The following is a 141609-nucleotide window of genomic DNA, read 5'->3' as shown; positions in this document are numbered from 1 at the left end:
TAATTGTGCATTTATGCTTCCATATTTAGGCCCTCCTAAAATTGCATTACAATGGCTGTATTTGTTTGTTAAAGTAGGCTGGCTATGTGATGGAAAATGACAGAAAATGACAAATAACATGCAGAATATGGACAAGCATGGCTTTCTCGAATAATCTTCAGGCCAAGTATTTTCAGGAAGGATTTTTGAGGGTCAAAACATCATTAGGGGCCCCTTATGACTGGGGGCACTTCTTTAGAGCAGTGTTTCTCAAACTGGGATCCGGGGACCCCCAGGGGTCCTGGAGGGGTGGGTCACTTTAACCTTATAACACATTATAATAGCCGATCCACAAGTTCACAACGTGTCACGATGCACTGTGAGCTTGTAGATCTGCTATTTTCAAAGATATGTGAAGAAAGAGAGGTTCGGGGCGATATAAATTAATTTGGAGGTTCTTGACATGAAAAGGTTTTAGAATGACTCTTTTAGAGAGCCCTCGTTTAATGGCTGATCAATATAATCGGGGTTCAGAATCAATTAATTATTTGTGTCTGTGTGTCACTTTTCAGACACTCATAAACGCAGGCGTCGGCAGAGAGAGAATGGGGTGATAGATGAGGAGTGAGGGAAAGGGTAATAAAGGGAGAGATTTACGGATGTGAAGGTTATAAAACTGATTGGCTGTGACATTGTGAGTGATGGCGTTTAGCATCTCCAACCTGTAACATCCAGAGGTGCATGAACACTGAACAGTGAGCACTTTGCACATGCATGTTTTAATAATGCATTTGATTTCCTATCTTCATACATTTCCCTAAAGACCAGAGAGACTCCTATCTCAAAAGGTAACATGGACAACACACACACACACACACACACACACACACACACACACACACACACACACACACACACACACACACACACACACACACACACACACACACACACACACACACACACACACACACACACACACACACACACACACGCACACACACACACACACACACACCAATGAGACATCAAGGTGAGGTAATGAGTACAGTGCGTACTTTGTCTGTCTGGCTGCTATAGGACAGACATATCCTTTCCCACTGAGGGTTATTCAATGTCGGTGCTACCATAGTAAGTGGAATGTTTTGAGGGTGATGGATTTTAGCTACTATTCTTTACCCGTTCTGATGTATTTCAACTTGTATAATACATTTGTGGGTTTTTGTATGACTAAAAACAGCAGTATAACATGAAAGTATATCTTACAAATGCACAGTTGATCGATGCTGATGAAGTATATAATATAATTCTTCTGATTAGTAATTGGGGAGTGAGGGTGATTAATGGTTACAGGTTTTCTTTCTTGTTTAAAGATACAATTTCCACTATCAAAAAAAGAGTGACTTCTAAACAAATAACAGCATTTTGTTTGATAACGTTGTTCTAAATAGTAGTGCTGCTACAACTTCAGGCTATAATGTGCCTGGCTATTCCCTTTATCTGTGCATATTGAAGCTCAAGTTTCATTTCCTCTGAATGTGTGTGTGTATGTGTGCGGGCGTGCGTGCGTGCATGCACGTGTGCATGTGTGTGCACGTGTGTGTGTGTGTGTGTGTGTTTATATACCACTGAACAAAAGGGGGCCCTGGTAGTGGGTATACTTTTTGAACCGCCTCTGTGATGAACACACACACACACACACACACACACACACACACACACACACACACACACACACACACACACACACACACACACACACACACACACACACACACACACACACACACACACACACACTAATACAGTACCTCCAGGGGAACAGGCTGAACTTCACAATACCATACCCCAGAGAGGCCTCACCCTGCTGGGCTGCTGATGGCTGCACCTGGACCCCTCAGCCTGCATGGAATACAACCACATCACAGGTCCCAGCTGTCTGCACATCTCTACCTCAATCCTTCACACCAGTGTCTTTGGGGACTAAAAAACAACAGAGATGCCTTTATTTTGGATGTATTTTTACTGCCTGCTGTTTTAGAGAAAGAGAGAGAGAGAGAGAGAGAGAGAGAGAGAGAGAGAGAGAGAGAGAGAGAGAGAGAGAGAGAGATAGAGACTGGGGGGGGGGGCGGTTATCCTCCTATCATCTTTCAACCCAAGCCCACAACTTTGACTCCACCAGTACGACAAGAACAGGGTATTTTGAGAAGGATCATAGATAAATATGAACTCCCTAATCCTCCAGTTCCTCCACTCCAAGTGTGAAGGAAGTGTGTGTGTGTGTGTGTGTGTGTGTGTGTGTGTGTGTGTGTGTGTGTGTGTGCACGTGTGTGTGTGTGTGTGCACGTGTGTGTGTGTGTGTGTGTGTGTGTGTGTGTGTGTGTGTGTGTGTGTGTGTGCACGTGTGTGTGCGTGCGTGCGTGCGTGCACACTGCACACACACGTGCATGCATGCAAGTATGCAGGGGCATGCACAGATAGACACTATAGCCAGAGCACCTGTCCTTTTGCCCTTTGGACAGCAATGTGCCATTTTGACAGGTTCTTTTGTACAGTTTATTCGTTTTATTAGGTACAGTGTATGTGGCCCATGGTGACATCGACCAATTCTAGATTAAAAGCTGTTAATATATTTTTTTATGCCCCCCAAATCTATAAATCTCACACTATGAATGGCAGCCAGCAGTTCCAGTTCCTTTTTTTACTTGAGCACCTGCCCCTCAAAATGTCTGTGCAGTGTGCACACCACTGCAAGCATGTGTGTGTGTGTGTGTGTGTGTGTGTGTGTGTGTGTGTGTGTGTGTGTGTGTGTGTGTGTGTGTGTGTGTGTGTGTGTGTGTGTGTGTGTGTGTCTCTTTATGGTGTATTGTCTGGCATGGAGAGAAAGAAGTGTAGGTAATACAATTAAGAATTAAGTGATGGATGCGCTGACTGCTCATAATCTGTTCTGATGTCAGATCGTTTTAACAGGTTTTGTGTTTATGCTGATGTGTCAGTGTCCACTTACAGACTAAGTCCATCTTTTACATTTTAGCAATGGGATTTTGTAATTTTCTATTTCTATTTTTATTCTATTTTTTTGCTTACCTTTCGGAAAATGTATATGTGAACATTATGTAGGTTTATTTGGTTACGGTAAATGCATGGTGATATAGTGCCATCTACTGTGCTCTGTTTTTGTGGTCTGTCTGGTTCATGGGCAGGTTGAATTAGGCTCACCTGCTCTAATCACCTCATTCTAATCACCTCATTTAAATCACCTGTTGGGTCTTGGGCGTGTCAGAGCAGAACAAACAGATCAGAGCTGCAGAGAGGAGCTCTCTCATGTCAGAGAGTCTGACATGACAAAGACAAGAAAGAAAATAATATGAAAGAACAAGAACTTAACTGAACTCCTAATAATCTGTGCAGAAGGCGCATACGGTATGTTCCCAGTGTTTTGTTTGTTTCTGTAAAAGCTTAATTGCTTTGTATCGTTTATTGTTTGTGTACATTTCATTGTGTTTATATAATACAGACATCAGACATACAGGATTGACAAAGACATTCATATTGCATTGTTTCATCGTATTTAAAAAGTATATTGTTATGTGATTTCTTTACAGTTTTTCACGGTTGTCACTTGGGAGAAATAAAAACCCCTATCGATATCAGTTGGAACGGTGTCTTATTTCTGCCACGGATGAAGAGGGTTTAGGAGCAGTTACAGATAGCCTGGTATAATCATAGCCCCAGTAAAATCCTCACTATTAATGTATCGGGTTAATAATACTGGAGTCTGGAGACCTACCAGTATGTAACTGGACCTCACCATAGACTGTTGGACCAATAATTGGGTAATTGGGCCAAACGAGACATTCATCTCTTTCAGGTGTGTTCTGCTAGACAACAACGTCCAACCCACGCAATTTCTTTTTCTTTCTTGGGTTGGCTGCCTGAGACCAGATAGCCTAGTCTGTGTAATTTGGAAAATATATAGGCTAACATAGGCGTGCGAGAGAGAGCCTGTGCCTGTGTCTACTCGGCGTGTTGAGAACCTTTTTACGTCTGGGTGATAAGCAGCAGGATCATTTTTTTGCGCGCGCACACACACACACACACACACACACACACACACACACACACACACACACACACACACACAGAGAGTCTGAGAGAGAACAGAGCACTCACCGGGGATGGGAGAGCTGCCTCTCTCTCTCCGGATAGATTTGTCTGCATACGGATTTAATTTTGAATTTTTTCCCCATATCTTGTTTTACATCGGTAAAGAAGTGTAGGTACGTCGCTAGTGGGTGGCATAGCTTTCCTATCGAGGGGTAGTTGTTGAGCAAATCGGGGGACAGACCGACCGGGCCAGAATACAGGATACACGCCGGTGAATGGAAAACGTCAGCCCAGGAGCAGCGCTACCGTTCTGCCACCCAGACGAACCAGCTCGCTGCTTGAATTCATTCACGTGACGTGATCATCATTTAGCCGTCCGAGACCGGGACCAGAGCGGCGGTCTGGTCTGGAGGGAGGAGTAGGAGGATGGAGGGCTTTTTTACGGAGGTAAGAAATTGTGTCACCGTTCACCGGTATACATGAATGTATACATACGGTAATTATATCAATTAAACGGTCTAGCCTATATTTATACGACAAATCTTTCTAACATGCAGGCATGAGAATTAACGATTTCCACTTTGGTTGCGAATCACGGGTTTTGATATAGGCTATGGCAGGTTCTATATGCTATGCATACCTGAAATGGGGATGATGGCTACCCAGACTAGCCTATTTGTATATCTCATTCTCATGCCACCAGAATTGACAGTGACACCCGTCCGGCTATAAAAACAGAAAGCCTCCTTTTTTACGACACCGCAGTGTCCCGCTCCTCTGACAGACCCTGGGCAAAAAAAAATCTAATTCAGAGGACAGGCCGGGTCAGCCTAATTGGTTGAATAAGAGCTAAAGAGTCAGTAAATGCATGGGCTTTGTATCCATATGACAGCCCCTTGGATTAAAAGCCAATCTGTTGAGGGTGGTGGGCTTTAACAGCAGCCCCTGCCTCAGCATGCATGTTGTTGAGGGACGCTCAGTGCGCCATGGCGAGCTGGAAGGATGTACAGAGGATGTATCGGGTGGCTACAGGGACCGGCTGCTCCATATCCATCCATCCATCCATACATGTTGCGGGATGGGGATTTGGAGATGGACACACATCTGAGGCTATCTGCTGGCAATGTCTCAAACAGACATAAAGGTTATTTTGTCTCAGTAATAATGTGACATGTCTTTATTATTATAATGTATGTGTAACAATAGTATAGGGCAGGCTACCCCTGATGCCATAGAGCCCTCTCCAGCGTCGCTGTTTCACCACAAATGTTTAGACAGCGATAAGACACCTTTTCAGTGCTCTTCAGTGCCCACTGCCCATAGCCTACATTTAGAGAGTCAGTCACATAAACACCCAGAGAAAGGGTGAGGAAGAGAGGTGTTTATAATGTGATAATACATTCTCTTTAAAGATCAATCAATAGGTTAATTTATATCTATTGCTCGTTCTTAAACTGCTTGCGGTCATAGTAGGCCGATCATGTCTCCCATTCAGCCAGATCTATAAAGATTTCCGTCTTATAAATATGCTTTGATGTCTCACTTTGACAAAACGTGTTAGTGAACATTTTTACTATAGGGATATGGAGATTTTATATTTAATGAACAGCTCAGCTTATTTCTTCACTGTAAAACCAGATGAGAGTCTTGTCTTCTCCCCTTGTATTCCCTCAGAGAGAGAGAGAGAGAGAGGGAGGGAGGGTGTCTTACCTGTTCATGTTCATGTCAATATTCTTCCTCTCCAAGATAGACTTCTTCTCTGCAGCTAATCTGATTCGTATGCTTATAAATGCCTCTCACACTGGCAGTGAGGTTATTGTGTAATCTTTGTGTGGGTATTGCTGTGTGCATGTTTGTAGCCTATGGGCCTGATTCTTCAACGTGTTTCCGCTGATATATTGCCGTGACGCTGGCGGAAAGGCATTTACGTGGATTTCCCACATAAATTTGGAATTCATGGAAATGGCCGTGAACTAGACGCTTACTTTGGTTCGTCGGAAACTCCGCTAAATCGTCCGCCACCTCTTTAGGTGGCGGAGAAATTTGCGGAAGCATACACTTGCATATAGATTTATTCAGAAGGCTTTAGTCTTCATGCTGAATCAATAAATATTCCCCAAATCTCAGATAAAATATGTAGGCATGTGCCCCCAACATATTGGTCGATCAGCACATAAAAAAACGATATATATATATATATATATATATATAAAAGCCGAGTGCACTTGTATGCCTAATGCATGCATTCTAGAGGCAAGTTAGCCTATAGAGTCCCATAAGGAAACTGCCCCTGCAAGCCCCGACACCTTTTTTATTTATTTATTAGGATATTTCTATAGCATGCCATGCGCGATTGCGCTGCTCACTGGACAGCCTTCTCTAGGCTACTCGCAGTGCAACGCGTTGTGAGCTTGTAGATCGGCTCTCGCGGACTGCATGTTAAAAAACAAACTCACAATTATAATAAGAACATAGGCCTACACTTATCTGCATTTTGCACTGTACGAATCTAACGTTGTTTCGGTGTGTGTGTGTGTGTGTGTGTGTGTGGGGGGGGGGGGGGGGGGGGGGCAGACAGCAGCGTGCTGCCGATCCGATTCACATTGGAAAATGAATAGGGCTAATTAGCCCTATATAAAAAATAGAAGACCACATTTATAGCCTAATGAATGCAGCGTGTTTGAAAGTCGGCCAGTCATATCAGTTTTAAACCAGCTCACCTCCACTCGTGAACATGACGGACAGACAGACAGAATTTATAATAATGTATATTGATATTGATCACATGGATGCCACACACAGAATAGTTTAACTCACTGGATAAACTCACTGGATTATAATTTCTTCAGACAAGAGGATCCCAGGCCTACGAGGTAGGCCTATAATATATTTACTTATGAATGTATGGGGCTATGGGCTACTGTTCTTTATCGCGCAACAGTGTCGAGGGCCCATGCAGCCCCCCTCCCTCTCTCGTCTCTCTCTCTCTCGCTCTCTCTGAAAAGACGACTTTTGCATTGACATATCAGATATTTTAAATATCGGATATGTTTTACCTCTGCATAGAGAGCACCCGCCTTGGTCCCGAACTTAATTAAATAAATTATAATTATATTGCTTCAGCGGAGCACGCACCGTTGCAAGCTTCGATAGCAGTGACCGCGGCTGTGATCTCAGACAAACTGCTGTCTGCTGAGTCATGCTTGAAGCCTTTTATGGTATGAAATTGGGCGTGGATCAATGCAGATGAGGTTGTCGGGTGCTTTTCCGATCACTTTGCACCCGCTGCATTCAGTATGACATACACCTGCGATACACCTGCGCACCTGTGGTACACACCACTCTCTGAATAACACGTCATCTCAACGTAGCTTGATCGGACGGATAAATACGATATCTGTTTCCGCCACCGTTACACTCTGGCGCATTTCGTTTTTGAAGAATCAGGACCTATATGTGTGTGTATTGTGTGATGGAGAACACTGGTTATGGCCATGCCATAGCTTCAGTTGTCTGTTGTGTGAGGGTAGAGAGGTGTGATGTGTTGAGTCACTACTCTTGAGTGTGTGTGTGTGTGTGTGTGTGTGTGTGTGTTGACGTGCGCTGTACATGCATGCGTGTCCTTTTAACTCCTTTCAACCTGGCATTTCGGGCATGGCATTAGACAGATACAGTATACAAAATCAGCCTGTAGTAGATTGTCTATTTGCACTATTCGTTGTACAAAGAAAGGATGCCTCGTCAACCATGTCCCTGGTGTGATACGGTGATAGAATCATAGAACAGTACGTTATCCATCACTTTGTTGGTGCTTTTCCAACTCTCTCTGTGATGTATCGATCACAGCATTGATTCACAGTCCACCACAATACCCACCCTGCCTCCACAGAGCACAGCACAGCCTAGAAAACCCATATTAGAAATGAAAATGGAGTGAAATATTGAGTTATGACAGACAGACCCAGACCCATGCATGCATGTCCCGTTTGTGCAGTAGAATATCTAATATCCTGATTATGTAGAAACATAAGATGACTTCATGCGAGCTGGTTGCTGATGGGCAGCCAACCCCCCTGGGGGTGGAGGGGGTCCTCCAGTTAGCCTCATTCTCCACCCGGCCGCAACACTCCGCCAATCTGTCCATGCATTTCTGCCACTTTAACGGTTACTGTAGCAAACAGCTGATCCCACAACTTTTCCTCTCCTGCTTTGACTTTCTCTCACCCCCTCCTCCACCCTTCTTGCTGCTTTGTTTTTCTCTGTGTCCCTAAGTTTGCTATCTCCCCCTGTATTGATTGTCTCTCTCTCTCCTTCACTCTGTATGTATGCCTGACTCTGTCTTTCTGTCTGTCTCTCCCTCTTTCTCTCGCCCTCTCTCTTTCTTTCTCTCTCCCTCTCTTTCTCTCTCTCCCTCCCTCCACTAGCAGAAAACATTATGACAGGCTAGCCAACCAAGCATGAAATGTCAGGTGCCATTGCGACTCTGTACGTTTCCCAACCCCCTCACTGTCGGCTCTGAGAATTGTAGTCTACACATGAGTCCGATTAACCTGGGCTCTGTGCACTCAGGTACCTTGTGAACCTAATCGCCTTTTCAATGTGTATGGTAGAGTTTGGTCTGTGTGTGTGTGTGTGTGTGTGTGTGTGTGTGTGTGTGTGTGTGTGTGTGTGTGTGTATGTGTGTGTGTGTGTTCAGCAAGTTAGTGTCAGTCTGTGTCTATGGTGTGAAATCAGTCTAGACAGAGATCACAGGTGTACAGCAGGCATGAAATAGTACACATAAGCACTCCAATGAATGAACACAATTGGCTGTGTTTGTGGATGGGAAGCTGGCAGCAGAGGGCGTTCTCTGTCACTGCATTAGGTTGATCAGCTGCGAGCGGAAATGGGAGGGATAGCGTGTTCCCACGCATGCTGATGTGGTATACCCTCCTGGTGAAAACTCCTTGCCGTTAGCTAAATGATAATTCAAGTTTTTCTATTAGGAAAAAAGACCCCTTGAGATGTACCATCTCGTTTTCGAGGGGCTCCCAACACAGATACATGTCACAATCATTATTGTACATGTAAACATAAACAATAAAACAAAGAAATATATACAACTTACATGGACAGGACAAAACACTAAACATTGCAAACCTTGAAAAACTTACAGCCTCATTACGGCATTGAATCCAATCATATAACACATTATGAAAATACTATGTCCTATACAGTCCAAAAAATAAAGTAATGGTAATACGAAATAAAATAATGAAATAAAGGAATAAACATGGTGATATAATGGCATATTGTGTCATGTGTATCAGAGGAGTTGTGATGGTCAACAACCTCCCCAAGACCAAAAACTATAGGGGTTGGAAGTGACTATAAACATGGGGTAAATGACATTCACTAAATTGGGGAGAAAATGCAAAGAGCAAGAAAGCCTGCAGAAAACAGCATAAAAACTAGAAAAAGTGCCCTTCCGGGCACAGGTCTCCACCAGGTTATCCACAGATCCGTGCAGTTAGAGGTAAAAACACTTTTCGGCCAGTTATAGCGCCACCTTGAGGCTGAGTTGAAATTGTTCATGTGGCATTGCGTCCTCGGCCTAGTGGGAATGTGGGTGCACAATTTCACGGAAATCACGCGATGTGTTCATGATTTGCAGCATTTTGTTTGAAACTGAGCACTCCTGTGAACTTTGGAAGCCAATCTTAACCAATCAGGATGGAGTGTGATAAATCTGAAAGACCCGTTTCGTTGAATGGCTCTAGAGAGACTGTGTACCAATTTGCGTGATGTTTGGACAAAATCTGTAGGTGTACTGTGCAAAAACTTGTTTTGCACAAAGCGGCCTCTTGGTGGCGCTATAACAGGCCGTTGTGGAAAGTTTGGGGCAGAGGTTCATCGTTGGCATCCAGGGAGTGTGTGTGCAAAATTTGGCATCGACCGGGTTAACGGTGAAGTTTTTGCACAAAGCGGCCTCTTGGTGGCGCTATAACAGGCCGTTCTGGAAAGTTTGGGGCAGAGGTTCATCGTTGGCATCCAGGGAGTGTGTGTGCAAAATTTGGCATCGACCGGGTTAACGGTGTCCGAGATTAGCCTGTCACGGACACACGGACGGACGGACGGACACACAAACGGACGGACGGAGTGCAAAACATACTCTCCCCACATGCCTTCGGCCTGGTGGAGACAAAAATGCAGGTTTGATTTAACATCTTTTAGTTATTTTCCCACTTTCTTCATCAATCCTTTCCGCTCTAATTTAATGTGTGTGCTTTACTTGCATTATAAATCTTTATTTACCACTCTGCCACGCTTTGAGAGCACGTGGTTTCATCATGCAACCTACTCAATGTTGTTACTCACAGCATGCATCTTTAAAAGCCTTCTGACACCAAGGATGACATCTCTTATAAAAAATGCCATTGCCATAAATGTTAATCACCCTGCATTCTTTACGACTTTGAGTGCACAAACCGTGAACCTTTCCTGCAGTGAACTGAAAAGTAAAGTCCGGCTCCATGTTTCCAGATGTTGCAGGTCGATCCAGAATCCATATGGAAATGTCTGATGTAGTCATTCAATTCAGTAATTTATGCATATTCACATCTCACTGATTTGTTTTATGGTTAAGCGGTGCACTATTAAAATGTTCATAGTGCCAGCCAGTGTGCAATATATTATATTGTTGCTGTCGGGTGGAAACATCCTAACTCCATTTTGAGATTTCACCCTTTTACATCTGTGTGTTGTTTTACAATTACAATTACAATTTAGGCATTTAGCAGACGCTCTTAATCCAGAGCGACTTACATTAAGCAAGAACAAAAAATCAAGGGAATACATCACATAAAAAGCATTTATCATGAAACATGCGTAAGCTAAGAAAGTAACAGTGGAATATCTATATAATGAGACTATACATATAAACTATACATATATACTACTATGCTATACATATGTACTATGACGTGCTATGACTACATACAATGCAATTATAGTGCTGTCTACATAACATGCTATAAGTCTGTATCAAATGCTATCTAAGTCTACAGAAATGCTATCTAAGGGGGTAGGGTAAGTGCTATGGGCCATGATGGAGTCTGAAAAGGTGGGTTTTCAGACTACGGTGATTGTTTTGAAAATATTGAACCAATGCCATGGAACAAGACGCTTTGGACCCTTGGACTTTGGACCGGACCCTCAAACTGTCTGCTAAAGCAACTAACTCCACCCCCCGTCCCCCCCTCTCATGCAAGTAACTGACAATATATAAAGTCACAATACCAATTTTGATGAGGCAGTATTGCTTTTTCAAAATATAAAATAAAATGTATATTTTTCATTTCCTGAACATTTTGGAGTTGGTGGTTTCTTCCCGACAGCATTGCAGAGATATGAGTACGAGGCTACAGTATGTATGGCATAGTACAGAAAGCTGGTTCAGTGGGTGGAGGGAGCAGTCACTGGAGATGTGTGACCTATATTCAGCAGATCCAAACACATTTGTTCTGCTCAGAAGCTGCATCAGCTTTGCCGTTCTCTCCTCCCTCTCCATCCCTCCGCTTTTGTGCCTCTCTCTTTCCCTCGCACACCCAATTCTCCCCATCTCTCTCTCATACAGCCTTGCTATCTCCGTCCTCTGCCCGGCTCCCTGCCTCACTTGGCATTTTTCCCATCTCCGTCACTGTCTTGTCCTTCACCCCTCTCCTGTCTCGGTGACTTGTTCTTTCTGAATGTGTGCAGTGTGGGAGCAGAGCTTTGCCTCTGTGGAATTTTGATTGATTGATTGAAATATTTATTAACAGTTTGTAGAATTTACAGTACATTTTAAGCACAAACTCAATACAAAGACTGTCAACTGTGAGTGGACGACCCAATTAAGCATTACACTTGTTTACAACAGGGTCCACATTGTTCAATTCATCAAAACATTTAAAGACATACAAACATTTAGAGACATACAAATAGACATTTCTATGTAGCTAAATTCATCATATGGGAAGCAAAAAAGGGAAAAGATACAATATACAGTGAGGGAAAAAGGGGTGGGGGGGATTCAGATTTTACAGAGGCCAGTTTCGAATTGCAGCCATCCGTAGGTGCCCTTTGAGAGCGGTTTTGAAGGAGTCAAGGGATTCACATGTCTTAATGACTGTTGGTAGGGCGTTCCACATTTTGGTGGCATAGGAGCGAAAAGAATTTAGTCCCTTGTTTGTGCCGAATCTGGGTTGTACATGGTTTGTTGTACTCCCTCTGGTGTTGTGGGTGTGGACTTCGTTTATCACATTAAAGCAATTACCCATGGCAGCGGCATGGGATAAAGCAACATTTGAAGCCCTAGCTGTTTTCACCACATCCTTTCAGATCGACTTGACCATGTTGTAATGCTGTCTGTTCCTTGCCTCAGGAATAGGACTATAGAGCTTGAGTAAACAGGGTTTCCCTTGTATTTTGTCGAGAATATTAGAAAATGAAACTCCATATCCCACAATCCTTCTCTCCCGAACACCATCTCCCAGCAGCCAGCCACATGCAGATGCTGAGAACAGAGAGGCTGTTTCCATGGTGCCCTGTTTCCATGGTGTTGCTGTGGAGTCTTGTTGCCAGGCTGTTGCTGGGGGTGGGGTGTATGACTGTAGTTTAATCCAAGATGAGAGAGAATGTGATAATTAGCACATTGCTCAAAAACAGCCTCTTAAAGAGGATTTGCACTATAGAAACACACACATGCACAATGCACGGCACACACAGACACACACACACACACACACACACGTGCACTCGCACGCACTCACGTACACGCACGCGCACACACACACACACACACCTGCAGTATCTACTTCCTTCATTCCTGTGTTTGTTGTGGTCTAGCAGTATGCTGTGATCTTGTTCAGATCAAATCATTGTGTATGTTTTCTGTCTCAGACGGTCAAATATAAGTACTCATGGCAATTATCAACTATCCAAACTTGGAACAGACAGCACTTACTTATGTGTATTTACAGCTTGATACATTAATGCATCTACAATAGTGGAGTGAGTTAAGACCTTATGGTAGTAGTAACTCACACTATTGTGTGTGTGTGTGTGTGTGTGTGTGTGTGTGTGTGTGTGTGTGTGTGTGTGTGTGTGTGTGTGCGTGCGTGTACTTTGTGTGTGTGCGCGTGTGCGTGTGGGAGAGAGTCAAGGAGGGCAGCGGTGGCCTAAGGGTTAGAGGAGCACCCTTGTTGCCGAAAGGTTGCCGGTTCGATTCCCTGGACGGGCAGGAAAAATCTTGGTGGGGAAGTGATTGTCATCACTCGCTCAACACCGCTGAAGTGCCCTTGAGCAAGGCACTGAACCCCCAACTGCTCCCCCTGGAGCTGCTTAGTGGCCAACAGTATAAGACTGTGGTTGTACTGGTCAGCTCCCAGGTTTTAATGTGTGTGTGCGCGTGTGTGTGTGTGTCTGTGTGTTTCTATGTGCAGGGCGTTGTTGAAAATGAGCACCTGTGCTCAGCTACTTTCCTGGGTAAATAAAGAATAAATAAAAAAGGAAAGCATTGTGAGGGCATTGCTTATCGACTAATCCACGTATCCAAGGTGTATAGGCCAGGATTACTTCGTCGTCAGTAGATTAAGACTCAAGAGTAGTGTAACTAATGATTTTGGTTACACAAGGATAGAGTTAGGTCAGGGATGGGCAACATTGACGCACGCACGCACGCACGCACGCACGCACTGATTATACTGTAGACATGGTATAGACACACACAGTGTGCGTTACCATGTCTAAGCTCGGATGCAAACGAGATTAACGCTGCTCCGATACATGCTGTAACACCCTTTCATCACCCTCCCCCGCATACACACATACTAACATTCAACCTCAAATCACCCTGCACTATACAAAAAAAATCAATAACGATAACACCCCCCTCTACTAACCATCCCATCTTCCAGTGCCGTCTGAGAGAGTTAGTGGGCTGTTCTTCACCCCCATCACTTCCAGCCACACCCTGACACCCACGTCCACTCTCCTTGCAGAGGTACATACAGTACATGTTAGGCAGAGGGGAGACCGTGACTAGCAGACTTCAGAGGTGGAAGACTGTCCCCTGACTTACCGTATACTTGGTTGTGCGTACCGATACTTGATCCCTGGGGAAAATAAATCTGCACCTGCTTTGGTTATTTTCCACAAAGCTTCTCAAACCCTTTTTTCTGAGCCTTGGGTCAAGTTGTTGGCCTAGACTAGATTACATCACAGACGTAAGCTGAAAAATGAGTCCATTGTGAAGGCAGTCAGCCAGACTCGCTACTGATGCCCCATTACTCTTGTCAGTGTAGCCACTGGTGCTTATTTACTGTATACAATGGTGTTGTTAGTTTACAACACCATGTGCCTTATGACGTGGCAGTTTTACACACTCTAAACGCGTGAGGAATCATAGGCAAGCAAGTTCCCTTTGTTGATCTTTATTTTAACGTGCACACCAGTACACGGATGCTCCAGCTCACAGGCCGGTCTCCAAGGCAAGCATGACGATACAAGCACACAGGTACAGTTTATATACAGTTAGTCCCACCCACAAGGTGGACCCAGGGGCAGGATGCAGAAGTGAATACAAGCTCGTACTCATGAATGGTCCCAGGACAACAGAGCCAAGTGTTAGGTTCTGTTGAATTCTCACAGCATGGTTCAGAGCTTCAAAGCTCGTCTAGACTAATTCAGTGTATTCAAATTACCTTTAGGTACAATGGAAAATCCTCGTCACTTATTATACCCTTAACCCTGTACATTGTGAGGACAAGGTACAGGATACTATACTATATTATACTATACATATGTACTATAAAGTGCTATGACTACATAAAATGCAATTCAAATGCTGTCACGTAACATGCTATAAGTCTGCATAAAATGCTATCTAAGTCTACATAAAGTGCTATCTAAGGGTCTAGGGCAAGTACTACGGGCCATGATGGAGTCTGAAAAGGTGGGTTTTCAGACTACGGCGGAAGATTGGGAGTGAGGCTGCAGTTCTGATTGCAATGGGAAGTGCATTCCATAGTTTTGGAGCCAGAAGGGAGAAGAGTTTGGGACGTGTGGAGCGTTGTCCCTGCGTTTTTAGTGAAGGTAATTCCAGCTTTCCTGCGTTGGCTGATCTGAGTGCGCGAGAGGGTTTGTAGGGTTTGATCATACTTGTAAGATATGGGGGAGCCATGCCTTTGGTTCCTTTGAATGCCAGAATCTGAGTTTTGTATTCTGTGCGGGCAGCGACCGGGAGCCAATGGAGGGAGCAGAGAAGGGGGGAGGTGTGTGAGCATTTTGGCTGGTTGAAGACCAAGCGAGCTGCGGCATTTTGGATCAGTTGGACGGGCTTAAGTGCACATGCCGGTAGGCCAGTAAGGAGGGAGTTACAATAGTCAAGTTTTGACAAGACTGTTGTCAGGATTAGGAGCTGGGCTGACTCCTGGGTGAGGAACGGTCTAATTCGTCGTATGTTATAGAGTGTAAACCTACAGGATCGAGTGACAGTTGTGATGTGTGTTTTGAACGAGAGCTTACTGTCCAGGACAACACCAAGGTTCCTGGCTGTCGGGACAGACGTTACCAGGTCGTTGTCTACGGAGATACTTAGCTCCTGCATAGGGCAGGACTTAGCTGGGAAGAAGAGAAGCTCAGTCTTGTCTGGGTTCAGCTTGAGGTGGTTGGAAGACATCCACTGTGAGATGTCAGCCCGGCATGCAGTGATGCGGTCTTCCACCTAGGTGGCAGAGGGGGGGAAGGATATAAACAGTTGTGTGTCATCGGCATAGCAGTGATAGGATATATTGTGATCAGAGATGATAGTGCCAAGGGATTTAGTGTACAGTGAGAAAAGAAGGGGACCAAGTACAGATCCCTGTGGGACCCCAGTTTGGAGGGTACGGGGGGATGATAGCAAACCTTTCCAAGAAACCTGATGGGTCCGGTCAGAGAGGTAGGAGGAGAACCACTTCAGCGCTGTCCCGCCGACACACACACACACACACACACACACACACACACACACACACACACACACACACACACACACACATTGTTTCTAGCTTCTCTGATTTAACCCCTGACCTTTCTGTCTGTCTCCTTTCTCACTGTTTTCTGGGCTATCATCCATTAGCCACGTCAGGTCAGCTGTTTCTTTCATCATTTATTCATCCTAGTCTCTGGGCTCAATCTTGCGCCACCCTTATCCCTTATCCCTAAACTTATTTGCCTTATTTTTACTATTTTGAAAAACATTTTAAAATAGTTCAACTAGCCGTAGATCTAGATCAACTGAGCTTGTAGATCAGCTATTTGAACTATTTTAAAAGGTTTTTTTAAATAGTAAAAAATGGCAAATAAGTTTTGGGATAAGGGTTAAGCCCTCTGTCTCTATCCGTCTTTTATCTCCATCCAGTTTTAAAAATCAAACAAATACCTCAATGTTGACATTTAAACAGTAATATGGTATTGAACATTTGTGAATGTATAAAATGGGGCTTAAGTGATTAAAACTTGGAAAAGACAACACTTATTGCGATATTACAGTATCCCAAAATCCCAGACGATATAGTCTCATCTCATCACAATATTGCCCAGCCCTATTCTCCTTTCCACTCTCCACTCTCGACTCTCCTTGTCTCTTTCTCTGTTTCTGAGGCTCTCCATCAACCCCCCCCCCCCAATCATCCTGTCAGAAGATGACAACCGTGCTGCCAGATGGTCCACTGTTTTTTTTGATTGATTGAAATATTTATTAACAGTTTGTAGAATTGACAGTACATTTTAAGCACAAACTCAATACAAAGACTGTTAACTGTGAGTGGACGACCCAATTAAGCATTACACTTGTTTACAACAGGGTCCACATTGTTCAATTCATCAAAACATTTAGAGACATACAAATAGACACTTCTATGTAGCTAAAGAACAGAACAGGAATTCATCATATAGGAAGCAAAAAGGGAAAAGATACATATACAGTGAGGGGAAATGGGGTGGGGGGGGGGGGGGGGGGTGACTGTGCCTTTGACCTGCTCCTCTTCTCTCTTTCTCTCCATATCACTCATTTGTGTGTCCTGTTCTTATTTTAGCGACAAGCATGTGTCTCCCATGTAGGTGACTGTGAACACGACACGCAAGTAGAGTGCTTATGACCTGTCATACCTTCATAATTGCGCAATTCTCGTCTTTGCATTGACTTTGCATGTAATCACGCCGCTCTAACCATCCAAGTCTGAACGCACCTTAAGGGTTTGAGGTTTGAGGTCAGATCATGATGTAGAGTTGCTGACCAATATATATATATATTTTTTTAAGATATTTTTTTGCGGCTTACGCCTTTTATTGATTTTTGAAGGGACAGACAGTAGGCTGACAGGAAACGGGAGAGAGATGGGGGGATGACATGCAGTAAAGGCCGTGTCGGGTCCGGGAGTCGAACCCGCGGCACACTGCGACTGGATTACCAGTCCGGTGCCCAGACCGTTACGCTACGGCCTGGGCCATTGCTGACCAATATTGATGACATCAGGGATCTCTATATATGGGCTTAATATTGATGACATTAGGGATCTCCATCCCTGATGATGTCACATGATGTCATATGCTCTCTCACCCCAACCAACCAACACACACACACACACACACACTGACAGAAAATGCACGATTCCATAGTTAACTGTGACCTTCGGTCGCAAAAATAATATATAACGGTAATATGTTTTTACATTTTATATTATTTCATATTTCTTTCAGAAATATCTCCAAGCTCCCAATTCAATTCAATTCAAAGGGCTTTATTGGTATGAGAAAACATACGTTTACATTGCCAAAGCAGAAAGAACAATACAACAATACAGCAATACAATCAAAACGTTTGAAGGTCAGAATCTTCCATAGATCAAATTATATGTACCAAGGTCACTCGATGCAGGTATAGTGCAGGAATATACATAATGGTTAGTCTTTAGGGTGGTTGTGTTCCATTTGATATCCTTCTCCTATCACAGCAACTCACAAATCTTGCTGCTGTGTTTGCACATTGTTGTACTTCGCCCAGCAGATATGGGAGTTTTTTGTCATTGGTCATGTTTTCAAAATCTCTGTGTGTGGTTGTAATCTGTGGGAAGTATGTGTCTCTGATGTCTTGGTACAATGGACAGATGGTTAGGAAGTGTAGCTCGGTTTCCACTTCATTTTGTGTGCAGTGGGTGCATAGTCTGTCTTCTCTCGGGATACAGGTCTGCCTATGACGGCCTTTCTCGATCGCGAGACTGTGCTCACTGAGTCTGTACCTAGTTAAGATCTTTCTTTGTTTTGGGTCGGTCACGGTGCTCAGGTATTCTGCCACTGTGTATTCTCTGTTTAGGGCCAGATAGCATTCTAGTTTACTCTGTTTTTGTGTTGCTTCTTTCCAATGTGTCAGATAGTTTTCCTTTTGCTGTTGGTTTTATAATTTGGTTTAGTCCAATGGGTTTTCTATCTCGTGGCTCTGTTTGTGTTTGTGCCCGGAGTTCCAGGGCCAGATGGCTGAGGGGGCATCTCTCTAGAGTTTCACTTTGTGTGAGTGCCTTGTTAGGGAGTGCATCTAGGTCACTTTCTTTTAGGTGGTTGTAGAACTTAAGTGCTCTCTTTTTTATTTTGATTATGAGTGGGTATCGTCCTAATTCTGCCCTGCATGCATTATTTGGTGTTTTTCGCTGGGTACGGAGAATGGATTTGCAGAGTTCTGTGTGTAGGGTCTCGGTTTGGTGTTTATCCCATTTTTCAAGGTCATGGTTTGCTAATGGTCCCCAGATCTCGCAACCATAGAGGGAAATTGGTTCTATCGCCGAGTCCAGTATTTTAAGCCAGGTTTTTATTGGGATGTCTATTTTGATGTTTCTTTTGATGGCATAGAATGCCCTTCTTGCCTTGTCTCTCAGGTCCTTTACAGCTTGGTTGTAGTTCCCTGTACTGCTGATGTTTAGGCCAAGGTAGGTATAGTTTTTTGTTTGTTCTAGTGGGATTGTATTTAGGAAAAATTGGTGGTTTTGGCGGCTGGGCCTTTTTTGAAATATCATGATTTTAGTCTTAGTTAGGTTCACTGTCAGGGCCCATGTCTGGGAGAATTTGTGTAGGAGATCAAGTTGCTGCTGTAGTCCTTCCTTGGTTGGGGACAGCAGCAGCAGGTCATCTGCGTAAAGTAAGCATTTGATTTCTGTGTTTGCCAAGGGGATGCCTGGAGCTGTAGACTGTTCTAACGTTTTTGCTAATTCGTTGATATATATGTTGAAGAGTGTTGCATGGCAGGCTGCATCCCTGTCTAACTCCTCGATTTTGGGGGAAAAAGTCTGTGCTTTTCGCCTATTTTAACTGCGCATTTGTTGTTAGTGTACATTGATTTTATGATGTCATAGGTTTTCCCCCTAATGCCACTTTCCAACAGTTTGTACATCAGGCCCTCATGCCAAATTGAATCGAATGCTTTTTTGAAGTCGACAAAGCAGGAGAATAATTTGCTTTTATTTTTGTTCATTTGGTTGTCAATTAGGGTGTTGAGAGTGTAAATGTGGTCTGTTGTGCGATATTTTGGTAGAAAGCCAATTTGTGATTTGCTCAGGACATTGCTTTCTGTGAGGAAATTTAGAATTCTGTGGTTGAGGATCATGCAGAGGATCTTTCCGAGGTTACTGTTTACACAAATCACGCGGTAGTTATTTGGGTCATTTTTGTCTCCACTTTTGTGGAGTGGCGTTATCAGCCCTTGATTCCATGTGCTGGGGAAAATCCCAGAGCTGAGCACGATATTTAGGAGTTTTAATATGGCCAGTTGGAATTTGAGGTCGGTGAATTTGATCATTTCATTTAGAATTCCGTCTGCCCCACAGGCCTTCTTTGTTTTAAGTGTTTTTATTTTGTCTTGTAGTTCTTTTAGGTTGATTTGGGAATCTAGTGGATTCTGGTAGTCTTTTATGGCTGACTCTAGGTTTTGTAGTTTATCTTTTATTTGTTTTTGCTCTTTGTTCTTCTCGATTGGGCCAAAGAGGCTCGAAAAATGGTTCACCCATATATCTCCATTTTGGATGGGTAGTTCGTTTTAGCTTATTAAGTCTGTTCCAGTTTTCCCAGAAGCTGTTTGTCTGTATGGAATCCTCACTATCTTGCAGTTGGTTTCTAACATGTTGATCTCTTTTTTCTCATGTGTTCTTGTATTGTTTCAGTGTTTCCCCATATTGGAGACGTGTGTTGTGGTTGTCTGGGTCTCTGTGTTTTTGGTTTGATAGTTTCCTTAGTTTTTTCCTGAGATTATTGCAGTCATTATCGTACCATTTGTCATTCTCAACATTTTTTCTGGCTTTCTTGATTGATACTTTTAGGTTTGCTAGTGAGGCTGTAAGTTCGAATATATAAGTGAGGCCTTCTACTGCCCTGTTTACACTTTCACTGTTTTTCACAAGGTTTTTTCTAGGAACTGGTCCAGTTGTGATTGGACTTGTTTTTGTCTAATAGCATTTTGGAAGGCAGAAGCGCTATGTTCCTTCCATTTGTAACGTTTTCTTATGTTGTGTAGTTTGTTTGGCGTTTGTTCTTTGTGTCTGTGTGTTGATCTGTTTAGATAGGCTGTGGTTCTGTTGTGGTACGGCAGGGGTGTTTGCGTGTTTGCGGACTGTGAAAGCTCTGAGAGATGCCAGGTTCATGTCAGTGATAAAGTAATCTACCGTGCTGTTTCCCAGGGATGAGCTGCATGTATATCTACCAAAGGAGTCCCCTTGGAGTCTACCGTTAACGATGTACAGACCCAGTGAGCGACAGAGTTGTAGCAGTTGTGACCCATGTTTGTTTGTTGTTTTGTCGTGGTTGAATCTCGGGGGACATGTTGGGGAGCTGATGTTTCCCCCTCCTGGTAAGTGTTTGTTTCCCAACGCAGTGAATATTTTTGTCTATAATGGCATGCCCAAATAGGGCTGCCATGGGGTCAAAGTGATTAACCCATTTTGGGCGGGAACCCCTTTTGGTGTTTTGGATTTTATACTTTAGCTATAAAATCAGTAGACCGAAAGCTTGCTAAATAAATACATTGATTGTGCGCAGATCTGAGTGTGCGGAACATCCCTTTATTCTTCTCATGTTCCCTTTGTGGCTCCAGCACCTCACTTAAGTTTTTTCAGCGGATGAGCGGTGGTTCTTTTTACATACTTTAGTTATTGAAAAAGCTTGTAGATCTGCTATTTTTAGAAAAATCGTGAAAATGTGCTTCAAATATTTGAATATTATATTCTTTCAAAGTGTTTTTAACTCAAATCTTTGCTTCTGGGGAGTTCCTGGAACAACATATATATATATTTTTTTTTAATATGGAGATCGGTGGCCAATTACATTACAAATATTGAGCACCACTGATATAGAAGCACAGTTATTTCAGAAAACTGTCAGGATTTAGAAGATTTTTTTTTATTTCAACGTCAGCCCTAAATGGGTTAAGATAAAATACACTACAATAGAATATTTTTGATGACTCAGTAAATTAATTAATAGAACGCTGAGAGTGTACTGTAACAATGCGTGCGTGTGTGTGTGTTGTGTGTGTGTGCAAAGACATAGGCCTTTTTGAAGTTCATATTGTGTGTATATACAGCCATGTGTCCCAGGCGGTGGTCGTATGTTTTGTTAGTGTGTGGTGAAGCGTGAGCAGTGCTCACAAGGAGGAGGTTGTCTGCAGGGTAAGGCCTCAATCAAATGGCATGGGCGTCTATATGTGATCGCCTGACCAGAAACAAAGCCTTTCATATCAGTCATGCTTCACACCACTAACGCTGCCATTTAGGGGTGTGGGCCAAATGCTCAGAGGATGGTGGCATTTGTATTTAGAATAGCTAAATACAGACTATATTGGACTGGCAGGATGTCTATCTTGTTTCCATTGTGATATTTTCTGAAAGCCACATTACACCCTGTAATAATAACAGACACACCAGCATGAATCAACCAAGATTGGTAACCATTTCAATGTCTTATACTTTATTGCTGTGAATGGGTTTCACATACCAGTTGAAGGATCATTACGGATGATCACACGTGGTAGTATTTGATATTAGGTGGTATTTATTCCCAAATGGATCTGTTGCAGTATTTCAGGTGGCTGGAGGATGGGGTTAGCGCTAGGGCCTGAGGAATATAAGTTCAGGGCTGAGAATGAGGTTTAATGGGACACAAAGGGATGATGACAGACCTGGAGGAGAGAGACTGCAGTCTGGCCTGGGTGTCACAGTGCGGAAATAAAGTGGATATAGATGAGTGAAAAGTCAGAAGGAGAGAGATGATTGCTAAAGGAATGAAGCAACTCACATGAATAAATACTGTCTGCAGTCTTTGGGGCCAAGGTCAAAGTTCAGACTGTTAAGTGTAAGTGGGTTCAAGGGTCGTATTGTCAGTTAAAACAGGAAGCACTGAGATGTAGGCTAATACGTTGGCAGGCGTAAAGAGTTAGGGTTTGGAAACAGGAAAAAAACGAAACTGGAAGGTTATAAGGTCAAGTCAAGGTATTATCATTATCAGAGCTCTGTGTACTGGAACCTGCACATTGATTGACGCTGTTACATAAAGGGAGATGACACAGATGAGAAGGAGATTGCTATATTTGTGTGTGTGTGTGTGTGTGTGTGTGTGTGTGTGTGTGTGTGTGTGTGTGTGTGTGTGTGTGTGTGTGTGTGTGTGTGTGTGTGTGTGTGTGTGTGTGTGTGTGTGTGTGTGTGTGTGTGTGCGCGTGCGTGTGTGTTAATAGAGTTAAGTAGATCCTTGAGATTATATATTTGGAACAGTCCTCAGTGCAAACACTGTCCACCCACAAGCCCTGGGTAGCTACCCAGCTGGTGTGTCATGCGTGTGTACGTGCCACATGCGTGCGTGTTTGTGAAATAAATGCTTGGTTTGGGCTTTCTGCCTGGTTAATTCCATAGCCTAAGGGAAGACTGGTTTCTTTTGTCAGTAGTGTGTGTGTGTGTGTGTGTGTGTGTGTGTGTGTGTGTGTGTGTGTGTGTGTGTGTTTATGCGTGCGTGCGTGCGTGCGTGTGTGTGTGAGAGAGTGTGTGTGTGTGTGTGTGTGTAAGCGACAGAAAATGAATGATGGCATGAGACAGGTTGTAGATGGACTACTGTAGCTGTACAGCCGTGGTACTTGCTACTGTATGCTCCGGCATGCACCCTGGAGGATGATCCCTATTTTGGATGATAGTGACGCGTAGGACAACCCGTAACCTGCAGGTTGACCCATTGTCACTGTCCCCTCGCAATACAGATTGCAAGATTTATCTCTGAATTATGCCTTGTAATGTTGTAGAAACAAGCTGCAGTCCTCCTTATTATGTTGCACATAGCTACCCTAGACATGGATCATAACAGCCACAGTATTTGTCTACTATGTATCTTTTAATGTTTAGACAGTGTAAAGAGAAATTTGTATATGGTAGATGTTTCGCTGTAACCCAGCAGCACGTCTGGGTCACAGACTGTGCTGGCCTGTTGCTGTACCATTTACCAATCAATGAATGTAGCTCAACAACATGGGTGTCCAGTGCAGGCCAGGGGGGTTTACAACAGTGCAAGTGTGTATAGTTTCGGATTCTCTCACAATTACAAATGATTAGTAGGAACCAGGAGAACCTGCCGTGCAGTGGCTTCCAACATTCTGTGGATCTGCATAGCATCTTGGGGGTGATATCCGTGACAGCTCTGGGAGTGAATTCTCATGCGGCCTCCAGGCTTGGAGTGAGGCGTCGGTATTAACATCGTGGAAGACTCCAAGATGGATCCCAGGGCATAGGCGACACTTAGACTTAAGTGTACAGTTCGTCGTCCTATGATTGCGACCACATCTCTCGCACCTATTATTCTCCTTTATCCACCGTGTCCGTTCCTCTTTGGACATCTGTCTAAGGGCAGTACAATGATTCGTATAATGTGTTGTGGAGTTACAGAGGGGGCAGTATTTTCTCTGTAACTCCTTGGGAAGGCCCATGGCTTCTTTAGGCCACTCTCTCGGTTGTTCCTTCCTCTCACCTCTGAGGAATAGGTTGGTTGTACTCTGGACTTTAGGTTCAGGGCGTTGTGAGACGACTGGTTTGAGTTCTTGGCAGTCCAGAAATCATGTCTGTAAGACGGCTCACGTCTTGACGGAGTTGCGCATTATCATTTCGCAATTGTTGGATCTGATCATTAGTCTTATGTTGGCTCTCCATCATCGTCACCTTCATGCTCCAAAGGTGTCTTAGGACCTCATCTGAGACTTGCTGGCTGATCCGCTCCTGAAAGGGCGGATTGTGCCAATGGGGGTAATCAGCCAGGATGTTTTCGGGATAGCGCAGTGGATCGTGTCTAATATGCTGGGGATGTTTCTCACTGCCATAGTAATTAAGCATCTCATTCCCGTAGTAATTTGGCAGCTCATTTCCATGGTAAATTGGCATCTCGTTGCTGTTGTAATTCGGCATCGCGGAATTTGAATTTGCAAATCACGTAGGTATATGTCGCCCGTGACTGTGGCCTTACTGAGGATAGGTGTACAATCGGTGTACCTTCTTCTCCTAATCTCCTCCGTTGTTCTTTGTAGTCTTCTGAAGCTGCACCGTGTTCCAATGGGTTCTCATGACGTCACGTGACGTGATAAGTAACGTCATTGACCTTTGTCAGATTAAAATGGTTCAAATGTCAGTCAATATGCAGGTATCTCTGCTACAGTGCTGCTTTGTGCCACTTTGGGGCGGTGCAAGATAGGCTGTGTGTTGACTAAAGCATATTTATTCCCAAGTTGAAAATGGAAGGCGCTCTTCCATTTTGTTGTGCAGGGCGGAATAGAGTGCAGTCAGCCTAAGGCTGTTCATGAAATCAGCCCTAGTTTGACATGTTACATGCTACTTAAAGCAAAAGGAAAGTTCGACAGGTTTGACATTATTGCCTGCCATAGGATGTTATGGGTAGGGTCACAAGAAAACCCTATAATTTTTTTTGACCAATACTCAGTAATGCAAATAGCCTGCATCCTTAGACTCACTTAATTGAGAAAGAATGCAATCATGTCACCCTCTGGTGTCCTGGGATGAAATACTGTACTAACTACTGTACACTTATGTCGTTGAATAGGACTCATAAAATGCCACCTCTGGGTCCCGGGACCCATTACATTGACAACCTATTTACATCACTGTACACTTGACTGACACACTTCTGGCATTTCCTGCGTAATGTAAATATACGCTGCACTCAGGACAAAACACTTTGGTGGACACAGTCCTTTCAATCCAATGTTCAATTCAAATAGCTTTGCTTGATTAAAGTGATATTTCACTTTCAAAAAAACTTTTGGTCATTTCATCGTTCAGGCTTATGTGAACAACCCAGACAGTTATTAAGTTGCTTGATTCAGTATTTAGATATTTCATATTCATTTTAGCTGCCCCGCCCCCTTCCTATACAAATCCATTGTAACGTCAAACTCCATTTTAACCACTAGAGCGGTGCCCGTGGGGCCTCTACAGTGGTGCCCGTTGGGCACTGGCCTACTTGGAACGATGCAAGTTGTAAATGCATGGCTCACCCAGATATTTTGTCTGTGTCAGTTACTTTATATGCCCATATATGGAGTTCTTTGTCAGGCATGCCCAAATATGGAGTCTATGCAGACGTCAGAATGATGTCATAACAGGCCAGCTCCATATAATATATTATGGACACTGACAGGGGCCCTGTCCAGATCCGGGCAGAGGCCTTTTTGGGGCAGTTCTGGACAACCGTGGGTCTGACCGACTCGACACCCGACACTGCATCCCCTGCCGTGGTGTGGAACGCGTGTGTCGAATTTGAAGTCGGTGGGGTGAACGGTTCTCGAGTTACGTGGATTACACAACTTTTTTTTTCTTTTTTAAGTAAGTTGATCGAACTTTGTAATGTATGAGGGCTACAGTACAAATAAAGTGTTTGACTTGACTGTCCACTATACTGACTAGCAGCCCTTCTTTCCCCTGCTATCTCTGTCTTTGTGTCCTCCTCTACCCTGCCATGCTGTGGCTCCGGTTAAGGGGTTTTGGGGTGAGAGGTCAGTGAGTCAGTGTGAAAGAGGGCTTTGTCTCTGAGGATCAGACTTACATGAACATACTTCCTCTGACCCTGGGGCTGACACATACATGTGCACGCACGCACGCACGCACGCACGCATGCACGCACGCACGCACGCACGCACGCACGCACGCACACACACACACACACACACACACACACACACACACACACACACACACACACAGTACTGTTGATCTGTGTTTGTAGGAAGTCCAGATGTTACAGTCTGTGCAGCATCTGTCTGCATGCATGCACGCACATTGGAGACACTTGAAGGGCAGGCAGCATTAGCTCAGAGTTATGGGTTGGCGATATGGAAAAATATAATATCACAATATTTGTTCAACCAGTATCACGATACATGATATTATCATGATATTTCCCCATGCTGTTTTTAGGGTTATTGTACAAGTTACTTAAGAGTACAACAACCACTTGCAAGGTATACACAATCTAAAAGCAAAAGGAGTAACAGAACATTTAGATCAAAATACATATTAACTTTGTCTAACAAAACTGTCAGTCTATACAGAAGCACTCTCTTTTTTTTTTTTTTATATATTTTTTGTCCCACGATTTTGTAACCCATTTTTCACCCCTGTGTCAATCATCCTTTGATGTGATCCTGGGCTCTACACACCCTCCACCAACCTAGGGAGAGCAACGGACTTAACTCATGCTTCCTTCATGCTTGAGTGTCCAAGTTGCTCCTTTACACCTGGCAGGGGGGAGTTTCCCTGGTTGGACGTAGCACGTGGAAGGAACACGTTATTCCAACCAATTCCTTTCCCCTCCATCAGGCGTCTCGGCTGGCCAGGGGGAGGCAGTTTAGAGTCCAGGATTACTGCATGTTTTTGTGAGGGTACCTACCCTAGGGGACACGGGGAGAACATGCAAACTCCACACAGAAAGGCCCTTTCGCCAACCCCGCCTTCGGGTATGGGCACTGACGCGGAGGAGGAAACACGCCGCCAGCACCCACAGCATCCCCAGCGGGAATCGAACCCAGGGCCTTCTAGCTGTGAGGCGACAGCACTACCAACTGTGCCACCGTGCCCCCCACAGAAGCACTCTCTGCAAACTGCTGTTTTAACCATTTAACCATACATGCTTATTGTGATGTTTATAACTCTAACTCTAACCTGTGTGTGTGTGTGTGTGTGTGTGTGTGTGTGTGTGTGTGTGTGTGTGTGTGTGTGTGTGTGTGTGTGTGTGTGTGTGTGTGCGTGCGTGCGCGCGTGTGTGTGTGCGTGTGCGTGTGCGTGTGCGTGTGCGTGTGTGTGTGTGTGTTGCAGGGAGCCCGTGTGTGGGTCAGGGAGAAGGAACAACTGGTTCCTTCCACTGTAAATTCCTGTGCAGATGGAACACTGGTCGTCACCACCGACTATGGCGAGGTACTGTACACACACACACACACACACACACACACACACACATGCACACACACACACACACACACACACCGGTCATCAGTAAATGCCCTTTTCATAAACAATGGCGTGTGCCCTATATGAGTGAGTCAAAGTTAGAGCTAAATTTGTATTGTGCATTCTCATAACTGTGTGTGTGAGGGGGGGGGGGGAGGGGGGGGGGGAGGGGGGGAGGGTGCTTGTGGTGTGTGGTGTATGTGTGCACATTATCAGCATCAAAGCTTTACATACTGTACAGTACATTCTGTCATATACGTCTCTTCGATGACATGAATTGTTCTTCCATAAAAACATGATTATCAGACATCAGACATTTTCATCAACATCTTTATTATATGGATACTTTTCTGTGTCCATAGGGAGTAAGTCTCCATGGGGTGAGTACATTTAAAGGTCAAAGGTAAGACAGAGTGTAGGCACAGATTACAGAGAAGCTGTGCAGGTACATCGTCCGTCCCACAGATCGATAGAAGCTCACTGTCAAGGTTCTCTACTTTGCTGCCCCAATTCCACCCTGCCTCCTCCTCCTCCTCCTCTTCCTCTTCCTCATACACAACACATGCAAAACACATCGCACTGACGTAGTAGAGAACCAGCATTATGGGAACACAAGCAGCTCACTTTAGGACGTCAGATGTCAATACCAGTGCAAAGTCATCTGTAGTCCCATGCAGACCAGGCTGCTCAAACCCAACACTTTAATGCCACAGCCATTGCAGTATTAATGGAATTGAATGTTTCAATCTCGTTATGAGAGAGTACATGCGCATGTGTGTGTGTGTGTGTGTGTGTGTGTGTGTGTGTGTGTGTGAGAGAGAGAGAGAGAGAGAGAGAGAAAGCATGCAAGCTAGTGTACACATTTGTGTAATCTGTATTAGAATGCATGAACTACACATGCACGCACACACACACGCACGCACGCACACATGCAGATCTCAGAATTTTAGCTGATGTGGAGTGCTGGGAGCACAGATCAGCACACGCACACACGGAAACACGGAAACACATGCACACAAATTGTACTTAGAGACACGCACACACATGCGCTCCAGTTGGCAGCGTGTGGAGCTAATAATAGACCTGGTTCTCTGGCCCCGATTCAACAACCTCAATCCTCTCTTTTTTTACCCAAAGCACAAAGCACAGCCACATTCATGTTCACTTTCACCATGGATTCATGTTACCATGGCTCTTCTAGACATGAAGTGGACTTATAGAGCTATAGCCATTTACAGTATAGTTCATTCTCAAACATTTTCTGTCAAGGATGCACAAATTGATATATTTGGCCACAGACCCCTATTTGAAAAGAAGTTGTGCGAGGGAAACCCCCTGAGACAAGATTTCCCAAGATTTAAAATAAATTAATAAATAATAATAATTATAATAGATGTAAAAGCTGGGATGTCAGACGTCGATAGCAGACAACAGGTTGCTCACAATGGGTTGCGATGTTGTGAGTTTGTAGATTGGCTAAATAATATAGGCCAGGGCCCCTCAGGGCCCACTTTGAGAACCACTGCCATTTATTATGCCTTTTGATTCCCATCACTCCTGTTGTATCTATGGACAAAGCAGTGAATGTAATGTGAACTGTTAATGTTCACTTTGCTGCTGATTATGAATGCCCTCAACTACCCACCATCGAGGTCTCTACTTCTCTCTACCCTCCCTCTTTGCCTCTCTCTACCTCTCTAGCTACCTCTCTGCGTCTTTTCCCCTGCATCTCTCGTTCCATCACTCTCTCTGCCTCACCTCCCCTCTAACTCCCTCCATCTCTCTCACTATGGGCTGTTGGTGTTAAAATGTTAACTCTATAGAGCGTCGCAGTCCCGTCCCCTCGAGAGACCCGGAAAAGAAATCGCCGTTCATTTTCCTCATAGGCATTTCCTAAAGTATTTATTTAAAGACAGTTACGCCGCGGACAAAGCCAACTCGGATCGTGACAAATCATGACAATGAACACAATATTTTGGGCCGATCAAATCATTAGAAAGAAGAAAATAAAGGCAGGAGACAACACTATTTGTTTTGTTTTTCTTCTTATAAATTATTTGATCGGACCAAAACATTGTGTTCATTGTCATGATTTGTCACGATCCGAGTTGGCTTTGTCCGCGGCGTAACCGTCTTTAAATAAATACTTTAAGAAATGCCTATGGGACAAATGCATTGGGATTTATTTCCTGGGCCACTCGTTGTTCTGAAAGGGGGAGGGATTGCGACGCTCTATAGGGGAGATTGGTCAATATTTAATGACCAATCAGCAGGGTGAGGGGGGGGGTTACGCTGTTGAAGCATGCCATGCATTGCACCATGATGGCGGTAGGAAGAAATATTTTTCAACCTCAAGGCAAGGCCTTGAATACACGACTTGCACTTTTCCTCCGCCGGCTGGAAATGACCCCCCACGGTGACCCCCACACTCAATGGATTGATGCCATCACCCGGGACCTTCACCAAATGGACTTGCCGCTGGCTGAAGCCAACCCCTTAGCACTGGACCGACCCAAATTAAGAAGATTGGTGAAGCTGATTGGCTCTGCACATAGTGTCGCCCCCACCGCCGAGCAAGAGTAGCAGTTTTCAGTTGCATCCCCCATCCCCAATTTAATCCCCAATATTGCTCTACAGTAAAATATGGTAAAGTTAAATGAACTATGTATTTTGCTGTGTACTGTAACTCTATGGTTCTGTAAGTGACAGACCGCGGCCCAGTTCACTATATCACACACGCTGGCTCATCATAGCTGCCCTCTCTGCATAATTTAGCATACCGGTATACATTATTTTCCATTCAGATATTCAGATGTCATCCTGAGATTGGCTTGAGGTTTTGGCATGTGTATGCGCTTTAATGTGCTAATTGATCGTCCATCACATAACAGTGTCGCCCCAGAATAGCAGCCCTATACAAGATCTCAACACCTCGCATTGAGCTTGTAGCGCTGCTATTTTTGCCGTGTAATGCCATAATGCGATGAAGTATGAATCAGGGTTTAGACACGCTCACACACACACACACACACACACACACACACACACACACACACACACACACACACACGCACACACGCACACATGCACACACACAAACAGGTCATGTTAGATAGCAATGAGTTATCGTAATGTGACCTGGATTTCAGTTGCTAGCATTGAAGCTGCAGTGAGAGCTCACGCAAGCACAGAACAGGCTTCAAACACTCTCACTGCACACGTACATGCACACACACACACACACACACACACACACACACACACACACACAGTCACACACACTGCGCACGCACACACACACACACACACACACACACACACACACACACACACACACACACACACACACTACGGTACAATAAAAGCACTCAGTGCATGTACACATATGCTACGGTTCATTCATACAGATGCATGCATACACACGTACCTGCATATAAGCATGCAGGCTGCATCAATGCTTTATTGCATGCTTCTAATCAGAGTAATGGTTTGTGTGATCCAACCTGCTGGATGTGGCTGATGTGCTGATTGATCACCACATTCATTCGCCTTCACAGTTTCATATGGCCAACCCTCTTTTGTCCTTCTGAAGACCCCCATAGATTACTCAGTCTTATAATGAAATGTTATACTGGCACACAAACTGATGCATACACACACATGAGAGAGAGAAGCGTAGATGTAGATATATTAGACTCTCTCTCTCTCTCCACCCCATTGCCCCTCTGTTGCATGTTGGTCTGATCTCAGGCAGTGATCCCCCACCCCCAGTGATTAGGGTCAAGCCCTTTTGGCTGTGAGATACCTTCAACAGTTGTAGTTTACAGTCACTCAAAGCAAAGAATCACAAAATCACAGAAAGCGTTTTTCAATATAGTTTTTCTATTTAGTGAAAAGTAATTCTAACAATATCACTAAATGCACTGTTAGTAAGTCTTCACTTTTTAAAAGGTATATTTTGGCCCTGTTATTGCTGACTAAACAACAACAGACATTATTGATGTGGAAGGCATTATATGCTGACTCATATGCAATCTCTGTTCTCCCTGGCTATTTACACTCCAATGTTAAAGTGTAAGCCAATCAATATGCTGGGTTATATACTCTGGCATGACTCAAGATGGCTTACTAAAGCAGTGATTATCAACCTTTTTAATTTCTAGGACCCCCATTTTATTGTATTAGGCCACTGACACCCATGTGATATGACTTTTTATCTCTGGGACTCAAATCAACACTGTGACATGTACATATAACTGTATAGAATTGCAGACCTATATACCATTATGAATCATTTAGCTGGGGACCACCTGGAATCCCCTCAAGGACACCTAGGTCATTCTTATTTCCAGCCCAAAATGGATAATCAGAAAAACATTTCACAGTCAAATCCTCAGTGTTGACTTAACTTGTGAGTGTAGAAACACATCCATTTGGTTACATTTGTATATTATCAAATATAGGCCTATTACAAATGGATTAATATAATTAACATTAAATTATTTTACTTACACAAAAAATATTATTTTGGAGTGTAAATATGGAGACCTATTACTCAGGATTTTACTTTGTATCCTAATGTCCCCTCATTCTGTTCTGAACCCTAGAGCCAAATTCCAATACCCCAAATCCCGGCTTCTCGCTCACTCATACTCGGTCACTCCAGCATGGCGGTGTTATGGTGAAATTGGTGACGTGCCAAATTATGTGACCGTCACTTCACACAACTTAGGTCTTTAAATACATGGCCTATACTGCTAAGGTTAAACTCTGCTAATAAACAAACTGCAATGATTTACATTCAGACACTGACATTATGTGATTGTCTATGATGGTCACATATTTCAGCAGGTCACCAAATTCACCGTAACACCACCATGCTGGAGTGACCGAGTGTGAGTGAGCGAGTGGCCGCGATTTTGGGTATTGGAATTGGGCCTAGGCTTTCATCAGACCTGACCCCAGGGATGCAGGTCTTTTTAATAATATCATATAAAACTCTGGTGAATAGAATTATGCAGGTCTTCTCTGTTCCGCTGTAAATGTAGGTCACTGTGCCTACAGCTCTTCCGCTCCCCCCTCCTCTATGTCTCTCTCTCTCTCTCTCTCTCTCTCTCTCTCTCTCTCTCTCTCTCTCTCTCTCTCTCTCTCTCTCTCTCTATCTTCATCTCTCTCCTCTCTCTAGTTAATATGTAAAGTCAGATGAAGAGAAACTGTCCCCAACGGCTCCCCTCCTGAATCATGCAAAGTATCTCCAGACATCAGAGAGCTTTGTGAGAGCTTTTTGTGTGTGCGTGCGTGCACACACAATCTTGCAGGATATACCACCGAAGACAAATTAGACTTAACTTAACCATGCTCCATTTCATGCACGGGTATTCTCTCTCCTACTATTACTCTCCCTGCCACTCTTTCTTTTTCTTTCTCCCTTGCTCTTGCTCTCCCCTTTCCTCATCACTATTTCTGTCTTTTTCTGTTCCCTTTCTCTCACAAATGATAAATTATTGAACATCAACCGTCCCAGTTTACTGTAGGTAGTCGGGCTGTTGCTGGTCATGTGTATGCACAATACATATGCACACACACATGCATGCTAAAAGTCACCAGTGGTCTGCGGCACAGGGGACACCAGTACAAGAATTATTTTGTCTTTTCAAAATGTATTTTAATCCCTGATAATTTCCCAGTCCACACTGTCCAGGGGACAGGGGCTGTATTTTAGTTGTCCTAAAGTGTCCCCCCCCCCACCCGACTGCAACAAATTGGTGGTTTACAATCGATATGGCAATGGGTCATATGAATGTGACTTCCCTTGGTGCCCTGCAGTGCAAGCACTTTGCCAGTGTGCACTGTCTGTGTATAAACCTCATCTTCTCTTCCTCTGTAATTTGCCCTGGATTGGAAAGCCACACTTTGCCTTCGTGATTGAAATTATTCAGTAGTCATGATAGTCAGAGAGTGTGTGTGCGTGTGACCACCAGAAAACTGGGTTACAAAATCAGGTTTGGGGCTGGGAAGGCTTCTGATTGGATAGGGGGCGGGCGGATATGTTTACGTCCAGTGGTGGAAAGTAAATAAGTTCATTTACTTTAGTAATAAAGTACAATTTTGAGGTATTTCTTCTTTACTTTCTATTTGTTTTACTTTTAATCCACTACATTTCAGTAAAACAAAATAATAATAATAAAAAAACACACGTATTACTTTATATTTGATGTATCCTGTAGCCTATGAGAGGTTTCTCTCAGAGATGTGAAATTAAACATGTCTAGTTTCGCAAAACAAGAGCATAATATAGCCATACCAATTACATGGAAACAAGCATGCACAGAAAGACCAGAATGAACTTCAATCCGAATGAGTGTTTACATGAGTCCACAATTGTTTCAATAGGATTTAAAAATGGAATAAACCGGTCAGTTACATCAGATCTAAGTTTAAATCAGATTGGCCATTTTCATTCCGATTTAAGTTTTTGTAGGTGTTTACATGACAACTTTTAATAGGATTTAACTTTTATTCTGAATGAAAAGGGGATTTAACTGTCCATGTAAACGTAGCCTCATCAGAGAAGAGAATTGACATGCAAAGAGAAAGGAGAAATGGGAATGATACTGATGAGTGATGTTTGAGACACAAGGAGGAATATATAAATTTGGATTTGAAAGGAAAGAGCCTGCCATTGGGAGGGGGAGAGAGAGAAGAGGGCTTGGACGATCTCTGCATGCTTGTGTGTGTGTGTGTGTGTGTGTGTGTGTGTGTTTGTGCGTGCGTGCGTGCATGTACTACTACAGTGGAAAGGGTCAGCGAGTTCAGGTTCCTTTTAGTACACATGGAGGATGAGCTCAAGTGGGACACACCACAGCGCCCAGCAGCGACTATACTGGTTTCGCCACCGGAAGAAGTATGAAGTTAGCTCCTGCATCCTCAAATTGTACTACAACAGCTCCATTGAAAGCATCCTGTCAGCTTGGTATGGAAAATAAGAAAACCAAATCCTACTGCGGGTGGTGCAGTCAGCAGGACACATAATGGTAGGCAAGCTCCCCTCACTCTAGGAACTGTACAAGAAGAGGCAGGCAAAGCGGCCTACCGTAGACAGACTACCAGGTTTATGAATAGCTTCCACCCGGCCATGATCAGACTGTTGAACAAGGCATGGCCACCGCCTGTCATCAGGCTGGCCTTGGACTTTTGCTTTCCGCATGGACTGTGGATTATACTAGTACACTAAAGCAACCTTTTGTGGACTGTGTGGTTGAATTTGACACAGACCATATACTCTTAATCTCATGTACAACACACTGAGACGCTTCTTGTACTAATGTCTGACATGAACAGTATATATATACCAGCTGCTATCCTCATGTGCTTTATTTCTAAACCTAAATGCACATAATATTTGGATGGATATTCTATGTGTATATGTGTAGATACCTTGAATCTCTGGATGTTGCACAAACGCAAAGAGTACAACTCTCAGAGATGGATGACTCCAATCAAACAGACCATGTTTATGAACAGCTTCCACCCAGCTAGCATTAAGTTCACCTGTGTGAACTGAGTGGTGCAACTCCCCTCCCCATGATCCTGATTCCGAGCCACACAGGGCAGGATAACACATCACTCAGACACTTTATCCCAAGCACATAAAACACAAGAGTCTCTCTGTTATGGCTCGCTCCCCATCTCCGCCACACCTAGTATATATGCTGTGGGTGCTCAATGCCCTTCAGTACCTCTTCTTTGCTGTGCACTTGGGTCACACTCACACTGTACCTACCTGTCACACACACACACAAGCAAACACACACCAGGGATAGGATTAAGAGATCTAGTGAAAATAGCAGAAGATGATAGCTGCATATTTTTTCTTTTTGTACTCTTTTTGTTGTTGTCAATAGTGTTGTAGTATTTCATAACTCACAATAAAAATGAACAAACACTCAGTGAACTCCACATGAACTATCTAATGCAGTGGTTCCCAAACGGTGTGCTGAGGCACACTGCTGTGCTCTGCTGTTAAACAGGTCCAGGTGTACCATGGGATTTTGTGACAACCACACATTATTATTGCAATATATACTAGAGAGATGTATGGCACTCAACTGCTCACCACAGAGCTACAGTAGAGTGAGTGTAAGTAGTACAGTGTTAGTCAAGTAAAATAGATTTATTTAAGAGCATAATGTCTGGGTGCCTACGGGTGTGCCTCTCTGCTGCTCTCAACAGACTGTATCACATCTGTTACACAAAGATGCAGCCACGCACGTACGCAGCCACGCACGTACGCAGCCACGCACGCACTTAGCCACGCACGCACGCAGCCACACTCACACACACCCACAGGGTGGACTCTTGCTTGAAGACTGGGTTGACATTATTGTTCTATTTTTAAACTGGACTTTAGTGAAGTGAATGAGTGACCTTTGCGTGGTACTGACCACGCAATAATTATCTGCTAACATGTGGGTGCAGATTATGCATGTATGAGGGAGAGGAATAAGAATGTGGGTCATGAGAGAAAAAGAGAGGGAAAGAGAGAGAGAGAGAAAGATATATTAATTAGTAAGTATGTGCACACACAGCAAAATCCTGAGTGTTACATAATGTAACTGACAGGATCCTAATGGTCAATTATTATAGATTTGCATTACTGCAACATTTTGGATTTTACTGTGAGAATATTAGGCTACATTCTGTGCATACAGAATATACATTGCTTGTACAGGCTACAAGCAATGTATGGCTTTTTGGTCCTCTTTTTGTACATTCAGCAATCGTACGATGAAGTATAAATTAGGCTATAGATCAATCTGTCTGTTCCGCTCTCACCCTGCCCACGTTCTCTCTCTCACACCATCCCTTCCCTCCGTAGAGTCCCTACCATCACTTATTTTATATCCTCCCCCAGTCGGCCAAACGGCCCCTTCTGTCCCCTACTCTCTGGTTTCCATGGTGACGATGGATGACATAGAGGAGCTGGGGACTGTATTTAGAGCAGAAGCTGTGAAGCTTTATCTTTTTGTTGTGTTTTCATCATGTTGCATCACAGCTAGCCTGTTAATGCTGAAACCATAACAAGTTATCTCACAATCCAATGGCTGGATTGCCATGAAACTCGATGAGTATGTTCATGGCATGCTGTCAGGACCATGAATCTCAGTCATTTAGGTGACCCTGCATGACTTTGATTCTAGTTTGTACAGTTTGTCACCCTCACAAGAGATCCCATCATTTAATAGGCAGATGATGAACCCTACGGGTACAGCCGTCAGCCAATTACCAATTACATTGTTCCTGTCCCTCCTCCGACTGCAGGCATGACTGCAGGCAAGATTATGCTGGCACACAAGTTAAAATGGACATGAATCTCATCATATTTGCCAAGTCTAAAGGCAAAGCATCTGACACAGCTTTCCAATGCATGTTGATGTGAAAACCATGCTGTTACAACAATTGAACTTCAGATAGACGTCTATTTGCTATTGCATCATTTATGTCCACACAGACCCCAATGGAGCCAAATTGAATTGGCCTTTAGGATACAACATAAATGTCATATTTGCAGTTAGTTATGACACTGTTCAATTACATTTCTCCATACAACCTGCCACTCTGGTGGGTGATGTAAAGTGTAATGACGTGTTATTATATACCCAGCAAGCCAAATGACGTCATAATGACGTGACGTTATGATGATGTCCTCCGGTGATGTTCAGGACGTTCAGGACTAGCCCAGATCACAGCCCATATGGGGATGATCTTTACGTCATTTCCAGGACGTCTTCACCAGCTGAAATAATATAGTTTATTCTGGGCCAGAGTTGATCTGGCCTCGACCGGACTCTCTCTAGACATCCGTCGTAGTGGGCAGAATTTATGTTGGTTGAAATTAGGTGATATTCTGACTAGTGTTGGTTTGACTTGATCTGGCCCCAATCTAGATATCACTAATTTGTCCAGGTCCTGGCCGTGCTTGCTGAGATATCTTCCGCTCATACCCGTGCCTTTTCATACACCAACCCCAGACCATATTCATCACATACCTCAGATAGACAGAAAGATGGAGGGTGCAGATTTGCACCTTTCTAGTTAGTGTGGTTGCCCCAAAAGGGGCAACCAGACTCTAGTAATTGTAACACTTTATTAATTAGTGTGGTTGCCTGAAGGCAACCATACTATTGTTTTTGTGACCTTTTATTATTATTAGTGTGGTTGCCCTGAGGGCAACCATACTATTGCTTTAGTGACCTTTTATTAGTGTGGTTGCCTGAAGGCAACCATACTATTGTTTTAGTGACCTTTTATTCTTTTCATTATAGATAAACTTATTTTGCCGCATTATACCTCCCACAGTTTTTGTCGCACGCACTCGAGCCATATGTCAAAACGACGGGCTACATCGGGAATCGTGTGCGTGTATTTTGCTAAGACATTTGTTGAATAGTTTAATTGATATGAATTAATTAGTGCATTAAATTTCCCCATAGACATGAATGGGAAAATGCAAAAACTCACTTTCAAGTATTTTTTCCTCTGAGACCGTAAGGGCTATACTTACAAGAATTGGAGGAGAGATTCATAATAATTACTAAAATTAATTACCTTAGAACTATATCGGTCGGCCTCATGGTGGCGCTATAACAGCCAACTTTACATTTTTGGGTATAACTCTTGAACCGTAGGTCGTAAAATCAAAATGTTTTTTTCCATGGATTCCTTGGGTCATGACGCATCTTCCCATATAGGCCACGCCCATTTCCGTCTAGAACGAATTTGCAGAAAATTTGCATTTTCTTCAAAACACACTTTTTGCTCCTCCTCCTACAGATTTTGTCCAAATCTCACAGAAATCGGTACACATGATCTCGGGACATATCCGATGAAAACAGCACAGTCAGAATTTCGATATTCCATATCGTTCGTCCGTAATCAGCTTCCAAAGTTAGTGGGAGGGGCCTATTTTACAAAAAAATGCACAAATCACGAACGGAAAGTCCAATCCTCCCCAAATTTGAATCACATGTTTAGGATGGCCTAATCAACACAGAGCCAAAAGCAATTCCATTTCCATCCATAGGGGGCGCTACAATTGCAAAAACAATTGCCCGTTTGTTGCAAAAACACGATTTTGGGGGGGAAATCCCCTTTGAATGACTTACGCATGATCACAAAGGGTGACTTGACATTGTAATTGGCTGGCAAAATTACTGGGAGGGGCCTATACCCCTTTGTTGCAAAAACATGATTTTGGGGGGGAAATCCTCTTTGAATGACTTATGCATGATCACAAAGTATGACTTGACATTGTAATTGGCTGGTATAATTACTGGGAGGGGCCTATATCAGCCAACCTATCCGATTTCAACAGCACAGTCAGAATTTAGATCTTCTGTATCGTTCGGTCGTAATCGTCTTCCCAAGTTAGTGGGAGGGGCCTATTTTATAAAAGACGCCACAATTCACGCACGGAATGTCCGATCCATCCCAAATTTGAATCACATGTCGAGGGTGGTTTCATCAACGCAGACAAAAGCGATTCCATTTTCGACGGGTGCGATGTGGGCAACCACACTTTGCAATTTCCCAGAATTGCCTCTTTCTAGTTTCTTCTTATTATACTAGATAAACTTTATTTTGCCGGATTATACCTCCCACAGTTTTTGTCGCACGCACTCGAGCCATATGTCAAAACGACGGGCTACATCGGGAATCGTGTGCGTGTATTGGGATAAGACATTTGTTGGATAGTTTAATTGATATGAATTAATTAGTGCATTAAATTTCCCCATAGACATGAATGGGAAAATGCAAAAACTCACTTTCAAGTATTTTTTCCTCTGAGACCGTAAGGGCCATACTTACAAGACTTGGAGGAGAGATTCATAATAATTACTAAAATTAATTACCTTAGAAGTATAACGTTCTGCCTCATGGTGGCGCTATAACAGACAACTTTACCTTTTGGGGTATAACTCTTGAACCGTAGGTCGTAAAATCAAAAATATTTTTTCCCTGGATTCCTTGGGTCATGACGCATCTCCCCATATAGGCCCCGCCCATTTGCGTCTAGATAGATTTCCCGCCATTTTGAATTTTGTTCAAAACACACTTTTTGCTCCTCCTCCTACAGATTCTGTCCAAATCTCACAGAAATCGGTACACATGATCTCCGGACCTATCCGATTAAAACAGCACAGTCAGAATTTAGATCTTCTGTATCGTTCGGCCGTAATCGTCTTCCAAAGTTAGTGGGAGGGGCCTATTTTACAAAAAACGCCACAATTCACGCACGGAATGTCCGATCCATCCCAAATTTGAATCACAGGTCGAGGGTGGTTTCATCAACGCAGAGACAAAAGCGATTCCATTTTCGACGGGTGCGATGTGGGCAACCACACTTTGCAATTTCCCAGAATTGCCTCTTTCTAGTTAGTGTGGTTGCCTGAAGGCAACCATACTATTGTTTTTGTGACCTTTTATTATTATTTTTGTTTTTATTATAGATAAACTTTATTTTGTCGCATTATACCTCCCACAGTTTTTGTCGCACGCACTCGAGCCATATGTCAAAACGACGGGCTACATCGGGAATCGTGTGCTCGTATTTTGCTAAGACATTTGTTGGATAGTTTAATTGATATGAATTAATTAGTGCATTAAATTTCCCCATAGACATGAATGGGGAAATGCAAAAACTCACTTTCAAATATTTTTTCCTCTGAGACCGTAAGGGCTATACTTACAAGAATTGGAGGAGAGATTCATAATAATTACTAAAATTAATTACCTTAGAAGTATATCGGTCGGCCTCATGGTGGCGCTATAACAGCCAACTTTACATTTTTGGGTATAACTCTTGAACCGTAGGTCGTAAAATCAAAATGTTTTTTTCCATGGATTCCTTGGGTCATGACGCATCTCCCCATATAGGCCACGCCCATTTCCGTCTAGAACGAATTTGCAGCAAATTAGCATTTTCTTCAAAACACACTTTTTGCTCCTCCTCCTACAGATTTTGTCCAAATCTCACAGAAATCGGTACACATGATCTCGGGATCTATCCGATGAAAACAGCACAGTCAGAATTTCGATATTCCATATCGTTCGTCCGTAATCAGCTTCCAAAGTTAGTGGGAGGGGCCTATTTTACAAAAAATTGCACAAATCACGAACGGAAAGTCCAATCCTCCCCAAATTTGAATCACATGTTTAGGATGGCCTAATCAACACAGAGCCAAAATCAATTCCATTTCCATCCATAGGGGGCGCTACAATTGCAAAAACAATTACCCGTTTGTTGCAAAAACACGATTTTGGGGGGGAAATCCCCTTTGAATGACTTACGCATGATCACAAAGGGTGACTTGACATTGTAATTGGCTGGCAAAATGACTGGGAGGGGCCTATACCCCTTTGTTGCAAAAACATGATTTTGGGGGGGAAATCCTCTTTGAATGACTTATGCATGATCACAAAGGATGACTTGACATTGTAATTGGCTGGTATAATTACTGGGAGGGGCCTATATCAGCCAACCTATCCGATTTAATTTAGATCTTCTGTATCGTTCGGTCCTAATCGTCTTCCCAAGTTAGTGGGAGGGGCCTATTTTACAAAAAACGCCACATTTCACGCACGGAATGTCCGATCCATCCCAAATTTGAATCACATGTCGAGGGTGGTTTCATCAACGCAGAGCCAAAAGCAATTCCATTTTCGACTGGTGCGATGTGGGCAACCACACTTTGCAATTTCCCAGAATTGCCTCTTTCTAGTTAGTGTGGTTGCCTGAAGGCAACCATACTATTGTTTTTGTGACCTTTTATTCTTCTTATTATTATAGATAAACTTTATTTTGTCGCGTTATACCTCCCACAGTTTTTGTCGCACACACTCGAGCCATATGTCAAAACGACGGGCTACATCGGGAATCGTGTGCTCGTATTTTGCTAAGACATTTGTTCAATAGTTTAATTGATATGAATTAATTAGTGCATTAAATTTCCCCATAGACATGAATGGGAAAATGCAAAAACTCACTTTCAAGTATTTTTTCCTCTGAGACCATAAGGGCTATACTTACAAGACTTGGAGGAGAGATTCATAATAATTACTAAAATTAATTACCTTAGAAGTATATCGGTCGGCCTCATGGTGGCGCTATAACAGCCAACTTTACCTTTTGGGGTATAACTCTTGAACCGTAGGTCGTAAAATAAAAAATATTTTTTCCCTGGATTCCTTGGGTCATGACACATCTCCCCATATAGGCCACGCCCATTTGCGTCTAGATAGATTTCCCGCCATTTTGAATTTTGTTCAAAACACACTTTTTGCTCCTCCTCCTACAGATTTTGTCCAAATCTCACAAAAATCAGTACACATGATCTCGGGACCTATCCCATTAAAACAGCACAGTCAGAATTTAGATCTTCTGTATCGTTCGGCCGTAATCGTCTTCCAAAGTTAGTGGGAGGGGCCTAATTTACAAAAAACGCCACAATTCACGCACGGAATGTCCGATCCATCCCAAATTTGAATCACAGGTCGAGGGTGGTTTCATCAACGCAGAGACAAAAGCGATTCCATTTTCGACGGGTGCGATGTGGGCAACCACACTTTGCAATTTCCCAGAATTGCCTCTTTCTAGTTATTTTTATTATAGATAAACTTTATTTTGCCGCATTATACCTCCCACAGTTTTTGTCGCACGCACTCGAGCCATATGTCAAAACGACGGGCTACATCGGGAATCGTGTGCGTGTATTGGGATAAGACATTTGTTGGATAGTCTAATTGATATGAATTAATTAGTGCATTAAATTTCCCCATAGACATGAATGGGAAAATGCAAAAACTCACTTTCAAGTATTTTTTCCTCTGAGACCGTAAGGGCTATACTTACAAGAGTTGGAGGAGAGATTCATAATAATTACTAAAATTAATTACCTTAGAAGTATATCGGTCAGCCTCATGGTGGCGCTATAACAGCCAACTTTACATTTTTGGGTATAACTCTTCAACCGTAGGTCGTAAAATCAAAATATTTTTTTCCCTGGATTCCTTGGGTCATGACGCATCTCCCCATATAGGCCACGCCCATTTGCGTCTAGATAGATTTCCCGCCATTTTGAATTTTGTTCAAAACACACTTTTTGCTCCTCCTCCTACAGATTTTGTCCAAATCTCACAAAAATCGGTACACATGATCTCGGGACCTATCCGATTAAAACAGCACAGTCAGAATTTAGATCTTCTGTATCGTTCGGCCGTAATCGTCTTCCAAAGTTAGTGGGAGGGGCCTATTTTACAAAAAACGCCACAATTCACGCACGGAATGTCCGATCCATCCCAAATCTGAATCAGATGTCGAGGGTGGTTTAATCAACGCAGAGACAAAAGCAATTCCATTTTCGACGGGTGCGATGTGGGCAACCACACTTTGCAATTTCCCAGAATTGCCTCTTTCTAGTTCTTTTTATTATAGATAAACTTTATTTTGCCGCATTATACCTCCCACAGTTTTTGTCGCACGCACTCGAGCCATATGTCAAAACGACGGGCTACATCGGGAATCATGTGCGTGTATTGGGATAAGACATTTGTTGGATAGTTTAATTGATATGAATTAATTAGTGCATTAAATTTCCCCATAGACATGAATGGGAAAATGCAAAAACTCACTTTCAAGTATTTTTTCCTCTGAGACCGTAAGGGCTATACTTACAAGACTTGGAGGAGAGATTCATAATAATTACTAAAATTAATTACCTTAGAAGTATAACGTTCTGCCTCATGGTGGCGCTATAACAGCCAACTTTACCTTTTGGGGTATAACTCTTTAAGCGTAGGTCGTAAAATAAAAAATAAAAATTCCCTGGATTCCTTGGGTCATGACGCATCTCCCCATATAGGCCACGCCCATTTGCGTCTAGATAGATTTCCCGCCATTTTGAATTTTGTTCAAAACACACTTTTTGCTCCTCCTCCTACAGATTTTGTCCAAATCTCACAAAAATCGGTACACATGATCTCCGGACCTATCCGATTAAAACAGCACAATCAGAATTTAGATCTTCTGTATCGTTCGGTCGTAATCGTCTTCCCAAGTTAGTGGGAGGGGCCTATCTTACAAAAAACGCCACAATTCACGCACGGAATGTCCGATCCATCCCAAATTTGAATCCCATGTCGAGGGTGGTTTCATCAACGCAGAGACAAAAGCGATTCCATTTTCGACGGGTGCGATGTGGGCAACCACACTTTGCAATTTCCCAGAATTGCCTCTTTCTAGTTAGTGTGGTTGCCTGAAGGCAACCATACTATTGTTTTTGTGACCTTTTATTATTCTTCTTTTTATTATAGATAAACTTTATTTTGCCGCATTATACCTCCCACAGTTTTTGTCGCACGCACTCGAGCCATATGTCAAAACGACGGGCTACATCGGGAATCGTGTGCGTGTATTGGGATAAGACATTTGTTGGATAGTTTAATTGATATAAATTAATTAGTGCATTAAATTTCCCCATAGACATGAATGGGAAAATGCAAAAACTCACTTTCAAGTATTCTTTCCTCTGAGACCGTAAGGGCTATACTTACAAGACTTGGAGGAGAGATTCATAATAATTACTAAAATTAATTACCTTAGAAGTATATCGGTCGGCCTCATGGTGGCGCTATAACAGCCAACTTTACATTTTTGGGTATAACTCTTGAACCGTAGGTCGTAAAATCAAAATATTTCTTTCCCTGGATTCCTTGGGTCATGACGCATCTCCCCATATAGGCCACGCCCATTTCCGTCTAGAACGAATTTGCCGCAAATTAGCATTTTCTTCAAAACACACTTTTTGCTCCTCCTCCTACAGATTTTGTCCAAATCTCACGGAAATCGGTACACATGATCTCGGGACCTATCCGATGAAGACAGCACAGTCAGAATTTCGATATTCCATATCGTTCGTCCGTAATCAGCTTCCAAAGTTAGTGGGAGGGGCCTATTTTACAAAAAAAATCACAAATCACGAACGGAAAGTCCAATCCTCCCCAAATTTGAATCACATGTTTAGGATGGACTAATCAACACAGAGCCAAAAGCAATTCCATTTCCATCCATAGGGGGCGCTACAATTGCAAAAACAATTACCCGTTTGTTGCAAAAACACGATTTGGGGGGGGGAAATCCCCTTTGAATGACTTACGCATGATCACAAAGGGTGACTTGACATTGTAATTGGCTGGCAAAATTACTGGGAGGGGCCTATACCCCTTTGTTGCAAAAACATGATTTTGGGGGGGAAATCCTCTTTGAATGACTTATGCATGATCACAAAGGATGACTTGACATTGTAATTGGCTGGTATAATTACTGGGAGGGGCCTATATCAGCCAACCTATCCGATTTCAACAGCACAGTCAGAATTTAGATCTTCTGTATCGTTCGGTCGTAATCGTCTTCCCAAGTTAGTGGGAGGGGCCTATTTTACAAAAAAAGCCACAATTCACGCACGGAATGTCCGATCCATCCCAAATTTGAATCACATGTCGAGGGTGGTTTCATCAACGCAGAGACAAAAGCGATTCCATTTTCGACGGGTGCGATGTGGGCAACCACACTTTGCAATTTCCCAGAATTGCCTCTTTCTAGTTAGTGTGGTTGCCCTGAGGGCAACCATACTATTGCTTTAGTGACCTTTTATTTCTTCTTATTATACTAGATAAACTTTATTTTGCCGGATTATACCTCCCACAGTTTTTGTCGCACGCACTCGAGCCATATGTCAAAACGACGGGCTACATCGGGAATCATGTGCGTGTATTGGGATAAGACATTTGTTGGATAGTTTAATTGATATGAATTAATTAGTGCATTAAATTTCCCCATAGACATGAATGGGAAAATGCAAAAACTCACTTTCAAGTATTTTTTCCTCTGAGACCGTAAGGGCTATACTTACAAGACTTGGAGGAGAGATTCATAATAATTACTAAAATTAATTACCTTAGAAGTATAACGTTCTGCCTCATGGTGGCGCTATAACAGCCAACTTTACCTTTTGGGGTATAACTCTTTAAGCGTAGGTCGTAAAATAAAAAATAAAAATTCCCTGGATTCCTTGGGTCATGACGCATCTCCCCATATAGGCCACGCCCATTTGCGTCTAGATAGATTTCCCGCCATTTTGAATTTTGTTCAAAACACACTTTTTGCTCCTCCTCCTACAGATTTTGTCCAAATCTCACAAAAATCGGTACACATGATCTCCGGACCTATCCGATTAAAACAGCACAATCAGAATTTAGATCTTCTGTATCGTTCGGTCGTAATCGTCTTCCCAAGTTAGTGGGAGGGGCCTATCTTACAAAAAACGCCACAATTCACGCACGGAATGTCCGATCCATCCCAAATTTGAATCCCATGTCGAGGGTGGTTTCATCAACGCAGAGACAAAAGCGATTCCATTTTCGACGGGTGCGATGTGGGCAACCACACTTTGCAATTTCCCAGAATTGCCTCTTTCTAGTTAGTGTGGTTGCCCTGAGGGCAACCATACTATTGCTTTAGTGACCTTTTATTTCTTCTTATTATACTAGATAAACTTTATTTTGCCGGATTATACCTCCCACAGTTTTTGTCGCACGCACTCGAGCCATATGTCAAAACGACGGGCTACATCGGGAATCGTGTGCGTGTATTGGGATAAGACATTTGTTGGATAGTTTAATTGATATGAATTAATTAGTGCATTAAATTTCCCCATAGACATGAATGGGAAAATGCAAAAACTCACTTTCAAGTATTTTTTCCTCTGAGACCGTAAGGGCCATACTTACAAGACTTGGAGGAGAGATTCATAATAATTACTAAAATTAATTACCTTAGAAGTATAACGTTCTGCCTCATGGTGGCGCTATAACAGCCAACTTTACCTTTTGGGGTATAACTCTTGAACCGTAGGTCGTAAAATCAAAAATATTTTTTCCCTGGATTCCTTGGGTCATGATGCATCTCCCCATATAGGCCCCGCCCATTTGCGTCTAGATAGATTTCCCGCCATTTTGAATTTTGTTCAAAACACACTTTTTGCTCCTCCTCCTACAGATTTTGTCCAAATTTCACACAAATCGGTACACATGATCTCCGGACCTATCCCATTAAAACAGCACAGTCAGAATTTAGATCTTCTGTATCGTTCCGCCGTAATCGTCTTCCGAAGTAAGTGGGAGGGGCCTACTTTACAAAACACGCCACAATTCACGCACGGAATGTCCGATCCATCCCAAATCTGAATCACATGTCGAGGGTGGCTTAATCAACGCAGAGACAAAAGCCATTCCATTTTCGACGGGTGCGATGTGGGCAACTACACTTTGCAATTTCCCAGAATTGCCTCTTTCTAGTTATTTTTATTATAGATAAACTTTATTTTGCCGCATTATACCTCCCACAGTTTTTGTCGCATGCACTCAAGCCATATGTCAAAACGACGGGCTACATCGGGAATCGTGTGCGTGTATTGGGATAAGACATTTGTTGGATAGTTTAATTGATATGAATTAATTAGTGCATTAAATTTCCCCATAGACATGAATGGGAAAATGCAAAAACTCACTTTCAAGTATTTTTTCCTCTGAGACCATAAGGGCTATACTTACAAGACTTGGAGGAGAGATTCATAATAATTACTAAAATTAATTACCTTAGAACAATATCGGTCGGCCTCATGGTGGCGCTATAACAGCCAACTTTACCTTTTGGGGTATAACTCTTGAACCGTAGGTCGTAAAATAAAAAAGTTTTTTTCCCTGGATTCCTTGGGTCATGACGCATCTCCCCATATAGGCCACGCCCATTTGCGTCTAGATAGATTTCCCGCCATTTTGAATTTTGTTCAAAACACACTTTTTGCTCCTCCTCCTACAGATTTTGTCCAAATTTCACACAAATCGGTACACATGATCTCCGGACCTATCCCATTAAAACAGCACAGTCAGAATTTAGATCTTCTGTATCGTTCCGCCGTAATCGTCTTCCCAAGTTAGTGGGAGGGGCCTACTTTACAAAACACGCCACAATTCACGCACGGAATGTCCGATCCATCCCAAATCTGAATCACATGTCGAGGGTGGCTTAATCAACGCAGAGCCAAAAGCCATTCCATTTTCGACGGGTGCGATGTGGGCAACCACACTTTGCAATTTCCCAGAATTGCCTCTTTCTAGTTTTATTATTATTCCACAGTAGTCTTTTTTTTGTCGCTTTATACCTCCCACACTGTACGCTGTACGCACTTGAGCCATATGTCAAATTGACCGGAAAAATCGGGAATCGTGTGCTTGTATTTTGTTAAGAGAAATGTTGTATAGTTTAATTGATATGAATTTATTAGTGAATTAAATTTCCCCATTGACATGAATGGGAAAAGGCAAAAAATCACATTCAAGTATTTTTTCCTCGGAGACTGTAATCACTATAGTTACAAAACTTTTAGGGATATTTCTTAATTATGACTAAAATTTATTAAAATTATAATTTTATAGGTCGGCCTCATGGTGGCGCTATAACAGCCCACTTTACCTTTTGGCTTATAACTCTTGAACCGTAGGTCGTAAAATCAAAATTATTTTTTCCCTGGATTCCTTGGGTCATGACGCATCTCCCCATATAGGCCACGCCCATTTCCGCCATGATGGATTTTCCGCCATTTTGAATTTTGTCCAAAACAAACTTTTTGCTTTTCCTCCTACATATTTTGTCCAAATCTCACAGAAATCGGCACACATGATCTCTGGACATATCCGATTAAAACACCAAATGCAGACTTTTGGTAGTGCGTATCGTTCGGCCGTAATCGTCTTCCGAAGTTAGTAGGAGGGGCCTATATCACAAAAATGCCATAAATCACGAACGGAATATCCAATCCATCCCAAATTTGAATCACATGTCCGGGGTGGTTCAATCAACCAAGTTCTAAAAGCAATTCCATTTTCATCCATAGGGGGCGCCGCAAATGCGAGAAATGTAACCGATTGTCGCAAAAACATGAATTTCGGGGGTTAAATCCCCTCCGAATTACTTACGCATGATCTAAGGCGTGACTTGAAATTGTAATTGGCTGGCAATATTAGTGGGAGGGGCATATGTAAGCCACTGCGGCAACCACACTCTGCAATTTTTTAAAATTGCGAATTTTCTAGTTGTTGTTGCTGTTGCTGCTGTTCTTTTATCCCTGTTTTTCTAGTTGATTAGATTTAACTCAGAGCAGCATACATACATCAGACTTATATAGCGCTTTTCTTCGTACCCAATTACCCAAAGTCGCTTTACAAAACAAATGAAAATAAACAACTTTATTAGAAGAGAAAAGTTAGTTAAAGGGCAAAAAATAGAGCAAAGAAAAAAATAGCTCAAGCCCTAGTAATGGGGTTTTTAGATTTGTTCATTGAATAACGTGTAACTTGTGTGGAGGAGGAGTTTTGATGGTGCACATACATTATAATACAACAAGACAACAAAAAGCCTGTTACAGTATCACACCTCCAATGCAACTAGAACACTCAACACCATTTCAGTGTATATCATCCATTAGTAATGCATCTACTAATTAATCTACCGGTATGTATGTCCTCACCTGTGTGTCTGAACTGTGTCCAGGTGTTGTACCTGCCGCAAGCAGAGCTTACCAGGGAGAAGGTATATGCCATGGACCAGTCCAGCATCGATGGCGTGGAGGACATGTCGGCACTGGCTGAGCTACATGAAGCCGCCATTATGCACAACCTGTACCAGCGCTACCAGAAGGATAACATTTATGTAAGTGTACTGTATGTGAATGCACGTGGGCATGTGGGAGCACATTTTACAGAGAGAGACAGATTGCACAGCACAGTATGCAAGGTGCAAAATTAGTTTTTTTGCCAATTAGACAACGTGTTATCTGAGCATTAACATTAGCGTATGGTGCAATGGGGTATAGACTTTGCATTAGTCATGGGTGTGTTTTGGGTGTTAAATTAGTGCACCTACAACATAGTGTGTGGATATTTAAAATGAGTGGCCGTAAATCACTGCAGTCAGAATCATAACCTAATGTCTCCTCATGTGTGTGTGTGTGTGTGTGTGTGTGCGTGCGTGGCGTGGCGTGGCGTGGCGTGCGTGCGTGCGTGCGTGCGTGCGTGCGCGTGTGGGTGTGTGTGTGCGTGCGTGGCGTGGCGTGGCGTGCGTGCGTGCGTGCGCGCGTGTGTGTGTGTTGTGCGTTTGTGTGTGAGTGTGTTTGAGTGTGTGATGTGTTTGTGTTTGCACACGCACTCTGACACACACATACATGTGTGTACAGTATGTACATTTACTGATGTCTTCCCCACATTAGCATGGTGCCCTCTCCTCTTCCAGTAATCTCTGCTTCAGGCTTTTAGTGGGAAACACAAATCATCTTATCAGATCCATCTACTATAAGTGGCCCTATATAGGTACTTAATGAAAGAGAAACAGAGAGGGAGATGGCAGATGATCAATTGATCTACACACAGTGAAATCCTAGTGTTCATTTACAGGTACATTTGGTCCTGTTTGTACAGTTAAAAGTTACAAAAAATGAATACTATATTTTATTAAAATAAAGTGATAGAGCCCCACCACTAGAAATAAGAATCATGAGTTCTAGTCAGGCAGTTTGTATGTGTACAGTATGTACTGCATAGCTTACATGGACATGGTAACATCATGAGTTCATATCTGGCTCATGACCTGTGTTAAAGTCCAGGATAAACTGTTCTTTGTCCTTTATTCAGGGGTGTGGTGGTCTCAAAATCACAGTCTACAAAGATTTTAAGGAAGACTCAGAGTCAGTCATTAGAGTCCTTTTACAAATACATGATATTATTAGTCAATATATTGTCTTAGTCTCTGTATAAGGAGTCTTCGATTTGTGTATATCTTGCGCCACCCCTTACCCCAGGCTTATCCCTAAACTTATTTGGCATTCTTTACTATTTTGAAAAACATTTTAAAATAGTTAAAATACCGGTAGCCAATCTACAAGCTCACAACATGTTGATGTAGATCGACTAGTTGATCTAGTTTACAATGTTTTTGAATGTTTTCTACCAGTTTTCCTTCATGATCTGTGTTTACATCTCCTCTCTACTCCCTCTCTCCCATCTCTCTCTCTCTGCTGTACTGTCTAATAATAAAGTATTAGAAATTCCTTTTGAAAAATTAATAAAAACAACTGCTGAAAATCCTAGCTTACTAGAGAACAGCCTCCGGCTGTGACCTAATCTAGATGATGAAATATTGTAGATGCAGGGATTGCACTTAAGCTGATGATAAGAATTTACCATAGTGCGTGCGTGCATGCGTGCGTGCGTGCGTGCGTGCGTGCGTGATGAGGTCAGATCAACAGGTCAGGTGACAGGTCAGGGCAGTATCTTGAGTGTACAGGGTTTGATGAGGGCCGGCGGGCTTTAATTTTCGGGCCTGTTGAGAACTCTAGTTTTCGCCGGCTGCCAGGCGCAGCTGCACATATATCTTTGGGGCAGGCCCGTCTAGAGTTTAAATGGACAGCTATCAGTCAAAATGGAGATTGGCTTAATATCCCTGAAGATGTCATAGTGATGTCACGAGGCCTGGGCACAATATATTTGGGGACTTTCCCGTATATGGGGACTTTCACGTATGGGGATTTTGAGTGACGAAAAATGCCCCATGTATGGGGATTTTGAGTGACGAAAAACGCACAATTCCATAGTTAACTGCGACCGTCGGTTGCAATTACCACAGTAGTGGTAGTTGAAGGCTCTGCATCCCAGTCTACTTTTGGATATTCTAGGAATCACAAGTATGCCTTTATTCTGTCAGTGCTCTATTCTACTGGGGTAATAGGGTACAATGACCTCTTTATTAATATATGATTATGATGGTGCCAGAAGTGATCAGAAGGATTTTCTTTATTATATTCTCGTTTACAGGGAGCCAGTGCAGAGAAGCTAAATATAGAAGAAATATGATCTCTTTTCCTAGTTTTTGTTAGGCAGCAGCAGCATTCTGGGCCAGCTGAGAGGGCCTGAGAGTGACATTAATGAATTTCAGTAATCCAACCTGGAGTTAACAAATGTGTGAACTAGTTTTTCTGCATAATTGTGAGACAGGATGTGCCATGTGGCAAAGTTATGTTATGTACAGTACTGAAAAGGGCTGTCCTTGAAATTTGTTTTGTGTGAGTTAAAGGGCATCATCCAAGTGGGAGTTATAGTCTCACATGGCACTGGTGCAGAAAAAGGATAGCCATTTTGTATTTTAAAGCTAAATGCCAGAGGGTTTTAAAGATTGTCCTCAAACATTATACAGTGGTGTGCTGCTGGAGTCTAAGGTAATGCCATCCAGAGTGGAAATATCATTAGCTAATGTGTTTCGGGCCAAGCACATCATTACTCCAGTTTTGTATAACTTTAGTAGAAGAATATTGCAGGTCATTCAGGTCTTTATATCCTTGAGAGATGCTTGAAGTTTAGCTAATATTTGTTTTATCTGGCTTCCATAGTAAATATAATTTTATATAATCTGCATAAGTGCATAACAATTGACATTTATAGAGTTTTAATAACATTTATAGCACTTATACTATGACCCAAAGGAAGCATAAGCATAATGGTGAATAGTTTTGGTCCAAGCAGTAAAACCTTTGTGCACTCTGTGAACTCTGTGTAAAACCTTTGTGCACATGGAGGTGTAATCATTAAGGTGTACAAACTGAAATCAATCTGATAAATAGGACTTAATCCAGCGTAATGCAATTCCTTTAATAATGATTGAATGTTCTAATGTCTGTGGTAGGATGTGATGGTCAGTGTTGTCAATTGCAGTAATTATGTCTGACAAAACTACGTATCCTTTGTATGTCTCTGTGCTGTTATGTACTCTAAATCTTGACTGGAAATCCTCAAATGCATTATTTTTATTTAGAAAGTCACATAACTGATTTCTCAAGGATCTTGGCAAGAACGGCTGAGGTTAGGTTAGTCTATATCCTAACTGTAGTTGGATGAAATACCTGAATCAAGTCAATCAATCAAATCGAATAGAATTTTTAAGAAGAGTCTTAATTATAGCTGCTTAAAAGACTGTGGTACATAGCCTGTTACTAAAGACAGATTGATCTTGTTTTGTAAAGAAGTACTAACTAAGGGTAAGACTTAAGCAGTATTATTAGGATGGGGTCTATAAGAGACACGATGGTTGAAACACTGACATTCAGAGAAGTCCATTGGACAAAAGTATATATCAACTGTTTCAGGCTCAAATGCAATTCCTTGCAACTCTAACTACTTGAAACTACTACTACTACTACTACTACTATTTAGGGCAGAGTCGATTGTCTTTCGCAGGGAGCCAATGGCACTATCGATAAGTTGATCAATTTAGACCAAATAAAGTTAGCATAAAGCTGCGTTCAGAGTCAGACCTGAATATATATAATCGCTGCGGTTCGTCCCGTTTGTGCTGCGCCAGGTCGCGCCGCCCCGTTCGCACAACTTCTTGTCTTTGCATTGACTTTGTATGTAATCGTGCTGCTCTAACCATCCAAGTCTGAATGCAGCTTAGGAGTTGTCTGCTGTATTGAGACATTCACATAGCATTGAATCAAATGCTGGTAGAATCACCTCCTTAAATTTAGCTTACAATTACAATTTACAATTTAGGCATTTAGCAGACGCTCTTAATCCAGAGTGATCTTCAGTAAGCAAGAACAAAAACATGGTAATAAATCAAATACATATCTATATAATGAAGTCAATGAAGTCAGTAGCTTCACACATTTGTGTCTATTCAAAGTAATTAATAAAAAAGTTAAATTAGTAAAACGTTATCAAGTGGTCCAATAAAAGACAATTCTATGTGAAGTCAATTCGATGCTTTATGTCGAAGGAGATCGAGAGTAGTATCGAAAGTTACCGCCTACTATAACTACTGTGTATTGCAGCGTGTGTGTGTGTGTGTGTGTGTGTGTGTGTGTGTGTGTGTGTGTGTGTGTGTGTGTGTGTGTGTGTGTGTGTGTGTGTGTGTGTGTGTGTGTGCGTGTGTGTGTGTGTGCGTGCGTGTGCACGTGCACGTGTCATCCTTTCAAGTGTGCATTAGAGGTAATATGCACAGAGGGCAGAATATGATACAATAGGAGGCATGCTGACCTGATGTGTTTTTCATCTCTAGAGGGAGAGGCCAGAAAGCAAGGTCACCATTGCAGTTAACATTTCACAACAGAACTCTAGAACTCCAAAATCTCGCCCCATTGTCATATTGGAAAATGCCCCTCCCACTCCACCAGTCCCTAATTCTAAAACCCAGATTAAATAACTACACTGAGCTCAGCTATCTTAATGGCAAACATGGACTTTTTATGCTTTCTTTCATGTCTTTCTTTAAGCCGCATTCAATCCGGAAAAGCATCTGTGTAATTCTGGCTATATATGAGTGTGTCACAATTTTTCAAAAATAGCAGATCTACAAGCTCAAAACTTGAGCTATATGAGCTTGCAAATTAACTACTTTTGATTCTGGGGGTTCCTGGCAAAATATATTTTGAGATGGGGGTTGGCAGCCAAAGACATTTTGGGGGACCTTGACATTTCTTTTCTACCCCTGAGCCACTGCCACCCCAGGGAAATGACTCTCTGTCTGGAACTTATCATCTATTCAGGGGTTTGTTACGAAAAAGTGAGCACCATTGATATAGCAACGTACTGTACGTTTTTCAGAAAACTGATTTAGAAGATATTTAGACCTGAGGCCGATTGTAAAAACGCCTCCTATAACCTAACCTAAGGTTTTCTGAAAACCTTCAAATTCTTACTAAAAAAATGTTGCTATATGAGACACAGAGTATGTGACACAGAGGGCGCAGCCGGCATTAAAGGTAAAACAACGTATGGGTAGCACCAGGTCTAAATGGGTTAATGGGTTAATGGGTTCATGTCTTTCTTTAATGGCTGTGTTCTTTACCTGTTGTTTTCAGACCAACATCGGCAGTATCCTGGCGGCTGTGAACCCCTACAAGCAGATCCCAGGTCTGTATGACCCTGAGAGGGTGGACCTCTACTCCAAGCACCACTTGGGGGAACTTCCCCCTCACATCTTCGCAATTGCCAATGAGTGCTACCGATGCATCTGGAAACGCCATGACAGTCAGTGTGTCCTCATTAGGTGAGTTCTTCCGGATATTCTGGAAGTATTCTATTGCTTGATTGCACTCATGTTTGGACACACACCATCAATCAAGATGTATTTATCAGATATGAGAAACTAAATGAACGAAACTAAATGAATGAATGTGTTGTGAAGAAGCTTCGTAGGGAGTCCGCGGTAGAACCTGCGGGCATGACGGAGAGAAGAGTAGAAACGGTAGAAACAGAGGCAGGGAGCAGAATGGGGGAAGGGACATGCAGGGTTAGTTGTCTATTTATAGGAAAGTGAAAGTAGTGTGATTGCGGTGTGGTCCTGCTCCTAAGATTCTGCTAACAGTTTCAAATAAAATATGCATGTTTTACTCCTTGACTGTGTAAGTCCATTTGAGGTGCGTGCAGTCAAGCATCTCATTATGCTTCCAATTAAGGGCTCAATTAAGGCCTCAATTGGTATCCAGACAAAGACCTGCAAAGGCTAATCTGTGAACCAATCAGACTTCTGTATCTATTTAACAGCCCCACTAATCCAAGTTGAGCAAATGTCAGAGAATGTCAAACAGTGTAGTGTGTGATTAAATTATTGTGTGTGTGTGTGTGTGTGTGTGTGTGTGTGTGTGTGTGTGTGTGTGTGTGTGTGTGTGTGTGTGTGTGTGTGTGTGTGTGTGTGTGTGTGTGTGTGTGTGTGTGTGTGTGTGTGTGTGTGTGTGTGTGTGTGTGTGTGTGTGTGCGTGCGTGCGTGCGTGCGTGCACGTTCCAGTGGTGAGTCGGGGGCAGGAAAGACAGAGAGCACTAAGCTGTTGCTTCAGTTCCTGTCTGTGATGAGTCAGAATTCAGCTGGGACGCCTCCTTCAGAGAGGAGCACACGAGTGGAGCAGGCCATCGTACAGAGCAGGTATGGTGACCTGCATGCACGCACAGGCAAAAACACAATGTCAGGATGCAGGGATTACAGACTCATTCATACAGGACAGGATTCATACAGGTGTGCTACAGCAACTTCAGGGGTTCTACCTACGTTGCTCTATGAAAAGCAAAACCTTATGTTTGGAAGGAATGACCCCTGCTCTGGACCTTAGACCTTAGATGTACACCCGTGCGCAAGCAGTAAGCACTAACTAGAGTTATCTCTCTCTTTGTGTGAGCAGTCCTATCATGGAGGCATTTGGGAACGCCAAAACTGTGTACAACAACAACTCCAGCCGCTTTGGGAAGTTCATCCACCTGCACTTCTCTGAGAGTGGAAACATCCAGGGAGGCTGCGTCATCGACTGTATCCTTGTTGTTATTGTTGTTGTTGTTTTTAACAGATACTAGACCGGTGCCCAGCTGTACAGCACAGAGTCGGTAACGATGGAAGTTGGAGATCCATGCCCCACCTGGCTATGCAATACCCGTTGTACTCAGGCATGCCGAAATATGAAGTGTTGTGATGCTAGAACAGACCAGCTCCATACAGTATATGGACCATGGGCATATATGGGTCCAGAGCCTGGGCAGAGGCCTTTTGTGGCGGTTCTGGACAACCGTGGGTCCGACCGACTTGACACCGGGGTCGGTGGGGCGAACGGTTTATGTGTATTACAGCCGTACACACGTACGTACAGACAGACAGATGTACAGAAACATGGTGCATTTATAGATAGATTTGCTTTTCCAGGTGTGAGTTGGGCAGGGTTTGTAAAAATAATATTCAGACTTCAGACAACCATCACAGCGGTGCCACAAACCAAACTCATCTGGAACTCTTTGACCCCTGTCACATGGAACTTTTTTTTTTGCTGCTGCTGGCGTAGTGATACTGGACACAAAAAATAGTAGGTCAAAGTTGAACAAAAGTTGCACTATAAGGTAGAAATAGGTCAACAATACAAATCCGCTAGTTTTGTGTATTAATTTATTTTTAATGAGAGGCCCCCAGACCCCCACCAAATGACCGAAACTACTTTATATTCACCAAAACCAGACCAGAACTCCCACCATGGGACTAAGGCAATCAATTAATTGGATATTTCCTACAGCTTTAAAGGTATATTCAGTGATTTCACTTAATTCAAATATCACTTATTTTTTTGTTTTGTTGTGATAATCCTCCCTACTATAGAGTGTGCTGACCATATAAGGAGTTCCTCCCTGTCCCCAGTTAACCCCTGGGGGTCAAAAAACCTTAGGTTTCGTTTTTGACTCTCTATCCTGATTGGACGAAAGGCTGGGTCCCACAGCCAAAAACGAAACCTAAGGTTTTTTGAGTGAAATCACTGAATATACCTTTAAGTCTAACAATCTAAATCTTTAATTAGACAGAGACAGAGACTTTGTTGTAATTTCCCTGGGGCGGCAGTGGCTCAGGGATACAGTTGCTGGTTGGAAACCAGTTCGATCCCGGGCTCGCCTCTGAATTCGTGTCAAAGAGTCCTTGGGCAAGCCTCTGAACCCCTAATTGCTCCCGATGAGCAGGTTGGTGCCTTGCATAGTTTCCTCCGCCATCGGTGTATGAATGTATGTGTGAATGTGAATGTAATGCACATTCTATGCAAAGGCCTTGGATAAAGGCACTATCTAAATGCACCATTTACCTTGACTCTGTCCCTCTCAGATTTACTGGAAAAGGTAAGTTATGTCTGAAGTGGCAGGCTGCTCAGATCAAATTTAAACTAACTGGAATTTGGTGATCACTGAGATATTAATTGTGATGGTGCTGTGGTGATCTCTCTGTAGAACCGTGTGGTGAGACAGAACCCTGGAGAGCGGAACTACCACATCTTCTACGCTCTGCTGGCAGGAGCAACAAAGGAACATAAAGGTGAGCTCCGTCAACATCTTTGATGGATAAGTAATGCTTGGATTTATACAAATCCCACATTTTCAATATCTTGAAGAGGTCAGAAAAAAAGAACATTTTCTCATTTCCTCACTTTTAAAATGCATTCTGATTTGTATCTACTACTATATATTTTTGAGTGGTGCAACCACTCCTACAACCAGCTTGCAATGTCCTCGTACCTGTTTGTGTGTGTGTCTGTGAGAGCACGAATATGTGACTTAATAATAGCAGTACGGGGCGCCAGAAACAGTGAGAGGGGTAGTGTCTCTAATGAGAGAGAGTGAGAGAGAGAGAGAGAGAGAGAGAGAGAGAGAGAGAGAGAGAGGGGGGGGGGGGGGGGGGGGGGGGATTGCAACACTCAGTTCACACGTGTGTGATTTTTGTTTCTATTTGTTTGATTTAGTTTTTAAGCCTTTTTGCGGACCCATATGGTTTCAATGCAGGCTACTTGGGTACCAAGTGGGCGTGGGCTTGAACTGGGAAAATTATGAGGATCCCATAATTGTGTTTTTCATAAGGTTTTCAACTGGATGACTATAGATCTATGACTATGGTACTACTGACAATGGATATGGATGACTATGGAGATGATGTTTGGGATGCACTGACTAAATTACAAATGTAATTGATGCTGTGTTGCTATCCATTCAATTATTGTCTCCACCAGGCCGAAGGCATGTGGGGAGAGTATGTTTTGCACTCCGTCCGTCCGCGTGTGTGTCCGTGTGTGTGTCCGTGTGTGTGTCCGTGAACAGCTAATCTCGGCCACCGTTAAAACCCGGTCGATGCCATATTTTGCACACACACTCCCTGGATGCCAACCATGAACCTCTGCCCCAAACTTTCCAGAACGGCCTGTTATAGCGCCACCAGGAGGCCGCTTTGTGCAAAACAAGTTTTTCAATGCCATATTTTGCACACACACTCCCTGGATGCCAACCATGAACCTCTGCCCCAAACTTTCCAGAACGGCCTGTTATAGCGCCACCAGGAGGCCGCTTTGTGCAAAACACGTTTTTGCACAGTACACCTACAGATTTTGTCCAAACATCACGCAAATTGGTACACAGTCTCTCTAGAGCCATTCAACGAAACGGGTCTTTCAGATTTATCAGACTCCATCCTGATTGGTTAAGATTGGCTTCCAAAGTTCACAGGAGTGCTCAGTTTCAAACAAAATGCTGCAAATCATGAACACATCGCGTGATTTCCGTGAAATTGTGCACCCACATTCCCACTAGGCCGAGGACGAAATGCCACATGAACAATTTCAACTCAGCCTCAAGGTGGCGCTATAACTGGCCGAAAAGTGTTTTTACCTCTAACTGCACGGATCTGTGGATAACCTGGTGGAGACCTGTGCCCGGAAGGGCACTTTTTCTAGTTCTATAATAACATGAACTATTATTTCCTTTACCAGAAACATACTTCTTGGGTGACCCTCCTGAGTCTTTCCACTACCTCAGCCAATCTGGATGTCTGAAGGACAAAAGCCTTAATGACAAAGAACTCTTCAACAGTGTCATGGTAGGCATTATTGTTTCATTGTTGTTTTTTTGTGTGGCAAAGTGGAACTTTAGAAAGGAATATAAAATCTGCACTCTCTGTAGTAGTCGTAGGAGTTTAATTTAATAATGATTTAGGATCTGCAGCAGAAGTCAAACCAAACAGAGGCGTTTCTGCGCACAGGCCTTCTTCAGTGTTAGAATTAAATGAAGAAAGTGGGACTTTAATCATGTTTTTTCAAGCAACGATTAGGGTTTCTGTGCTGTTCTATCAGAAAGATGGGGCATTTTGAAAATAATACAGTATAATGATTAACTAATGCCATGTCTATTAATTGACTTTTCTCAGATAAATTGCTCATTTTCTGGTATTAGAAAAGAAGACAGACAATAATATTTTTTTGTCTTATCTCTGCACTTACAGTAACTTGAACAATTCTCAATCTTTACACTCCGAAATGATGTCATCTTTCCCATATCCCATCTTGATCAATGAAACATGCTCTAATTTGGCCGATCAAACACTTTGTTTAGGAATTAGAAAGGGTTATTGTGTTGTGTCTAAACTCTTTCTTCTGTCCCATGCAGGAAGCAATAAAGGTGTTGGAGTTCTCCGAGGAGGAGAGTAGAGACATGTTCAAGTTACTTTCAGGAGTCTTACAGCTGGGGAACGTTGAGTTCATGACGGCAGGAGGAGCGCAGATCACCACCAAGCAAGGTCAGAGTCAGTCTGTCTGTCTGTCTGTCTGTCTGTCTGTCTGTCTGTCTGTCTGTCTGTCTGTCTGTCTGTCTGTCTGTCTGTCTGTCTGTCTGTCTGCCTGTCTGCCTGTCTGTCTGTCTGTCTGTCTGTCTGACTATCCATGACAGGGAGATGGTGAGTTAGAGAAATAGGCAAAGAAGAAAGATAGGCGACAGTGGAAATGGGATGGGTTAGAGATAGAACAATAATCTGAATAACTCCCTCCCCATCCCTCTCTTTCTTACTCCATCTCTCTCTCTCTCTCTCTCTCTCTCTCTCTCTCTCTCTCTCTCTCTCTCTCTCTCTCTCTCTCTCTCTCTCTCTCTCTCTCTCTCTCTCTCTCTCTCTCTCTCTCTCTCTCTCTCTCTCTCAGTGGTCAGCAATGCCAGTGAGCTGCTGGGTCTGGACTCCTTCCAGCTGTCTGAAGTCCTGACTCAGCGCTCCATCATCCTCAGAGGAGAAGAGATCTGCTCGCCACTCACTATAGAACAGGTACAGTACACACATTCATGAAGTACATGCATTTGCACACATGCGCCTCCTCTCACACTTTCTTAACCAATCTCTCTCAGGATTCATTTAAGGCTGCGCACACACACGCACACACACGCACACACACACACACACACACACACACACACACACACACACACACACACACACACACACACACACAGACACACACACACACACACACACACCATAATTTCGTGTTTCCTTTTCCTTGTCAGGCTGTCGATTCAAGAGATTCTGTTGCCATGGCACTGTATTCCCAGTGTTTCTCCTGGATCATACTTAAGATCAATCAGAAGATCAAAGGGAAGGAAAACTTCAAATCCATTGGCATCCTCGACATCTTCGGCTTTGAGAACTTTGAGGTCAGAACCCTTTTATATTTGAGCAGAACTGTGCACTCTTTGCTTGTGCACATGGATGTATTGATAAACTAGTGGTGGGTCTCTGCCTCTCAGCCAAAGCCACCCTCCATCCATTACAATACACACATATGGTAAAAACATGTATACTGTACAGTACAAGCTGTAGACTCCTACTGTACTGCATACATTATGCGATGTGTATCTCTTTTCCCTCCAGGTGAATCGGTTTGAGCAGTTTAACATCAACTATGCCAACGAGAAGCTCCAGGAGTATTTCAACAAGCATATCTTCTCACTGGAGCAGCTGGAGTACAACAGGTATATGTCATCTACGTAATACAAAATCACATGGCACATGTCTCATGGCACACTGGCACCACTGACAAATTGAATTTACAGTAGCAAGCGACAGTACGGCACTAAGAAATAAAGGCATGGTAATAAAATGTGTGTATATACAGTAAGTGTACATAAATATGCAGCAGTAGTGCATAATATGTTATATTATAACATATGTTGTAGCAATTTGTTTGTTGACATAAAATACTCTGTGTCTCTCTACAGGGAGGGGGTGCAGTGGGATGCCATAGACTGGATGGACAATGCAGAGTGTCTGGACCTCATAGAGAAGGTATATATTCCCAGACATCTCAAGTCTCCCGGCTAGGGTTAGGGCCGGGTTAGCATAAGTCTCTTGTAAATGAACACTAAAGCCTGAGTTATTCAATAGCTCTTCTGAATCCTTTCTTTTTTATTGTCATTGTATGCATGCATTCAATAAAACTATCTAGGCCAACTTGAAAAGCAGCCTCATATAGCACCACCTTGAGGCCAATTTGGAACATTTGTGGAGTGGAGTGTCTTCCTTGACCTACTGGCTGTTCACAAAACGATTTTGCTGCCACTTGACCAGGTGCTCCAATGAACAGCTGTCCATGTCATTGCATTACTGACCCCTGCTGGTTGTTTGGAGTGCCTGTTCAGTGGGGAAGAAATCTGGAGGAGATATCTGGCATTAAGCTATTTGAAACTACTAGAAGTGGCTGACTGTATTGGAGGCGGCACATGGCTGCTAATGGTATTAGTGTTACTTGTGAGGATTTTGGCTAGGTGCTACCTACACTGTATGTAATAATGTCATGTCATGTATTTTCTTTGTTTAGAAACTAGGCATGTTGGCACTAATCAATGAAGAAAGCCGCTTTCCCAAAGGAACAGACTTCACTTTGTTGGAGAAGCTGCACAGCAGACACGCAGTGAGTCCTCACACGCACACAGACACGCACAGACATGCATGCACAAACACAAACACAAACACAAACACAAACACATACACATATACATGCACGTTCATGATCTATGGTATTCTTCTTTTTCAGACCAACCCTTACTATGTAAAGCCCAGAGTTGCAGACTTGCAGTTTGGCATCAAGCACTATGCTGGGGAGGTGAGTTATATATCTGTCTGATATACCTACTCATAATCACTAATGGTTGTGGAGATGATCTGACATGGATCTCGTCTCTGTCAGGTTCTGTATGATGTCAGAGGGATCCTGGAGAAGAACAGAGACACATTCAGAGATGACATACTCAACATGCTTAAAGACAGCAGGTATAGCAGCTCTCCTTAACTCTATATAACTATATCAATGGTGCTCAAAACCTTTTCATTAAACTCTAATGTGACACAGATGCTGTTCCGTTTGTAAAAGAGAAACAGAAAGAGAGAGAGAGAGAGAGAGAGAGAGAGAGAGAGAGAGAATAAGAGAGAGAGAGAGAGAGACCCGTTTGGAGCGAGGCTGCTGAGAGGGCTATGAGCTTCTCGTCTCCTCAGCGTGCATGCATTTAACCTTCTTATATTAATTTGCTTTGAGCTTCTCTAAGTTCTCTTTCACCTCGTTGGGGTCAATACTGTTGTCGGAATCCATCATCCATGATATAATAATGTAGAATTGCACGCCAGTGTTTTCAAATCAGCCCAGCTTACCTTGCATGGTATGCATGCACATTGCGTAGCTCTTACGCTGCTGATCCTAAACCAGCATAATCATCACACAAGTAACACAGCCATTCATGTGGCTACTACACTAACCTGATCCTAGGTCAGCCTAAATTATGTGCACAGCGGACAGAGAGAGAGAGAGAGAGAGAGACAGACACAGTCACACACTGATTGATTGAATGTTTTATTATCTTTGCAAAAAGAAAAAGCACAGCTAGACAGTACACACACGTCACACACACAGTCTTCTCAGAACCACTCGAGTATTACACATAGTGATTGACATAACCGAGTTCTGCGGGGGATATACTGTCGATTCCGAACCTGCCTGAGTGATTATGATAAAACATGGCTCCGACCCATGCAGGTCTCGAGTCCTCTGGGTCTTTTCTGAATTGGGGGCCCCCGTGAAGACCTATAGTGTGAACTGTAAACAAACACCGAATTCTGACTGGCAGCAATCCTGTTTCTGGGTTTATGCCTATTTGGGACCTAGTACAACATTGCAGGCAAAGTCGTTGCCAGTGTGAACACCGTGCCAGCAGCATCATGATATTTCTTGCATATTCTGACTGCGACTTGTGTTCAATTTAACCCATTTTGGGCAGGAGCCCCTTTTTGTGTTTCAAGCATTCTGTTATACTTTAGCTATTGAAAAATAGCAGATCTACAAGCTCATGAACTTGTAGATCTGCTATTATAAACCGTAAAAATGCGGCACAAATCTTTGAATAGGTATATATTCTTTCAGAGCGAACCTTTTTTTTTATTTCGACGTCAGACCTAAATGGGATAAGATAGCAGGCCTTTGGTCCTCAATGTCTCAACTTTGGTTGATTTCAGTCTTGTATTACTTATTTGAATGATTGATTTAAACTAAAGCATATGATCTTTTAATGTATTCATTTACAGTGTAAATTCAATATGAGGTTGTAGACTCACCTGTGTCTCCCCTCAGACTGGACTTCATCTATGACTTATTTGAGAAGGTGGGTAGCAGGAATAATGAGGAGACATTGAAGATGGGCACAGCTAGACGTAAACCTACTGTCAGCTCCCAGTTCAGGGTGAGAGATATATACAACTTTCTGTTGGTTTCTTTTTTTGTTTGTTATTAGGAAAAGCTGTTACTGTCATTAGAGAAGTAAATATGATTAAAATATATATTTTCTTCTCAGGATTCCCTCCACTCCCTCATGGCCACTCTCAGTGTCTCCAATCCTTTCTTCATTCGCTGTATCAAACCCAACATGGAGAAGGTTTGTCTCATCTCAAAGTAAAAACAAAACAAAAAGCCGTCTCTCTTGAAACCTGGCTGCATACATTCTCATCTCGATGCCTTATTGTCTACCTGTAGAATCCAAACGTTTTTGACCCGGAAGTAGTTCTGAACCAGCTGAGGTATTCTGGGATGTTAGAAACAGTCAAGATTCGTCGTGCTGGGTTCCCCGTCCGTAGAACATTCAAGGACTTCTTCTCTCGGTTTGTATTTCAACCCCTGTGTGTGTGTGTGTGTGTGTGTGTGTGTGTGTGTGTGTGTGTGCGCGTGCATGCGTGCGTGCGTGCGTGCGTGCGTGCGTGCATGCGTGCGTGCGTGCGATACTGGCTAGTGAGTTTGCAAGAGATGTGCATATGAATGAATTATTTATATGCACTATCATTATGAAGACCAAACAGATAGATATATTTATTGTATTGACAGGGACAGTCCTAGTATGTTGGTGTGTATGTCTTTGGGTGTTTAATCTTGAATTCTTAAATCTCTATGTTATTATATTTATTTCTCGCAGATATAAAATCATTCTGAAAGACAAAGTTCCTACAGCAGGAGATGATAAAAAGAGAAGCACAGACCTGCTGCTTAAATACGATAAGACGAAGAAAGAGTGGCAGCTAGGCAAGACTAAGGTAAGACTGTTGAAGTCGTTGTACGAACCACACTGGCAGGGGCTATTGGGGAAACCTTGTATGTTAGGGCTACCGAAATCCTTTTCATTGTAGCTGTCTAATCTGTGTGTAGATCTGGGTCCCAGCCTCCAGGTGAATGCATGCAACTTCATAGTAGGATAGCAAAACAGCACAAACGGGTCTCTGAGGACTAGCTAGGCTACTCTACCTGATCCTGATAAACTTTAGAAGATCCTAATTTGTGTCAACAATAATAATATAACCATCTGTAAATGCCATTAGAGATTCTTAATACTAATGATAACATAATGAATGATATACTTTGATCTTTGCCCTGTAGGTGTTCATGAAGGAGGCTCTGGAGCATCGTTTGGAGAAGGACAGGGACGAGGTCCGTCGTCAAGCAGCCTTGATAATCAGAGCTCACCTGCTCACATTCTCTGCCAAGTAAGACTCCAATAGAGTGTATCCTGGTCTGGATACTGTAGGTTGTGTGCCAGCTGAATCCTGTATCATGTAGCCCATGAATCCTAATCCTGCGTTCACTTAGTATGTGTGTATTCCTGAACAAATTCTGCACACAGGAAGCACTTCAAGCGTGTTCGCCTCAGTGTCGTCACCCTTCAGAAACACTTCCGCAAACACATACAGCGCAGGCAGTTCGTGAAGAAACGCAAGGCGACTCTGGTCCTGCAGAAACACAGACGAGGCCAGATGGCGCGTGCCCGTGTTCGGAAACTCAAAGAGGAGAAGAGGAAGAGGGAGGAAGAGAAGAAAAAACAAGAAGAAAGGGAGAAAAAGCAGGGGGAGGGGGAGGAGGAAGGAGCGAAAGGAGGAGAAGCAGATACAGAGGTGGAAACAGAGGTAAGTACTGTGGTTATAAAGATAGCAGATTATGTCTAGATAACTACAAAGGGATGTACAGGTTTAATTTATACTGTAGCAGGGACATTTCAGTAGTATGTTCTTTTGTCTTTGAAAGCCTTAGTTACATTACATCCAGCTGAATAAAGAAGGCACTGGATGATTGAAGCCTGTTTCTTTAAGAGAACAGGGTTCAAGGGCAAGAACGACAACATTTTGATGTCTATTTCATCTTCATCTGACGAATGCCCCCCAGTCTGTAGGATATTAAAGTGTGAGCAGAAGAAGCTTCAGCTTCAGCTATTCCATATTGTAGTCTGTATTCAGTATCTGTGTCTCCCATTCCAGGGTGAAACACGTCATCTAGAGGAGATTCTGTCGCTTGAGCGGGAGATTGAGCGCTTGCAAAAGAAGAGAGAGGACGGAGTGTCCCAGCTCTGCGAGTCCTCTAAGCAGGAGCTCCAGCTGCGCCGGGACGCAGAGCTCAAACGAATAAACAAGGAGGTCTCCCGGAAGGCCACGGTCGACCTGTTGAACTGCGGGGTCATGGATCCTGCCCTGGGAGCCCTGGAGGCCAAGCCTACTGCAGAGGTAATTTAAATAACCTTTTCTGGCAGGAAATAGAGACACAAATACTACTTTGATTACTCTCTTGTGGCTCCAGTTGCCTCAACTACCTACTGGCGAAGTGGAACTGCAGCACATTCATGGAGGTGGACGGACGTTCAGTGACCTCATGTGCGTAACGCTCATCATCCCAGACCTCAAGAGGTCCGGGCTGCTCTTCCGCTCGCTCGAGACCATTGAGTTATAACGGTACTTTCACCAGTCTTCCGGGTGCTTCAAAACGCCACTGAGACACTTCTATTGGAATGAATAGCAGGGGGCGGGGCTGTCGCTCCGGTCATCCCTCTATCCTTTATAACTCTATGGTTCTAACCCACAGGGTTCTCTACTCCTGGGTTCTTCTAACCCACATGATGTCCTAGTTTAGAACCCACGGGTTCTGACCCAGAATGATTTCTAATCCATGAGACCGCCTGGTTACATGCTGTCCGCCAAAAAAAAAGGCAATTAAATAATAATGTTTTGATTTAAATACCATCACCTTCCTTCTACCAGGTCAAACCACAGGCTGGAGCAAGAGCAGCCAGAGCCGGATCCAAAGAAGAGGAGGTGGACGAGGGCTTCCACGCTGAGGAGGAGTGCATCCCCCTCCCAGACTTCCCCCCTCCGGCAGAGACAGACGCTCCTATTGACCAGGAGATATTTGCCCACCTTCCTCCTCCTCCGCCCGCCTTTGCAGAGGGAACAGTCCCCGCCATGCCACCTCCTCCACCTCCCCTGCCCGTGGACGGCTCTATTCCCGGCCTTCCTCCACCTCCCCCTCCTCTCCCTCCGCCGGACGATGGCTCGGCTGCCCCTCCTCCGCCCCCGCCACCTCCTCCAGGAGAAGGTACGGAGGGCAAGGCAGAGAGGACGGTGAGCTTGGTGGAGAGCCTGGGGGACGGGGAGGAGCCTATCTACAGCATGCCAGCCGACACCGAGTCGGATTACGACCAGGAGGACGAGGAAGGGTCTGTCACGGCTGGCGACGACAGTTCCGTGTCCGGGAGCAACCGCGGCAGCGCGGCTGTGGCGGACGACGAACACCCGAGGAAGTCGACCTGCACCAACGCCAGCCTCGAGTCCTACAGAGGCAGCTCCGACTCAGTGAGGACACATACTCACATGCATCCTCCTCACACGCGTGCACGCAGATATGTATGATCACAGACAGTGATGTAAAAATCACTGTCACATTATTTGAAAGTTTCTGCTGAAAGTAAAGAAAATGTATTAATGAATCACTTCACCCATTTTCAACCTATGTTATAATTGGTCCTCATTAATGCTCATGATAAAATTGTAAAAACTAAATCTACTACTAAATCATAGGAGGGCTGTGGACACTTCAGAAACCCGTCTACCAGTGACATCATCGTTTGACAGATCTTTTATTTTATTTTTCAAACAAGATTTCAATTATACAATGGCTTCCATTATAGCTTGCTAACTTTCCAGGAATAGAAAGCCTGCTGTTTCTATTAGCTTGGATTCCCCATTGAATATGCATGTCACTGGTAGAGTAGATTTTTTTAACCATTTTATAATGAGCATTAGTGAGGACCAATTCAATGACGATACATTGAAAATGGGTGAAGTCGTCCTTTAATATTATGGGACTGTGTCTAAATTTGTTGAGATATTATAAAGAGTATTTACGTTTACTAATACTATTTTAGTAGATGATAAAGTCATAAATAAATGATTGACAGCAGGCTTTGTGTGTGTGTGTGTGTGTGTGTGTGTGTGTGTGTGTGTGTGTGTGTGTGTGTGAGTGTGTGTGTGTGAGTGTGTGTGTGTGTGTGTGTGTGTGTGTGTGTGTGTGTGTGTGTGTGTGTGTGTGTGTGTGTGTGTGTGTGTGTGTGTGTGTGTGTGTGTGTGTGTGTGTGTGTGTGTGTGTGTGTGTGTGTGTGTGTGTGTGTGTGTGTATGCGTGTGTGCGTGTGTGTGTGCGTGCGTGCGTGCGTGCGTGATCGGCGTGCATGTGCATGATCTTAGTATGCAGACAGTGATGACGAGCACGATGGCACGGCAGACACTGATGAAGAGACCACTAATTGCAGAGTGAGCATACTCAATGGAAACGGGCCACCATACTTCCACAGCTACCTCTACATGAAGGGTGAGGGCACTCATTTAGTTTTTGTGGTACTGTATTAATGTTGAAGACATTTCTTTTCTCATTGTGTTGCTCTTTTAATATCAAATAGCGATAATAGAGAATTGTTTTTTAAGTCAAATTGGGATAAATTAAAAGTTCTCCCATCCTCAATTTACGTACAGTAGCTAAATGCTTAACTCCTCCTTCCCTGTCCTGTTCTCCAGCTGGCCTGATGATCCCATGGCGACGGCGTTGGTGTGTGTTGAAGGACGAGACCTTCATGTGGTTCCGCTCCAAACAGGAGTCTCTCAAGTCAGGCTGGCTCTATAAAAAGGGAGGAGGCCTGTCCACTCTTTCACGGAGGTTGTTGTTGCTGTTTCTGAATGTAGCCTGCATGCTATAATAAAATACAGCTGAAATAAAATGAAATTACTCTGTATCAAAAGGGATTGCACCACAGGAATTGCCCAGGTAAATGAGGTTTATGAATTGAATTGAGAAAGGGACTCTAGCAGCCATTTTAAGGGCTGAGGGAAATCTCTATAATTTTATGCTACTTAATTTAATTGCTCTTTATTGACTTATAGACAAGTGTCTCATCTCATAGTTATGATGTTTGGCTATGTTGAACAGGTGGTGATATTTATTCATTCATTTCATACACATTTCCATTAGACTATAAACACATATCAGTGGGTTATGAGTCCATGTGTGGCAGGAACCCAATACATCAGACTGGTTAACAATTCTTCTGACAGAAAAACAAAACAAAAGAAAGTAACCTGGCATTAAAATGTTGGAAGCCACCCAATATTAGAGGCAATCTCTGATAATGGCAAAAAGTTCAAATTAGACTGGTATGGGCCTTTAAACCTCCCAAATCCTAAATGTAATTGTAATAATTGTACAGTAGGTTGCCCTTTATAATTTAGTATAGGTTAATATTTCATATAGAAAAAAGGTGTTTTAACTTTTTTCTTCTCATCCTACTCTAGAAACTGGAAGATGCGTTGGTTCGTCCTGAGGGACAACAAGCTGATGTACTTTGAGAATGACAGCGAGGAAAAGCTGAAGGGAACCATCGACATCCGTGCCGCCAAGTAACATTGACAGCTCCTCTACCACGACATCACACACAGTCCTCTACCACATCACACACAGTCCCTCATACACTGTTTACACTCTACCACATCACACACAGTCCCTCATACACTGTTTACACTCTACCACATCACACACAGTCCTCTACCACATCACACACAGTCCCTCATACACTGTTTACACTCTACCACATCACACACAGTCCCTCAACCACTGTTTAACATTGACAGCTCCTCTACCACATCACACACAGTCCCTCATACACTGTTTACACTCTACCACATCACACACAGTCCCTCATACACCGTTTACACTCTACCACATCACACACAGTCCCTCACACACTGTTTACACTCTACCACATCACACACAGTCCCTCATACACTGTTTACACTCTACCACATCACACACAGTCCCTCATACACCGTTTACACTCTACCACATCACACACAGTGCCTCACACACTGTTTACACTCTACCACATCACACACAGTCCCTCATACACTGTTTACACTCTACCACATCACACACAGTCCCTCACACACTGTTTACACTCTACCACATCACACACAGTCCCTCACACACTGTTTACACTCTACCACATCACACACAGTCCCTCATACACTGTTTACACTCTACCACATCACACACAGTCCCTCACACACTGTTTACACTCTACCACATCACACACAGTCCCTCATACACTGTTTACACTCTACCACATCACACACAGTCCCTCATACACTGTTTACACTCTACCACATCACACACAGTCCCTCATACACTGTTTACACTCTACCACATCACACACAGTCCCTCATACACTGTTTACACTCTACCACATCACACACAGTCCCTCATACACTGTTTACACTCTACCACATCACACACAGTCCCTCATACACCGTTTACACTCTACCACATCACACACAGTGCCTCACACACTGTTTACACTCTACCACATCACACACAGTCCCTCATACACTGTTTAACATTGACAGCTCTTCTACCACATCACACACAGTCCCTCATACACTGTTTAACATTGACAGCTCTTCTACCACATCACACACAGTCCCTCATACACTGTTTCTGATTGTTTTTGTCAATAGCTGCATTTGTCAGAATTGTGTACTGTTTGTATATTTACAGGGAGATTGTGGATAACCATGAAAAGGAGAATGCTCTGAACATAGTGACTGATGAAAGGACATACCAGGTGTTTGCTGAGTCACCAGAGGATGCCAGGTGTGGAGGAATCGTTCTCTATCCTTTTCATAGGATGACAACTGTCTAATGTCTATTTGAAACCTATTGGGATAATACTTTCTCTCTGAAATCCCGCCCTCTCTGTCTGTGTGTAGTGGATGGTTTAATGTGCTCAGGAAGGTGCGTGTGTGCACCCCTGAGCAGCTGCTGGAGATGTCCCATGAACAGGCCAACCCAAAGAATGCTGTGGTAAGTTGTGAAACATTTGTGTTGGACAAACAAACTGTTGAAATATTTCGTTAAATATATGCTAACAAATTACATTTCCCTACTAAGAACAAAGAAATAATATTTAAGTATTATTGTCTCATTCATTCCCATAGGGCACTCTTGATGTGGGGCTCATTGACTCTGTGTGTGCATCTGATAACCCTGATCGGTAAGTTGTGTCCCAACTAATGTTAATTAGGAACCAAATGGACCCTTACAGGTCCGTAGCTCAGAGATTGTACAAATGGACCCAAATGGACCCATTAGTACAGTACACTCTTAAATTAACACAGTGTAAATTGGGGTCCGAGAGATAAAAGAACATATCTAATCTGGGTCCGTGGCCTAATTCATATCAAACTGAGGGTCCTTGAAATTACAAAAAGGTAGAGAAATGTATTACTACTGGGAACTACATGACTTGCCACTTGACCCCTATAGGCCCAACTCTTTTGTGATCATCACGGCCAACCGCGTAATCCACTGCAACACTGACACCCCAGAGGAGATGCATCATTGGATCAGTCTGCTGCAGAAACCCAAAGGAGATGCCAAGATAGACGGACAGGAGTTCCTTGTCAGGGGTGAGACTCTGCGACACATGGTTTATTGAATTACAGAATTTAAATTTGAAGTTATGCTTTGAGCACTTTGAATGGTGAATTGTTGTAGAGAGCAAGAGCATTAAATAATTGGATAGTGTAATGTAAGGCATACAGTACATGTATTGTGCTATATGAAATGTCACTCAGAATGTTCTTCTATTTGTGTTAAGAGTTACGATGCTTATTATGTAAGAATTATAAGTAATACGTTTAGCACGGGTTTAGCAAGAGTCATTGGTTATTTTGCTATCATTCATTTATTGGTCTTTAAAGGCTAATTCATACATACATTAAAAATGATTGAGCTCTCTCTTTTCCTGCCTGACTCTCCACCCCCTCTTTTCCCCATAGGTTGGCTGCAAAAGGAGATGAAGACGAATGCCAAAAGCACGTCTCTAAAACTGAAGAAGCGCTGGTTTGTTCTGACCCACAACTCTCTGGATTACTACAAGAGCTCAGAGCGCAACTCCTCCAAGATGGGAACTCTGGTCCTCAACTCCCTCTGCTCCGTCATTCAGCCAGATGAACGTGTGCACCGAGAGACAGGTAAGAGAGATACAGAGAGAGCAAAAAGATGGAGTGGAAGTCTAATTTTACAATTGTACATGACATGAACATGCACAAAGGTGTATTCAGAGAGAGAAATTGAATTAAGTAAATTGAGTTCAGCTCAATAAAGATCATTATGCTCCATAAATAAAACAGAAGGGAAATAAAATGTGCCTCAATGGCAACTGTGGCATAAATTGTCTGAATTAAAATTTCTCATAAATTATTTGATGTATGTTGAGTGTGCCCTTTTTGTTTCAGGTTACTGGAACATCATAGTGCATGGGAGGAAGCATTCCTACCGCCTCTATACCAAGATGCTGAATGACGCCATTCGGTGGACGGCTGCTGTACAGGGAGTCATAGACAGCAAGCAGCCCATAGAGACTCCCACTCTGCAGCTTATCAGAGACATCAAGGTAACACATAAACACGCACGCACGTCGCACGCACACACACACACACACACACACACACACACACACACACACACACACACACACGCATGCACATATTTGTATTTTCAATTAAAGACATAAATCATGTCAAAAAATGCAATGCAAGATTATGATCGCTTGCACGGTCCTTTACGCTTTGTACATACGCACAGACATGTGGACACGGATGCATATTCCTTATAAATATGCATATTCAGTTACATCACAATATTTCCAATCATTACTTAAACCTGACTTCTTGTTTGCTTCTGTGTTCTCAGGAGAACAGTGTGAATCCGGATGTTGTGGAACAAATGTACAGGAGGAACCCCATACTCAGATACACTCAGCACCCTCTGCACTCCCCTCTACTACCACTGCCCTATGGGGAGGTCACTAGCCGTAAGTAAACCTCCACTGTGCTGCATTTACTAATCACTTAAATCAAAAGCAATACTGTATATGCTTTGTTGACCGGAGTCCCCATCAAGTCTCTTAGGACTCCTCCTACACTAAATATCTTTGCCGAAAATAGCGAACCTACAAGTTCATAAAGCATCGCATTGTAATGCGTTTTGAGCTTGTAGATCTGCTATTTTCATTCATGTTCACCCCAAAATAGAGTTAATTTGGATAACTATCCTCCAGGAAGAATTCAGTTACAGTGGTACTGGTACAATAAATCCAATTGGATACTCATAATTACAATAAGAAAAGTTGGGGTGCTCGGGTGTTGCAGAGGTAAAGTTCCTGCCCACCACCACAGAGTGTTTGAATCCTCCGTGGTGCATGAGCCTTGGCTGGGCGCTCTGACGGAACACAATTGACCATGTTCACTGGAGGCAGGCCGGGCATGGAGGGTGATCTCTGTCGCTGTGACTCCTACAGGTTGTCCAGGGGCCAGTGCGCCTGTTCAGTGGGTTGTGGAACTAGGAAGAATAGCATGTGCCTTTGTATGTGTTAAGTCCTGTCTGTGAAACTCACTGTGAAAGAACCTGTACAACACTAGTATAGTATAGACAATATAGAATACACCTAGTCTGTGACAAGGGACTAGAATACACTGGGAATGTTTACAGTCTCGGTTAAATGAATACTGTGGGCCCAGGCCGTAGCGTAACGGTCTGGGCACCGGACTGGTAATCCAGTCGCAGTGTGCCGCGGGTTCGACTCCCGGACCCGACACGGCCTTTACTGCATGTCATCCCCCCATCTCTCTCCCGTTTCCTGTCAGCCTACTGTCTGTCCCTTCAAAAAAAAAAAATCAATAAAAAGGCGTAAGCCGCAAAAAAATATCTTAAAAAAAAAAAAAAATGAATACTGTGTACTGTATCACTGTTATCATTCATACCACAAGAGCTTTCATCTTCTATAGTATACATATCGTTCTTCCTCCCTTTATCGTTATCCTCTGTGTGTGTGTGTGTGTGTGTGTATGTGCGTGCGTGCGTGCGTGCGTGCACAGTTCAAAGGAAGCAGGGCTATGCCAGTCTACAGGATGAGGCAGTGAGGGTGTTCAACTCCCTACAGGAGATGGAGACACTGGCGGACACAGTGCCCATTATTCAGGGCATCCTGCAGACCTGCCAGGACCTGCGCCTTCTCAGGGATGAGGTATGTTACTCAGAAATAGTCCAAATGGTTCTATTTGTACTGAGTTACATCAACACTTTTCGACTTTTTACTATTTTATTTTAGTGAGAGAAGAAATCCGAGCCATACATAGTAATAAACAGAAAACAGAAATCTGAATAAAAACGATATGCAATGCAATCAAAAGCTGGATTTTCTTTTTCCCAGGTGTATTGTCAGGTAATCAAGCAGACCAATCACGTGCCTCAGCCTAACAGCCCAGCCAATCGGGCGCACTGGCACCTGCTCACCTGCATGACCTGCACTTTTCTTCCAAGCCGAGCCATCCTCAGATACCTGCGCTTCCACCTGAAGAGGTGTGTATTTGTATATGTATATATGCATGTGTGCTTGTGTGCGTAATGCAAAGCTACAGCTACCATTCATTTCCAATAGAAGCCAGCGACATGAATTGAAGATACAAAGATACAGACTACCGTTCATTTCGAATGGAATCCAGCGGCATGAAGATGCAAAGCTACAATCCAAATTTAACTGGCTTCAACTGCAGCTACTGTTGAAAGTGTCGGTAACCATTTCCACTCACCTTCTCTCTTCACAACATTCCTGCTTGTAATAGAGGAAAACTAATTATTTCTGTCAGCCAGTTCTGTGTTCTTTTCAACCCCAGGCTTTATATTTTCCTTTATATTTTTCTCGCTCGACGGATGTATGCTTGACATCATCGAACATGTTGACCAACACTCGGCCACAGATATGCTGCATCACTTTGTAGCTTTGTATCTTTCATAGCTGCCAGTGAAAACGCAGCATAAGTGTCTACTGTCTACACACATGCAAATGTGTATTGATATAACAAGAGCTATCAGCTTCCCTGGCGATTATTGTGCTGACAATGCGCCATGAAGGGATGCGTTCATCAGCGTGTTCAGGTTCCGTTACCCAGAGCATACACTGGGATATTGTGTGAAATAGGCTCTCTCTCCCAAGTTCTTCCCTGCTCCCTCATTCCTCTCCCTCTACCTCTCTCTCTTGTGCTGAGTCGCCCTCTCTCTCGCTATGTTAGTTCATATTTGGGCATAATCAATTGTGCTGATGTTGGGGACCTCCATATGGGCACCTTATCAAATGGGGTCCCGTGGCCTGCTGCATATCAAATTGGGGGTCCTTGAAATGAAAAAGGTTGAGAATCTGCTCTAGACTGTCTGTAAAATGAATGTGTAATGAATGATGTATACAGGGGCCGCGGGAAGTCATTAACAGCAGCAGGGGTGGGCCATCCGCGGTGATGGATGTATAATAATGAGTCATGTGTTTGTGTGTTTTTACTCAGGGTGCGTGAGCGTTACCCGGGCTCAGAGATCGAGCGCTACGCCGGTTTCATCGGGGAGTCCATGAAGAAAACCAAGACTCGTGACTTTGTGCCGTCTCAGGAGGAGATCGCCGCCCTGCTGGTAAGGCAGGAGATGAGCACCACTGTCTACTGCCATGGAGGAGGCTCCTGCAAGATCTCCATTAATTCTCACACAACAGCTGGAGAGGTATAAACACACAAACACGCACATGCACACACACTCACGTGCACGCACGCACGCTCGCACGCACGCACGCATGCACGCACACACACACACACACACACACACACACACACACACACACACACACACACACACACACACACACACTGTTATCCTAATTTTCTCATTCAGCAGACTGTAACAAATTGCTTTGTTACTTTGACTGTTGTGTTACTGTTAATTGTTCTGTCCAGGTGGTGGAGAAGCTGATCCGAGGCCTAGCCATGGAGGAAAGCAGGAACCTCTTCTCTTTGTTTGAACACAATACGATCACAGACAGAGCCCTGGAGAGCAGAGTTATTGTGGCAGATGTCTTAGCCAAGTTTGAGAGGTATCATCTGATAGTCTTTGAGTATATAACACTATTTGTCATGGATATCATGACAGGAGTCCCCCCGGGGTCTGTACTTGGCCATCTAATTCTTCCCTCTACATCAACTCTTAGCCGAAAATAGCCGATTTACGCATGAATGATGTAGGCAAGGTGTCGTATTATGGAAATACTGGCTTTTCCAGTCCTTCAACTATGTTTGGGGACACACGGATGGAGAAGATAACGATTCTAATTGAATTATTTACCAGTTGCATAGTGAAATTGTTTTGGTGTCACTGTGTAATTCCATGACTGTGTACTTTCCCAGATTGGCAGGAAGTGAAGAAGAGGAGGAGGAAGGAGAGTGGAGACTCTACTTCAAGCTCTACTGCTTCCTGGATGTGGAGAGTATGCCCAAAGAAGGAGTGGAGTTTGCATTCATGTTTGAGCAGGTGAGCTTTTCAGCACATATTACTTTTCTAAAAGTAATGCTGTTCAAGTGATCATCAGTCGCTCATATCTATTTCGCTCTCTCCCTCTCCCCCGCTCTCTCTCTTTCTCTCTCACTTATCTGGCCCCGCCTCTCTCTCACACACACGCATGCATGCACGTGCGCGCACACACACACACACACACACACACACACACACACACACACACACACACACACTCACTCACTCACTCACTCACTCACTCATTCTCTCTCTCTCTCATAATCAGGCACATGAGTCTCTGATCAGCGGTCACTTCCCGGCCTCTGAAGAGACTTTGCAGCACCTGGCCTCTTTGCGGCTGCAGTATCTCCATGGTGATGGAGCGGGCCGGGCTGGATGGAGCCTGGGGAACGTTTATCCAATAGGGCGTCTCCGCAATCGCATCCTCCACTCCACCAAGCAGGGCGCTGGGGCAGGAGGTGGTGCAAGTGGAGCAGGAGGTGGAGGAACAGGAGAGGGGAAGGGACCAGCAGGAGTTCCGGGTGTAGTAGCAGCTGCATCAGAGAAACGTCGGACACCCAGCTTCCTGGATGGAACGCTGAGGAGAAGCTTCAAGACAGGCTCCCTGAAGAAACAGAAGGTTGACATTAAGAAAAGAATAAAACTATTGTTCAGTAAAAACAAAATGTGCTTTGTTAATTTATTTATGTAGTGACTGCTAAGTGCTTGAGGACTGTGCTTAGTTAAAGGACTATTCTGTGTGGACTCACACAGTAGAGGTTGCTGCGGCAGGCAGTCTGTCCTGAAATGGTTATTAGTTTTCTTCCTAGAAAGGCTAAAGCCAACATCTTTATCATGTTTACACTTTGTTGTTGTAATGTAACTGTAGTTACTCCTCATCTCCATGTGGGGGAGCCATGTTAAATGTGCAATAGAGGGTATGCACATCATCATCAAACCAGTTATGCAGGAACTGATTTAAATCTGTTTTGCCAATTATTTGGGGACCCACTTGCAATATCCTGGTTGGGAATAGTAAGAATAGATCAATGCGAGTAGATTTAGAAGGGTTATAACGCATTGGTAAACAAAGTGATTTACTGCCAAAATTCCAGTCAGCCGGGATCTCTGATAAAAGTCATTAATTGATTGAAAGGTGTAACTGACCATTAATTGATTGCCTTACCGCTGTCTCCTATACAGGTGGAGGAGGAGCAGATGTTGGAGATGTGGGTGAAAGAGGAGACTTCGGCCACTCGGACCAGTGTTCTAGAGAAGTGGACCAGACTACAAGGCATGCCCCAGCACCAGGCAATGCTCAAATACATGAGCATTGTCAAAGAGTGGCCTGGATATGGATCTACTCTCTTTGATGTTGAGGTGAGTAGAAAGGAAAGGATTTGCAATCATTTGAGCGATTGCTTTTAGAACAGTGGGACTCCTATCCATTGATATTCCATCCTACCAGTTCCCATTAGAAGGCTAGAATTAGCCAGTTGAATGCAATTCATGGTGGGATAGAAAACAATCTGTATACATTTGTGGTTTGCCACTTAACATTGAGGTGCCCAAGAAATCATGCACTTCTCACGCTCTCCCTTCACTCATTCTCTGTAGTGCAAAGAGGGCGGCTTCCCTCATGACCTATGGCTGGGCGTGAGTGCTGACAATGTTTCTGTGTATAAGAGAGGAGAGCCCAAGCCTCTGGAGACCTTCCAGTATGAACACATCACCTTCTTTGGGGCTCCACAGCCCTGCACCTACAAGATCATCGTAGATGAAAGGGAGATGTTCTTTGACACTCCATTGGTAAGAGCTACAGTAATAGCCATAGGCACATATACACACAAATGTGTACACTACATACACCAGTATAAACATGCAGGCACACACGTGCGCGCGCGCACACACACACACACACACACACACACACACACACACACACACACACACACACACACACACACACACACACACACACACACACACACACACACACACAACACACGTATGTATCTACTGTACCCACCCTCTTTGTCTCTTTAGGTGGGGGAGATCACCAAGATTATGAGGGCTTACATTAACATGGTGGTAAAGAAACGCTGCAGCACCATGTCCATCACCAGTGTCTCCAGTTCCTGGACGAGGTGATCGCCATCAGCCATTCAGACCCCTTGACTCCTCCAATGGGCCTATAGCAGAGGGGCATACAATGCCTCAGTCCCTGTCGTTGGTTTGCTGGTTGGTGGTTGACAGAGTCATCCACACCAATCAGCTAATCCTCAGGGGGTGAATCCATAATGGTGAAAGCATGTCTACGATGTTTTCACAAAGAACGAAGCAAAGTGGAAGTGGACACAGCTGGGGCCAAACAGCACACTCTACTGGATTAAGTTCCACTTGGGATAGGGGTCAATATGTTTTGGAAACCGCATAGTCTATTTAAAAGTTAGCATGAAAAAAGAACAAAACATCATCCAGTGTTTTTAGGACAATTCTTCTTCACATACACAACCCCAGTTTTAGTCCTGCATGCAGATGTTACAGCACACTGAATACATCGCTGGTTTTTCTCTTCTGGACCAAACTCAATAATGACAAGCACAACCAACCAAACCCTACAGTTTCTATCTCTTTTCTCTTTCTGTCCCTCCAGTGCACTGCCATCTATAGGCATTATTTCAGGTATCTCTTTCTTTTATCCTTCTCTCTCACATATTCTAAATTTTTGTTGTCTCTCTCTTTCTCTTAACATGCATTTGTCCTCAAACCTGTTGCATCCTGTTTGTTTTTTATATTAAGTTATGATACAAAATGTGTTATTGCTTGCAGCCCCTACCCCCTCCTCTCTGTGACTTCAGCTATACTATAACTGTTTTATATCTGTTTTGGAATGAGAAAAGGACTTGGTGGCTGACTATTCCTAGGAGCCAAATTTCAAGTTATATAACAGTCACTTCCTGTGTCAAAGGACATGACTTCATCAGTGCCGTTCATGACTTCATCAGTGCCACATTAGTGCCATCACAGGACCTGAAGTAAAATAAATGGCCAGATCAAGAACTTCAACAGAACATTTCCTAGGGCCCTCGGGTGATGACTATAGACTGACTGGGAGACAGGTTGCAATCTCATTTGGCCCCAGTGTATGAAGGGACCTTCAAAGAGAGATAACTGGAGAGTGACAATTTCAGTATCAACCAGTAGAGTATGAGAGAACTTTTTCCTATATTGTATTCACCTAGTACTACAACACACACACACACACACACACTCACACTCACACAAACACACACACACACACACACACACACACACACACACACATGCACGCATGCACGCATGCACGCACACACGCACACATGTGCATAGACGGTCAAAAATACTGTATATTGTTTTGTACTGTATATCACAGATAATGTTTATTGTAAGAATTATATTTGGTGGCCACTTTACTGTATTGTATATATGCCATACAACACCATGTGACTACTCTCATGTGTAGTATGCAAATGGGTAGAGTATGGATTAATTTATACATGGTTGCGTGCCAGGTCTACAATGTGAACTTGTAGATGCAGTGCTGTTTTCGGTACGCAACGCAACAAAGTATAAATGACCCGTAAATCACCACCACTGTGTGTCTCTGCCAATAAATACATCACCCACTGGCTCTGCCATCAATGTGAATCACAAAGATCTTTAGAAATTTGAATGAGTAAACTAAAAAACAGCAAGGTGGGCCACATTCATGCAGTGGCCAATTTGCTGTTATGTGATACTTGGTGTACATAAGAGCAAAATGGCTTCCCTACTGTACCTGTATGTTCTTCCAGTATTACTATTCTGATGGATATAATTGTATTATATTTTAAGGTCACTCTGCTGTACTAATAGGAACCAAACAATCTAACTACTCTATCCACCCCCCCCCCCTTTTTTTGCAAGAGATTGATAACTTTACATTCAATGCTTTGAAAAGCACAAGGACTTCACTTTGTGTGTGATTTAACCCTGTTTTTAAACATGTGACTATTATTACTACTGCTACAGTGCTACTACTATTATTACTGTATGTCCCTGCTGTCTACCCCATCCTTAAGTGCTGTGTTTTGAATGCTGCCGTGTGTGGGCGCGTGCCTGCGTGTGTATGTATCAATGGTGTACCGCCAACTGTGGTGTCTGACGGAAAAGAAAAAGGGAAATGAGAAAGAATTGTGATTATTGAGTAAGCATATTGAGTGTGTTCCGTGAAAAAGAGAATTTACAAGAATAACATTTATCAGAGAATGATGTTGTGATCGTGACTTAAAGCGGAAGAGGAAGAGGGGGAATATTTATCTATATATATTGTATTGTATTCTGGGGGGGGGGGGGGGGGCAGAGACTGATGTTTATTGAACTGTGTGGAACTTTGGAGTGAGGGAATTTAATTCTCAATCTCAGTGTGAGAGAGGAGCGATTATGGCACCATGCAACATCAAGGGGTACTGTGAGAGATAGGAATTAACTAATTTAACGTGTTGGGAGTAGATACTCATGACTGCTCTTTGGGTGTGTCCATCTTGTTATGTTAATATCACCAACTGTGGCACTACAGTCAGACAACCCTGATCACTCACATGGAATGCCTGCACTACGGTACCCATGGCCATGGCAATGTGAAACCTCGCATTATTCTGGGGGCGAACATTCACCTGAAATAGAAGATCTACAAGCTCAGAACGTGTCACAATGTGAGACACGCAGAGTGAGACACACTTGTAGATCAGATATTTTCAGCAAAAATATTTAGGGGGGGGAAATGAGTGAGCCTAGTGGGGATACTCCAGTTAACTAGTTAATGAAAAAAACCATGGGAAATACACTGGGGAATTATTTGATTTCCAAATGTAGTCTTACATACTATACTGTACATAATAAGTAATAACCTAATCCTAATACTCAAATTATGAATTTAGGAGTGACAGTTTTATTTTATTTTTTATTACAATGCCAATAGGAATTTGAATGTCTGCCCCAACGACATCATTTTTTGTTTATTACACCAGGCAGATTGTGTAAAGTGAAAGTTTACTTAAAGTGTATTTCAACCATTTCAAACTGTTGCCTGTCTGTATTGCCATATTATAGCCTACACACGGTTCAATGGGTTGAACCTACTGACAACGTTTCAGTTGGAACTTTAAGTCTGTTTTTACTGGTGGTGGTGTGGCTCACTGGTTATTAACCCATAAGCTTGGAGCTATGGGTTAAGACACTGTTTGGGTCTTTGGTCTTCACGCACCAATTTGTATGGGATTTACGTTTATTTCAAATATTTTATTTTTTATTTTTTAATCAAAACATTTAGCTCACTATTATTCCTAGAAAGATCGACAAGCTCACAACGCGGTGCAAAGCAACGCATTGTCAGCTTGTAGTCTAGTCTAGATCTGCCAATGTCACCCCTGGTGTCTAATTAATTTTTGGAGCTCTAAAAAGTTTAGGAACCACTGGGTTAATTAAGCTGTGTCTGTCTGATTGTCTGCTCCACCTAATCTACATCTATATGGTTTTGTCTCACTGATGTGATATCATTCTGAGTAGCCTAAGAAAAAGCTGCTCATAGATGCTGCTTGGGATCACTTAATTTTATGGTCACTAGACCTGTTGAGGAGAATTTTACTGTTGAAGACATTGATCCCAAATTTGAATCTATGGGGAACTTCAATACAATAAAGGGTCCTTAAATCAGCCGCAGGCGGCCAAAGTGGGGCCTTCTCGTTATTATGTTATGCCTATTAATATCATCATCATTACCTAGTAAAAGATTGTGCTTGTTTATGAAAAAAGAGAAAGAGAGAGATATGTTTGTTGTTGTTTTTTTTATTTGTAACTGGATTTACAAAAAATATGCTTTAATAAATTATTGATTATTGTCCACTATCTTTGTTACAGTTCACACCTTAGACACGCGCGCGCGCGCACACACACACACACACACACACACACACACACACACACACACACACACACACACACACACACACACACTCACACACTTCCTCCTCCCTGCCCCCGTTTCGTGCGTAACGACCGTGCGCTCAGAAGGAGGATTGGTCACATTCCTGTTTCAGAAGAACGATCATCATCACAACTTTCCGAGTCTGCCGACAGGAGCGCAGAGTCAGGAGCCGGAGGCAGCAGTTTCCTTGTCTTCAAACTCAGCTCAAGTCATTAAATATTTCAGTGCGGTGTGCAGGTCTGTCAGTGTATTAACAAAAGCTTGACAGAAGTCGGAGTTATGGATTTCAGAAGTATTGTCCTTGTTCTCCTCTGCGTTGTGTCGACGGTCTTGGCCCAGACTTCCGCACCTGGCGTCGGTGAGAAATCAGTGACGCTTTTTTTGTCTTTAAAGATTATTAAAACAATGAATAATTAGATCACATTATTTCTTTATTTAATTTCCTTGGGGTGCTTTGTACGTGTGTAGATAACTAGATACGTTTAACTTGGGCAGTGGGCTACGAGAGACCTTTCTCAGTTCATTTATCAAAATTATCAGCCCATCGAAGCCAACGTGCCTTGATATGGAAGCTAAATTAAATTCTACAAACAACGGGAATGGAATACAATGTTATCACTGTGATTTTAGTTCAATACACACAAAATAAATGCTATCGAACATAGTTTTCTTATTTTTTAAGGGTGTTGTCTCTTTCTGTGAGTTTCAGGCTGTAGCTTTTGTGTAACTGAAACCTCAGCACTGCAGGAACAATGATACTGTTTTCATTCCCTTTTCAACACCCCAGGTTCTTGTTTTATTGTAACAAAGCCACAGTCAAATGGACTAACACAACTTAAATTGCAGTGATAGGACTTGGCCTACATATGTTGTGCCAATCTGTTTTTATTTGAGATTTCATGTGACTTACTGTGATGCTTGTAACTAAGCCTATCGTATTTAGACTCTATAGATGTATAGATAAAATACATCTACGAGAGACTAAATCTTAGGCTAAGACTACAGTATGGTGCTGTTTAGCCCCTTTCGGGACCCTCCATAAAGCTTTTCTGAAATTTGGATGAGTTTTATGTAGGGTCCCTGCTCATAACTATATTTTCGTATGGGAATTCTGGAACGCGGACATAAATATTCTCTCTAAGATCGTATCTGCGGCGTTTGATGGCCTTTTTTAGTTTAAGTTATTCTGAATTAGTGAACTATAAGTACCCATACATGCCGCTGCGAATATCTCCTGTGGCGCGGAAGCCGTTAAATATTTTTAATCTTTGTTTGACCTATTTGGTCGCTTTACTTCTTCTTGTTTGTTTACCGTTTATTGTACCGCCTCCCGGTGTGCGGTTGGCTTGTGCCGGCTACGTCCCTGCCTCTGATCTGCTCTGTCATAGCTATAGCGCCACTAGCTAGCCAGATAGGCGGTACAATGAGGTGTCAATAAACAAGGAAGGAACAGAAGAATCAAAGCGACCAAATCGGTCAAACAAAGATTAAAAATACTTAACGGCTTCCGCGCCACAGGAGATATTCGCAGCGGCATGTATGGGTACTTATACTTCACATATTCAGAAGCCCTCACACGAAAAAATGTCGTCAAAGAGCGCAGACAGGCGTTATCCACGTTGTTTATGTTTTATGTATGTCCGCGTACCAGGTGGCAGGATACTGCTGGAACAGGACCCAATGGTCTGTGTCGTAAAAAATGTCAGAAACTTCAGTACCATTGGGTTCTGCTTGGAGGGCTAGGTGCTGTTCCATACCATACCCTGTTTACTGTGGTATGTGTTACCATGGTAAATGTCCCAGGTGGTTTGGCTGTTGTTAAAACACCCCCTGGGGCCAAACCAGTAGGCCCCAGTCAATACTAATGTTTTAAACCAATCTCTCTATTTACAAGTTGTCAGTCAGTTGTGTTGTTAGGTTTGCACAGCTGCTTTGTGTTCACTGACTGACACAAAGCAGCAAACACACTGTGTTACTAGCCCCATATGGAACCTCTCCCTCCGCTATACAGTATAGTGGAGGGAGAGAGGTTCCATAGGGGGCTATGGTTGCCCTGTTCAAAGCTTTATAAACCTCTAACTCACCATCCTCCCGCCTCTCACAGAATGCGAGAGGAAGAATGCAACAAACTGTGAAGAATGTCTAAAGAATGTGACGGTGAGTTCTGGGGCTAAAATGGACAGACCTAAACATTTAGGGAATACAGTTTTTACTCTTTACTGAGTGTTGTTGAGGGATGAGATTGTTGCAGGTGGAGCAGCCATTTCCCTCCTGGCTCCTCCCCTGTTGAGCTACCTGTTAGACTGGTTTGGAGAGTAATGCTGATCTCAATGCCAGCTGGTCTTATTTTTCCTCATTCTTGTATCTGGGGTTTGTGTGTCTGGGGTGAGAGGATGACATTGAGAGTGTCACTGTGGCACCTTTTGTTGTCAGTAAAATAGCAGTCTTAATTGTGTAATTTGTGTGTCATTGCATTATACTTTATGTCTGTTCCTCCCTGCATATTACTCAGGTTGTCATCATTTATCTGACTGGTCATGCTATGTGTATGTTTTGTATGGATCCTTACAGTGTCTGTGGTGCATAACAACGAAGCATTGTGTAACCTACCCTGTGAAGACCATCCTACCACCTCATGCACTCTGTCCACTGAACGATGCACGTTGGGGGGCCTGCTGGAGTAAGCACACACACACACACACACACACACACACACCTGAACTATTTGTGCAACTCAAACTGCAGAGCCAACACAGTTAAATAAGTTATAATAAGTTACCATGCAAATAAGTTGGCATTAACAAAATCTGGGTTCTCATTCTTTGAGGTGACTGTACTGACATTGTTCTTCTGTGTCCTATCCTTGTGATTCTTTCTCTGTGTGTGCTTGTCATCCAGTGAACTTCCAGGCACTGATCATCGCATTGTCGGTTGTGGGTGGGATCCTCATCATTGCCTTTCTCGTTTGCTTGTTCTGCTGCTGCAAGTGTGAGAACTTTGGGTGAGTTTAATGGCCCCTACACACTGTAGGAGTTTTAAAGTTGTCTGCGAGTCATCAGATCGTTGTATTTCACACTACAGGAGTCTTTAAAAACAATCATCTGTCATATTATCTTTGTGGCTTTCACACTAACCGATTGATCGACGACTAGGGATCACAAGTTTGCTCTGCACTGTTGATTCCAATGCGGTTTTATCAACATTATTCAAATGAAATGCGGAGCGGCAATATTGGGCTAATATACCAATTATGTACGGCACAGGGATTTACCGGAATGAAGGTTATATACAGGGGTGCACACTATTATTTTGGGCTAGTACTCAAAGGAGAACCTGCCCATGTAGTTTGGTGTGCACAGCGGGGGGTACAGAACAGACGTCCGTATCCTGCCACAACGTTATGCTGCTTTCACACGGGCAGATGCAACTGATGCAAAGCTACACTAGTACACCTAGTCACAAACAGTGTCGTCGTTAAGCAGCAGTATATCCCACTGGCAGCACCTGTCCGTTTATCTCTAGCACAACCACAAACATCCAACACATATACAATGAACTACTCACCTAATGCTGCCTGCAGGTTCCATTTTTACTTCCAGCGTGTGTAACCTACATTGTCTAAGTGACAGTTTTCATATTGTAAGCATGGTCGCTAACGTGGTTTAGCGACTAGCACTTTGACAGCTCATCCATCGTAGCTTGTTTACAAGTGAAACAGACTTTCTGTGCAGAAACTGCCTCATCAAAATAAGAGCCACTTGTAATGATTAGTCAACACTAGTTTTCTTTCTAAGTCTTCTTACAGGACGTTAACATCTCATTTGAGTTCCTTTTGAATGCCTGTCAGCATTCTCTAAATCCCTGTCTCTCAGCTGGTGCGCAAATGCGCCTCCATGCCTTTGATCTACTGCGCACCAAACGTTTTGACGACGCATGCGCACTGGCGAACCGCTTGTGTGCACCCCTGGTTATATATCTTATCATCTGATCATCTATCGATACAGTCGACAGACAGACAGCAGTGCTGTGAGCAGTGTGCTCTCATTGTCTGTAATGCAGGCATTATCGGGGCGCAGTCGCAACCCAGTTCATACTGTATGATATCCAGTCGGCGACAGAGTCAAATATCAAACGTGCTAGATATTCAGAAATGGTCGGGGAGGCGTCGGCGAGTGCTTTTATCAGTGCTGGATCTTCTCGCAGCTCCTTTCACACACAGCTAGCAAAACCTTGGTGATCAAAGCCCGATCTTGTGTCAGATCGGGGGTTTTGTCGGCGAGTGCCAAAAATGCTCCCCGACAGCATAATCGGAGCAAATATCAGGCAGTGAGCCATAAGTGTTACATTGTGTCATCATGGGTGAGTCTACTGTGAAAAGAAGGAAATAAAACTATATGCACATCAACTGTGGGTGCTGGGCGAAGCCAAGAAAGGAGCAATATGGAGGGAAAAAAACACTTTACACGTCTTTAAAGGACTTTAAGAAGACAACTAAAGGTAAAGAAACTTAGGGCGAATTTCTCCTTTAACATAAAAGAAAAAGCCTGCACACCAAAACTATGATAAAGACTTTTATTAGCAAAATATTGACAACGTTTTGTTCCGCTGTGGATCTTGCACCAACATTACATGGTCAGAAATATGAGATTTAGAACACCATTATATTGTATGTAACTGTGTTGGCTTTGGTGTGGCCCCTGCAAAGGCTACTTGTTGGCTAATAATTTACTTATCGTTTGTGTGTGTGTCACAGATCCAAAAGATTTGATGACAAGATGGAAAGGCAGGCCAACAAGTTGAGGACCAAACAATCAGAGAGGTGAGTGGGTGCCATCCTGTGAAATTATTAGTATACTGTAAGTATAAATATTATGCAGAAGTGCACCCAAAGAAATGACGTTGACGCTTTACAAATCTGTTTACAATCTCTGTGAATGAAGCGAGGGTTGTGATTGGTCAAAAATGATTGTTTCCTGGGGAAATACGTATGACAGAAGTCCCGGCCCCTAAAGACACTCTTAGGTCCTGACCAGGCTTCTCTCTTCGCAGATGAGTAAAGGCTGGGAACGAGGCTACCTCAGCAGAAGCTGAGGTAGCTTCTGAGGCCTCTTACGGCACCTGCCTATGACCTGAACGCCATCCATCTTGAAACGAACGAGAGAAAACAAAAACTGAGAAAAAACATAGAGTCCCATAATGGCCGATCTTCAGCGGAGTATATCTACGAACTAATCCTCTGATTTGGTGTGAAAGTATGCTCTTAGGATGACACTAAAAGGCTGGCGCATCACTCCGGTTAGCATATTATCGTTTCGCATGCTAGTTGGGGACCCAATTGAGCGACGGACAGGATGCACTCTTACTTCAGTTTACAAAATGGTAGACGAAGGACCTGCGAGTTGTAGTCATTTCGTAGTTTTTGCCTGGCAATCTAAGGTGCCTGAACATGCCGGCAGGAAATGTGTTTGACCCGAGTCAGGAGAGGGACAGGCCCTTGTTCCAATATATTATTAGTCATTCAACCACCTCTTAATCTTGCATCTCACAGTAGCTCTTGTGACAAGTTACAAGAGGAAAACATTGCAATATTGAAACTGTGCACTGCATGCAGAGACGAGATCCAGCAGCTCCACGCCTGTCCTACACTCAGGCTACAAGAGGCCAAACGACAGTCTTCAATGTCTCAAAACCTGGTGGTCCCTTGCCCAAGAGTGTGTGGACAAGGAGCGTGACCTTCACCTTCTGGGACGGGAAAAAAGCACCCTGTCTGAAAGAGCAAGCCATTGGATGAGGATGAGGTGTCTCCTCGAAACTGAGTGGGAAGACCCACTCAGTTTCGAGGAGACACCTCATCCTCTTGCCTGAGATAACATTTGGGTGAAATTGGGACAGGTGAGCATAGGCGTATTTGCGATGACGTCAAAGCTCAATACCCTCTGTTCTTCACCCTTTAGGGTCATAGGTCAGGAGAGGGAGGATGTATTGGTGCATGTATGAGTTGCCCAACGTTCTCCTCCGTGTTTGCTCCTATCGCTCTAATTCCCCCCTACTCCACCCAGAGTGTCCATGATTCTGATACCTCCTTACTGGCCAGCTAAGTATTGGCTGGCAGGGATCATTCAACTCATTTCCAAATGGCTGTCGTCTCTTACCCAGTGCAAGGACCTGCTACTGCAGGGAGAAATCTTTCATCCTCATTCAGAGAGGTTGACTTTCTGACTGTGCCTGGCGGTGAATGTAATAGTAATTCATTTTCAATGAGAGGCCTGCATTTTTTTTGTATGCACAGAGAAGTTGAGGGGCGACACTGCAAGCGTATTTACACTGTTGCGATCCCGTGAAATTGTCGCGCGTGCTCGATTTGTGAACACGCCCACGCCCCTCATGAGCAGACTTGGAGCAGACGACCTGCCCATCTGAAATGCCTGTCTGGACTCATTGTTCAAGGATACCGTGGCAGTAGTACCCAAGAGGTGAACTGGCACCTCTCCAGCTACCAGTCACACTCCATACTGTGGTGACGTCCGTGTTGGACTTTGAACTGGCCACCTTCCAGTTCCCGAGCAAATTCCCTACACACTACTACTGCCACACAGTAGAAAGTAACTGACTGCCCTTCTCATTATAAAGCAGCCTAATGCAGATTACAGATCCACTCTACCCTGGATTAATCTAAATTTATTTCGAAGTTTGAATTAAAATGCTGTTAAATGTTACACAAATGAGCCGTAGAGCTGGCTTGAATATGATTATAATGTGTGTCCTACTGTCCTTGGTTGCACTTAAATGCTGACATTGTAAATAATCTTTTATTTACCTATTTGGCAGTTGTGTTTCATGTTTCGTTTAACTCCTACCTTGAGTCTTGTACCTAGTGTGTGCATGGTGTGACATTGCTCAGTTTCTATATACATTGTGGCTGTTATCGGAGCATCAGCTGCCCCTGTTTTAGGCTGTTCCATTGTTGTATTCACTGTTCCCTATCAGTTACCTTCATAGCACAACACAAAAGCATTACATGGGGGGTGGGGGACACATGTCACAAACTACAAACCTGCCCAAACCGGTTTGTGACAGTGTTTTAGTGTCTCTATTAGTATTATATTGTTTTTTAATCTTCTTTTTGGGGTTTTGGTTTTGTAGGAAGATAGAGATGAATATGAGACATGAAGAAATACGAAAGAAATACGGTGAGTACTCTCTCTCTCTCTCTCACACACACACACACACACACACACACACACACACACACACACACACACACACACACACACACACACACACACACACAAACAAACACAGTCACACACACACACACACACACACACAGTATCTGAATAATTTCCCCATTCCTCTCAGAGAAACAGAGACTTTGTTTTGTAACTTAAAATGCACATTATGGAAGAGATAAAAAAACAATTCCTGCTCTCTTGAGGTTTGGAACCTGACATTTTTCAAACTGTAAGACCTATTACAGTGACCTTCCTTGAACCATAACATCTCTGTTGATTATGTTCTATCTCTCTAGGTCTAAGTGGACCGAACCCATACTCCAAATTTTCATGAGGAAATCGGTGAACTTAAACATCATGTTATGAAGGTCCTGCTTTTCCCTGGCGTTTAATCCTTCACCCCATGGATGCTGTTGCTATCACATGAAAACCTCACCTGTTAGGTTGGTCTACAAACAATGTTTTGGCTGCATTTGTCTTCATAAAATCTCTGGAAAGGTGACATGTATTTATTGTATTGACCTGACCCCCAATGATTTCTGTATTAAGTGTAAATAAGATAGTAGGATAGAACAGAAAGGGATGTCTGAATGTAGAGGCAGTGTTCAATGACTGAGTTTCGTTGAATTCCAACCAAGACTATTATATTTTAACTTTTCTTTCTATCTTTAAAGTGTTAGCTTTTTATTTGACCAATCATTGGTATATTGTTTGTTCAATAACAGGGGTCTCCACATCTCTCCACCTCTATAATGAACCGAAGTTTTATTTTCATATCAGGATACCAATTCCATCCAATCAAGAGAGATCACGTAGGATACACTGGTAAACAAGTGAAATTGGAAGTGATGAAACGAATAAATGAGCAGACAAAATTGGAACAAGCTGATAAATTATTAACTTAGTGGGGGTTCTTGTTCCTGATTGAAGGAAAATTGTAACCCACCTGAAAACATATTTTCTGAGAGCTTATTAACACTTATTTTAACAATAACGAACTATACAAATATCACTTACAGCACCTTTTACAACATATCTTCCTAACACAATTTGACATGCTGGTATGTTGTACGCTATGTTTTTTTGTTTTGTTTTTTTAAGAGTAGATGTTCAGTTTTATTGTATTTATCCCCACCAGATGTACTGTAAAATGTACAGTTCAGATAATCTAAATTCCTAAACTCATTTTAAGATTCACATCCTCTTGGATTTATTCATGCTGAGACTCAAAATAATTTTTACAGTTTGAAATACATTGAAATGTATTTCCTTGAAAACTGGTATGATTATCTTGAGACTTGAGGTCAATATGCACTCGATTAAAAATCCTATTTGTGTAGTTTGAATGGCTAGATGATGATGATGCTGTAGTTTGGTAAAATTGGCTTTAAGCAACACTTTCAGTCTTTGCTGTCAATGTAGGCTTTTTTAAGTTCTAGCCGGTATATTAAATAAATGTTTCAAAAGCAACGTGTTGTGATTTATTTATTTCAATGGCCGATTTATCAGTAAGCCTAGGTCCAGTCTGTAGAATTGCATCATAGGGGCTAGCAGGGTTTTAACTAAGTCCCTGGCATCCAACAGTGTTGCCGCGCCCCCACCTGGACAACAGATGCAATGCCAAAAATAGCTGGGCAATGTGTGCATTTAATGAACTTGCACTGCATGGCGTGTTTAAGGGCACGTAAGTTAAAGGTGTCTACTATCAGAAAGATTTGTTCCAAGCCAACTCCCTTGGGAAACTTTGCGGAAGCCAATCAAAGTTGGGGTATGTGTATTAACAGTTTGCAGAATTATAGTACATTTCACAACTTGATACAAAGACTTAACTTTGAGTGGACGACTCTAAAGCATTACACTTGTTTACAAGAGGGTCCACCTTGTTCAAATCATCAAAACATTTAGAGACGTACAAATAGACACTTCTATAATCTATATAGCAAAAAAAAGGAATTCATCGAGGAGGTAAAAAGGGAAAAGAAACATGGAGGGGTGTACCCCATATACAGTGAGGGGGAAAAAGGGGTGGGTGGTGGGGTTCAGATTTTACGGGGGCCAGTTTGCAGTTATGCAGTCAGCAGTAAAACTACATATTCAAAAAACAACATCCCTTTAAGTGACAGGCAGGTGAGGTGACTTCCCCTTTAATGACACACTGTGATATATGATCAAGCTTCATGACATCACACCTCCATATATGTTCACGCCTCGTGACATGCCTCCATGGTTATACCTCGTGACATCACACCTCGGGACACGTCTCCATATATGAAGATCACGACACTGACCCCATCTAACCCTGGATAAACATTAATGGAGAAGACTGGATCATCACCTAGATCTACATATATGGAGCCGCCCAGCTACTCTACATTTGACCTCAAACCCTTAGATCTCTGTATATGGAGCTAACTTGTTCTGACATTTCATATGTTGATCCAAAATCAAATCAAATTTATTTATATAGCACATTTAAAAACAACTCTCATTGTACCAAAGTGCTTCACAAATGGAATACAATACAATACAGTGCAGAAGATGTCAATAATAAAACAGGCATATAGGACAGAATAATCTAAAAGGAAAGGTGCATCTGTCCTCATCAAACCCTGTACACTCAAGACACGCTCCATATATGGCCAGTACAGAATTCATTCCATATGTTGATCTGACCCCCCCCCCCCCCCCCCCCCCCCCCATGCCAAAGCGCCAGCGCTCACTCAGCAGTCTGCCGTCACCCAGGCGTGCACACATCCGCCCTCAGGGCGTCTTACTGGTTCCTGGTGGCTGTCAAGAGCTGTGTCACAGTCACACCACCAGTACTGCTAATCGATGTCAAACATGATATCGCATAGCAGGTCGGATAACATGTTATCATGAGTACTATTTCTTGTGCCTGTACTGTAGTGTATAGGACCTATGTATGCAAACCGTCCTGTGTCCACAACAAGTACATTTTGTCATTTCATTTTTTATTGAATTATTACTAAATTGGGGTCCCAGAGATAGAAATGCCATTAAATGAGGGTCTGTAGACTAATATGAATGTCAAACTGGGCCCTGGGGTCCTTGAAATTAAACGGATTGAGTATCACTGCTAGAGCCTTAACATATTCTCTCATAGGGGTCTCTGGCATTATCTCTTCACATGGGAGTCCGCGGGATAATTTGTGTCAATTTGGGGGTCCTCGACATGAAAAAGTGGTTAGTCCCTTGAATCCAACAGTGTTGGCGCGCCCCCACCTGGACAACAGATGCAATGCCAAAAATAGCTGGGCAAAGTGGGCATGTAATGAACACACTGCACTGCATTTGATGCATGGTGTGTTTACCGCACGTAAGTGGCTCTGGAGAAAGACTGAAAGAGCGTCTGCTGAATGCCACAAGACTCGGATACATCCTACTATAACTTTGTCTTTATCCCTAGAAAAAAACATTTCGTTTTTTCAGATTCACAATATAGTGCTGGTAGTTTAAAATGTAGTTTAACAATTTCAATCGACACACTAGAACAGTTCCCTCGGAGTCGAAGGGAAGAGGAAGCTCTCGCGCTTGGCGGGTTCTCCGATTGAATGTTTTGCATTGGTGCGCGTTCCCGTTTCCGCGCTCCCGTGAATACTCAGTCACGTGGTCTCCGTGGATCCAATCAGCTAAGTGCAACAGGAGTTGAGCGCGCGTTCCCGTCACTGGAGGAGAAGAGAGGGCAGAAGGCGGCAGAAAATAATTTATATTTTGCGAATAACATCGTATCCTGTAAAACCACACAAGAAATTCAGCCAACATGTCAGAGGAAAAGCCAAAGGTAAGACATATTGATTGAAGGATGGTAGCATTTAACGAGATGATTAAAACAAAGCTCGTGCCAACATTCAGATGTGCAATCTAAAATGGCCTGGTTTGCACGTTTCCCAGAATCGGCGCAGTGTTTGTTTCGCAAATGAATGACTACCTGTATATGCATCCTTTCCACTCATACTGGCGTGCGCCGTACAATTTTGCGAGTACGTAAAAGAGAGTGGGTCGCATACACCCCAGACTCAAATTGTGCCAGCTTAAATCTTAGTTAAACAATGATTGTCATTTGCGGCATTTTTCTTTGTGGAAAGGGGACCACGCTATGTCCGCAGCGCAGTAAATTCCGCAACCGCAGCGGCGACACCGCGATGGGGACAATGATGACGAATTAAACACAAAGAGTCGTGCTGCCGGTGGTATTTAAAAAACAATGCAAAAACAACGGCACGAATGCTAAGTGTAAAAGGTTGGCCAATCGCCGGCAGCAATGGAAAATTCAGCATTGCTCCTGGAGCAAGGCTGGTGGTGGTGTGCGGCTAGCCGGTTAGCCGGAAGCTAATCATGCTAGCTAACCAGGTTAGCAAATGTGAGCTACTTTGTTGTATTGATCATGTTCAGAATCAGTAGTAGTCACGCCTGGCTAATGATCACATTGTATAAACTGAGCCAATGCTTGTTCATACACCGTAACAATGCATTCACGCGTACACTATTACTAATATATCAGCAATCAAGTGCTGTTACTTTTCTACCAGAAGGTGCCGTGTTTTCATTATGGCATTGTAATTTTTTTGTGTAAGTGCATTGCCTTGTGTAATATCTCAAACGTGCAATCAGCACCTAAGAGCAGTTGTGGATGTGTTTTGATTTTCGTAGGAGGGAGTGAAAACTGAGAACGACCACATCAACCTGAAGGTTGCAGGTCAGGATGGGTCGGTGGTTCAGTTTAAAATCAAAAGGCACACACCTCTCAGCAAACTAATGAAGGCATACTGCGAACGACAGGTGAGTTGTCACTGCATCAGCAGTACCCACTGAAGAACTTAACACCAGCAGTACCCACTGAAGAACTTAACACCAACTCTTATATTGCACAGTTTAGCTCTTTAATTTGCTGTTCATATACTTGTCATACAATGAAACACCTGCACAGTTAATAATATGTATTCACTTTCTCCTGCAGGGTCTCTCAATAAGGCAGATCAGGTTCCGGTTCGATGGTCAGCCTATTAATGAGACGGATACACCTGCACAGGTAAGGGATAATGATTTTTACACAATCAGATTCACTTTCAATTTCTTTCTCAGTTTGAATTGGTCACTTATAAATGTAATGAGTTCTTTACCAAACGATTGTGCAGTGGGGGCTGAATCCTGTCACTACAGCATCCTCCCCTATACCTCCCGTGTTCTGTCTCCTGTACTTTTCAAGCATAGGGTAACTTGGGTTGTCTGCATGTTAGAAATGTTTATCATTTAAACCACAATGGAATACTGATGAATTCCTGGAAGTGTATGGGGGAAATTATGCATGGGACAGAAAGGAATGATGGATTGTAGTTAATTTAGTTTTATGTATTTTTCCCTGTCCCAACAGCTGGAGATGGAGGATGAAGACACCATAGATGTTTTCCAGCAGCAGACAGGCGGGCACTGCTAAACCCCTCCCACCTCAGTGATGGCCACCTTCAGACCATGCCCCCAGCCACCTCAATTATCCCTCTCCTCCCCATTTCTCTTCTGAGCTTCTCTATCTTTATTATTATTATTTTTCTGTTTAATGATGTCATGTCATGTTTTTCTTTTTTTTCCCTTTTTCTCAGTGTGTCAGGTGGGCGGGGGGTGGGGGCTCCTCAGTTGTTTATGTACTGTCTCAGCCAGGACTGAACTTTCGGACGTGTCAAAGGTCTTTCCGCTGGCCAATCGGGACGCTACTTCCTGTCAGCATCTTGGGTTACAATTGGATAATGGCATCACAGCTGTTCTGGTTTGTCAGCGGGTCCTCTGCTTCTCTTTACCAGTCAAAGCATAGTATCATGTAGGTTATCACAGTTTTCATCCATTGCGGGTCAAGTGCAGGCCTTTGCCATTTGGTCCACGCCATGGTCACTTTTGACATTGAAATATTTTGAAACGGGCGCACTTCTCTTATTAGAAATCCTTCCGTTTCAATGTGATTTCGTGTGCAGTTTGTTCACTTCTGAACGGTGACCCTGGCAAGTTGCAACTTTTGTCTTGTATTTTAATTCTCTTTGCATTTTTAGGTGCTTTTGCTGAACAGGTCTGCAGATTTTATATATTTTTTTCCTTTTATTAATGTAATATTACCCAGGGGACTTATTGCTTTGTGTACAGAACTTTCAGAATGGACACTAGATGTAACTGTCGTTGGGCCTGGACCAATACTCCAAAGACAAGCTCTCAACTTCAAAGCAAGGTCATGCCATTGTAACACGGAGGCAGCGTCTTTCTGTGTATAGTAGTAATTTGCTTCCTCTTCTCCCTGACTCATTTGTTAAGTGAAATCTAGTTTGTTTCACTTAAGTGGGAATAGCATAAGTGGAACAAATTTAGGATTTCAGGTGTTAGTGGGTACCTACCAGGCTGATCACGCGTTTGTCTGAGTAGAAAAGGGGTGGGTGGTGTACGAATCCGATAAGGGAAAGATTTTTTTTATTACATACTGTATGGTTATAGTATGTCAATATACTTGTTGGTGAAAGAAGTAAAAACAACATTGTGGGCTGTTTTAAGAATAAACTTGTTTTTCAACAACTGATCTGGTTTGTAATATTAATTTGTTAATTAGCTGGCAGTGACAAGCTGGCAGTGACAAGGTTGTCCAGTTTGTGTTGACATTTTGGAAGTGATGTTTTCATTCTTGTTGCATTGTGGGAGGGAGAGAGGTGTACCCACTGAGCTGGGGAGATATTTGTTCTGTACCCACAGTTCTTATATTATGTTTCTCTACTGATTTGTACATTATTTGTTGTCTTTTACTACTGTATACAATAAATATAGTTTGCTACACAGGTCCCCTGTCACAAGCTTCTTAAGTGTGCAATTTCTACAAACATTGCAATTTGTCAAATGTCCATGAGATTCCTTAAAGGACCACTTCACCACTTTTCAACCTATCTTCATATAATAGGTCCTCATAAAATGGCACAATTTTTTTCCCCTACTTGGTCTGTCTCATAGGAAGGCTGTGGGCAGTTCAGAAACCTGTCCACCAGTGACGTCATTAGGCAGATTTATTTCTCTCAAAAATGTTGAGATTGTTATCGCCAGAACGATGGCTTATATTTCCGCATTGCAACTTTTCAGGACTAAAAAGCCTGCAGTTTCTATTGGCTTGGATTCCCCATCGATGATGTCACTGTTGGACGGGTTTTTGAACTGCCCACAGCCCACCTATGAGACTGAGTAGAAAAAATAGCATTTTATCATGATTATTACTTATGAGGACCTATTGTATGAAGATAGGTTGAAAAGTGGTGAAGTGGTCCCTTAAGGATAACTTGCCCCATCTGACATTATTGGGTTAATAAAGGCATTTACTGTTGATTTCCATTTAACCTAAATGTTTAAATTTGATTTAATTTATTATTGCTCCTTGACATTGGATGAGTGACTTGACATGTTTTTAAATAAGGACGGCTGCTTAGCACATGTGCTAATTTATCGCAACTCTTAATTGCATGGAGCCATGCATGGTTTTTGACTTGTTTTGAAACGTATTTGTTGCTCTTTTCTAAACTAATTTCCACTAAAACTCAGCCCCACTCCCTGGTCTCTCTTTTCTCTCTCCTACCACTCTCTTCTGTCTTGCATTACATTTTCCTATTTGGATTCTCAGAAGCACCCCCCCCCCATCAAACCAGACCCCCCTCGCTGACCCTCCATCTCTACTGGCAGCCTGACACCCATCAACTCTACCCCCATCCTCAATAACAGCTCACCTACCATCCTGGGCAAACGCACCTATGAGCAGCACAATGGACTGGATGGTGAGACACACACACACACACACACAGCTGAGGAAATGTGAGATAGAAGAGTATGTTTATTGATATTTCTGTGTACTGTATTTGAGGCTTTCTAAGGTTCTGGACTCTTTCATTAATGTCAAAGTACACCAGAAAACAGACACGGCAGAGGCAAGGAAGCAACCAGGTGCTCAGGAGGTGTGCAGGTATACAAAATGTAAAAATAGTAAAAATGTGCTCCTGGGATCACTGTCTTACTGAGACCCAAGGAAGCTTTGAGAAGGAAAGGAAATGGTCACGTGACTGGGCTGCGCCATGACACTTTCATGGATGCTTTCATGGGAGCTACACCCGGAAGTTCGGCAGAATGCACTGTTAGTTATACCTTTTTGTTTCTTTTGTTTGTTATAGCCTACGTTTATTTTTGGGATGTCTTATAATGTCTTTGGCTTAACATTGATTTTCTGTGTGTTTGAGTCATCTTCGATCCAGGCTACACCACCGTTCCACAGATTGAGAACTCAATGCCTTGAGGCCTGATTTATACTTGTTTATGCAAAAGAAATACCAGATCTACAATCTCCCAATGTGTCGCACTGTGACAAGCTTATAGATTTTCAATGTTTGTTATGTGATATAATGCACAACAACCAAGTATATATCTGGCATAAACCAGGGCTTGTGTGGGTGTCTCTTTTGGATTAAGTTCCATTTCATTCTCTCACTCTGATCCAAAACCTTTCTTACTAGCTTTCCTGTCTGTAAACGCACATCCAAGTCTCAGTTGCGAGAGACCAGAGAAAGAAAGGGAGAAACGGGGAGAGAGAGAGAGGAAAAAACTAGGAGGGGAAAGTGATAGTCAGAGAGATGGAGAGAGGCAGAGGATCAGGTCGGCCTGGCTGTGTTGGAGGCTACAGTCGGTGTTGTCATGGTAACAGCGTAGAGGAGGAGGATGAGGAGGACTCTGGAGCCGGATGAATGTATCCTAAGTGGGGGGTGGCAGCCCTTCTGGCCTCCTAGCCCAGCCCCCCCTGCCCACATTGGACCCAATCTGTGATCAAAACCTTGCAAGAGGAGGAGGCTGAGTGGGCTCGAGGTGAACCAGTATACTATACTGGGAACCAGGACCTGGCAGCCTGCTCATATGCACATGCAAATATACATGTAACACTTTCAATAAATGCATTGCAGCAGAAGGGGTCTGCAGCAAGACCGCAGCATTTCAGATACATGTGGGTGTGATTCTCATTAAACGGCAGCTAGTGACCTGCCGATAATTGGCAATAAGCGGATAAAACATCAAAAACATGCTCCTCTGTGCACTCACCCGAGAAACATTGCTTGATACAATGCAGGAAAAAAATAACGCCCTCTGGCCTGGGACCAATTACAGCCTACTTTGAGTATTAATACTTTAATTTCAGGTTTGTGTCCGGGTAGCTCAGTCGGAAGAGCTCTTGCCTTTGGACCACAAGTTCACAGGTTCGATCCTGGCCACTGCCAACTCAGCATATGAGTAGTGTGGCTTGGGCGCGGGAAGTACTTGGAGCTGCGCATTGTTACAGGGACAGACTCCACATGTTACCGGCTGATACAGACAATAAGCCACTCCCAACTTACTTCTTCTTCATGTAAATAATGCTGCTGCAGGATCCTAGTGTCCGATGATATTTTGGAATGTAACAACAAACTGTCAGAGTCTAAGATAATATACATAAATAAATCATTTCTGGTACATGTCTGGTATAGCCAAATGTATGTAAAGTGTTGGGGCAGACACTCACAAGGCCCTTAATCTTGTAAGTGTTATGAGTCTATTGTAATATGCAATACTGACAACGGCAGTTTTTCAACATTGAGAATCATATTGTACTGTAAGGAAGTAAGGAATCAATAATTAATTAATAATATCACATTAAGAACATAGATCTTTGTTACAAGACCACCCTATATGCATTCTTTTTTACACATTGTCCAATTGTCTGTCTCTGTGGCCGGGCCCCTGGTGGGTACATCATAGGGCCAGGGTCCCTGGAGCCTGGGCTCTGTCACGAGCCGATGTGACTTGTTTGTGTTTAGACTTATTATTTAAAGTTTTAAACAAATCGGATTATAATCTGAATGTGGCACAGATATGATTCAGGCTGTTTTGTTTGGCTGCCAGTTTAAATGGGGACAATTTCCAGTAAGTGTGAATGAACAGAGTGCAGTCAAAAGGCGCAGACGAGAGTAGCTGCACAAATTGGCGTCATTAAGACGTTAAGACCAGTCATTGTCAGGGCCGCAGCCATCCCAAACTAAAACCTCTGACTTGTGTCCTCCATATTGTGTAGGTACTAAATCCAGGATGAATGAACTTGACTGACCACTCTGTATAGGATGACCTCTATTACAACCCTCCCTTACTGAGGTAAGGCCATGCTGCCGCCAAAACTGTCTAGGAATGGAGAGATGGTTGCTGTGCTGTGTTGAAGCAATGCTTTACGGTCGGGAGCAGTCAGTTACTTATTTATCCCATTCTGTATTTAAAATGGTAGTTATGGTGAGCTTAGTTTACTTTCAATACATCACATCCAGGTCCTGAAATGTCTGCTTATGTAATTGGGGGGAAAACCGGCTGCCTCCTAGTTGCGAACGCAGTGAGCCACTTACTATGACAGCAAGGGCTGAATGTCTGTGTGTGTGTGTGTGTGTGTGTGTGTGTGTCACGCTGTTACACCACCGGCCCGCCACCAGAGGGCGCAGCTGTAGCACACACACACACACACACACACACACACACAGGGCGCAGCTGTAGCACACACACACACACACACACACACAACCACACGCACACACGAGCTGCGTTCGCTTCACGCGTTTGCGCGTCTTACTTGTAATTAAGGGACCAAGAAGTCACAAAGTGACTTTGGTCACTTATTGTTTTTTTCTTCTCCTTCCGCCAAAAATAACAGTTCTGGCTGAAGCGTGCAGGAATCTGGTAGAGGGCCATGCCAGACGGTGACTATGCGAAGCTCATGACCATTGGCCAAAGGGGGGCGCTATATCCCTCATTTGAAAATGCAAACTTTGAACTGCATAGCTCATGAACCGTTTGACCGTTGGCAATGACACTTTGATACACAGACATGTGTCTCTTCATGCCGAAGAACTTTCGTGTTGACTTTTGACCTCTGCCCTTTAGATCACCCGCCATTTGGAATTATATGAAAAACAGTTAAATGTATCTCCTCCCAGAATCCACCACCGGCCCGCCACCAGAGGGCGCAGCTGTAGCACACACACACACACACACACACACACACACACACACACACACACACACACACACACACACACACACACACACAGGGCGCAGCTGTAGCACACACACACACACACACACACACACACACACACACACACACACACAACCACACACACACACGAGCTGCGTTCGCTTCACGCGTTTGCGCGTCTTACTTGTAATTAAGGGACCAAGAAGTCACAAAGTGACTTTGGTCACTTATTGTTTTTTTCTTCTCCTTCCGCCAAAAATAACAGTTCTGGCTGAAGCGTGCAGGAATCTGGTAGAGGGCCATGCCAGACGGTGACTATGCGAAGCTCATGACCATTGGCCAAAGGGGGGCGCTATATCCCTCATTTGAAAATGCAAACTTTGAACTGCATAGCTCATGAACCGTTTGACCGTTGGCAATGACACTTTGATACACAGACATGTGTCTCTTCATGCCGAAGAACTTTCGTGTTGACTTTTGACCTCTGCCCTTTAGATCACCCGCCATTTGGAATTATATGAAAAACAGTTAAATGTATCTCCTCCCAGAATCTTTGATCAAAATGCACAAAAACTTTTTTTTAAAGGTATATTCAGTGATTTCACTTTTTTTGTTTTGTTGTAATAATCCTCCCTACTAAAGAGTGTGCTGACCATATAAGGAGTCCCTCCCTGTCCCTAGTTAACCCCTGGGGGTCAAAAACCGTAGGTTTCGTTTTTGGCTAGGTGGCTCAGCCTTCATCCAATCAGGATAGAGAGGGGCCTTCCCAGTTGAAGAGAAGTTTGTAAGTGAAAACATGAACAGCGAGCACACCGAATCAATCAATCAATCAACTTTATTTGTTCAGACTCAGGGTCCAATAAACAACAGACACTAAAACACTACATGACTACATACAGAGAAGAAACACCCCTAACCCATAAAACATCATTTTTACAATAAACATTCATACCAGTGCTTCCAAAAAGCAGACCGGTACCTAGTGATACTGAAGCTGGGGTTACATAGCAGCATAATTATGCAGTTTTGAGACTCATTGAGCCGACACATAAATGTATACATTAAGTTTCTCAGTAAGGCATGAAGCCACACTACAGAATAACTCACTTGCACTGCTCCACCTTGGTTTGTTCAATAATATACGCATGCAATAGGCAACCTGCAGTTTATACATACTTGCTTTCTTAAATTTAACCCACAAGGGGGCGGTATAGAGGGGAGTACAGTATGCTCTGAAGAGATTAACTTTAACCTCAGGTGAACATGAGTGGAATTTCCTCCCAAGCATGTTCGCCTGAGCATACATTATACGGCGCTGCCTATACAGATCCTCATCATCAGACAGTTGGTCAGTTATCACATGTCCCAGATACTTGGCTTTACTGCAAATGGATAACACCTGATCAGATAAATAAAAGGAGGGAAAGGAGAGGTCTTTATCCCCTTTCGCCCTGCAGATCATGACATTACTACGCTCTTTTTGGCATTATATATATATATCATACGCTACCCCATATTCAGAGCATACGAATGATGTTACTGTTTACAATGAGACAACTGACTGTCTGCATAGCTCAGTTGGTAGAGCTCTTGTCTTTGGAGCACAAGGTTGTGTGTTCAAATCTGGGTACCGACAACTCAGCCCATGATTCTTATTTGTGCATATTGTTCTTATTGCGTATTGTCTTCTTTCTTGGTCCCGCCGTATCACTGCTTGCAGCTATATTTGCTATTCTTATTCTTCTGCCATGAAATCTGCCTTCCTATGCATGAAAATGGACAAAACTACACATACTGTAGGTCCAGTGCATTAGGCTAATAGTCCTGATGGATATAGTCCACACTGGCTACAACAACATCGTAAAATTGTGAATATTCATGACAATTCAGTCGGACATGCTACCACTCTGAAATGTTCCCCCAAAATGATCGTTTTTATCCAGACAGTCCTGCTGATTTACCCTCCTATATTTCTATTTTCTCCTTTTCTTTTTAGCCTACTCAAAAATGCCCATCCCCAACTCTTGTAATATTAGCCACTTTGCATCTCTGTTGTTTTTTTTAACAAGGTAAATTACGGAGGAGTTGAGCTTGTCTTCTGTTCATTAAATTTTGTTTTGAATGGGATTCTTCTGTTTTGTGAACCGGCCCTGCTCTTTGGCCTGAGAGGTTTAACTTTAATATTGAGAAAGACTTGCTGTTAATGCTGTTAATGCGTTTATCTTTTCTAGTGGCTCTAGATGTTTGTGCTCAACATACCTATGTCTCCTTTGAATATACAACAATGTGTACAAGGTTATGGTAAACATAACAAACACCAACAGTTAACAGTTGTCTCAATGATGGTCGCTCTGTAATCGATCCTGAATGTTACCGAGTTATGCGACTTATACATAAAAATGATCTCCTGGATGGCTGAAGCTGTGCCCAAGGTTATACAACTTTGGGCAAAGTAGAAGTCGTTTGGTAGTCAGGGGATATTATATATACAATCTGGTAAATGGTAAATGGTGCATTTATATAGCGCCTTTATCCAAGGCGCTTTACAGAGATTGTGCATTACATTCACCCATTCACACACACATTCATACACCGATGGCAGAAGAAACCATGCAAGGCACCAACTAGCACATCGGGAGCAATTAGGGGTTCAGTGTCTTGCTCAAGGACACTTCGACAGTAACTCTGGGGGAGCCCGGGTTCGAACTGGCAACCTTACGATTACCATCCAGGCACTCTACCCCTGAGCCACCGCCGCCCCATCTGGGAATGTTCCTTACCAATATGTCTTCACCAATGTGTTTGTAAAGGTATCTAGTAACATCTCACAAAGATTGAAATTCAGTGTCGCTATGAGAATCTGTGACAGTTGCTGAAAGTTGGAGTACCATTAACAACCTATATGCAGGCAAAATTGAATCCATTGCAAGCATTTTTCTTTCTTTTCTTTTGCATGAAAAACACATTTGTGATTACGGCTATGGCCCAAGGAGTGTTTTTGAAATTTTGTTTTTCATTAACAACTTTCCTTATGCTTTAAGTAGCATGTGACATGTCAAACTAGGGGGTTCTCATGATTCTGAATCCATTTTTGTGCATTAGTTTTGCACAAAAACACAACGGCCATAGACGTCAGGACAAATGTGATGAGGTCAGCACAAATGTGATGAGATCAGCACATTTTGGGCAAGTGGCTATGGCTGTTTTAGCCCAAGAAGTGTATTTTGTGCAAAACTAATGCTTGGAATGGATTCAGAATCATGAAAACCCCCTATTTTGACATGTTACATGCTACTTAAAGCATTGACATTATTGCCTGCCATAGGATGTTATGGGTAGGGTCACAAGAAAACCCCATAAAGAATGTTGACCAATACCGACGGCCGGTCAGCAAGTGGATTCATGAATATATGTATATACAGTAGACAAATTATTTTAGGCCAATAAAAAAGACTATATACCAAATTTCCCACCTCGACTGCCGGACTATTACAAAAAACAAAACAATTACTTGTATCACTATAGGTTACAGTCTAATGTAAACTATTGGAATATAACGGCTGGTTATATAATGGCTGGTTAGACTAATCCTTTTGTAATTGTTTGCTATCAGACCGCTTAGTCAGAATGCAGCTGCTAGAGTTCTAACTAGAACTAAGAAAGCTTCTCACACAGTTCTCAGATCTCGCTGGCTTCCAGTGACTTGTGAGTCACAGAATTGACCATTTGTTGTCTACTCCCTCCCCAGGCCAACACTAACAGGGGGGTGTAGCTGCAACAGGGAATACATAGTGCTTTTGATGGGTTGAAGTCCCATAATTCTTTGGTTAAGAAGTGACATACCTAAATGTGTGTCAGTGTTGGATCTGCGCACACACACACACACACACACACACACACACACACACACACACACACACACACACACACACACACACACACACACACACACACACACACACACACACACACACACACACACCGTAGAGCTGCTCTACATCCCCTCTGGCAGGACTGGTGTGGGAGGGATGATTGACAGGCCACTTTAATGATTTGCATGGCTCCGGTATTTAAAAGGGGGTGTGTGTGTGTAAGGGGGATTCTTCACACAGACAAATGGATTCCTCTCTAAGCACAGTTGATCTGGGATTTTGCCTGTCTGCCTTGACCGCTATCTGAGAATCTGTCTGCAGTAGGTGAAAAATAACTCAAGTTTGATGCTTTGGTGAGTTACTTGTCTGGAGTTTCTTTTCTGGATTTGGTGAATTGGAAGCTACTTATGGTCACACTCTGGTTCAAGGATACCTCTACCGTGTACCTTTCCTAAAGACGAAAGAGAGAGAGAGAGATTGACAGAAAACAACGAGATCACTTTGATATGGAGGCATGAGGGCTGGCTAGTTGGTATCTGCATCAAAAAGGCAGTTTGTGATTGGCTGTGATGTCATCGCTGACGTTGGTGCTGCTTCTTCTCCTGGGGTCAAGGCTCACAGATACGACCAGAGAAACATGGAGACACTGTACAGGTATTAATATATTATTAGTATTACACTGTGTTAAGAGTGTACAGAATGTAATGTAACCGTACCAAAAGGATTTGGTTACATTTGTACACCATCAGAGTTACATTATGTATAAATGAACACTACAGAATTGTATTCTATTCTATCCCAGTCTGTCTGTCTGTCTGTCTGTCTGTCTGTCTGTCTGTCTGTCTGTCTGTCTGTCTGTCTGTCTGTCTGTCTGTCTGTCTGTCTGTCTGTCTGTCTGTCTGTCTGTCTGTCTGTCTGTCTGTCTGTCTGTCTGTCTGTCTGTCTGTCTGTCTGTCTGTCTGTCTGTCTGTCTGTTCTATACCAGATAGACACATGCACACACACACACACACACACACACACACACACACACACACACACACACACACACGCACAATTATCCACCATACCTCATCCTGTCATTTTCAGTCTCATTTTAAGGTTGCTCATGTCGGGTTAATGATTGTTTAATGAATGGTTTATGGTTTCATCTAGAACCTTGGAAAGCCCTGAGGGGGTAACATTCCTTTGGATAACGTCAATTACACGAGTGTGTTTACATTATACTACTGTATGTGTGGGTGTATGCAGGTGTACTGTATGCGCAACAGTCGTTCAAATGTACATCAGCCTACCAGACATACTGTAGAATTCAACAAAAAACATCTATGCAAATAACACCAACAGGGTAAGAAGTGTCTGATGATCACTTTAAATCTATGAGTTTCTGAATCTACACTATTGCTTCTTTGTTACAAATAGGGGGCCTCCTTAATAACCCCAATCAACTCCTTATTGCAGCCCCGCCACCACCCAGGGCTATTTCTCAGATCACATGCCAGGGCAGTCCAGCACTAAAGGATGTGACTATTCTAACATTGGTTATTTACTTGTTTATTAATTGTAGTTGCAATTTTCATGTATTATGATGTGTGATTGTATCCATGTACTGTGGAATGTGTGGATTGAGTTGTAAAATAAAACATCCATCTTTCTGAGTCTTCGGACCATAACGTCTCTTCTCTTCTCTTCTCTTCTCTTCTCTTCTCTTCTCTTCTCTTCTCTTCTCTTCTCTTCTCTTCTCTTCTCTTCTCTTCTCTTCTCTTCTCTTCTCTTGATTAATGGCCTTCCAGATCTTCTCCCACTGGACCTTTTGTCCCATGTCCTCCCGAGAGATGCCTCCAAAGCCGTGCCAGGGGTGCATATAATGCAGGTCGGAGGGGTGAGGGGGGTACATTTCTCTCGCCCTCACACTTTCCTGAGCTTCCCTTCCTCTCAAATCCTGGTCAACTATGATCTCTTCCCCCAAGAGTTCTCTATTGTGGTGACCCTGAAGGTCACTCGCATTGCGTCCAATGTAAGGATAAATTGCATCAAACCTTTCAGTTATTCCGATGGTTTTAAGGCCTCTTTTGTCCTATCATCTAATGTCTTGTTTCTTGCAGAAAAATGAATACATCTTTTCTGTGGTGGAACAAAAAGCAGAGGAGAGCGAAACTTCAGAGGAGAAACATCAAGAGGAGCAATGGAACAGGAACAAAGAGAAGGAGTCCGAAAATGAAGGAGACTGGAATGGAGAGAGCAAGGATGCAGGCCAGGGAGAGAAGGATAAGGATAGGGGACGGCTCCTCCTGGGCCTGAGGTTCTCGAAAAAACGCTTGCACATTCTCTTTAAAGATCACACAGGGGTCATAGAGCGATGGGTATTTCGAGGTCTGCGATTGGCCGATAACCACTGGCACACACTGGTCCTTGCCATTGAGGACAGCCATGCCAGGCTCACAGTGGACTGCAACTCACCGCTGGAAATGTGAGTTCCTTGATATCCCGTACCACCTCTTACTGCTGTTCATCTAACCTTGTCCTGAGTCATCATACCTCCTTCCTTCCACATTGTCTCTCAGTATTGATTTCTTCTGGCTTTTCGTGTGCCTCTGTTTCATACCTCTTTCATAAACCGTACGTAATATCTTAGACCTGCTGTACCATCTTCAACCTGTCATTTCCCTTGAGGGTTAGTGGATCTTTCATCACAGGGCGATGGCACAGATCCAAATCTACTTATAGCCTATAGGCTTGTAATTTTGGCTTGACAGTATTTGATAGATGGTGTTGGTGGTATGGTAGAAACACCCTCTGGCTTTTGGAAGCAGGTATTGCCCTTGCACCATGTAATCAATATACTGTAATAACACTCTTCTTAGCCTCTCATATGTACAAACAGAACAGTGGAGGAAGCTATTGTCGCTATAGAAGTTATACTGAGGCTATTGACTAATTTCAAAGAGCAGGCACTCACCTAAACAATGTTGAAGTAGCCTAATGATACGTTTGGTGGACAGGGCTGCTTCTAGGACATTCCCCTCTGACCTGAGCATTCAGGGAGCAAGGTTCCACATTGGCAGCCGTGGGAGATGGAAAGGCCTTTTTTCAGTAAGAATGCACACACACGCATGCACGCACGCACGCACACACAAACACACACACACACACACACACACACACACACACACACACACACACACACACACACACACACACACACACACACACACAGACATGTAGTAGAATCTACATGTTCTATCATGATGTCTTTCATTCTAAATAGATGACATGTCAAATTGTCCATTAATATCTATTGCATCGCTATACAGGGTCTAATTCGGCAGTTGGTGCTAGTGCCAGGTTGTGATGCCACCCCTCACGTGTGTCCGTCTTCCAATCCCAGGCTGACGGAGTTGTCAGTACCACCACTTCTCTCAGACCTCGCTGTCACTGAGAAGGAAGTTGGCATCAACCTGCCTTCATATGGTAACCTGAATTTACACTTAATTTTAAAGACGTACAACTCAATGCAATGAAACATGGGACATTCAGCTCATGTCTCTGCCCATCTGACGTCTGTGTCCTGTCCACGTCTTTTTATTTCTGTCTGTCTACTTGACTTTATGCCTGCATACCTGTCTGTCTGTCTGTCTGTGTCTATCATGATGTCAGAGGCTGAAGTTCAAATATCGGTGGGGTTGGATCGTGTGTGCACAGAGACACTACATGGCAAGTTGTGGTTCAACCCTGTCAGAAAAGGTCTTTACCTATGTGATGGTACATCCTGGATCCCTATGCTGGAAGGTGAGAACCAAATTGAGATCAGCAATCAACCAGCCACCCACCCATGACCAAATATCTATTCAAAATGACAAATATTTGCCTGCAAAGTTTATGTATGACCAACAGGGCAATGAGCTCACTGGGCAGGAGTGCAGGAATGTTCTAGCCTGGCTAATAAATAAATTCTCCATAGTTTGCTAAAAGATTTACCAGCTAATTTGCATGAAATAGGTTTTTCTCTAACAATACAACATTCTTACTTCCATACTCAATCTCCCCAATTAGAACATAAGCGGCTGGACTATGTCTTGGAGCATCAGGTCCTTACCACCAGTTCAGAGACGAATGATGTTGAGGTATCAAAGTACAATTTACAATTTATTTTAGGCATTTAGCAGATCTATTATCCTCAGAAAGAAGAAACGGTCTGGAGTGCTCTGAAGTCCAAAAAAAGTATAGGTGCTCTTGCAAAAAAAGGTGAAAAAGTTAGAAAGCCTTTATTAGGATGGCGTTTTCATCATTGAAAGTGAATTAATAACTGTGATTGGGATAAGACCTGGCGTGGGATGCTAATTTTCAATACCCTTTCAAGCATAAACCTTGTGTCTTTATTATTTCAACTTTTCACATAGTTTTCTGTAATTGTATGGCCTATTCTATACTTTGTCACATGACAGTGTTGTGCAAAAGTCGCACAAATAGATGATCTACAAGCTCACTACACATCACATCGATGTGGTTGAGTTGTGAGCTTGTAAATCAGCTTTTTATGAAGATTTTTGAAAGACATTGAAAATATTTGCCCATCATAGCAGGCCCAAAAATAAGGACTCCGGGTTGAAAGTGGTTTAGTCTGTGGGTTTTTATAAACATTTAATTTAATATTTCTTTCTTCTTTTTTTCTTTGTAATGGTTTAGGACGGTTTCCATCCAACAGCGATAATATGTTCTATTTTCAACAGATCCTAATTGTATTGTTCATATCAAAATGGGTGCAGCTCTTCAGTCCAAATAGAAATGTACATTATTATGTGTCACGTACAATCTTCAAAGTATAAGAACCATCACAAGCTTGTTCACATCCCTTGTTCAGGTGTTCCAGGTACCTGGTATGGGTGTGATGGCTGCCATGGCTCACCGTTCCCCAACCTCTGGCTCTGCCATCTATGTATGGAGCCACTCTGGCTTCCAACTGTACCAGAATATCAGCACTTATGGAGCACTGGCTTGGAGACACTTCCGCATGGGCAAGAAGGTATGAATGAAATTGTTGGTAAAAACAGAAATGGGATGGGGTCCCACTCCTGTCATTTATGGAATGTATCCTCTCTCTTTGCCCTTGGTTTCCTGTCTCTCTGCACTCTCCTCCATTCATTTTTATATGAGAGTAGAAAGACATTATTTTCAGAATTCAAATTCAAGTTTACTTATTGACGTACTAAAAAGTGATTTCCATCCATCCATCCATCTGTCTGTCCGTTTGTCCATCCATCCATCCAGTCATGGAGGCAACATTTACAGCAGAGAATTGCTTCTAAAGGGTTATCCCGAGGCATTCCAAAGCTAGTATGGAGATATAAACTCCCTTGGACCTGGGTCTACCCCATAACTGGTGACTAGAGTCTCTTTTCATCACAAGTGCAGAACAGCGAATGCAACACCACTCCTGCTGCTTAGATTGTCCGGCTAATCTCTTGCTCCATCCTGCACTCACTTTTGAACAAGACCCAAACAAGGCCCCCTCACATGGGGTACGGTCTCATTCCCTACCCGGAGTTTCCTGCTGAGAACCATGGCCGCAGACTTAGAGATGCTGATCCTCATCCCAGCCTATTCACACTTATATACGAACCGATACAGTGAGAACTGGGGTCACAGACTGATGAAAGCAGTGATACAATCTGCTCACCAAGCTGTAGACCCTCCCCTTCAAGACTGAACCTTGAGATCCTGTCCATGAAATCTCCTACTTTTCCACTTTTCTTAAAATAGAAACTGTCCAACATACACACTTATTTAATCATTATTCACTTTACTTATAATACACAGCCACCAGTCAGGCATGAATTAAAAAATGAACTAGAAAAAGTGCCCCTCGGGGTACAGACAGACCTCCACCAGGCCAGGTCAAGTTATTGTGGCCTCCTGGTGGCGCTATAATAGGCCAATGTGAAAAGGGTACCATGTCTTTGATGGTAATTGGATGATTTGAGGAACTTTGTTCCAAAAATGTGTTTTGCTAAATTCCACCTGTTGGTGGCACTATAACAGGCCAATGTGAAAAAGGTGGGATTTATTCCTCAGCCTAGTAGGAAAGTGTATGAAAAAGTTCACGTAAATTCATGATTCATGATTTGAGGCTTTTTGCTCTAAACGGGCCAATCCTGCAAACTTCGGAAGCCAATGTAGGTCAATTAGTATGGAATGTGAAATATCGGATAGATCCGTCTTGAGCACATGACGATAAAGTAACAATGTGTGGGATTTTTGGACACAATCTGGAGGAGTAGCCTAATATAAAAAAAAATGTTTTACAAAAAAAGTCCATACAATGTATCACCCAGATCGGTGCAGTTATAGGTAAAAATGTGAAAATCTGCCTCATGGTGGCGCTAAAACAGGCCGTGTAGAATTTGGGGCAGAGGTTCATCGTTGGCATCTCTAGGGAGTGTGTGTGCAAATTTTGGGTTAACCGTGCCGGGGATTAGCTGATAACTGACGGACACACGGACGGACAGACGGACTGGTGGAGACAATCAAGGATAACACAATAAAGTTTCAGAAACCTATTTCCAGTGTGGTCCTCATTTAAAAGACAAGGTGTATATATACTATTAATATTGTATGTATTCTATATTCTAATCTAGATGTTTCTAGTGGTATCTAACTCTGGAGGAGGATCAGAAAAGGAAGGTGACAAAGAGTTCTCTGTGATTTACAAGTGGAGCAATAGGAGAAAACGTTTTGTGCGATACCAAACCCTGCAGACCCACTGTGCACGGGATTGGGAAGCCTTTGACATCAACGGACATGCCTACCTCGTTGTGGCCAATCACAGACAAGGCAAAAACACTGCTATATTTATCGATATCTCTTGTGCAAATATTCATTAATGATCTAACAACTATTCAATTCCCCAATTCCTGAATTACCTCTGTCTTGTTTTCTATTCTCTATTCCATAATTGGTCCTTCAGGTGACAATAATCACACCATAGACAGCGTGGTATATACGTGGAACAGAGGAACAAGGTATTTTGAGGTTCATCAGATGCTGCAGACCTCAGGGGCCTATGACTGGGAATTCTTCACTGTTGGACCATACCATTTCCTGGTGGTTGCGAATGCCTTTGATGGAGTGACCACTCATCTAGACTCTGTCATCTATGTGTGGGTCAATGGAAGCTTCCAAGTGTTTCAGTCAATTAAGGTGTGTGGTGGGCAGAAAATATAGCTATTGATTATGCTTATAGAATAGAGTACCAAATTGTAGGGGTCGAATTGGGTGAGTCAAAAGTTCCAGACGATAGTTGTGAGTCTTAATAATAGCTAGTGGTGATTCATAGACAATAATAGAAGATTTAGAAGTATGTGTGGGATGTTAATCCATAATGTTGCGTTCTGCTGGAGAATTTGCATTCCATTGATGTGTTCAAGAGCTTCAGTTTCCTTTGATAAGATCTTTATCTTAGAGATGAGTATGAACAACCAGCTTGTCTGTGCAAGAAGAAGGAAGGGAATAAAAGATGAGGATAGATAAAAGTGTGTGTGTGTGTGTGTGTGTGTGTGTGTGTGTGTGTGTGTGTGTGTGTGTGTGTGTGTGTGTGTGTGTGTGTGTGTGTGTGTGTGTGTGTGTGTGTGCGTGCGTGCGTGCATGCATGCATGCGTGCGCTCGTGTGTGTGTGTGTGCGTGAGCGTGAGTGTGTGAGCGTGAGTGTGTGACAGAGAGACAGAGAGAGAGAGAGAGAGACAGACAGATAAAGAAAAAAGGCAGAGGAAGGGGGTGCGAAAGTGGATTTCAGACAGTCCAAAAATAGAGCATGTGGTTTAGCTTTTATTTGGTTGAGAGATAGAGCTTTGACATGTAACTGATAGTGAATCACACATTTGACTGTAGCCGCATTTGAGGTGAGTGTGCTGACACATTGATAGACACATGAAAAGCCACATTCAGGGGAACTCCATAGTTGGATATGAGACTTGCATGAACACCTTGAGGCGATAAGGCTATGAATCATCTGAAATCATTAAAAACTGAACCTTCTGAAAATGCAGAAGTCTGACAGTTTAACTCATTTTGCACTTTCTATGCTGCTGCACAGTCAAGCATGTCCGACATAATACTAACTAATACTATCACACCTCTATGTATACACAAACATATGGTGTGTGTGTGTGTGTGTGTGTGTGTGTGTGTGTGGGTGTATATTTATTATTATATATTTTCTCTCTTCTTCAAATAGACATTCTGTGCTACGGACTGGGAGATGTTCCAAATTGGCAACAGAGTCTTCTTGGTCGTTGCCAATGGAGACAGACTCCATGGTAATGGGCAGAGTCGATATGCCATAAACTCTACCATCTATGAGCTGGATATGAATGGACAGATGTTTGTCCGCTTCCAGGACATTGTCACCTACAGGTACAATCTCACCAGCCATATACTGTAATCAAAGTGTACACCATAGACTGTATGGTGTGCACGCACGCACACGTACGCATGCACGCACACACACACACACACACACACACACACACACACACACACACACACACACACACACACACACACACACACACACACACACACACACACACACACACACACACACACACACACACACATTGCAGTGGCAGATGTAACGTGTATGTTATACATCCTAGGAGAATACTTTAGTGTCTTCAGTTCATTCATTGTAGTAGTCACATCATTTATATGTCTGCCTGCCACTCATCTCATCTCACCTCTATCTCTCTAGTGCAGTGGACTGGGAATTCTTCAGCCTGGAGGAGGAGCATTTCTTGATTGTGGCCAATTCCTTTGATGGAGAATCCTACTCTTTAAACAGCATTTTGTACAGGTACTGATCACACATAACATCAAATAACTATCCCTAATGTGAAACAGTAGACTGAAAGCCTTATATTATGGTTGTATACATCAGGGTTTCTCAAAAGGGGTGCCGTGACACAAGTCCAGGGGTGCCGCAGAATACTTGTATTTGGAATTCATCAGTATCACTTCACCAGTTTAACCACTTTAGACACTCTATATATGTTTATTTAAATGGACATGAGTTGCACTGTACTTTGTGTGTTCTTTTGCAATAAGTTTGAGAACCACTGGTATACATGTACGGTACATTGAGGCAATGTTGTATAGACTTTTAAGTAGGGGTGCACGATTATGAAATTATCTCCGATTATTTGCAGGGTCATGTCTGCCGATACCGATTCTGACCGATTCTGATATTATACAGAGGATCACAATGAAAACAAGCCTAGGGGCTTGGCCCTAAGCCTGTTAAAAAAGTATTCAATCAATAAATAAACAGCATATACTCTTTTCCATGTGTCTGTTTTCACAACTGAATGACTACTGAATGAGACGAGTACACAAATTAAATGTAGAATTCTATTTATTTATTTTGGTAAAAACCGATTATATAATCTGTATTATTTTGAGACCGCTCCGATACCGATATGGCATTTTTGTATTATGATTTTTTTATTATGCTACCGATTAATCGTGCATCCCTACTTTTAAGCAAGGAGTTCTGTTTTGCCCGCCACCACATTTTAGTGGATTTTCTTTTCATTCTGGAGACCAGACTCATGAAAGCCCAACAGGAACAGAACAATGATCTATTTTAGGGTATCAAGGAAAAAGCCAAAAATACATGTATGGCTTTGATTTATGGGAACCATCTATTTTCTATTGTCAGGTGGCAGGGATATGAAGGATTTGTTCCTGTTCACTGGCTCCCAACCATTGGATGTAGCGACTGGGAGTTTTTCACCTCCGAAGGGGAATCTTACTTGATTTACTCTAGTGCCAAAGCAGCTCTGTCCAAGGTGTTCAGACTAAAAACTCATTAGAAGAAATTAACTTGTGCTAGTTAATTGTGATTGTGCATGTGCATATGTGTGTGTGTGTGTGTGTGTGTGTGTGTGTGTGTGTGTGTGTGTGTGTGTGTGTGTCTCTCATATTTAAATTAACAGTTTATCTCTAGGCCGGCTATCAACTATTGTACCTCAGTTCAAAAGAGTAGGCTATGTTATATTTGATGTTGTAAGAATCTGTTAATATGTGTGTTATTAATATAATATCAATACGATTGTATAGCCTATTCATTCTTATCTCCATATTTGTTTCTGTTCTGAATGAGAACTTTTAATTTGAACTAAAAAACGTATCCTGTAACGTATCCTGCTGTGAATTGACATATGTATTATCAATGAAAATGTGACTAACTTATTGAAACAAAATAAACGATTTTTAAGTCTACTGTAAGTAGCCTACCTTATTTGTCAAGTGAATGAACTCATTTTGAAGCATATACTTTACCTTATAATTTAAGCTATAGGGCATAATACTACAAATACCATGAAGCTGAAGCATACAAAAGAGAAGAGAGGACCTTGGGGTATATGTAGCTTTGTTTTTATAAAGCGAAAAGCCAAACCAACAACGGGGCATAATGGCATAATCATAAGTCTTATGACATAAGAGACCGAAAGAAAGGCAGAGAGGTGGCTGGAGCATGAGACTACAGAGGTAGAGACTACAACTACCACAATCCACCGCGCTACCGTCTGCCTGGAGACATGGCTGCTTACTGTTCAGCAATGGTATTTTTATTTACGTTCCATATGTTATCTTATTTAAGGCAAAAGGAGGCAGAACAAGCTTTGCTTCGCCTCTGTCTAGTCTAATAGCGTGCGGTTGATTGACTACAAGGCGTTTGTAACGCTTTAGTCTGTAAGAAGACACCACTAATTTGTCGAAAAGCATTGTCAACCCGAGGCTCGGGCTTGTTCTCGCTGAGCACACTGATTTTTGCACTGTGATTCAACCGCTTTGCTAGCGTGCTAGCTCACCATTACCAATACGATTTAAAGATACATTCATATTAATAGATATGTTTAGCCCAGTGAAGTCCTCTTACTTCAGAGTCAGTCCAGCCACTGTCAACCGAGAACTCGGCAAGACCAAGATGAGATAGCAAGAGGGTAAGAAGAGGTGATCTTTATGCGAGGTACTATTATTCTACTGCTGTATAACTTGAGGTCGGACTTGGAACATTTTGGGGAAAACGGTATAATAAGACGCGCAAAAGGCAGGTATGTTTGGGAATCTTTTCGAGGAAGAGGAGGAGGAAGGTTTTTCTCCAAGTCCTTCGGCAGGTAGAGTTGCGAAGGGCGGAGAAGAGCCACCCCCACCCAGGGGGCAAAGTCAACTCAGTGGCATCAAGAACCAGGGTGGGACGTGCTACCTCAACTCTCTGCTCCAAACCCTGCTGTTCACTCCAGAGTTCAGAGGTGAGTGACATCACATCACATGAACTGTTAGCCCTCCAAGCAGAACCCAATGGTACTGAAGTTTCTGACTTTTTGACGACACAGACCATTGGGTCCTGTTCCAGCAGTATCCTGCCACCTGGTACGCAGCCATACATAAAACATAAACAACGTGTTTATGGCCTGTCTGCGCTCTTTGACGACATTTTTTCGTGTGAGGGTTTCTGAATATGTGAAGTATAAGTACCCATACATGCCGCTGCGAATATCTCCTGTGGCGCGGAAGCCGTTAAGTATTTAACTTTGTTTGACCGATTTGGTCGCTTTGATTCTTCTCTTCCTTCCTTGTTTATTGACACCTCATTGTACCGCCTATCTGGCTAGCTAGTGGCGCTATAGCTATGACAGAGCAGATCAGAGGCAGTGACGTAGCCGGCACAAGCCAACCGCACACCGGGAGGCGGTACAATAAACGGTAAACAAACAAGAAGAAATAAAGCGACCAAATCGGTCAAACAAAGATTAAAAATACTTAACGGCTTCCGCGCCACAGGAGATATTCGCAGCGGAATGTATAGGTACTTAAAGTTCCCGAATTCAGAATAACGCAAACAAAAAAAGGCCGTCAAACGCCGCAGATTCGATCTTAGTGAGCATGTTTATGTCCGCATTCCAGAATTCCCATATGAAAATATAGTCATGGCTCTTTAGTCGACTGGTAACGTGCGTGCCTGGGGAATGGGGAACCTGGGTTCGCCTCCTGGCCGTGGCTACATTGGTGGCAGGCTGGCAGCGTTGTGTATGGGTAACCTCTGCATACGTTCCCAGGCGGCACAGACCTTAAACCTGGTAGTCGACAGTCGTCAGTCTCCCTGAGGTCCCCCCCCACTCAGTCGAGCCTAGCTCCTGGCTGGCGTGCGTGGACGCGCTTCCAGGTGGGTGGGACGACTGTAGGCTATACAGTGCTGCATTTCTACTCGCCCATTGGGCCATGGCTCTTTAGTCGACTGGTGATGTATGTTGCATGGGGAACCCGGGTTCGCCTCCCGGCCGTGGCTACATAACTAATTATTGTCAGTAAAACAAATACAAGAAGTCAAGAACTGCCCCACTCGAGTGCTCGGCGTGAGGTCGGCGGGAAAAATTAGGGCAAGCATGTTTTAAGGCGAGCATTCCGGTTACCCTGGTGTTGGAGAGGCTAGGTCACCTACTCAGTGACAGCCTGAATCTCCTACAATATTTCTCCTGGTCAAGCAGGAATTGCCTCTTAGCTGAGTAATAGAAATTTGGTCTCGACTCTCGAATGCGAGGAACCTAAAAGTTACGGATTGTAGCATCAACTCTGACAGTGTACAACTGGAACCATCGTCCACTCCAAAATGATCCATTTGGTTACATTGTTGAGCTCTCAGAGTTACGAATTGATAGATTAACACTTACAGATAGCTGTGAGAGGGAGACAGACATTCATGTCAGTCATTATTGTGGACTGGCACATAAGCTGTGAAAATGAGCCTTTTTTTCTGTTCAGAGGAGCTGTTCAAGTTGGGTCCAGAGGAACTGGGATGCTTGGAAGACAGAAACAAACCAGAGGCTAACGTAAGTGTTGTGGAATACAGGAAGACTGAAGTAATGTATGAGCTATTGATCGATTGTAATCAAGGCCCTCTGCCCTCGTTCTCAGCTGAGGGTGATTCCGTTAGAGCTCCAGAGACTGTTTGCTCACCTGCTGCTGGTGGACCAGCAGTGTGCCTCAACCGCTGACCTCACTGATAGCTTTGGCTGGAACAACAGTGAGGTGTGTGTGTTTGTGTGTGTGTGTGTGTGTCTGTGTGTGTCTGTGTGTCTGTGTGTGTGTGTGTGTGTGTGTGTGTGTGTGTGTGTGTGTGTGTGTGTGTGTGTGTGTGAGACATATATATATAGGGTAAGGAAGTGAGTGTGAGTGGACAGTCACTCTTAATATAAACCACAATGGAGTTAAATCCATTAATTGAACATGGGTAAATTTGTTTTACTTCCGCAGGAGACTAATCAGCATGATGTACAGGAGTTGAACAGGATTCTGTTTAGTGCTCTAGAGAACTCCCTAGTGGGTACCAGCGGTAGCACATTCATCCGCAACTTGTACCATGGGACCACTGTCAACAGCATTGTCTGCAAGGAGTGTGGCAATGTCAGCCAGAGACAGGTGTGTTTGTGTGTGGAATATGCATGTTGCTTTTTTAAGGACATTTTTGTTTCTATCTCCTCTCTCTCAGAGAATACACTCATTTAGCCACCTGGCAGTGGAAACGACACACAATAAAAGTGCCGTCCAGTGCAGAGCCAGTGAGCCACTGTAAAGACGTACTGGTTCTTTCAAAGAGTTTTAGAGTCTCATTGATTTTTATACTATACAGTCACAGGAAAGTACTTGGAAGTAAATGTATAATTATGATTTCTAGTGTCTTAATTTTTACAGACACCAGAAGTTATCTGGTACTTAGTAAAGATTACAATTATTGACAGGAATATCTGCAAATGACATGCTGTATATTATGGCATGTTTGTGTGAAGTCTGTTCTACTGATTCGTCTTCTTGTAGGAGGACTTCCTGGACCTGACGGTTTGTGTCTGTGGTGTGTCCAGCCTGGAGGAAGCACTTTGGAATATGTTTGTAGAGGAAGAATTGTTTGAGGGCAACAACCTGTATCGCTGTGCCCAGTGCAACAGGCTAGTCAGAGCTGCCAAGGTTGGTGAAGGTCAAAGCTACGTGACACTATCTGGTTCCATTTTGTACACTCTTTGGAGTTAAATTAACACTGAGGAGTTTAATACGTTATACTTTCACTTCATTATCCTTCAGTCTGCCAAGCTGAGGAAGCTGCCTCCATTCATGACCATGTCTCTGCTGAGGTTCAGCTTTGACTTTGCCAAGTGTGAGCGCTACAAGGAGACGGGACGCTACATTTTCCCACTCACTATCGACCTACGGCCATTTTGTGAACAGGTAACTGACTTTTAAAGTCAATTCGACACATGCACTGATGCAAAAGCATCTCTCTGTATTTGGTCAGGAAATATCTTATTCAGTATGGAAAACATTCTGTTCAAATAAGACCAGACCAAACCAACTGAGGCAGCACCAGGTAATAGACGGATTGAAACACTGTTGCCATTATTCATTTATTGACTGTTGCTCTTTGTTGCATCCCAGCTATTTAGGCACATCATAAGGGTTTGCTTCTCATGCATTATCCACAATTGATTGCTTCAGACATAGCAGTTGGTAAATCCAGACATTATTAAACATGTTGTCCCATTGGTCTCCTTGGGATGTAAATTCTCATAACAATAGTGTCCCAAACTCCCATTAATCAAATGTCCTTCATTCTGTTCTCCACTTTCATGGTTTCCTGTCCAATCCTTTGATTCATAATGGAAGGCCTTGTGACCATAAGATATTCTGTAACTATATTCTGTGTCACTCTCCCCCACAGACCGATGGAGAGGACTCTTATTACTCCTATGAGCTGTTCTCTGTGATAATCCATAAAGGTGGTTGCTATGGTGGCCATTACCATGTGTACATCAGAGATATTGACCAGCTTGGCCACTGGGAGCCACCGGTGAGATGAAAAGGGGGTGAACATTGGGAAAATAAATAGATGGGGAATATGTAGGCATAACATGTTTAAAAGGAGAGATAGGAAAAATATCAGTTAAACTCTTCTGGCTTGTTTATAAAACAACATTCTTATATTTTGTGCACAGGAGGAGGAGTCCAAAACTAAAAATCAGAAGAATGTCAAGGAGGTTCCTGTATGTGAGACACATGTAGCGAAAGATGACCCTCTCTCTGTGCTCACAGCAGTCATAGCCCAGGTATAACATCATCCAACGTTAGGCTCACACTTTACCTGTAATTGTCTCCACCAGGCCGAAGGCATGGGGGGAGAGTATGTTTTGCACTCCGTCCGTCCGTCCGTGTGTCCGTCCGTCCGTCCGTCCGTGTGTGTGTGTGTCCGTGAGCAGCTAATCTCTGCCACCGTTAACCCGGTCGATGCCAACTTTTGCACACACGGCCTGTTATAGCACCACCAGGAGGCCGCTTTGTGCAAAACAAGTTTTTGCACAGTACACCTACAGATTTTGTCCAAACATCACGCAAATTGGTACACAGTCTCTCTAGAGCCATTCAACGAAACCGGTCTTTCAGATTTCTCAGACTCCATCCTGATTGGTTAAGATTGGCTTCCAAAGTTCACAGGAGTGCTCAGTTTAAAAAAATCATGCAAATCATGAACACATCGCGTGATTTCCGTGAAATTGTGCACCCACATTCCCACTAGGCCGAGGACGAAATGCCACATGAACAATTTCAACTCAGCCTCAAGGTGGCGCTATAACTGGCCGAAAAGTGTTTTTACCTCTAACTGCACGGATCTGTGGATAACTTTGTATGCCAACTCCCTAGAGGCCAAGGAAAAACCTTTGCCACCAGGAGGCCGACATATGTAAAACACATTTTCTATTATTATTTACTTTTGTTGACCTTTTATCCAACCACCAGATGAAGGCAAGCTGCAATGTCCTACATTCCTATCCTGGTGGAGACCTGTGCCCAGAAGGGCACTTTTTCTAGTTAGCATCTCTAACCCTAACCGCAAGCACGGGAGCAGCGCATGTTCGACCGTTGTTTCCGCATATCGGTCTGTTGGTGTGTTTAATCTGTGTGTGCATCCCATTCAATTTAGCTGGTAGTCTGGTACATGCTTCTACATGTTCAGTCAGTGTCATAAATCCATCAGCCATCAGCACCAAGGACTGATTGATGATCTGTTACTCATTACCCCTCCACTAGGAACCCTCCAAGAGTGTGCTGTTAGACCAGCTGGGCCAGAAACTGATGGAGAAGACAGGCTCCTCCTGGAGCAAGAAGTTCAGAAAACACTATGGCCCCATAGGCAAGGTATGTTTAGATTCACAGTCATTGTGAGGTACCATATCCAATATCTCCTAGTTTCTCATGGCCCTAATGTCTCATGCGTTCTACTAAACCCTGTTCTTTCTGCCCTTTGCCATCATGTCTCATGCTGTAGTTCCTTCAGTCCCACAATGATATGTTTATCTTGGTGTCTAATGGGACCAGAGTGGCTCTTAAGGCCAACCCAACAAGCCCCATGATGGAGTCTCCCAGCCCTGTAGAGCAGACCACTGGCCTTGATCCACCCTCAGCTCAGGAACCATCAACTACCTGCAACCAGTCATCACCAGACCAGGAAGCAGAGCCTGAACCAGAGGTATGCTGCGGTGATGGGGTATTTATTTTCCATTTATTTATTTTATGAACGACGTTTTCTTTGGCATGTTTCCATTCAATATTCACATCAATCCAGAACGTTGATGGAATTGGATCCAGTACATGTTGCACACTGAAGAAAAATACATTTACATTGTAGTTCTTTGTGGTTAACCTAATGAGTGATGTGAGAGTAAATTATTAATCTACATATGCCTCTTCATCTACTCCCTCCATCTGTCCCTCACCCTGCAGGGCAGTCACTGGTTTGATCTGAATGACTCTGCAGTGACCTCCATCAGGGAGTCTGACATAATGAAGCAGTTCCAGGGCAAAGAGAGTGCCTACATGCTGTTCTACAGGAAAACGCAGCTACACAGGCCCAGTCAAGGTAATAGATACATTGTGTAGCATGACTTGCGTGATGTGTGGCATAGTTGTACACAATGTGTGGCATAGTTGTACATCATGTTCAATGGTTATTTTGCTCTTGTGTCCTCGGTACCCCAGAGTATGACGTGAGAGCAAAATGGCTGCTTGTTTGTGAATGTGGTCAATTGTTGCACAGACTAGAAAGAGTAAAAAGGAAGACCTGAATTTAACAAAACAAGACATAATGTCTAACAATGCTATATTAACTTACTTATGTGTGCAGTTTGTGAACAAAGAAGCACAAATCACAATGTGGTTTAACTGTTCGGTAGCGAAGCCGCTCTATAGAGGCTTGCTGCTTGTGTGCATGTCCTAGTGTGGTGACAACGTTATACACCTCATTTAGCCAATAGCAATCTTCATACATACTTACTCAATAACATTAAAAGTGCTTCATAAGTCACGACTAATTGATTCTCCAAATAATACATTTTCTTCTATTCTATACATTTCTTTTTTTTAAGCTATGACTCATTGACTTTCATTGCCAAGGTGGTTCTGTCTCATAATGTCATGCACTTAGTGTGAGATGATTTTTTATTTATTTCAAGGGGACAGTATACATGTATGTATAATTGTACATACAGTACATGTTACATACAGTACACTGAGTACATAGTACATGCATACGTACATGGAGAAAAGAGAAGACATTCTGAGGGGTCTCGTGTGCTCATCTCTTTGCAGCCTTGAAGAATCCCTTGTATAATGTTCCCCCTCACCTTGTGCAGATGGCGAAGGAGGAAACTGGCAAATTGCAGCAGGGGCGGTACAGAAGCATATGATTATATTAAATTATCTTTTAGACATTTAGCTGATACAATATCCAGAGCATGGTCCACTGAGTGCACCAGTGGAATTAGCTTTGTCTAACTTTGAGTTGTGTGTGTGCTCTTCCTACTGTACTCATACTGTACATATCTTTCTTTTAGTGAGGAGTTTGAATCTACCAATAATAGCATAGAGCTGCGTTTACATCTAGCACCCTCTTATAAGCTGGAGAACGGAGCCCTTCAACCAATCAACATAGAGCAAGCTGGGGTCACCACTCTTGGCTTTGACCGCAGAAAGACAGTTGGAGACCTGCGGTTGTCTATATATCAGGTAATTTCTTAATAATAATAAAATACTCGATATAGCTCTTTTCCGAGTACCCAAATGGTGCCATTCACCATTGGTGAATGGTGGCATTCATTATCATTGAATGGCTATTCAGCCATTCAAGTGTGTGAAGCTCAACATAATAAACGGATTGTAAAATGTACTACGTAGTGTTGACTTATTGCACCTGTATTCTTGTTTTGTGTGTGTGTATGTATATTTGTGTCCGATTTTGCTTGTTCAGAATCAGGAACTCTGGGAAGGGGACATGGCTCTGACTGTGGCCAAGAGTCTGCCGGCTGGTCTACATCTCTATAATACTCTAACAGGTGATAAGACGGCAACAGTTTGTGAAGTTGGGTTTGCATAGGTCAAATTGCTTGGACATTGCTTGTGGCGTCCCCCAGGGGTCAGTATTGGGGCCCAAACTCTTTATTTTATATATCAATGATATTTGCAAAGTATCACAGCTGCTATCATTGGTACTTTTTGCAGACGACACAAATGTTTTCTGCTCCGGGGATAATTTGGCCAAATTACAGGGTGACATCAATGGGGAATTACGGAAATTAAAATTATGGTTTGATCAGAATAAACTATCTTTAAATGTGAGCAAGACAAAGTACATGCTATTTGGTAAATGCAGAACTAACACTCAGGTACATATCCAAATAGATGGGGTTGCTATTGAACGGGTGCATGAAAACAAATTTCTAGGTGTGACAATTGACGATGGGCTTAGCTGGAAAACACACATCACAAACGTAAAATATAAAGTAGCTAGAAGTATAGCAGTCATAAATAAAGCAAAACAGGTTCTAGATCTTAAGTCACTTCACACCCTCTACTGTTCCTTAGTTTTGCCATATTTCCATTACTGTGCTGAGGTATGGGGTAACAACTACAAAACATCAATTCATTCACTTGTCATTTTGCAAAAGAGAGCAATAAGGACTATTCACAAGCTTGGTTATCTGGAACACACAAATCCACTTTTTATACAATCAAAATTGCTCAAATTCACAGACATTGTAGCGTACCAGACAGCAATAACAATGTACAAAGCCAAGAACCATAAATTACCAGCAAATATTCAAAATCTGTTTCATGATCGGGAGGGAGGTTATAATCTGAGGGGAGAACACAACTTTAAAACTTTAAATCGTAATACTACATTGAAAAGTTTCTGCATTTCCATTTCTGGTGTAACACTTTGGAACAGCTTGAGAAAGGAACAAAAGCAATGTCCAAGCATCAATCAATTTAAAGCAATGTACAAAAACATGATATTTTCAAGATACAGGGAGGAAGAAAATTGATTTCATGAGTACTCAAAATATATTATATTTATGTTTATTATATATTATATTATATTTATGTAGAATGTTTTGTTATATGGGTATTAAATTGTCTATATATTAAAATAGACAATCTTTGGATTACGTATAATACAGATGTATGTGTAACTGAAAAGTAATTTCAGTTAAAGAGGGGTGGGAGTTTATACGTTTTTACTTCTTCTCACTCCTTTTCGGATATGCTTAGATTTATTTATTGTATTTTCCTTTTATTTCTTCTTGCTATTTTTTCTGTTAACTTTGTTATTTAAATTATTTTTCATTGTGAATTGCAAGGAATTGTTCTGTTTATTGGCATATTCGAAATAAACATGACAAACAAACAAACAAATAACAACCAACACAAGACTCGCTCAGTATAATAGTCAAATGTGTTTATACATTGAATACTTTGAGTACTATATTCTGCTTGTGTCTCCCTCCAGATGACAGTGTCTCCCTGTACAGTGCGGGTATTTTCACTAACTCTGACCTGTTTGTGTGGAATGGCAGAGAAGTGAGTAGATGCCACCCACCCTCCCCAATTGTTTTCTGTACATGTACTTTTATGGCTAATGGTGTTGATGATGTCTTGTATGTCTTTAAATGTCTATGAATTGAATATACAGGACCACAATGGAAACGGGCCCTTAGGACTTCCTGTGTTATCCTATTTAGCATTATTGTATAATTACGCTTAATAAAGTATTCAACCAATCAATCAATCAATCAAATGATATAACATACTGTATGGTGTACATCCAACATGGATGACAGTAAAGTGAGGTACTTTTTGTAGAACCTTGGGTTAGCATGATATGCCGTAAATCCAAATCTTGGAAACTTTGAAATAGTGATTTCATTCAGTCTCATAGTATAGTGTGAACGGTTCTCAAAATCAACACTTTTAGCACATACATGAACAGAAAAGGCATATTCTGCCAATATATAGATATATAAATCCTGGTACTGTATGCAATTTGGGGGAAGTGAATTGGCTGTATTCATGTTTTATCATTCTTGATACTACAAAACTAAAAGGGTCACCAATAACAGTGAAATGTGAGCTCAACCACCAGTATATGGTGGCAGAATCTGAGTTGTTTGCGTTTTCTTTTTATGCATAAGATTTCTTTTAAAACAAGTGCGTTATTGTCACAGGTGTGTGGTGCGACTGTCCTAACTGGAGCCAACTGGGAGCCAGTGCTGCTGACCGTGGTCCGCCCCTCCCTGGGGGAAGATGGAGAGGAAGCTGCTGTAGAGAACGGTGTGGGGGCCGAGGGAGAGGGACTTGAAGGCGACGATGGTGGGCCTGGACTTAAAACGGAGGCGAGGGGATTCGCCGGGGCTGCAACGCTGAGGGAGGTGCAGGAGGCCCTCGGGGAGCCCCAGGAGAGCCTGCTGTGCCAGGAGCACAGGGGAGTGAATGGAGGAGGACAGGGGGGAGGGGCGAGCGGCTGGAGGGTTTTCCTTCCCGAGGACATGCAGCGCACCCTCAAGGAGCTGGCACTGAAAGACGGAGACGCCCTGCTGGTGCTGGAGCCACAGTCGCTTGATAGCAAGTGTGTAGTCGTTTGATAGCATGTGTGTGTGTGTGTGTGTGTGTGTGTGTGTGTGTGTGTGTGTGTGTGTGTGCAGTTACAGTATGTGTGTGACCATTCAGCTGGATTGTATCATTACAATATTATTATATACACCTGTGATATTATACCTGTAGGTGACAATGTTATGGTGCCTGAAAGCTTAACAAAACACTAAAGTCTAGGGTAAGCTGTTGCATCCTTCTTTGGCCTTTGTTCTGGGTTGACTATAGGTGCTGTGGTCTCAAAAACATAATGGAAAACTGTCAGAAAAAGACAGTAGTAGTTTACATTATTTATTTGTATGGGATAGATACAAAATGCACATTTACAACTTGGAATACACAGATGGGTTGTATCATAGTGTTTTAGCTTTTCAGGTGTATAAAACACAAGTTTAAAACTTTTGGCGATGTGTTATTACACAGTAAAAGTATAAATTATAATATTTGTTAACTTAAAATGGGTGTTTATTGTTTGTGCTTATTGCTCCCCACATCTTTCCAGCTCTTTAGTGAACACAAAATGTAATTTTCAGAGCGCGATACCAATATATATATAGGAGATTGGAAGTGAAATTTTTGAATTGGGGAAGTGGACCACTAGCTGATAAAATGGTCTTTGGGTGGTTCTCTCTCCTGCTTGGTTTAAATTTGCGACTCACCTGTAAATGTACTTTTCCTCTTTACTAAAGGGCTGGAGATCCCTGTTATTTACTGAACAAACGCTCTGTCATTACTATCAGATTATAAAACTATTTTGTCACTTATACAGCACCTTTTTATTGTTGTTTTGTGTTGGTGTTTTGCACTCTGTCCTCAGCTTCTTCAATCGGAGTGGAGATATGGTTACCGTGACGACGCCATCGGACTGCCGTTGGCTGCTGGTGGAGTTCCGACCACATGGAGGAGGAGGAGGAGGAGGAGGAGGAGGAGAGAAGGAGGAAGACAGGAGGACAGCTAAGGTTCCAGCCTCAGGACACATGGTGAGTTCTCTAGTCTAATACAATCAGTGGTTCTCTCTTTCTTGCTCCCTCTCCTTCCTGTCTGCGTTTTGGCATTGGTTCCCTCTGAGACATGCATTTTGTGTGTGCACGTGTGCTCATTCATGCATTCGTGTCTGTGTTTTACTGTCCAGCTGCTGCGTGAAGTGAAGCAGAGAGCCATAGAGGAGCTCCAGCTTCAGGAACAGCTCACAGGTAAGATACTAAGCATGTGTTCCGCCTCTCCGAACGTTGAATTAAAAAGTTAAAAAGTTATGTTAACCCATTTAGACCTGAAGCCGATTATAAAAACACCTTTAAAATCCTGAACAATTTTTTCTGGAAAAACTTAAAATATTTATTCAAAAATCACAAAAAAATGCTATATAGAATACTGTTCATATCAACAACAAAAATGGTTACCCGGATTGAAAAGTATAGTTACGTATAGGGGTTCCCAGTCTAAATGGGTTAATGAATACAATGATATTTTAACCAATCTGTATGGTAGAGTATGTTAATGCAATATACTGTAAGTGTAACTAGTACATCTGCAGTGGTTGGAGGTGGCCTGGTTTCACTACTCTTCCATGGATACATTTGGGTGCCCAAAAAGTAGATTGCGATCTACCAGTAGATCACAAAGGCTGTGCAGGTAGATCACATGACATGTCTCTAAAACATATATAATAAAATAAAATAAAAGTGATTTGCATTTTTTGAGGGAGGGGGTCCAGAGCATCCACACTTGGGTGGCAGTGCCATAGAAGGAGAATTTACCCATATTTGTTTTGAAAGTGGGTGGTACCAGATCGTTGTTCTTGTTCTCTCTAGTACTGTGGCTTTATCTCCCCTGACCAAGTGGGGATTGCCTCTTGCTTGAGCGGTAGATTTTGTTCAAGAGACTTCAGTGTATATCTATGCTATATTGTTGTCCTGTCTCTCTCTGGTGAAGTAGGTGTGGAGTGCTGTCTAAAACAAGTGGACCGCACTGGGAAGCTGCTTCCTCCAGGTAGGAGGGTATTTTACTTACATTTTATTATTTAAATATTAAAACATTCATATACACAGGGCAATACAAAAAAACATGAAACCATTTATACATTATATACATGGTTAAATTATCTAATTATTTAACCTGTGAACCTCTTATTTTTGTATCTGTGTTAATGACAGTATGTGAGGAGTTGAGTGTACGGGAGGCAGGAATCCGACTCATGACAACTCTAGTTCTTTGTCTTGGAACTGCACCCAAGCCATCGCAGGTTTGTCAACCTCTCCTAATTGCAAACATAATCTTGCGTAGACCCTCTTTGTGTGCCTGTCCAGATGTGAGTGCACACTGTGGCTTCAAACAGTAATAATTAAACCCTGTACTGACTTTGGTATCACATTGGTTTATGGGATTAATAAACTTTTAGTAGAGCAGTCAAGGAAGACATCTAAGTGAAAGAAGGTTTATAGGAAAACTGCTGCCCATGTGTTTTGTTAATGGCTGGAGGGTTTCTGCTTGTGTTTCAGCTTTTCTTGCACTTCTCTGTGGGCACAGCCCCCTCTGCTGGCATGGAGATGAACATCATTGTTGAACAGACTTGCACCATCAAAGAGGTGAAAACGATGTTCATATCTTTTGTGAGCAGCTGTTACAATCATTGTCACTGTCAGTTTAGCATCACTTTCCCCTCCTGATTCGTACTTTTGTCGTTATTTTGCAGTGTCTCAAGGCAATGCTGGATACTGTAGGACTTGAAGGTAAAAACTAAACTGTATTGTGCGAATGAAACTTATTTAGACTTAACCACAGATTTAACCACAGTAAAATGTTCTGGGATGGACATTCAATGAAAAAAAAGAGATTTGGTGTTGAGGGGAAAAAGGAGCAGACCCAAACCACACTGGGTAGGGACTCCTTGGGACAAAACCGTTTAAAGGTCAACCACACCAATGCAACTCATTGGGTTGCATTGGTGTGGTTGACCTTAAAACCACACCCTACCGGTGTGGTTTGGGCTTAACCCATTCTGGGTGGGAACCCCTTTTGGTGTTCTAACCCTTCTGGACGGGAAACCCTCTTGTGGTTCTGTACAATATTCAAACATTTTAAAACTTTGATGCTGCTATATAAATATTACGTTTTTCAGAAAGCTTAGGTCAGGATTTAGAGGACTTTTTAGAATCGGCCTCAGTCCAAAATGGGTTAATATAGAGCCCTGGGAGACCCCGGTTGGTCAGCTAATTAGGGTTTAAATAGTTAGTAAACCTATTAACAATGCACATGTTTGTAATGTGTATTGTTAGGCAACGGTTGGCATTTGAGGAGGCTGGATTGGTGCGAGGAGGTTGGAGAGCCATTGATGGATGAAGTAAGTAGCCAGGTGTTGAGTTGTTTAACTCCCATGCTACTTTAGGATTCTTCTTCTATCTTGGATCAATAATTATTTATTTAAGACCTAACTATATTATTTTACCCTCAGGATGCTTCTTTATCAGAGTTGAAGATTATCACCGGGGAGACTCTGATAGTCGTAGAGGGGAAATTGCCTCCGAAGGTGCTTGAATTGCCTTTTCTCTTGTAACTGTTGGTTTAGCTGCAAATTGAATGTGACATTATTATAATTATGGTGTCTGCCTGTGTATGTCATTCTGTCCACAATGACTCACTCAATAGACTGTATTATCATTACAGAATTGTCCTTTTGGTACCTTTTTATTTGAGTAAACAAAGGCTGCATACTGTATCTCTACTGTCAAGCACAAACCAACTACTTCCAAAATATAAACAACACATTTTACTTTATACATTGGCAGATACATGCATGTGTCATATGACTACCCAAATCCAGCTCAAGTGGAGTTAGGTTTTTGACCAGTGAATAGGAGGTTTGCGCCCAGCGGTGACAATATGCTGGTTTTAATTATAGATCGAAACACATTGTTGTACATACCTTCTGAACTATTCATCAAGGATGAGACTGATTGCATGAAGCTTCTCTCAAATAATTTCACTTCCATGCATCATGCTTCTCAAATAATTTCACTTCCATGCATCATGCTTCTCAAATAATTTCACTTCCATGCATCATGTTTCCTACGTAACACCTCTGCACACCTCTAAACTGCTCTTGTTGCCAACGGCTTCCCCATGGCATGTCTGTGACTGATCGGTCTCTCTATGTACTCTTGCTAGGGTTTTCTTAAGCTCTCAGTCTGGCTCTATGTGGATCATAGCAACAACTCTACTGTCACTATGGAAACCGAGTTGAACCACAATGGCTCTTCTGAGGGCCAGAGGCTGGCGGTCATGTCAGGTGAAACACACTCTATTTGTTGGCCTTTACACAAACGTTATTGGGGTATTTGCAATCAATTTGAAATCGATAAGCATCTCCTGTTCATCTTTTTGCGTGTATAGTTGGTGGTGACATTTCAGAGCTGAGAAGTGTGGGACATGTGGAGATCACACATGAGGACACACTGGACGATCTGAAGTCTCAGGTGTGTGTGTGCACGTGGATGCAGTATAATTAGATCTTCTATAAACATTGGCTACGTTTACATGAGCAGTTAAATCCCCTTTTCATTCCGAATAGAAGTTCAATCCTATTAAACGTTATGTAAACACCTACAAAAACTTACATCCGAATGAAAACGCTCGATGCGATCTAAAAACCATTCCGATGTCACTGGCCGGATTACTCCAATGTTCAATGCGATTGAAAGAAAATTGGACTCATGTATACACTGCTTCGGATGTAAATTCATTCTGGTCTTTCTGAGCATGCTCATTTCCATTGCGCTCCAACTCCAAGGTGCTCATAAGCCTCATATCCAAGGCGCGCCGAGGAGTTTGCACATAGAGCGCGTTATTTCGTGCATTTTGTGTGTGTGTGTGTGTGTTCAACGGTCTCTCTCTCACACTCTCTCTCTCTTTCTCTCAAAAATAACGAGCGACCCGATACAATAATAATCAGTGTGTTGCGTGCCCTGGCCGTGCTGTAGATAATAAAGTACAAATAAAAACGAGATGATCACCTTCCCAGCGGAGAAGGGGAGCCGCAGCAAGTGGGGGAAAAAAGACAGTAAACATAATATGTCCGTCCCTATCCAAGCAGCAGCCTCAAAACTACGGCGGAATGAAATGATGGGATTTCAAAGTGTCGTCTTTCGTCTGAAAGTCACAATGAATGAACTGCCTATATTTTATGTGTCCAACAGATGGCGTAGTTTCACGTGAATTAACATGTATCATGTCTTCTATCACTTCTCCATATAAACACTCATTCGGAATGACCATTTCCCATGTAAACTCACGGCAAAAAACATTACATCGGATGTATTTTATTCTGAAGTATTTATTCGGAATGATCACCCTTCATGTAAACGTAGCCATTGTCACACTTCATGTTCTGCCTACAGTATTCCTCGAATACCTTAAATCAGGGCTCCTACGTTAAGTTTGCAAGCATATCTATTTGGTGTTTGCCTTCAAATGATGTCTCTTACTTGATAAATGTACTGTATGTCTGTATATGTACATCAGGTGTTGACCCTGCCAGCCCTACAGTCTGTGTGTGTACCCACCCCTGCATTCCTGCGTGTGTGGCAGTTGGAGGGGCGGAAGCTGGCACGTATCCTCAGGGGAAAGCAACTCGCACTCAGGTACACACTCTGGCTATTTATTTAATAGTAGACTAATATCAGCACAGGCAGTGCCCGGTGTCGAGTCGGTCAGATACACTGTTGTCCAGAACCACCACAAAAGGCTCTCCCCTCACCTGTAGATTCCATGATGTCACATTTAGGCATTTAGGCATTATGCAACACACTTCATATTTGGGCATGCCTGACACAGAACTCCATACAGTATATAGGAATAAAGGGACACGGAGAGATGCATACAGAAATCTCCATATATGGGCATAAAAGGGACAAAGACAGATGGGTGAAAATGGGTACTCTTAGTCTGATACGGGTACAATGGGTATTGCATAGCTGGGTGGGGCATGGATCTCCAACTAAACTAAACTTCAAACAAATAAGTGTTGAATCAACCTTAAAGAGCATGTGTGTTTCTGTCCATGGGGTTAAGCTGTGGAATAGCTTGTCTGAGACAATTAAGCAAAGCAACAACCTTAAACAATTTAAAAAGAGGCTCAAACAGGAATTATTGCATGGATATAACCTGGAATGAGTAGGGAGCTGAGCTATGTTTATGCCATGTAGAGTTGGACTTAGTATAACATTTGGCTTTGTCTGTTTTTTGTCTTTTTTTCCTCCTTGTTTTTTTTCTTTTGTCTTTCTCGTTGTCTGTTTTTATTTTCTGTTTTTGCTTTTGGTTTGTTTAATTTTCTATTCTTCTATAAATGTCATTTGTTTTAGTTTTTTAGTTTTTTTTGTGTTGATTGTTATGCATGTCTTCAACAGTATGTTGGAGCACGTTGAGATAAGGATAGGCACTTATAAGCTTTAAGCTTCTGCCTATGCCTTTTTGATCACAAAAGAAAAAGTTAACTGTTTTTGTGTAATGTCTCCCTCTGAAAGATCGAAATAAACTATTCATTCATTCATTCAACTTCCATCGTTACCGACTCGGTGCTCTAGTCTACAGCCGGGCACTGGTCTAGTAAATTACATGCACATACACACTTTGCTTAATTGTTAGTGATCATACAAAGGGCTTCTCTGAGAGAAATCTAGCACCATGCATGTTGGTTATACCAATGTTTTTTCAAGTCCTTACCTAAACTGATTAAAATGATTGGCGTTCACATGGTGCTATGGGCAAAGGTTTCACTTAAACATTAAACAATGGTCACATTAACATTGTGACCATTAAACAAAATCGTGAACTGGTTTCCTGTCTTTTAGGAAGTTGAAGCTTACCAGCGGTACAGACATCTGTGTGCAGCAGCTACTGAAAGAGGAGAATCTTGGGTAATGTACTGGATACGAGGGCTCTCAGCAATGTTTCCTGGTCAGAAAATACATGGGACTGATGGCCAAACAGTACCTTAGAGCTCACTTTACCATCTTGACCTTTCTTTGTTGGCGTTCTCCCAGCCCTAAGGACGTGTTACTGCGTGTCCAGATTGGTATACCGAGGGAGAGGTGCTACTATCCTCCAGAGGAGCTGGTCTGGGATGCGTCCCGTGACTCCTCCCCTCGCTCTTTGCGCACTGCCCTGGCTGCATACTATGGCCTCTGCCCTGACTCCCTGCTGTTGGCCAAACACCAGCCAGACAAACACACCTGGGAACCTGTCTCCAGCTGGGTGAGGAAAGGACAAACGTAATGAGCAGGAGCTGTGTAAAGAAAAGCTTGGAGGTGGCTGTAGAGCAGGGTTTCCAGGGGTTAAAAAATGTAATTTGAGTTTCAGTGGTCTTAAATTGTTTGCTTTTCAAATACAGCTTTTATATACCATTTTATTGGAAATTTCAGATTTTCACCACCTTGTATTAATTTTGTTGTGATTTAGTTTTCTGCATGTTTCAAGAAGCAAATTAATGCTGGGAGAGATCAGGAAAGAGAAGGAAGGAGACTTTAGAAGACAGATGAAAGACAGCAGCAGGAGGGGCAGCTGATTAAAGAGCTACAGAAATAATGGGAAATTAATTTATTCACGAGCAGAACAATGTCCGTGTGTGCGTTCGTCTATGTGTGTATTTATCTTCAGTAAAACTGTAAATGAGGCCTGGGCCGTGGCTCAGTGGTCCAGGCACCCTGGCTGGTAGTCCAGTCTGGCAGTGTGCCGCGGGTTCGACTGAAGCCCTACACACACCGTCTGCGAACGCTGCGCGTCAAAACAGCCGCCTCCGTTATTTTCAATGAACCTATCGTCCGACGCACGTTCACGCCTCGCCTGGCGCTCCGATACGCCACCGTTCTATTTTCCAGGCGTTGCCGCGTCGCTGCGCACCCGGTGTGTGCTGGGCTTTATAGTGCTGATATCTGCAGATACCGTGTAGTCATTTCGGTTCAGGGAATGAGACCTTTGGAAGAACATTACAATTTATATAGTAGATCATCTTACTCAAAAAACCCTGATGGATGCCTTCCTTAAACATTCTTCACTTTGAGTAATATGTTAATTTGATACATGTTTTTTTTCCTCTTTTTTTTACAGAGTCAGCAAGTGTCTAAACGGAAAAAGAAGAAAAAGACAGATTCCCTTCTGGGAGCTCCATTCCATATAAAAGATGGTGACACGATTGGCGTAAAGGTGAGTAAAGATTATTGCGAACGTTTCAAATGTATTGAAAAAGCCTGAGAACGACAGATTCAGATTCAGCCTCAAATTGTCAAATTGACTTTGTTCTTTGGACAGAATCTTTTGATTGACAACAACCAGGACTTCTGCACCTTGGAAGATGAACAGGGTCAGCAGAGGCTGAGGGAGCAGGGAGAGCAACGCAGGAAAGGGTGAGGCCTTTGCTTGACAGATTTGAGTGTTATATGAATTGTACAAGATCCCTTCAAATACTGACTTGATGCCAAATGTTTTTCCAGAGGGCAGGGTGCAGGCTCTGGTGATGCTCAAGTGGTGGGATCAGAGAAGAAGGCTGGACCAACTAAGCCAAGGAAGCCTGAGGTGGCTCTGTCAATCAATGTTGGTGTTTTCAGATAGCCCTGCCTCTACGGGTGGATGGATAATCACTGCTACCCACAACTAAATGCACACCATAAAGGTCCCTGCACACTGAGCGTTTTTCAGATTTTTAGCGTTTCTCTATCCGTTTTCTGAAAAACGTGTCTAGTGTGCAACCACCTTAACAGTGGCATCGCCTTGGCAGACAGGACAATCCACTAGGCTTCAGTCTTGTGCCAAAAAGACTGGACTCATTTGCATATTGTATTCCTGTTCAAAGGTTATGAACTTAAATACCCTGTACCCCTGATCACTTCCTGTTACCCTGAGCAGGATAGGGGAATACATCTCTGGCTCTTGTTTGCGTACCTGATGACTCATTACGTCTATGCAATATTATATTACACTGTGGTTGCTTTATCCTCCCTACTCTCTCACTGCACCTCTGCATGAGCTGCTCCTTTTTCACTCTTGCTCATACAGATTTTTATTTTATCCATCCTATCACAGACTGTCCCCCCCCCCCCCCCCCCCCATTCCCTTCACAGTAAGTTAAAAACGATTTTTTTTTAAATAAATGTACACATTGTACAAGTCCTCACCCAGTTTGAGGCATATTAAAGTATCACAATTTGGGTTTGTTCAAACATAAAACGGAAGCACCAAGTCACTGTATTATTTAATCTCCAAAGGATGATTTGAAGCTACAGTATAAACACTAATATTCGTATTTGTCCAGATACAGTAGGTCACTGAATAATTGAATATTCAGTGAATAATTTAATAATTGTGAAGTGAATAATTGAAAGTTCAGTGACCTGAAAATTCAGTGACCTACTACACTGAATAATTGAATAATAATAATTCCCTGATAAGTCCTGTCAGAACAATACTGTATTGGAGCATAACTCAAATTGCTCTCTTGCCACTATTATGTTCACTGAATAAAAAGGGGAAAGAAATCCCTGATTTTTGCTGACATTATTTGACAATATTCTATTGAGTGTGAAAACGGCCATGTTTCATTTGCATGCACTACATTGTGTGGATTTCAGGGAATTAAACTTTACTAGATAAAATTAGATGATGTTGCTACTGATGCCTTCTGGAAATGTCCCGGCGCTAAGTTACCATGGTTAGAATAGGCTTTGTTTTGGAATTGTGATTTTGTTCATATGAGATTTTCTATGCTGCTTACAGAAATGATGGTTTTCCTTTATCTGTCAATCTGTCAAGGACCAGTGCCAAGAATTTGCAGCCATTTCCTCACAGTTTTTTTTTTTTTTTAAGTAAGTTATGGAAATTATTAGCAATTATTTGCCTTTTGTACAGCTGCATTATTGGTTAACATCTGTCATTTTGTGTTAAATTGAGTTGGCATAAAGTATTTTATCAAGAATAAATAAATGCAGTAATATCTACTTGCCTGGCCCTTGTAAAGGTTATTTTAATAAATGGAAGACATGGGAATATAGGCTATTCTTTATTCTCACATTAAATACTGGCCAATAATGTTCCTGTAATAATGCAAACTTTATCCAAGGGAATGTTTCATTCATAAATTAAAATGGCACATTGCTGCCATTGTTGCAAATATACAATGACAAATTGCCTACCAGCCTACGCTACATTTAATAAGACACCCTTGCTTGGACGACATGATTCATACAAAGGCATAAATTATAGCGTCCCATTTAGACATTCTCACCACTTCTCTGGACCAATCAGAGTTCAGGATGTGTTTTAATCACCCAACCAGAGTTTAGGGTTGAGTTAATCTCCGCCCCTTGTTACAGTATTAATTTGGCTGACGGACATGTGCCAAGTTTACTGAGACCACAGTAGTCTATCAACATAACTTAAACCGGAAAAAACAACGCTATTATCAAAATGGTTGATGCATTCTGCGCCACATGGAAACTTATTGACAGCCAGAACTTTGATGAATATATGAAGTCACTTGGTAAGTCAGCTATATAAGCTATTTATTGGGAGAACTCAATTTTATTTATTTATCTGATGTTAATAATGATATGACATGATAAGAATGTAATAATCTGTGATCGACCATTACGGTTTTGTTATCACAGAAACGGGTAAACGGCACAAATGTTCAGATTTCGAGAAAAGTTATTATGATTTATCTCCAACAATACAACGGCATCACTGTCGGTTTTACTCCATCTCTTCGCAGGTGTTAGTTTTGCAACGAGGCAAGTGGGCAATGTCACCAAGCCGACAATTGCGATCAGTCAGGATGGGGACAAAGTGGTGGTGAAGACCCAGAGCACCTTCAAGAACACCGAGATCTCTGCCAAACTGGGAGAGGAGTTTGAGGAGACCACTGCCGATGACCGAAATGTCAAGGTTAGTTCACTAATGGTATTGGACATAGCCTTCCCTAGGCAGGCTACACCACTCCTTGCACAGTTGAATAGTAGGCTATGCAGTCTTTTGTGCGTTGGAGTCGTGACCGTGGGACAAGTTATAGACTGCCACTCTGTGCAAAAACAGTTTAACAGTTATTAATTAATTAAATTAATACTAATAAAAATCTGTATTTTTCAGTCCACTCTGACCATGGAGGGTGATAACCTTGTGCATGTGCAGAAGTGGGATGGCAAAGAAACCAAATTCGTCCGAGAAATCAAGGATGGGAAGATGATCATGGTGAGAAATCTATTGCATGAAGAAAAAAATATATAATAATAAATTAGAGAAATCTATCACAGACTGCAGAATGCTGTAGGCTAGCTCATTCATAATCCAAGACAATTTTATTTTATTATACATGTTATACATGTTATACATGTATATATACAATACATATAGCCTACATATACAATGCCTGTTATAATGCTCTGTGCAAACTGTTCTTTTTCCATCTTAGACCCTGACCTTTGAGGGAGTCCAGGCTGTCCGCACCTACGAGAAGGCTTAACTCCTCAACCAGCATCTGTGACAAAACAAATCATCCCAGCACTGCGAATGACCAACAAGGCATTCTATTTCCAAGTTGTTTTTACTTGATTCATTGTTGTGAACTTGAGATATGTTTTGGGATAATCTTTTGTAAGACATTCAGAAACTGTGTCAAAGACTTATTTTTTTTTGAAAGGCCTATAATGTGTTTCCATTGTTATTCTGCCTGTGTATCAACTTGAGAAAAAGGGAGAAATAAATTACTTGACTAAACTTCAACGACTACATGTCATTTGTCTTTCCTTTCTTTCTTTTATTTCCTCAAAAGAACTGCCTGTTCACTGGGGTTTTTTTCTTCCAAATTTGTATGCAGTCCTGCATTTGTATCAAAATGTGTCAACCTATGTATAGGCAGAACAATGTTGCTTTTGTGACGGGTCAGCCCCAGGTGGCAGCTGGGAGATCAAGCAGGGTAGGGCCAGCCCCGCAGTAGCCAGTGAGTGAACCCATCAAAGGGAATATCCTGTAGTAACCCCTCTGAAAGCAGGGGACAGCGAAGAGAAAGGGGGAGGAGGAAAAGGAGGTGGTTGAGGGATGATGTCATTTGCCGGAGCATAATCTCATTAAAATTGTGGTGTCATTACGTAGCAGCATCATTCGATGGCATGGACCAACCCTGTTCCAGTGGAGCCACTGGCATGACATGCAACCCCAATGCAAGGGTACAGGACACAAAGCAGGGCTTTGGTTATTATAGGTATCCCACATTTAGGGGTTTGATGTCCTTAAAGGACAACTTTATTTTTTTTTCAACCAAGGTTCATGTTTTAGGTTGTTATTAGAGAAAGTAAAAGGTGAGTGTATTTTCTTTTCATTTGCTGCTTTCTTTCGTTTTAGGGATTTTAGCTGTTTTGACAGGGGGGCGGGGGCATTCGAACATGGGGCTAAATATGATTTTTTTTGTGGCCAGATGTGGCCAGATGGTCTAGGACTATAGTAAATAAAAAATAAAAAAATCGCTATCAAACTTTGTAAAGAAATACATATTTAGCCCCATGTTCGAATGCCCCGCCCCCTGTAAAAATCCCGAAAACGAAAGAAAGCAGCAAATGAAAAAATAAAATACACTCATCTTTTACTTTCTCTAATAACAACCTAAAACTTGGTTGAAAAAAACTAAAGTTGTCCTTTAAATTGTCTTCCAATAATATTGGATAATATGGCTACTTCAACAATCAACATAATACGGCTATTAGGCCTACATGTATGCCACATGTTAACACGCCTGCATGAGCACCATCTGTCATCTGACTAGCTTTCCTATTCTTTACATCATGGGATTAAGCAGGTGGACAGACCCTCTAGTGACTATAGGGTCCGTCCACCTGCTTAATCCCAGTGTCTAGTCTTAACAGTATTGTCTCTTTAGGTCAGTTTTACTACAGTCTGCCTCATTCCTTCTTTCCCATGTAGTGAGAATAAGGGAACGGCTCCCAGTTCATCCATGTGTGCTGTGTCTAGCCTACTGAACAGTATGACTACAAGTGGCCATTCTTCTCAGTTCAACACACTGGCTGCCAAGTTGCTGGCTGCCTTTGAATAGACTGTGGCACAAAAAAACCATGGTAACTGGAGTGGAATTTATTTGGCCTTTGTCCACTGCATTAATTTGAAACAAAATGTGTCTGTACTCTCCACTAAAAGTATCCCAAAAAGACCACACTTACTATGCAGCAAAGGCATACCCAGGAAGCGTACAGAAAGGCGACACAATTCATCATTATGTAAATGTATCATATCCGTGTTATGTATTTAAATATTTGAAGTACGCAACAAAACTAGAGTCATCCCGTTAAGGCCAGTTACATGTTTGTATGTCTCGTCAATGTATTGTTAGTCATCCCGTTAAGGGCAGTTACATTTTTGTATGTCTTGTCAATGGATTGTTACAGTAGGCTATGTCATTATAGTACACTTCCCAGGAACGCAACAGGCTTGTACTCTCAGTGTGAAATCTGTGTCAATGGGTCAAGTTGACCTGTAGTAACCTCTCCCTCTGGCCCCATTAGGGAAATGTCAATCTTTATCCCTCTCAACTCAATTACGCCTCTCTCTCTCTCTCTCTCTCTCTCTCTCTATATATCTCTCACACACACATACGGTACACACACTCATGCACGCACGCACGCACGCACACACACACACACACACACACACACACACACACACACACACACACACACACACACACACACACACACACACACACACACACACACACACACACACACACACACACACACACACACACACACACACACATACATTGACTATTTGAATATAGACTTTGTTTTGTGCAGTAGTGTAATCACAAACCAGGATGCAATTTGATTAATTGAGAACATGCAGGCTCAGAATCGGTGTTTGTTGCAATAAATAATACTGAAATGGAAATGGTTGGATTCAATTTATGTAATAATTTGTTATTCCTGATTCATAGAGTAGCTCAAAAATAAAACGGAAGTAGGGGCTCAGCTTACAGTAATTGATCAATATGATTGATTGCTGGATGCAATGAGTGTAAAGTGGTATCTTCTCAACTTAATTCAGCTAATCAATAGAGGAGCTGTGGTCACAGTACAGAATGTTTGAGAAACTAGTTTATTGTTACATACATGTGGGATTCATGTATGTAATTGGGTACGGAATAGTACTGATTCAGCTCTCAGCCTCAGGTCCTGTGTGTGGGAGGAGACCTACCTGCTTCGTGCTACCTCTCATCAGAAGAAAGGGGTCCACCTGGGCCCTATTTAAGAACTGCTGTCAGCTGTGTGACTGTGAGTTGGCAGTGTGTTAGACACTGTCAATGGAGATGGTGGGTGTGTGGTCTGAATGCTGGTGTCCAAAAGTTTGGTGTCACTATGTTCTTGACCTACACACCTTTCTGGACTTTAATGTTCTGTTATGTTTGGTAAATGTTGAACTTGCTAGAAGACTGTTAAAATGAAGAGTTTCAGGGCAGCTGTTCATTGACTGATTCCTGTTACATTTTGTTTGAAATGAATGCCCCACCCAGTTATTATGTCTGTGTCCCTTTTTAAGCCCATAATGGAGTTGTTTGTCAGGCATGCCTAGATATGGAGTATGCAGGTGTCAGAACAATATTGTGATGTCAGAACAGGCCAGCTCCATATATGAAGATGTCCAGAGCCTGAACAGGGCCCCTGTCCAGAGCCTGGACAGGGCCCCTGTCCAGAGCCTGGACAGGGCCCCTGTCCAGAGCCTGGACAGGCCTGTTCATGGTTTCGGACGGCATACTATAGCATGTCGTTTTTCGTGATTTTGGAGGATTTGAAAAAAATATGAAAATTATGAAAAAACGACATATATATATATAGTCCATGGTTTCAGATGGCATACTATAGTAGTATGTCATATTTTCATGATTTTGGGACAATATGTCATAGCCAGGACTTGAACCTGCGGCCTCCTGATTCCCAGGCAGGCTCTGTACCCAGTGAGCCACTGTGCATGCTGTGCTCAAAAGGCTGAGTAGATAATGACAGAAGAGCCAGAGACTTGTTTCCATTGTGGTTCATAAACATTCGAACGTCTAGAGATTAAAAAGAATTTTTTGACGTGCCAAAATCTACCATTGAGCCCCATGTTAAAAGTCTCAAATTTGAAAGCACTATATTTCTAAAACTATGACACCTTTCAAAGATTCCTTTTCAGACAAACATGTCCACCGTAAGATGAACCTAAGTAGGCTAGAATGGGGTTGGTAGGTTTAAGTATGTAGGACTAGTAGCATGCCAAAGTTTGTGCTATTTCCATAGAGAATGCATTGGGCGTTTAAGTTAAATAACTCAGAAACTACAAAACATTTCAAAGTAAAATGTTCCAGCATGTGTCTCCACAGTAAGCTGAATAATAAAAAGTGTGAATGGAGTTTCTAGGTGAAAGTGATTTTTTGACGTGCCAAAATCTGCCATTATAGCCGGGTTAGGGTTAGGGTTAGGTTCCACGGGCTAATAAAGTGTAAATTCGGGGGTCCTTGACAAGAAAAGGTTTGGGAACCACTGTTGTAGAGGGTCTATACTAAATGATAAGTTAGTGACTTTGACAGTGTACAAATGGAACCGGTTTTCAGCAGGTCAAATGAGGTACAGAAAACCGTATGACTCCCAGGCTGATCTCACTGGGGGAAAACTGTATGAGTTTATGTTTAAGAACTAACAATGCATTGAAAAATACATTCTGGATGTGTCACTTACAAGCCGAAATAGCTCAGTTGGAAGAGCATTAGACTGAAGATCTAAACGTCCCTAGTTCAATCCTGGGTTTCGGAAGTTGAAATGAGTTACAGAAAACTGTATATGGTTTCGGAAGACTTACTATAATATGTTGTTTTTCATGATTTTGAAGGATAAAAAAAAGACATACTATAGTTCATGGGTTTGGAAGACATACATGTGTACTTCATGATTTGGAGGATTAAAAAACATCAGCCAAAATCCAACTGCAAACTCTAACTCACAGGCAAAGGAAGACTGTTGTTGCAGATAGCAATAGGTAACTGAGTTAGGGTGCTGTCGTCATTGTCTGGAG

At 42.7% G+C, this 141609-nt stretch overlaps 6 protein-coding genes across 9 annotated transcripts; all 6 read left to right on the top strand.

Moving 5' to 3' along the window:
* Window positions 1-24786: 24786 nt before the first annotated feature.
* LOC310877703 (unconventional myosin-X-like) lies at window positions 24787-78517 on the top strand (the record flags this gene model as incomplete). Its single annotated transcript, XM_083791652.1, has 44 exons — window positions 24787-24792; window positions 27480-27578; window positions 49279-49437; window positions 54635-54822; window positions 55561-55695; window positions 55949-56073; window positions 57397-57410; window positions 57519-57603; window positions 59045-59151; window positions 59718-59847; window positions 60242-60360; window positions 60600-60746; window positions 60964-61064; window positions 61311-61377; window positions 61910-62002; window positions 62126-62194; window positions 62279-62361; window positions 63710-63818; window positions 63930-64010; window positions 64109-64233; window positions 64542-64659; window positions 65000-65106; window positions 65244-65523; window positions 65872-66114; window positions 66646-67236; window positions 68127-68250; window positions 68454-68595; window positions 69225-69329; window positions 70483-70578; window positions 70695-70788; window positions 70923-70978; window positions 71251-71393; window positions 71766-71960; window positions 72225-72382; window positions 72682-72802; window positions 73866-74014; window positions 74201-74349; window positions 75327-75534; window positions 75765-75901; window positions 76212-76335; window positions 76604-76957; window positions 77521-77697; window positions 77935-78126; window positions 78364-78517. 44 exons carry the CDS (start codon window positions 24787-24789, stop codon window positions 78466-78468), a joined length of 6210 nt encoding a protein of 2069 aa, XP_083647778.1. The 3' UTR covers window positions 78469-78517.
* Window positions 78518-82444: 3927 nt separating this feature from the next.
* On the top strand, window positions 82445-90987 carry LOC310877961 (pituitary tumor-transforming gene 1 protein-interacting protein-like). Its single transcript, XM_083791981.1, has 7 exons — window positions 82445-82682; window positions 84429-84481; window positions 84896-85004; window positions 85223-85325; window positions 87078-87143; window positions 89468-89514; window positions 89853-90987. Exons 1-7 carry the CDS (start codon window positions 82604-82606, stop codon window positions 89888-89890), a joined length of 495 nt encoding a protein of 164 aa, XP_083648107.1. The 5' UTR covers window positions 82445-82603; the 3' UTR covers window positions 89891-90987.
* A 2210-nt stretch (window positions 90988-93197) lies between these two features.
* LOC310877946 (small ubiquitin-related modifier 3) lies at window positions 93198-96383 on the top strand. The gene is made up of 4 exons (XM_083791964.1): window positions 93198-93358; window positions 94228-94356; window positions 94535-94606; window positions 94949-96383. The coding sequence occupies exons 1-4, from the start codon at window positions 93338-93340 to the stop codon at window positions 95009-95011; spliced, it is 285 nt and encodes a 94-aa protein (XP_083648090.1). The 5' UTR covers window positions 93198-93337; the 3' UTR covers window positions 95012-96383.
* An 8641-nt stretch (window positions 96384-105024) lies between these two features.
* LOC310878023 (thrombospondin-type laminin G domain and EAR repeat-containing protein-like) lies at window positions 105025-114423 on the top strand. The gene is made up of 13 exons (XM_083792072.1): window positions 105025-105144; window positions 106284-106507; window positions 106596-106960; window positions 107493-107583; window positions 107805-107961; window positions 108148-108279; window positions 108544-108614; window positions 109352-109513; window positions 111126-111321; window positions 111455-111687; window positions 112721-112899; window positions 113237-113338; window positions 114203-114423. The coding sequence occupies exons 1-13, from the start codon at window positions 105060-105062 to the stop codon at window positions 114354-114356; spliced, it is 2151 nt and encodes a 716-aa protein (XP_083648198.1). The 5' UTR covers window positions 105025-105059; the 3' UTR covers window positions 114357-114423.
* Window positions 114424-115075: 652 nt separating this feature from the next.
* usp40 (ubiquitin specific peptidase 40) lies at window positions 115076-135497 on the top strand. Of its 4 annotated transcripts, none has more exons than XM_083792516.1 (32): window positions 115076-115799; window positions 117310-117377; window positions 117463-117576; window positions 117802-117966; window positions 118363-118509; window positions 118624-118767; window positions 119258-119386; window positions 119532-119642; window positions 120622-120729; window positions 120860-121060; window positions 121315-121450; window positions 122179-122260; window positions 122424-122595; window positions 122837-122921; window positions 124376-124446; window positions 125091-125491; window positions 126332-126494; window positions 126647-126707; window positions 127447-127503; window positions 127668-127756; window positions 128013-128099; window positions 128207-128243; window positions 128790-128854; window positions 128966-129040; window positions 129679-129799; window positions 129904-129986; window positions 131032-131150; window positions 132360-132425; window positions 132552-132762; window positions 133615-133710; window positions 133816-133910; window positions 133998-135497. In XM_083792516.1, exons 1-32 carry the CDS (start codon window positions 115604-115606, stop codon window positions 134113-134115), a joined length of 3873 nt encoding a protein of 1290 aa, XP_083648642.1. In that variant the 5' UTR covers window positions 115076-115603; the 3' UTR covers window positions 134116-135497. The 4 variants fall into 4 exon arrangements, with proteins under 4 accessions (XP_083648642.1, XP_083648641.1, XP_083648640.1 ...); XM_083792515.1 differs by having other exon boundaries at window positions 120860-121078; window positions 127450-127503; XM_083792514.1 differs by having other exon boundaries at window positions 120860-121078.
* A 396-nt stretch (window positions 135498-135893) lies between these two features.
* fabp7a (fatty acid binding protein 7, brain, a) lies at window positions 135894-137271 on the top strand. Its single transcript, XM_083791233.1, has 4 exons — window positions 135894-136039; window positions 136271-136443; window positions 136645-136746; window positions 136967-137271. The coding sequence occupies exons 1-4, from the start codon at window positions 135967-135969 to the stop codon at window positions 137015-137017; spliced, it is 399 nt and encodes a 132-aa protein (XP_083647359.1). The 5' UTR covers window positions 135894-135966; the 3' UTR covers window positions 137018-137271.
* The last annotated feature ends 4338 nt before the right edge of the window (window positions 137272-141609 follow it).

Source organism: Protomyctophum parallelum (assembly GCF_964188405.1).
Source record: "Protomyctophum parallelum genome assembly, chromosome: 20".
Taxonomy (NCBI): Eukaryota; Metazoa; Chordata; class Actinopteri; order Myctophiformes; family Myctophidae; genus Protomyctophum; species Protomyctophum parallelum.
This window is presented reverse-complemented; position numbering and strand designations above follow the sequence as displayed.

What these genes read in the sequence shown, in the direction of transcription:
- LOC310877961 (XM_083791981.1), top strand. Translation starts at nt 82,604, where the DNA reads ATGGATTTCAGAAGTATTGTCCTTGTTCTCCTCTGCGTTGTGTCGACG. An exon ending in AATGTCTAAAGAATGTGACG is followed by an intron (nt 84,482 to 84,895) that starts GTGAGTTCTGGG and finishes GGATCCTTACAG; the next exon opens with TGTCTGTGGTGCATAACAAC. An exon ending in AGGACCAAACAATCAGAGAG is followed by an intron (nt 87,144 to 89,467) that starts GTGAGTGGGTGC and finishes TTGGTTTTGTAG; the next exon opens with GAAGATAGAGATGAATATGA.
- usp40 (XM_083792514.1), top strand. Translation starts at nt 115,604, where the DNA reads ATGTTTGGGAATCTTTTCGAGGAAGAGGAGGAGGAAGGTTTTTCTCCA. An exon ending in GAGAGCCATTGATGGATGAA is followed by an intron (nt 128,855 to 128,965) that starts GTAAGTAGCCAG and finishes TTTTACCCTCAG; the next exon opens with GATGCTTCTTTATCAGAGTT. An exon ending in CTGAAAGAGGAGAATCTTGG is followed by an intron (nt 132,426 to 132,551) that starts GTAATGTACTGG and finishes GCGTTCTCCCAG; the next exon opens with CCCTAAGGACGTGTTACTGC.
- LOC310878023 (XM_083792072.1), top strand. Translation starts at nt 105,060, where the DNA reads ATGTCATCGCTGACGTTGGTGCTGCTTCTTCTCCTGGGGTCAAGGCTC. An exon ending in TGCAACTCACCGCTGGAAAT is followed by an intron (nt 106,961 to 107,492) that starts GTGAGTTCCTTG and finishes TTTGGTGGACAG; the next exon opens with GGCTGCTTCTAGGACATTCC. An exon ending in TGTGGCCAATCACAGACAAG is followed by an intron (nt 111,322 to 111,454) that starts GCAAAAACACTG and finishes TTGGTCCTTCAG; the next exon opens with GTGACAATAATCACACCATA.
- LOC310877946 (XM_083791964.1), top strand. Translation starts at nt 93,338, where the DNA reads ATGTCAGAGGAAAAGCCAAAG. An exon ending in TGTCAGAGGAAAAGCCAAAG is followed by an intron (nt 93,359 to 94,227) that starts GTAAGACATATT and finishes TGATTTTCGTAG; the next exon opens with GAGGGAGTGAAAACTGAGAA. An exon ending in AGACGGATACACCTGCACAG is followed by an intron (nt 94,607 to 94,948) that starts GTAAGGGATAAT and finishes CTGTCCCAACAG; the next exon opens with CTGGAGATGGAGGATGAAGA.
- fabp7a (XM_083791233.1), top strand. Translation starts at nt 135,967, where the DNA reads ATGGTTGATGCATTCTGCGCCACATGGAAACTTATTGACAGCCAGAAC. An exon ending in TGAATATATGAAGTCACTTG is followed by an intron (nt 136,040 to 136,270) that starts GTAAGTCAGCTA and finishes ATCTCTTCGCAG; the next exon opens with GTGTTAGTTTTGCAACGAGG. An exon ending in CCGATGACCGAAATGTCAAG is followed by an intron (nt 136,444 to 136,644) that starts GTTAGTTCACTA and finishes TGTATTTTTCAG; the next exon opens with TCCACTCTGACCATGGAGGG.